The 113,890-nt window shown below is 38.9% G+C and overlaps 2 protein-coding genes across 4 annotated transcripts; one reads left to right on the top strand and one right to left on the bottom strand.

Annotated features, from left to right (window-relative positions):
• The first annotated feature begins 15,938 nt into the window (after positions 1-15,938).
• NSG1 (neuronal vesicle trafficking associated 1) lies at positions 15,939-37,585 on the top strand. Of its 2 annotated transcripts, none has more exons than XM_058024844.1 (5): positions 15,939-16,046; positions 16,409-16,560; positions 20,236-20,352; positions 30,870-30,980; positions 36,182-37,585. In XM_058024844.1, exons 2-5 carry the CDS (start codon positions 16,432-16,434, stop codon positions 36,380-36,382), a joined length of 558 nt encoding a protein of 185 aa, XP_057880827.1. In that variant the 5' UTR covers positions 15,939-16,046; positions 16,409-16,431; the 3' UTR covers positions 36,383-37,585. The 2 variants fall into 2 exon arrangements, with proteins under 2 accessions (XP_057880827.1, XP_057880828.1); XM_058024845.1 differs by having other exon boundaries at positions 16,406-16,560.
• STX18 (syntaxin 18) lies at positions 37,177-96,230 on the bottom strand. 2 transcript variants are annotated; one of them, XM_058024842.1, is made up of 11 exons: positions 96,041-96,230; positions 64,170-64,237; positions 54,545-54,660; positions 53,321-53,398; positions 53,151-53,217; positions 49,686-49,801; positions 45,187-45,275; positions 42,032-42,090; positions 41,232-41,301; positions 40,573-40,653; positions 37,177-39,298 (listed from the first exon to the last, which is right to left on the bottom strand). In XM_058024842.1, exons 1-11 carry the CDS (start codon positions 96,203-96,205, stop codon positions 39,203-39,205), a joined length of 1,005 nt encoding a protein of 334 aa, XP_057880825.1. In that variant the 5' UTR covers positions 96,206-96,230; the 3' UTR covers positions 37,177-39,202. The 2 variants fall into 2 exon arrangements, with proteins under 2 accessions (XP_057880825.1, XP_057880826.1); XM_058024843.1 differs by lacking the exons at positions 64,170-64,237; positions 96,041-96,230 and adding an exon at positions 58,201-58,347.
• Positions 96,231-113,890: the final 17,660 nt, after the last annotated feature.

The following is a 113,890-nucleotide window of genomic DNA, read 5'->3' as shown; positions in this document are numbered from 1 at the left end:
TCAAATTAGTATTGCCTGAGTTTTTGTCAGGGAGACATCAGCAGAAAATGACCTTGAAAGAGGATCTTTGCTGTATCCTAATAATTACCTATGCCAACCTCTAATGAAGAGGATGTTTGAGTGGGAACAGCAAATAAGGTTTGGCAGTCCTAATGCTGCCCTAAACCTGGCAGAGCTGGAGAGGAGCAGGGACCCCTGTGGCTTTGAGGAGCAGGTGGAAACTGACACCAGTGCTGAGCCAAGGATATTCCACAAGCAGCAGACACCCATGCACAGCTCTGCTCTCAAATACCACAGCCAGGGTGCTGAGGGCATGGATGGCATTGGGCCTTTGGCCAGTACCACAGCACTGGTGCCATTCCAGTTGATGTAAATGGTATGATATTAAAATAAATAAATAAATATTTTTGGGAAGAGGATGTTAATCAACCTGGCCTAGTAAAATTGGAAGACTTATTTCTTGCAATAATTATCCTGCAGCTCAGAGCCGCTCTTGGTCTTACAAATCAGACTCACTTTTTTTACAGAAGGTGCAGGCGACCACTCAGGGCTTTGTTTGTGTTTGTTAAGGGCAGACATACCTGTCATTTGGCTCCTGAGCAATATTTAAAAAATCAAATTAGTGTTTTGACTTCAGAGGCATTACTGTGGTTATTTTGATTTATTTTGATTGGCTTTTTTATTTATTTTGATTAAAGAGCATTAAATCTGTACAAAACATAACCTGCCATTTTTATGTGAGGGTGTTTACTGTGTATACATAGGAAAAGAAGATATCATATAATGACATCTAAGTTCAAATAATTCCCCTTCCCCCCCCCAAAAAAATATCCTCTGCTTGAGACTTATTTTCTAGTTTACTTAGAACTGAAAAGGTTGTGTAAGGAAGAAGAAATTTACTAGGCAGGACTTACTGCTTGTTTATTACCTGTTGCCACTGAGCACAGAGTGTTTTTGTGATCTAACACCTCATCTGCATTCTCTCACACTTTTTAAACCTGGCCTACTGGATGTTTCTCAAATTCAGAGATTGGGTTTTAGAACAGAGCACTTGTGCTTTGTTTCCATGGCTTCTTCAGCAAATTCAAATACACTTAAACTCCTGGTGATAATTTTACAGGGAAGTAATTGCTACACATGAAGTATTCCCAAAAGTGGCATATACAAGGGCAAGCCAAATTTAAGACAAAATCAGTGTGAAGCAAGTGGAACTGGCCCCATAGGCCATTTGCTTCTGGAATCCACTTTTTTCTTTCCTTGCATTGTCCTCCCCACTGTGGGTAGCTCCATTCATACGTGGACAGCTGCATTCAATTCTTGCTGCTCACTTCATGCCCCTTGCCCACCCCTCATAATCCAGCCCAGGGGTTAATGTATGCAAGCTCAGGAAGGAGAAGTGTTGAGGCATATAGGTGAACAGAGCTGCAAAACTTTATAAATTCACCAGGCTCCATGTTTTGGAGTGGGTGCTGGGATGTTGAATTTTTAGCTTTCTTTAGCTATAGAGCTTGTTTGAGGAGTAGTATGTGAGATTAACATGGCAAGACATGTAGATGGTCCTGCTTCAGAAGAAGACTTAATAGAAAGCAAATAAACATGAGCTTTATAGACATATTCAAAGGGAAAAATGTGATAGCTTGGGAAATGTGTTCTAAGGACAACTGAAGTGCCTCAGATGCAGCTATTTGGTAATTCAGTATGCTAATGACTTCAAAGTGACCTGTGCTCCACTGTGCTGCAAATAGATTTCTTTGTATTGGTACACACAGACTTGTGCTTTCTGGTCCATAGCCTTATTCATTAATCCTTACTGACATCTATTATTGAATTTGCCTTCTCTAAACAGTTGGTTTCCACCTCTGCTATTAAATCTCCATCCTAGAAAATAGATTAAAACTACCTTTAAAACACAGCCTAGTGAAGACACAAGCCAGTGACTCAGACATCCTTTTTTTCTTCTGAAGACAGCACCCCTACTGTTTAAATATAATTTTTTCTTCTTTTTTGTAGTTGATATTCGCATGTGTGTTCAGATCTGACAACAGTTTTGTTCACTTGGTGAGGGAATTTTTCCTGGAAGGTTACAAAAGCCCATTAACAGCAGCACACAATGCAGTGCTGAGGAGCGTGCATGCATGAACTACAAGTCTGCCAGCTTTTTGTGAAGCTCTGCATGGGGCAGTATACTGAAATAAAGCCTTTCAGACCCTTTTAATGTAGTTCTGACCTTCCACTCTATATTAAACAGATGACTGGAACCAGAAAGATAGGTCATTGTGATTGCAGTTAATATTTGTAAGGACCAAAGCAGCTCTCAGCCTTTGAGGTAGAAGGGAATCATCTTAAGTGTGAAAATGTATCATCACAAGAATGGAGAGGATCAAAGGAAGGCCAGCTGGTGCTCGGACATCTTTTCATAACCTTTATTACAATGCTAGAATACACTAACCTCAATGGGAAGTCCATTCAGTTCATGTATTTCAAATAGATAATCTGTATTCTGGTGAAACAAAGAATGTGAAAAAAAGCCCTTTCTAAAAGGGAGGTGGTCAGCACAAATTGCCTATGATTTAATCATTTTGGTTTTCTAAAATCAGCTTAGCTTTTTCAATGCAAATATATGAATGTTTAACATGCTGATTTTAGAAGTGGTTGAAAATTTGTGTAATTTAGGTGCAGAGAGTTCTAGCTGATTTTACTGTCGTTTACTTCCACTTCAGAATAAATGCCCTCCACATATTCACATATTCCCATGTACAAAAAGTACGACATAGTATTTCAGGGAAAAAAAAAGCCAACAGAACAATCATAAACATTAAATCATTCAGAAGGCGTGCATATGTGGAGCTGTGAAAAGGCCAAGATTAAGGCTGACTAGTTTTGACAAATACCCAAAATTTAAGTTTGGGCCTTCACTGTAAACATATATCACATATATCACAATAAACATATATGAAATCAGCAATATCAAAGCAGAAAATCAATGAAGATTGCTCTTTGTTGTTCTGCTGCCACAGTAAAGTCCTGTGCCCAGGGGCTGAGGGCTGTGCTACCAGATCCATGTTAAATGGATAGGGAAAAGCAGTGGGACTGCAGGTACAGACCAGGGCTGGGAACTCCTGCCAGGATATTTTTTAGGTGGGGAATGCTCTATATCACTAGAATATCAAAGTTCAAATTCAACTGTTAAATTATTTAGTCATTGCTTTTGGATTTGGATTTCAATCAATCACTGTCTGGATTTGTCCTATGGATGCAGAGAGTAGAAATTATCCCTTCTACTTGTTGAGCAGGGACTTGCTTCCAGCCAATTCTATTCAATTTTTTTACTGAAGATGGATACCAGTGTCCAAATTGCATTATTTATGAAGTTAAGACTTGCCAGGAAATGCAGCAGTCAGTCTCTTAATATTGCAAAATGCCAAATGGGCAAAAGGATAATACCTTTTCCTACCCAGAAAGTGATGACAGGCAGTCGTGGCATCAGCTGGATAACAACTGTGGCCTGTGGGGCAGATCTGAGGGGCACTGAAATTCCAACAGCTCCAGGAAATGCAACTTCATTTCAATTCAAAAGTCATTAAAATAATTCCTAATTTCTAAAGCTCCGAAGAAATGGTATTTAATTTCTTTTTCTCCAAGTAATTTGCATGTCAAATCTCTCTCCCTCTCTCTCCCATGCTCTCCCCCTCTCTCTCCTGTCAGTGATGTCTCTCTCAGCAGCTGTCTAGTCATGAATCACTCCCGTCATCTGAAGCATATTTTTAACACTTCTGGACGTGCTCTAAAAGCAAATGCTGCTAAGCAAACAATTTGCACTGTTTTTCCATACACTTCCTTCACTTGCCCAAACCTTTCATAATCATGACTAAAAGCTGGGTCACAGGGGAATCAGGTACTGGAAAATACAACCTTTTGTACTTGTGAGAGTATTGTAATGTTACATCAAGTTCTCATGTAATGCAGATATTGTCTGACTTGCAGATGACTTGAAGTTGCCTAAAGCTTGAGAATTCAGCTTCATTAAGATTCATATAAATGTTGCCTTTGGTTTCACCCATTGTATTCTGCACCCTCTCAAGCTCAAACTTCACTTTGGTTTAGGAATTGAGCAGACAAAAAGGAAATGACTGTCAAAGCTTAGTTCAGCTGCTGTTTCAGTAAAGTAGATTAGATTATGCCATGTTTGCTTCAGAGCAGCTACATTACAGCCTGAAATGAAGAACATAATCATGGAGCTGATAAACTATTTTCCTTGTAATCATGAGTTTCAGAGCTACCAGAAAAATTACATTGACCAAAAAGGTTTTTGATCTTAAAAGTTTCTCTGTTTTTCTCATCTATTCTTTGGCAGAAGGATGCCCACTGGGGCCTTAGGGCACCAAGGATATTTGCTAAGTGCCTGGAAGGCCTTTGGAACCCCCCAGTAATAAGCCAAAGAGGAAAAACATCTTGTTCTTCTGCCACTGGCTAGTAAGTGACTCTTCTGATAACTTTAATATTTGTCAGGAGTACAAGTTTTTGAGCTCCAGCTCCAAATTATTACATTGGCACATGGGCAAAACAGGAATCCTGACTATGCCCAGCTGGAAAGAACTTCATTTTTTCAAATAAAATGTGGCTTTTAAATACCCAGGACCAAGTTACGTTTACTTTTGCAAAGACTAGAAGCAGTCACCCTAAAGGATGCTTTTGTCTGAAGTCCTAATGAAAGTGTTGTACAAACTATGAGCCACGTACTTCCACTTCATGTTTGCGTTGGAACTTTCTTGGTGCTTTGATATCACATCCCTTTGTACTTTTAAGTGCTTAGAAGAACCCTTCTGTGACAAAACACTAAATAATAATTGAAGTCTGGAAACTATCTAAATTACTTCTGATAGGGAGTGCTGTCATATGTGGACTGTGATATGGATGAGCACTGAACACTCTGACTGTCCTGGGTATATTTCATCTTTCTGACAAGCCTGGCTGTAGTGCAATCATCAAAGTTTTGTCACTGGAAAGCTTTGTTTTAAACAAGGAAACTTTGTCAGCCACCAGTAATCATATCACCACTATTCAGAAGCTTAATTATATGATTTGTGCTATTTGCTGTTCTCAAAAACCCCTCCCTTTAAAAAGAGGATTAAATAAAACCTACCTCTAAGGGGGTAGCCCTGGTCATTGCAAGAAAAGCCCCACACACTTTAAGCGCCTAGAAATCAGAAGACAAAAAGCGTTTCAGAACATCTCCATGAGTGTTGCTGGGCTGATTTTATCCCGCGAATCCCCAGATCAGCGCACCTGATGCATCGCTCCGGCCGGCGGCTGCAGCGCCTCTGCCCGCCGGGGGGCAGTGAAAGCCCGAGAGATAAACGGGCCGGGCCGGGCCGGGCCGGGCCGGGCTGGGCCGAGCTGGGCCGGGCTGGGCTGGGCTGAGCCGAGCTGGGCTGGGCCGGGCTGAGCTGGGCTGGGCCGGGCTGAGCTGGGCTGGGCCGAGCCGGGCCGGGCCGAGCTGGGCCGGGCCGAGCTGAGCCGGGCTGGGCCGAGCTGAGCCGAGCTGAGCTCAGCTGCGCCCGGCAGCCTCCCGCCCATCCGCGGCAATCGGGCTCGGCGTTATCAGCAGGGATAAAGCTCCTTCCGCTTTATTAGGAAGCGATAATGTGTTAACTGCTTTGTTATCCGCATCTTTAATAAACTGCGACGACATCATTTCTTGCCCTTGGGCGTTCCTGCTGAGCAGAGCTGGAGATTGCACTGCCGGCGAGAGCAGAGCGCGGCTGTGCCTCGGCCTCATAGGTACTGAGATGTGTGACACAAACACCGTCAGTTCTGGGATGGGTTTTATCTGAACGCCGTCAGTTCTGGGATAGGTTTTATCTGAACACCGTCAGTTCTGGGATGGGTTTTGTCTCTGTGCTTTATGTGCTCCCGCCCTATCCCTGAGCCCTTCCCAGCTGTTTCTCTCGCTGCAGGTCGCCACACAAGGTGAGCCAGCTCCCTGGTACTCCTGCAGGGATCCCTTGGGAAACACTGACCCCCTGGCAGAGCTCTGTGGGCTCTCTGGACCTTTTACATTTCCTGATACTATGTTTTACACAAACCCTTAGCCATTTCCTTCACATGGAGTGAAAGTGCTCAGCACAACAACACAGCTCTATTTTGATCTCACTGGTAGCCACGTCTGCCATTCTTCCACTGTAGGATGCCCACCTGCCAACTCAGGAAGTCACTCCCCACTAAATCCCCCTATAGAAAAGTGTTCTGGCTTCTGCTTCTGGCAAGGATATAAAAATACTGCACAGCTGCATGTGTTCAGGCTGAAAGGGCAGGGATCGCAGAAGCCAGACAAAGCAAAAACAGTGAGAAGTCTGTGTTCAGAATAACTAGAGTATCAGTGGAAAATGCAAAACTGAAATTGTTCAGCAATGTCTTCTTCAAAACGAGAGGAGAATAGGATAATAATAATAACAATAACAATAATATCTGAAAGTATTTCCTGTAAGAGTAAGCAGAAAATCTCTTTTAAAATTTACAAAAACTAAACTCTAATAGTAAAGTGAAAAATACGGATTTTGTTCCCTACATGTAATTTCCAAGGATGTCCTGATGTGGAGTTTCAATATTTGGCTTTATGATTTTGGCTGTACAACATGGTAATAGACACAGATCAAACACTATCATTAGTTTTAAATCTATTTACACATCTGGAAGCAAAAAAGGAATCTGTAAGGTGTTGTGAGTCAACCAGAATGACTTTGTCAATGCCATAGCTTGACAGCCCAGCTACATTTCATTGCTGTAGCACTTGTGGTGGGTGCTGGCTGTAACTGGAACTGCCCTGCTGTTGGTACCTGTGCCACAGCAGAACAGCAGACTCCCAAAAGTGATACAGGATGTGCCCTTCCCTCTTGCTCCAGCAGGGATTTGACTGCTGCTACACTTTCAGCTCTGCTCAGCTGAATTTTTCCAAGGAAATCTTGAGTAAATGTCACTGTGCTTATTTGCACATTATTACTCTTTGAAAGCACTGTGCTTTCACAGGGTAACAATTTTCACAAGTTTTATGAGCGCACAGCAGCTGATAACCACAAGTTATGATAACCACTGCTTTTTTATCATAGTGTAAGTACCCAGCTCTACCAGAATTGTCAATTACTCTATTAGCTGGCAGTTTTGTAATACATAAAACCCTTCTAGAACAACTTGAGCCAATTATTTTCAAGAAAACAATTACTTTCCAAATAATTTAAATATTTTGGTAACAGTATTTTTCTCATCAACTGGGTTTTATTTAAGTAATCTAAATGAGTTATGTACATTGGATGTAAAGGATATTCAGGCTCTTTGTTAGACTTGGGAAAGCACTGAGATGTCTCAAAAATACACCCTTCTGTACCCACCTATGACCATGGAAATAGGTAAAAATGTCTCTAAAAGCTGGCTTTGACTTTCCAGCAGAGCTGGTCACTGGTTTTCTTTAGTTTGTGTATACAATGCATGTTAGGCCAGTTACATTACTGAATGAATGTAGGGTCCATATTTGCTCTCTATTTGTAGTCACTGTTATCTAGAGTCACTATTTATGCTTGACATACAGAAATGTAATTTTTCCTAAAAGAGAGGAAGAATAAGCTTGATGAGGATGAAATGCCTCTACAGAAATGGAACTGCCATTGTGTGTTGCACTCTGTATGACACTCTTTGTGGTTTTTTTAAAAACTAAAAACTTTTTTAAAAACTAAACCATGTCTCAAACTCACATAACTGTAGCCTAAGCAGAAATGATGTTTTGAACAGGCTTAAATTTCAGTGAAATTCCATGAGTTAATATGCTGATCCTCCAGAAAAATGTCTTAAGAAAGTAATTAAAAGCCTCTATACATTAAGATCACAAGTTTTCCCCACAAGAAAATATTGGAGACTTAGACTTACTGAAGCTCAATGTGATCTAGTTTAAGAAAAAATGTCTGTATGGATTAAAAGTTCTTCCCTTGCACTGGGAAGAAGGCACCCAGTCCTTGCTGCTGCTCCTTCTAGAATCTAATATCCCGAGCTGCCCAGTAGGACTAGACTGGCAGAACAGACAGGATAGCCCTTGAATGGCTGATGTCCTCCTTAGGAGAAGTGATAGATTCTTTCTTGTCACTGCCAAATATTTCCTCACACTCCTTTTTGATTTTCTAGGAGTCAGCATTTACATATGATAACTGGAGACGGATGAAAACAAGAGCACACTAGTAGGAAACAAAAAAATATCTACCTGCTCCTCTCTATGTCCATTGAGCTGTTGCTTTATGATCCCATCACTATCTGCAAATTCTTTTGCTGGTATGAGCCACTTGGATTGAGTTCAGCCAAGCAAAATGCAGTTAGGCAGCTGGGAGTGTATTAAAATATACCACTTTGGACTTTTCAGTAGGAATTATGACCAGGAGATTCTCACTAAACTAGTACTATTAGCTAGCTTGGCCATCCCAACACTCTTGAAGAATTGTCCTTTTCTCTCTCAAGCCTGAGGCCTGATCTGCTTTTCTTTTGGAATTCATCTTTGTCTGTAATGAGAAATGGAATAGAGAATTGTTTGTTCATCTTTGTCCAGTGCTTTGAAGATGTAAAATTTTTTTGGAAGCTGCTTGGTACAATTGCCCATATTCTCCTCAGGGAAACTAAAACAACATTTGCTCTCCACAGCCCTTAGTGGAGCATTCAAGGAGATCTCTCTTCCCTTGTGTCCACAGAAGGCAACTGGATGTCTTTACTGCCATCTCTGATTGAAGTCACTGATTCAAGAACCCATTTAGGGGGAGTGTTGAATGTGTTTGGTGGATTTCTTCAGCTGATGTACTTTAATATTTAGCGGGAATTCTGTCTTTCTGGAACTATTTCCCTGTCTTTCTGGAACTATTCCTCATTTGTCATTCTTATTTTCTATTTTTCACAGTGGTTTCGTTTCAACTAATTCTTTTTCAAATATGCATCATATTCAGAGATTTGATTGATTTAAATTTTGTAAGAACTGGATTTAGATTTCTTAGCATGTAGGTTGCTTAATGCCCTCAGCTGCAGTTTCCTAAAGTAACATAAGTAATTCAAGTACAGCAGTGACAATGATGTGTATTTTACAGAATACACATAAGGGGGTTTAAGTTCTTAGATCTCTTGCTGTGAAGTACCAGTAATCCTGTGGTAGTCAACATCTGTGCTGTCTGGATATAGTTGGTCTTGGGTTTAATTCTTTTCAGCCAGCAGGGAAAGAATTATTCCTGTGGCAACCAGATCCTGCAGGGTTAATACAATTTCTTTGAAGTTACTACTGAAATTGCTTGCTACATCCTTTTCTTGTTGTTTTTCAAAGTATCTCCTGTTGCATGGATTGTCAGTTTAAAGGAATGCAAAATGGGTTACCAGCAGAGGAAAAACTCTGCTGTTTTAAAGCTCTAATCTTACAGATGAGTGTGATATGCAGAGCAAATAAGCTGCACTGCACATCACAGCTTTTCACTTTTAGTTCTTAATAACAGGCAAGTGTAAAACCCTTTCCATTTAGAATATAAACCTAAGGATATTATATATAAATAGCAGTACATTTTTAATCCAAGAGTACCCTTCTGATATTAGTTAATTAGCTATACAGTTCTGCCTCATTCATTGAGTTACTTTATTTCACATGGGAATAGTTCAAAGGTGCCCCAGGAGAGCTTCCAACTGGGCATTAGGAGGCATTTCCCTGCCAAGAGTGTGGTCAAACACCACAAGGGAGATGGTTGATGCCCCAAACTAGTCAGTGTTTAAGAGGCATTTGAACACTGCCCTTAATAACTTGCTTTAACTTTTGCTCAGCCCTGAATAGGTCAGGCAGTTAAACTAGAAGATCAGTTTAGGTCCATTCCATCTGAAATACTCTATTCTGTACTGTCCTATACCATTATTCCATTCCCATAATTACCTTGCTCTACCCACCCTGAAAAATATGAATATAATAGTAAGCACTGTACCTTGTTTGTTAGTAACATCTCTGTTTGCAGATTTGTTTTCAAGTATACCATATTGAAAGCTTTCTAAAAAATACATACATCAGTGGACAGCTGCTGCATTCTAGGCACCTAATTCTAATAATTCATTACTTTCTAAAATGAATAATTCATCCTTTCAGTAAAGGTGGCCGGCTCATTCATGAGTTGCTTTGCAGACTCCCTCTTATTTTTCACTTGTTAGTCATCTGGAGTGAGCAGATGTTTTGTACATCCCCTTCTTTTGTCTTTTGACATTTAGATATCTGTGTAAATAAGGATATTTAGGAATCCCCATAACCTGCCATAGTCAGTAACAGAATTGCCTACAGATTTAGGTTTCTCAGTAATTTGGCTGTTTTGGACAACTTTTCCCATAATCCTACACCCCCTTCCATTCTTTCCAGCATTTCTTCTTATCATATCTTTAAATATCAAACATCTTTTTAAAATGCTGACCTTAATTATCAAAAGTGATCTTTAATTTCCTATGCCTCAGCTTTTAAGTTCCCAAATAAAGACTGAATCTTGATGAGCTGGCTTTTTTCCCTTGAAGCCTGTTAGATTCCCTGCTACAGACTGAGATACCACAAAAATCCCTTGGTGCTTTGAGCAATTCCAGTCAGTGAATACTGAAGTGATAGTGAGATCCAAGAACTCCATCACAAGCACAAATTGAATGAAAGAGCACAGACACAAAAGATACAGAGCTTTGAATTTACATGTGCATTAGAAAATGTCTGATTGCTTTATTTTTTTCCCCCTCTGGCCAAGTTCTATTTGCAAGCTGAAATAAAGCAAAATCAATGCCATGTGCAAAAACTTAAATGGCAGTTTTTGAAAAATTGTCCCATTAACCTGATGAGTTTCTAATTACAGTAAGATATAAGAGCTTTTTTCCTCATGCTATGTAGGATTTTGTCCTAACAGGTTTTTTTTTTTAAAGCTACCCTGCTGTTAAAATAATTTAACTGCAGTGTTTGAGTATAATTTGTCCTATATTTCTTTTGCTTTCTCTGAGGAGTTACATAACTTTTTCATTTCTAATGAGGTTTCCTAAATATAAATTGTGATGTTATATTATGCACCTCCTTTGGCTGCAAACCAATTAATTTGAAGTGGTTCAAGGCCAAAGAGAAGTTTAGGATCACATTCTAGCATTCCTGGTGAAAGGTTTGTTTATGGACCTTTTCTTTTTAAAAAAATAAATGGTTTAGTGGTTAAGTCCAGCTTCTGTTGGAATTGATCTTATCCTTTAAATTCATGTAATACTCTAAATTAATAGAGGATTGTTTTGAACTACATGACCTTGTGTTACTTAGATGTTGTTTGAAATCCATTTGTATAATAGCCAAAATGTTATTTTGCCTCTCTAAATCAGGTAACTTCAGCCATTTAAATGACTGTTTAAATCATAAGCAGGATTAACCTGGGAAGAGATCAGTAAAAGATCAACCTGACTTTACCCCTAAAGCTGTGCTTCCTTGTGTTTTAGTATATCCCATCACTGCTGTCTCCCCAGATCCCTGTGCCAGACAGAGCTTTGCCTCCTCATCACAGGACTGTCACTTCTGTGCCCCGGCTTAGCCAGGAGGTGGGGCTGATATTTGGGAATATCAGGAGGCCTGGAGAACAAAGCATCTCCCTGTACTGATTCTCCCCTGCCCTCCTCCCCAGACCCAGAGCTGTCATCTCCCTGCTGCATTTTGGCACTTCTCCTCACCAGGAGATGAACCTGCAGGCCTGCAGATGGTGTGAGGAGGCACAGGACATAATCTGCCTTGCAGCACAATTTATCCCTTCTGCTGCACCTGCAAGCTCAGGGCTCTGATTCCCAGAGCAATCCTTCTGCCTTTTACTGCCCTGTATTTTATGTGGGTGTATCACTGATGTTTTTGTCACCATTTGAGAAATACTGCTCTTGAGAATCTGAGTGCTTAGAACTTGTTTTGTCTCAGCATTATTCCAATGTGTGGACTACACTCTTTCTGAAAAATCTTATTTAGATAAGTGTGTATGAATTTAGTATCATTAACCTAGGGATGCCAGACTTGGAAAATGGTTCAGTGTTTTAAGAATTTCACAGCTTTCGAGTGACCATTTGTCAGTTTTCCCCAAAGAAGAATTCAAACCCATCCTTTTCAGTAATTTTGGAAATAATAGACGTGCATACTTTCATTTTCATCTGACAGTTCTACAAATCTGACAGCAAGTGAAAACCACTATTTTTCATACTGCTATTTTCTGTCACAAAGGTATAATTTCTGTTCATGCACAGGTTCACTATTCATTTATCCATTACCCATTTCAGTATGAATGCCACAATTCTAGAGCTGTTCACACATAAGCCTCTCACATATAGAAATCCAAGAATAAAATCCTAAAGAAAAAGTTAAGTTTTAGGTTCCCTGCTTTCCCAGTGTGGATTTGCTGGGCAGAGGGAGGGACTACAGGGGCTGTATAACCTGAGCCCTGCCTGCTGAGGTGAACTCCTGGCTGCATCATGTGCTGGCAGCCATGCAGCTGCCTCTACCTGGCTGCATTTCCTGCACCTCCTTTGGTACATCACCTCATCCAAGCTTCCCTATCACTGCCCAAGAGTTCAATATAATTTCTGAAGTTTATTAGCTTCCTAAAATGGATAGGTGGGAATGCTCTTCTTCTTTGGTATTTGTAAGTAGCTCAGATACCAAAGGGGAATGCTTTAGGGGGAAGAAAGCTGCTGGGGCACCCGACAAACAGCAATAGGTATTGCTCTCCTTCAGCAGAGTTTGTTCCCTTTCATGAATGCTTATGTTGCACAAGCAATTGCAGCATTTCACTGCATCAGCACTGTTCCTAATCCTGATTTGGAAACATCAACTGTTAGCTTGACAAAGCGTGACACATGGAACGTTGAAGTGTTTTCAGCTGCACTCACACAACAAATTGTGATGGCTCCAGAAGAGCCATTTCAATCAATTGTGTCAGTAAACTACAACCCACAAAGAAGAAGACATGTGGCCAACCCGAATAAAGCATCATCAAATCACAAATAATAGATTAATTGTCACAATTTTGGCCTCATTTTTAGAAAAACTATTCTGCAGGGAAAAAATCCTGTAATTTCTAGATGCTTTGCCCATGATGAATCAGAAGTCCAGCCCTCTGGAACGTAGCAGTTTACAACGTTTCCTTGATTTCCATATGTGGAGACTGTGTGACTTTGTTCTTCATGTTTGTGCTTCAAAATGAGGGCTTGATAAGTGGTGTAAATGTAGGCTTCCCTGCAATTGTGCTTTCTCCAGCTTTTGTGAGACATGGGCCTATTCTTATTTGAAAAAAGACTTCTATATCCTTTCCTAGACCAAGTGCCAGCAAACACAAGCTCCACACTACTTCCTTTTTTCTACTTCCTCTGGTAGTTACTTCATTGGGAAGTGCTACACCTGCTTGATGGTGAAGTGCAAATTTTCAGCTTTCATAGTCAGGCTGATGGCACACAGGGGGAATTCTAACCTCACTGAGGCCATTAAGGTTTCAGAGTAAGTAAATCAGGGTACAATCTGACCTGATGAGAGCAGCTCCCAGGTCATCAATTCTGTGAGTGGGCTGCTTTTCCTGTTGCCCACATACCCACAAGGAGTTGCAATGTTTCCTCAGAGATAACTAACATGAGATAAGGATTGCTGGCCGTGACGCTTCAGTGGCTGAGCAAGGATGTGGGCAATTTGTTAAGCACCTGGAACCTGAGTTACTTTGTAGAAGATAGAGGACAGTTTCTTCCCCAAATTTAAAACCCCCTGAATAACCACAGCAAAATGACCTACAGCAGGAGCCCTGGAGAAATGAGGTGTGCTAGTTTTGACAAATCAATTTATTTTTAAATAATGTCTATGCAAATATACACCTTTTTGCCTTGTTAAGGCAGCAACTTCTGACTAGGAAGCTTTTATAACTAAGTTACTTCATTTTTTCTTCTAAAACCATCAGTAGCAAGCTAGAGGTGACAATTTGATATCAGAAATTAAAGCCTTTTAACAGCTCATTTTACACAGCTGGCAAATAAAGACACTTATTAGTCACAGGTGTCTGTATGTGCATGTACCTGCATACAAAAACACAGAGCTCTTCTTTTTTTATGTCACAGTACATGGGGTGACATGCAATTAAAATGAAAATGATGTAAGCCACTGAGTGTAAGTACTGAGTGACAAGTGTTGTGTTCAGCTGCTTAACAAAAAGATTTTTTTCTGAAAGACTAGAAAACCAGGTAAGACCAAAAGGAGGTACCATTAAAGAAATGCACAGTGGCAAAGAGAATAACTCACTCTCTAAACAGGCTATCCAAATTTCTCCTTTTCTCTACAACATACATTAAAACATATTAAAACATAATAACCTGTGCACATGCTCACATAATGAAAAAAAAATACCTCACCAGCAACTGGGGAATTTAAATCCATTCATCTTAATCCAATACTGATACTTCCTCAGGCACACACTTAATACACAATTGCCCTAAGCTTTTGACAATCTTCACCCAATAGGGCTCAAATATAAAATCACAAAAGCTAGAGATGAAAGAACCTAGTCAGTCAATTTGTTAAACCATTTGCTGTGTTATTTGGGCTCCCTGTAGTATACTGTCAAATACACTTCTGATCATCACTTGGACTTTTGATGTCATTTGGACTTTGAATGACTTTGCTTCACATACAAATGAATGGATTACACTCATCCTTCTGTGGGTTATTAATCTGTTCTGTTCAAGAACACTTGTAAGACAAGGGCTTTGACAAAATTAAATAAAATTCAAGTGTTTCTTGTTTTCTGAGAAACCCCTTCATTTCCACTCACGGGTGCAATTTTCTATATAAAATGAAACCCCTCTTCTTCTACTTAACACACGCAAGCATGATTTATGAAACGTTGCTCAGGTAAGACAAGCTTATTTTACACTTTATTTACTCAGGACAGAACACTGATGGGAGAAATAAATGAGATAGACAAGATGATCCATAGCTGGAGACACGACTTGCTTTGTGCCACAGCCAGAAAGGGCCTTTAGCATTACAGACCATTGATCTCGGGAAAAGGGGATGCGTGTTGCATTGAGCGACTGGAACAAACCACGCAGAGAGGCTGCTCATGCTGGCATCTGCGAGAAGAGGTTGGCTGGTTATGAAGCACGAAACTGGCTCTAGGCTGAGCACCTGTCTGCCTCTCCTCTCTCCGAGCTGCCTACCATCCCAGGCACTTGTTGCATCGCCCACAGCGCTTTCCCTGCGCCGGCTGGGCAGCAATGCACCTGCAAGATGGCAAGAGGAACATGCTGGCTGCCTCGGGTTACAGGAGACAGCGCAGTGAATACGAATCACTGCGTTTTTTCCGCCCGAAGCCTGTAAGATGTCCTCTGTCTCCCGGCTGCCAGGCTCCGCAGCGCCTTTGCCCGGGAGTGACGCGAGTCCCAGGGCTGGCATGGCCCGCTTGGCACAGCGGGCACGGGCCGGGCTCCCCCGTGCTGACCGCACACCTTCCCTCACCTTCCCTTCCCTTCCCTTCCCCTCAGGAACGGCCGGAGGGAGCGCAGCTCGCCCCCCTCAGCGGCCGGGGTCCCTCGCCGCCGCCGCCGCCGCCGCCTCATGTTATCGCAGCTTCTCCGCCCCAACCACCGCCGCTGCCCCGGCCGGGGCTCTCGGTGCCGGGGCTCTCCGTGCCGGGCCCCAGCGCTGCCGAGCGGGTCAGGGCGGCGGCTCCCGGTTCCCAGCCCCGCTAGCGCAGGGCCCGGCGCGGCCCCGCCCGGGGAGGGGCGGCCGAGGGGGGCCGGGCGGGACGCACCGCCCCTTCCACCTGCTGCCGCTGCGCCATCGCCGGCTGGGGGAGCCGCCGCCCGCTCGTCCCCGCGGGCCCCTTTGTGCTGCCGCTGCTGCTCCGGAGCTGCCTCAGCCAGGCGGCGGCTGCGTCACGGCCCCGGCGCTGCGGCCGCCCCGAGCCACCCGCGGAGCGAGAGCCGCGCCTCGCCCCCCGCTCCGCCATCGCTGCGCCCCGAGCCAGGGCCGGCAGCCGGCGGTGAGTGCGGGGATGGGGCGAGGGCAGCGCCGGGGATGGCGGCGGGGATGGGGCTGCGGGCGGTGCCGCACCGGGCCGCGCCGGCGGCATCGCTCGCACCGCGCTGGCGCGTCCGGGGTTTGGGTGCTGCTTTGTGTGCGTGGTGCCGTGGGGTTTTGTTAATTTTCGTAGTACATGGTCTGGTCGTCGTTCGTACTTCCCAGAACGCCAGTGGCTAACCGAATCATAGCGACCAACACGGATTTTTTTTATTTTAATTTTTTTTTTCCCCAGAAGGTATTTCGGGTCCCCCGAGGGCTGGGAAAAGGTCTGGTTTCTGATATTTTGCATTTCTTTGCGTGTGTGCCTGTGTGTGCCAGCAGAAAAATCCCTCTATCCTGGAAGAATGGTGAAACTGGGGAATAATTTCAGCGAGAAGAGCACAAAGCAGCCCCTTTTGGAGGATGGATTTGACACCATCCCCTTGATCACACCCCTGGATGTCAATCAGCTCCAGTTCCCACCTCCTGATAAGGTACAGTAGGCTTTAGTTTCCACCCTGGAGAATCACACCCAAATCTCTGGCAAACAACAAAAGAATAGGTCATGGGTAGAGAGCAGCTTAGGAACGACAAGAAATATGGGGTGTTTCAAGGCATGTTAGTTACCTCTAGGGAAAAACCCCAACAGCTGAGCTCATGAAAATCCACTAATGGTGATTTGCATTAAAAATCAGTGTGAAATGTTAGCAATGGGCATGTCGAGATTTTAGTGCTGCTATATGAAACATATACTATACAAATGCAAGCTTCTCTATACTGTATTGTCATAACCCTTCCTATTCTGTATTTTTCTCTCTTGCATCTGGAAGGTCCTGTGTGTTCTCTGTGGATAATACAGATTTTCTCTGTCTAGAAAATGCCTCCCTGATGGGGAATAGAGCCCTGCCTTATTTCTCTGTAAGATGGGCTTGGGCATAATAGCAACAGAGAGCACTTCCATTTTCCTTCTGTGCTTCAGTGAGAAACTAATGCTAACCCCAGACAAGCTGAAATAATGAGATGAGAACAGGCCACTGAGTTTTCTCCTTGGCAATTTATTTTGTTCAAAAAATCCTCCAAATAGGTGATTCAGATATCCTCTGTAGCTGGAAGGGAGCAGTCCAGTGAGCTGCTTACATGCTAGAGGGGAAGTGTGCTTCCTGCATTGCTCATTAAATGTCTTGATTATTAGGGATTTCATTTTAAAGATTTAGAAAGGTGATAGCCTGTAAATATGTTTATTGTCCTCACAATAAAGAATTCAGTAAGTGCTACTACACATGAGGCACAAAGGAGTAGGATTTTTTCAGGGTTTTCAGTATCCTGTTTTAAAAAGATTTTTACTTATAATTTCCCACATGCATCTGCTAATAAAAAGCTTTGTGGTCTTCATACAGTTTTTATTTTTTGCCTTATGTCTTCCACAAGCTGCATTCTACTTGTAGATAAACTGATAGCTATACATTCCTCAAACTTCAAAAAAAAAAAATTCACATAATCTGAAGTTAGGGTAAAGAGTTTTAGCTTGTAAAATTTTCCTTGGTAGTGTGCTGCTTGTAGGCAATACAAATAAATGTGTGACCTCCATTTTCATTGCTATCAACAGCATTCTGTGTTGTGTGTAGTGACCAGTTGGCAGGCATAAATGCAATAAGCCATAACAGCTGTTCAGGAGCCTGAGGGTCCATTTTATGCCCTCAGTTACATGGGTGTAAATCTTGTAACTGAGGACAAAATCACACCCTAAGGCTTTAGAACAAGCTGAGTCTTACCGTGTCTGATACATCTGCCAACTGGTGACTGGATAGAACTGATTACCAGGGACCAGTGACCAAAGGGATTTGTTCTGTTCCTGCACTGCTAAGCAGAATGAGGGATCTGCATGGTAATGGCTTTAACCTGAGCAGAGCCTCTGTTGTGAGCCCAGGGGCTCTGTGCCAGCCCGTTTGCTCCTACTAGAATGGGCAGAACTCCTCCCACCTGTTTGGCATTTGCCTTGAATGAAAGCAAATGTCCAGCTAAGCTAGAAACTTAAATAAAGGGATATTTGATTGGCTCTTCTACTTGCCACTGTCCAATTGTATATTAGTTTTCTTTTCCTTTGGCAAACATAGAGGGGGAAAATTAAATTTATTGGTCCTGCTGGTGTCCTTCTGTAAGTGGTTAGTCATGTCAGTGTCTCTTTACTGGTTGTTAGAGACTCAAAGGCAGGAGCAGAGCAACTGACATGAAAAAAAGAAGCTGTATTAAGAAAAGATTGACACACAGATCAAATTCTGAGGTATGCAGACCCTCATGTATAATGAATAGAAGTACATTCTGCATATGTCTATGGTTATTATCCACTTGCAAGGCTCCAGCATGGCAGTGAAGCATAACTTCTTGAACAGTAGAGACTACAGTGCTAAGGATTTGATGATTTTGACAGTTTCTAAATTAAAGGGATGAAGTGATTTAAATTCATATTTAGATATGTTAAACAAAAGAAGACATTACATAACCAAGCAGTTAGAACTGTACATTCAGTGTCAGCTGAATGTGATTTGAGTTGCCTGAGATTATGTAACATAAAGGGGGGAGGAAGGGAACTAAGATGTTTAAAAGCATTCCAGAAATCATCAGGTGGTTAACTTCCATGATGCTGTTGGGCAGCTATAAAGTTAAATAGGTGATAACTACTATCTTACTAATTATAACTGAAAATAGGTAAGTTCGTTTTAAATTTATGTCCTGAACAAGTATGTGTAATACTGTGAAAGTGTCTAATAAACTTTTAGTACTGAGTCCAGGTACAGTTACACATTCCAGGTATCACTCAGGGCAGTGAGAAGAAGGGAGCCCAAGGTTTGTCATTTCAGTGTCTGACTACCTGAAGTGTCACCATCCTAATTTCAGAAAGATGGAGAGAGCCTGTTTACAAGGGGCTGTAGTGACAGGACAAGGGGATGGTTTAAACAGAGAGAAGGTTTAGTGTGAGAGTGCAGAGGCCCTGGCACAGGGCCCACAGAGGCTGGGAATGCCCCATCCCTGCAGGTGTTCAAGACCAGGCTGGATGGAGCTCTGAGCAGCCTGGTCTAGTGGAAGGGGTCCCTACCTTGGGGCGTGGAGTTGGAACAAGATAATCTTCAAGATCCCTTCCAAGCCAGGCCTTTCTGTGATTAATGTGTTTGCTATTAATACCGTGGGCTGTGCTAAAGATAGAATTTGATTTTCAAAAATCTAAAAGAGTAGATACTTATTCCTTGGAAAAACAGAGGAAATTGAGCAAATTGTAATAGCACCATCACTACAATAAACTGTACCCTAGTTTGAGAATAATACTTGGAAAAAGTTCCTGAAAAATGCAGAAGACAAAAATGAGGCAAATAGGTTAGGTATGTGAAAATTTTGTATGATTAGAATGCCTAGGAGAACACTGGAGCTACAACTGACGTAGTGAGTATTTTGGGAATAGGGCTAAGGTGCTAAATTGTGTAGCTTGGGGCAGTAGTTCATAGCAAGGAATAAACTGAAGAGCCTTGGGTGTTTGAAGAAATCTCATTAACAAGGGTTCGTGTGCATCTTGCTGCTTGCAGCTGATAATTCAGAAATTAGATGTTAAAAATAAGAATGCCAAGGGCCATAGTCTATCACATGGTGAATGGCAACTAGACTACATGGGTTATTTCACTTTTGTTTAACCTCAAAATCCTGCCATCAAAGAACATGGCATTGTCATTTGTAAGATTTTTATGTGTAGTCTTCAATAATCTTCTCTTGGTGTCCAGTTTGAAATCCCATTAATGGAATTTCCTGAAGCAAATAAAGGTAGCTATTTCCAAACTATCCAAAGTGGGAAGGTCCATGATTTGGATTTGACCTATCCTTGCCTAGTATAAGAGCACAGTATCACCACAGATGAAAAAATGGAACCTTTGTGAAACTGTTGCATAACAAGTCTTGCTGTAGGTCCATCAAAACCACTTTGAGAGGTAAGTTAGTTGATGATTGATATACTGGAAAAAGGAATAAATAATTTTGCACTTTCAAAGAAGAATTACACAAAGTGGGGAGGGGAAAGATATGGTGCTAGATGTGCTTGTAGCAGATAAAAGAAGAGTTAAAGAATAATTAAGGTTTTTGTGGCCAGCTTTAGTTGACAGTTTTGTGATTGATTCTTTTTCTTAAAGGTTGTGGTCAAAACAAAAACAGAATATGAACCCGACCGCAAGAAGGGAAAGTTCCGTACTCCTAAAATAGCTGAATTCACAATCAGCATCACTGAAGGGGTTTCAGAAAGGTTTAAGGTAAGCAGTGCTATGTGAAGATGTTAATGTCTCCGTTGTGTTTGCAGAAGTGCTTAAAATCAATTGCTGGTTGTAGTCAGAACTGGCTATAACAGAGTGCCTGTTGTGGATATAGCTGGACGTGAGAAAAATTAATTCAATGTTATAATGGTTCAAAATTGAACAATTAGAAACAAAATCAAATCTTGCAGCTTTATTGCTTGTAATCCCTCACTGGCAGATGAATTCCAAAGGCATTTCTGTCAGTGTGTGGGCTCCAGAATGTGCCTTGCCAGGGTGTGTGTGGGCTGCACAGGGGAGTGCTCATGGCATGGGTAAAGCCCCTGTTCGTGTTGAAGGACAAGAACCACCAGAACATTTCTTTTTTTTTTTTTGGCTTTTTATTTATCACTGTTGCCAAACCATTCTCTTAAAAGCACTGTCATACTCCATTATGTATTTTTTATAGTTAAATATATGATTTGGCAACCCAGGGATATATATCAGAGCACTTTCCTATCAGTTTTCCTGGTCCCATTTAATCTTATGGTTTGGTGATGCCTGGTACTGTCACATGGCAGTTCAGAAAGAATCTGACTCAGATTGTGTCCACACCCTTACTACTCCCTTCATCAGTCCCATAGGGAACCTGAGGACTTATCTGATGCAAGGCTTGAATATCCTTTCTCCCTTCCCACTAGAGGATAGTTTTTCTTGTTCTGGGTAATTAAAGCAAAGCAGGAAAGTTGGCACTTCAGCTCGTGCTCCCCTGTCCTTTTAACAATGAGACTGCAGGTTTCCAGTGCTTCTAATTTGGCATTTTACCCAAGGATACAAAATATTTTTAAGCAGTAGGCATCCACAATCTGCAGTTCACAAGTGCAAATACCTTTGGAAAGCCTAATATTTAGTATGAGGGGAAAATACAGAGATTCAGTAAAGGTGTGGATTCCCTTTCTACTGCACAGTTCTAAACTCTGTCTGCATGACAGGACTGTTAGGGCACACGCAGAGATTTTGGTACTGTTGTGCCAGAGCTGTGCTCTAAAAGCTGCCCAGGCCCAAGCTGACCTTCAGAAGTGTATATGCAGCTCTCAGTGGAATCAGAGCATGCTAAACAAACAAAGTGAAGGCTCAAGGAGGGATTAGACTGTATTTGGAAAGGAAATTTGCAGTGTTGCTGCGACAGATGTTTTAAGTGCCATTCACCTGGTGGTCTCCAGCCATGCAGTGAAGCTGTGTGGGGAACCCCACACAGCCAAGAAGAGATGTGATGGGGTGTGGTAGGGTTTTACCAAGGAGGTAAGAACCCTAGTTCCAGCTTTTCCTCTTCCTTGGTTTGGGGCAAGGACATGCCATTCCTCAGGGAGAATGCTACATTCTCTCTTTATCTCTGTCACCATGGTTCCAGTCCTTGAGAGCAATCCCCTTCCTCTCAGGTGACGAGGGTAGGGTAAATGCAAAAGGACAGCTCAGAACAAGGAGAGCTTATGTCTGGCTGTCTTTGTGTCCTGGTCACACTAAGGTGACTGGAAAATGCTTACTGTGTCTAGAAGAGAAAAGAGAAGCAGTTTTTATGTTGAATGCCCTGATAGGACTTTGGTTCCAAGCAGCTGAGCAGAGCCTATACCTGAAGAACTTTGCACTTATGGTTTAGCAGTAGGCCCAAGGGATTTAATTGCTGGAACATTAAACTGTAACTAAGGAAAGGTTTTGAATATCTTAGTCACATTTAAAAGGCTTGTGCATCCTTTTGTAAACCTGGGGGGATTCTCTGTCTTTGTTGGGAAAGCTGAGCAAATGAGACCTTGCTGAAAACAAATAAATAGCTTGTTGTGCTGTTGGGTAGTCTTTTCTAATTTGTGTATTAGCTGAACAGCTAAAAGCCTGAGGATTTTTGCATTGCATTTTTATATACCTTTGGATGGCATACTTCAATAAAATATCCTTTAGATGTTACTTTATGATGATCGCTCTGGGATTAATCTCATACTAGAGGGTTGCTAGGTTTTGCTGCTAGGTAACTGCTGCATCAGAGAGAGGTTTCTGTAGGATTTGCTGTCTCTTGGGAATTGCAGGGTGATTCACATTGTGGCTGTAAGTCTAGGTTTCCAGAGAAGAGTACGGGGATTGATCAGTTAGGAAAATTTTTGTTCAGTTAATTGAAAACCATGTTCATGCAGAACATTCAGGTCCTAAAAATGTCCCTTAATCTCTATATAACAATCTTAGAATGTAATTATGCTGCTTGCAACATTTTAAAGAAAACTGACTAGATCTCCAGCGGGGATGACTGTCATATTCACCACTCCCAGTAATAAATATTACATGAATAGTTGATAACATTCCATAAATATGTAGATGAAAAGTACTGATTGTGTGAGGTTTTCTCCTGGGTCCTTATTAATTGTGAACCATCATGTTAACTTCTGCTGTTGATTCTGAGAGAGCAAAAAGATATTTGTTTGAAAATTAAATATTTGTTGTAATTATGAAATGCATTATTTAACTGGTGAGATATTGACTTTGGCTTGTGTTCATGAAAAAACTTTCAGATGCCATTTTAATGACTTCAGTATGGTACATCACCAATGCACAAGCTTGCCACAAGACACAGCCCAAGTGTTGTGCTAAAAATAAGCAAGCGAGTCAGTCATATTTACAAATAATTCACATGTGTATTCTAGGATGTACTCCTTAAATAATGACAAAGCAGATTGCATTTTTGGGATTCAGCAGTGCAGATCATCTAAAGCTGTTCTTCTTGAGAAGTTATGCATTATAACAAATGAAGTCACTCCAGCATTGCATATGTTGTGTAGATCATTTGGTGTTTTAGCACCTGGTGAATAATCAATTATAAAATGTATTTTTCTGCATTCAATTCACATTACCACAGTTATAACAGAGCTGAGGATGTTTTCAAAGGAAACTGCAAGTATCATTTTCCTCTATGCAGCCACATTCTGAATTCAGATCAGAATGTCTCAAAAGAATGTGAAGATTTCCTGATTCTGAGAACGCTGTTGTCTTAATTTATTTTTATGGCTCTAACCACACCAAGGAAGGTGTGATTTTTTCACTTAAGACTTTTTCCCATTGAGAAACAGATGTCTTGCTTTTGTTCTTTTGAACAGTGTAGGGATGTAGGGAGTTGGTTCTGGAAAACATCTGGAAAGTGACTTTGAAGAAGGCAGATTTTTCTCTCTTGTAAATTGTCCACTCTACAGAGTAACACAGGATCCTTGTGAACCAGGACATAGGAGGATGTTAGGGCAGAAGAAAATTGATGGTCTGAGTTACCCAAGGCCAAACCTTTGCCTCCCCCATTGACAGAACAGTGTTTTTACAACCCCCGGTTGGATTTTGTAGTGGGATGTCTACTCTGGCACCCACTGATTGGGCTACAGCTGGCAGTTGTGTACAAACACAACAATTAAAAAAATCTGTTGTAGCAAAGCACGACTTTTTTTTCTGTCTTTGAGAAAACATCATTAAAGAACATTTAGAGGTATTTTGAAAACAAACACTGATTTTTCATAATAAATTTCAAGTCCTTAAATCAACCCAAGCTGTGATATGCCTTCAGCCTTTGGTTTCTGTTCAAAGGCAGTTCAGTTCTTCTGACTTTATCTTTGACATCTCTACATACATCTAACTGCAGAGCCAAACAAGCTTATCTCTGTGCTAACACCATGCAAACTATGTACTATCAAGTAGCAGTCAGCTGATGAAATGTCTGCATGAAGTTATGGAAGAGGAATTGAAACTTCAAGATCAGTTCTTGCAGTTTTACCTGGTCACTTTAAGACTGCAAAAATGTAAGCACCATATATCTAACTGTTCAGGGCTTTTTTCTGTCTTAAAAGGAGCATCCTTCAAACATGTTTCTGCCTCAACAATTTTCTACCTCTTCTTAGTAATGCCAGTGATTATTATTGCTGCAAAAATAATCAGAAGCAAGGAAAACAGTTCTCTCTTTGCTGCTGTGTGATTACTTTGTGTGATGAGTAGCTCTTTGCTTCCACTTTAAAAGTCTTTTAAGAGCAGGAAATGTCAACTGATTCCTGTACAGGTATCACTTCCTTAAGTAGATTCTGTATCTGTCACTTAGTGTTGGAAGAGTGACAGGTACTTACTGTCATTAGTAGTTCTGTTTCTCCAGTGGAACTACTCACAGGATTAAAGTTACTCACAAGTATAAGTGTTTGACAGGCTTTATATTTTTTCATTACTACTTCAAATAAGAAAAATAAAGGAGGTAGTTCTTTCAGTGTAACAATTATTTTAAAGTAATTGATGCAAGTAAAGGCACTGCATGGCAACTGTCACTTTTCCTTTTTTTAATGTTTGATATTCTTTGATATGACATTGACAATCCTCCTGCTAAATTTTTGGTTGAAAGGAATTTTGTAGTCAGAACTGAAAGATTTAAGTAGAGTGGATGCTTAACACAGCTCCCCTGCTATAAGTCAGGTGTCCTCTGCCACAGTCTCCATTAGAAACCCATTTACTGGAACAGAACCAGTCACACAGGTGACGCAGATGATGTTTTGGATGTCTCCAGATGCATCACTTAAATAACCTTTCCTCTGCTGTAATAACATTATGCAGCCTTTTTCCTGGCCTGCAGTAGTATCTTCTGGGTTTGTATGAGAAGGTAGTAAGATTCTTATCTTGGTGCCACAGGGTTTCTTGAACTGCTTCCTCAGATCCCTGTTAAGAAATACAATATATGGTGCTGTGTGATAGAAGGTGACAAGAACATTGCCATGAACAGCTGGGTTAAGCTGCAGCTCTAGGATCTCAAGGCCAGTGCCTTGTTAACCTGTTTTTGTGTAACAGTGAGTCCCTCAGGTTTCATTAATCAATTCCCTTGCAGACTGCTCCTGTTGTCTGGCACTGTCGCTGTTAGTAAGCTCTGGTTCTGTAGCTTCTTTTCTCTTCCTGTCCTCATGAATCTGCCTGCCTTTTTTGCATTTTTTGCTGCTACTCCCAGCAATCTCCAGGTAAGCATCCAAGACAGCTCTCTCTTCTTTGTCATTTCTGTTTGAAAGGGACAGTGTTTTGATTTCTACTGCTTTTTCTGTACAATCTGCCCCCAAACCATCATCCTCTTTGAGCACAAAGTTTTGATGAGAATGTTGTGGTGAAGCAGTTGAGTTCAGTGGATGGATACCAGTCATAGAGCTAAACCTGACATGTAATATTAGAAATACTCTTCTGAAACAAGGCACCTGGTTGTCTTCTGGAGTCACAGGTCATCCTGTATATTCCCACAGCAAGTACAGGGCACTGCACCAGGGTGTTCTGTGTAATTTGCATTGCTCTGTAAATGAATATGAGTCAAATGTTGCATGTATAGATGTAAATGTTCCTTTTTTCTTTCACATTGCCATTTCCAATGTCTTAACATTTCTTAATCCTTGAGTGTGTTGTTTCAGACATGTTTTTCAGTTAAACTTTCAGGGACAGGCTGAGGTAATAGCAAACAAGGACATAATTTTGCAGAAGCAGTGATAAGTGGAAAGCTGATTTTTGTGTTCTCTAATGTGCTGGTAGAGGGCATTGTGTAGCTGGAGATGCAGGATTTTAGTGGAGAGAGGTGAAATGGAGGTCATGGCCATTAGCAAGAAAGTCAATGCAATGTTTTACGAATTTTTGTCTGTGGGATGTAGCCAGACACAATCTATTGTAATTATAGGCTGTCTGCCTAAAATTCTCTTATAGTTTAAATTGGATAGAAATAATCTTAATTTCCTGTCCTAAGTAGTTGTACAGAGTTGCTGTATTTTACCCCAAAGGTCTCTGCATTTTACTGGTGAGCAAAGCATTAATTGCCTCTAAATAATTTCCCATGAAAGGTGCTGTGTATGTTTTCACTCTTCTTGTTCAGGGCTGGCAGCAAGTCTGTGCCTCACACTTCACAAACCTATCAGAAATGAAAGTTGTGTTCTGCAGTTGAAATAGATAATGCATAGATGTGGAGCAGAGAGGAGATGTGACCAAGAGCCAGTGACTGAGCAGTGAAAATCACTGCATAACTTGTTAGTTCTTCTAATAAGAGGAATGCTTCAACATGGCTTTGTGTGCTGACAGAAGAAAAAGCACGAAGGAAGGCGTGGTGCACAACAGCACAGTATGAGTGGCTTAATGAAAGAATCTCAGGCAGGAGCAAGGATTAGACAAGTAGAAGTGAAGGCAGGGGAGAAATTAATTGTACCCAGGCTTTAATGGGACAGTGGGATAAAATAAACAGCAAAAGGATGGAGCTGAGAGGAGCAAAATGGGTAGACTTGTGCATGCTTGAAATACAGCCAGGAAAGGGTGTGAAGATGAGCTGGCATTATTGGTACAGTTTTGCTGGAGTATTCCAGCTTGACTAAAAAGGGAGTCCAAATAAACGTTAGTGGAGTGAGGAAGAAGGAGACTGCAGTTGCCAGGCAGAGAAAATATGGTTTGTAGTCTTTATAGTCTATAGTCTTGTAGTCTTGAGGCAAAGTAGCATAGACTGACGGGGAAGATCTGCTAGATCTTATGGTAAAGGCCTTATCACAAGCTGTTTACATGATAGTGTAGTTGTCAGATATGGTGAGTTTCATTTGTTCAGCTAACTGCTTACAGAGTCTGAAGACAGGTTTTTTGCTCTGGGTATGCTTAGTTCATTCATTAGTCATCTCTCATTTTGATTACTCTAATGGCTTCTGGCTAGACGTTGTCCTTCTTCTGCTCTTCACTTACAATCTATTCAAAAATCTGCCACATACATAATATCTTGTCATCTTCTCTGTTTGCTTCGTTTTGCTGCCAGATCCCCTTAAAACTAACTTTAAATGTCACACTCAAGATGAAAGCAAAATCACACTTTGGATTTCTAGTTAAAAGAAATGGTTGTTTGTCCTATCTTATAGTTACTTCAAGAAAAGTATTTTAAAAGCCCATCACTCTTGAGGTGTGACAGTCACCTTGGAGTTCTTGCAGGATGTACATGGCAGTGAATGATCACAGTAATTCACAAGAGTTCTGCTCGTGAATGTACTGTATGGAGTCCTGCATTGCCAGCTGGCTCCCACAAAAAAGGAGATTCAAGATTTCCTTCCAGAGGAAGGGAAGTGGTGCTTGTGCATGCATGGCAGCTGCTCCTGCCTGAGGAGGAGGGCAAGTTGTGAGTAGTGTGTTGGGAAGAAGAAGAAAATAACTGTAGTTTATAGTGAGGATGCAAAGTTGCTATGGAAGAAAGCAATACCATGACAGCTTTAGGGTTGCTTGTGGTCTGAAGAGCTGTTTGTTGCCTTCTCTTTTTTCATGCTTTTATCTCTGAAAAGCATCTGGGAAGAGAGGGCTCAGGAGGTGAGGCACAGAGGTAGGGTTGCAGTGTGTTAGGGAGAGAAGCTGACTGCCTCAGGTTCAGAAGTGGTCCCTGTGGGCCATTGGGGTGGGTTATGAGAATGAAGAGAAATGGCTATTAGAAGAAAGAAAAGGATTTTCAATTTAAAAGTGAGAAGTGGATTGGATTAACAGGTGATGGCAATCACCTTGGAAAGAAATCCATTGCTAGATTCCATCTGTGCCATTTTCATCTGCAACTGTCTTTAAATAGAAGTTCCTTGTATCCTGAAGGGTGGTAAGAGAAGGGAGCTTCTCTCCTAATAGGAAGGAGACAAGAGCTTACTTGATTAGGGATTTGCAAATGGAGTGTGATTGCAAATCACTGGAGATAATGAGAGTAAAAATTTACATGTTAATACCAAAATTAGTAACATTAGGAAATAGAGTAAGTGAGAGAGAAAATTCTGTGATATTTTTGAAGCAGGACCCCTGAGAACTCTTGCCATGGCTGACTGTGTGGCAATGGGAGAACTTGTACAAGCAGTGAGAACTCACAGCCTCACACTGCCACTGAAACCGGGTCTCAGCTAATCACCCGAGGCCATGGCTCTGCAGCTTGCCAGGCTCCAGCAATCAACAAAACACTGGGCTTTTATCTTCTTTTAAAAAGCAGTGACTTCTCAGAGTAATTTTGAAGCTTTGAAGAGTGATCCTGCAATGACTGTGGAAATACATTATTTTCTACTATCTTAACATTTAGTCTCAATTACAAAACAGCTTGTTAGTATGTTGCCTCACTATGTTCCTGAGACCTCATCTGTATGACTGAGTGGTTACAGTGTGGAAATAACATTACAATTCTGCTACTGGCTGCTAGTAGAAGGGCCGGGAAACACAGTTAAAATACTTCTATAGAATATTTTTCAGATGTATTTTCAAATATATTTTTCAAGAGTACTTCTCAAAACATTTAAAACTCTTAGCTCCTATCCGTGGTGGAGACAGATACGAGCTGAACTGATGTGTGCCACAGCAGCTGTGCCTGATGCCCGTGTCCCATGGCACAGGCCTGTGTTCCTGAAGGGAGCAGCCTTTGCTGAAGGCTCTGTGGAGCCAGGAGCCTGATAAAAAACCTATTGGAAGGGCTGAGCTAGGCCACAGCTGAGATGTGTAGGAGTGCTACATTGGTTGTGATTAAACTGGGCCACAGAGAATGGCCAGAAAGGAAGGTGAAAATGTACTTTGTCTCTTGGATTCATGCAGGGAATGGAGGCATGGGAGATGTAAGGAGAACATACAATGTTGACAAGACAGTGTGAGCTATCCATGCTAATTTTTGTGTATGCAAATAAGTAATGAACTTGGAGAAAGGCTAATTAGATATGAAAATTGTTGTCAGTGTGATGTTTTCAGAGGTTAATTAAGAAATTTTTTTTCTTTTTGTACTCCAATGACAGCTGAGAAACTAAACATGTTGCTCCATGTCTCATTTCAATTGTTACATTAATATCTGCATTTCTGCTGCTAAATTACTTTTTGATCTGCAGTTCTCCTTGCCTCTACTCCAGCCTTCCCTTTTTTTGCTTATTTTTTTTTCCTATCAAAAATCCTTATTAAATCCTTGGCTTCAGCAACACACACTACTCAACCTTGATTCAGCCAGAAATACAGCACTTGCTGTTGTCTGCCCACGAAGAGATTTGCTTTCACAGGATGACAAGTCCCTTAAGTTTATTGTTGTCCTGAAATGTCCTAACACCACTGCCACACACAGCTTGCAGTGTTGCAAACTGTTAGTTCAGAGCTTTACCAAAAGGAGGCTGTATGGTGGTTGTTTTTATCAAGAGGCAAAGCTACAATTTTTTGTTGATTTGGCTTTTTCAAATACCAGATTATTCTTGTTTCAATTAATTGACACTGATATGTGTAGATTCGTTTTTCAGAAGGTGTATATAGATGGTTTACTCATCTTACTTCAAATTTAGATCATATTATGCTTTGTTTTAAAAAATTAATAATATAATCTTGTTTGTTTATTACTGTTTCTTATGCTGTAGCACATGCCTGCTTCTTTCTAACTTGTCAAAAGAAAATTAATCTCAATCACTCTTACTCTGTAGTCTCCATGACCTACTATTTTGTCTATCAGTAGAAGTTTTAGAATAATAAAAACATACATCTGGGATACTTTCCCAGGTAAAGAATGCTGTTTGCTCACTCACACCTTCCACAAAAATGGATCTGATTTAGAGAGCTTTGTACTGCAACTGCCAGACAAAATGTTGTGCTTTCTCTCATCAGTGGGTGATGTAATTCTGTCTTGTGACACAGCAGAAGGCTGCTGGTCTCCAGCTGCTCAGAGTTTGTACCTGGGAAAGGTTAGCTTGATCCTGACACCGATTTCAGCTTTGTCCTAAGGTGTGTCTTGGACTTCTCTGCTGCCCCAGCTCAGGGGCAGAGAGGTACTGAAGGTGAAAAGCCATGCCAGGCTGTGTGTAAGGCTTCTCTGTGAGCCCTGTGGGAAGAGGTGCCCAACTCCTGGAGGCCAGCCCAGTGTCCAACAGGGGGTGTCTCCTCACGGATCTGGCAGTCAGCTACTCCTGTACAGGCTCTGTGTGATGAACGAGTACTGTTTCAACCTACAAATTAAGGAGTATTGAGCAACCAAGAATGCAGACTACTGCTGTAGCTGCCCCTAAGTTCAGAGCAGGTGCAATGACCTCTAATGCTTACAAGAGAGGGCTGCCATGACTTTGTCCATGCCCTGCAAGTCACCTCTGGATGACACCTGTGCTAACTTACTATCACCTGACTCCATTCCTGGACAGGCACAGGGAAAACAAACATGCTTAGCAGCTGACATAAACTAGACTTAGACTTACATCATCCACATACTGAAAAAACAGCAGACACAAGGTACCTTGGTGCGTCCTGGCCTCATGTGCCTTGAACAGAAATGCACTAAAAAAAGCCTTGCAGTGCACAGGCAATGTGTACTGCCCAGATGATCCTCTTTCTTCTGAGAAGGGCAGGGTGGAAGCACTTAGGTGCTGCTTCTCTGTCCCTCAATAATTAAGCAGCTGGTTTTATCCTTTGCCTGATTTTACTGTACAGTACATTCAGAGCTGGCTTCTGCTGCCTGCAGTGACCAGCAGCAGTAGAACAAGCAGTGCATTACTAACATAAGTGTGTTTTATTTTTCTTTACAGGTAACTGTGCTGGTCCTTTTTGCCCTTGCATTCTTAACGTGTGTTGTATTTCTGGTAGTCTACAAGGTTTACAAGTATGATCATACCTGTCCAGAAGGATTTGTTTTCAAGGTAAATTGCATACCCATTCTAGAAAAACAGTAGAGTATGGAGTATTCTGTGTTGTTTTAGGCATAACCTTGATTAAGGCATGATGTATTGCATAGATTTGGTGTTTCTTTACATAGGTTAGTGTGCTTCCTGCTGTGCTTTTGCTTTGGAATTTATAATTGAAGTTGTACTATTGCACAGTATTAATAATGTGATTTTGCTAATGCTTTAAACATTGAAAATATAGCAAAAGTCTAAACACTTGTGTCTCTCAAACTGCAGTTGTCTGGACAAAGCCCTCATTTATAGGTCATATGGTTTAATGATGCACGTTCCTCCAAATTACTGTGTCTAAGGAAATGAGAAAATAATAAAATGTGGAGAAAAAATCTGGAATATGTGTCAAAGAAAAAGTAGAGTGATGTTCTCATTAAGAGTAGTAGACTTACTTCAGGGTTATTTTTGTACTAAGAACTTCTTGTTCTAGAACAGTGACCCCTGAGCCCTACTGCCAAAAGTGATGCCAAAAAAGGGAAAACACATTTGTTGTAAAAAGTAGTGGTTCTAACCAAAAGGAGGCTGGGCTCACTTTATTTGTGTGAGATGGTGGTGCTGGCTCCTTTGCTATGACCTGGACTGAAAGTCAGGAAAGTAACATTGACTTCCCAGTTGTAAATTTCGCACAGTTGAACTTGGCTGTAATTAGGTAGGAAAAGTAGCAGTGATAATGGCATTTTTCCCTTTAATTTTTTTAATAATATTTAGTCATGTAATAAATCAAAAGGGTGCCCAGTATGAACTTCAAAAGGATTCAAGAAGAGATGGCTGCCTCAGCACTCCTCAACTATTCTGTTCAGGATTTTATCTGTCACTTCAAGCACATAAATATCTTACAAGAATCTAGTTCAAAGTTATAATCAGTGATGCCCTTCTGGATTAATTTAGGTTCAAGCATTCAGTTGGTTACTGCTTCCCCTTTGTTCAAGGGCAAAAGATACTGTGGTTAGAATTCTTGGCTGTAACTCAGGACATCCAGCTTTTGGTTCTGCTGTTGGCTTTTTGTGTTGCCTCAGACAGGCACTGAAACCCCTCTGTGTTCATGTCTCAGGGGACAGTAGGCCTTTTTTTTTTCCCTAAGCTTTCTTTTGGCATTGAACAGTCTGGAATATGGACTGTTATGTTCCTTTCAAGCCTGTCTTGATGTGATCCTGACATGTTCCTGTGTGAGTCTAGCAACAGCCTCCTGCTTCTGCCTCCTTTCACACCAAGCTGTCCTCTCCTTTGAGTTGCAGCTTTCTGGCTTCTTGTGGCTTTTCTTGCCAGTGTCACAAATAGTTAAGGAAAGAACACTTTCTCAGCTACATTTCAGTTGCCCAGTGACCAGAGTCTGGTTGTGTTTCTTTCTTTGTGGTCCTGTGTTTGGGACAGAAGTTAGGCAGAATGTCCCATAGCTCATGCTCTGTTCATAAGGTGCAGCACATACACAGAGCTGCATCATGGTTACTCTCCTGTTGATTTTCTTGGAGCTGGTGTTTTGTTTCCAGCTGCTTGATGGCATAATGCCAGGAGACAGAGCATCTTTGGTCATGTACCTCTTTTAAGAAAGAATTCTGCAATAAAGGTATTGGCAAATGACACAAAGCCTGAAAACTACCACTGTTAAGATGACTTTGTATTTATTTGTGTCTTTTTTTTGGGAGAGTCCATGATATGTCATGGCACAGCTTGGCACAGATGTCCTAGGACACATGAAGTCTGTCACCTTGTGACCAGTGTCTCTGTGGACTGGCTTCATCTTTCAGGTGGACTCAACAACATTACCTGGCCTGGATGTTCCCAGGCTTTAGATGCTGATGTGATTTCCTGGTTAAGGGCAAAGGTGTGCCTGCCTCAGGAAGCCTGGTGCTGCAGGAATCTCTGCATAAAGGCTGAGCTAACCACAGCTCTGAGTCAGCCTCTCTTCTCTGCTTTGATGCTCTCATCCATGGAGCAGTTCCAAAGCTCTCTGCTGTACTACGCCTCCAGGGCATGAAGGTGTGCTTAAAAAGGTGCTCATTTGCCTTTGTACAGCACTCTTATTTCTGTGCTTGCTTAAGCCTTCTGACACAGCCTCAGTACTGCTGCTGTGCAGATTGCTTCTCTGGAGCACTCATCAGAACCTCCTGGTGAGACTCACCACAAAAACCTGAGTGCACTTAGATCCAGAAGAATTTCCCCAGGGTTTCAGTATGTTCTGTACTGTGTCTGTTACCCTTTAGCTTTTGTTGCCAAAGCACCTGCATTCACACAGACTTGTGGGCAGTACAGCAAAGTCACTTCAGTGCATTGAGGACCACACCATCACCTGTGAAATTGGGAATTACTGACCCAGCAAAGTTAACGTGACAGAAGATACTATTTATAAGTGAATTCCACTGGGGTCTTCATGTCAAAGGAACAAAAGGAATCATCTTAATTCAGCCAGATATAGACTGGCAACCAGGGTTTTCTCTGGCATCAAAGGCCATAACCTGTAAGTAATTTCCAAAATAGAAGGGTTGTGAAAAAAAGAAAAAAAGACTGGCAAGTCACTCTGGAGCATCCCAGTTTCTCCTCATGGCCTTCCTTCTTCTCTCACCTGGGAATCATGGCAACAAATAAAAAGGATGGAAATAAATGTTCTACATAGCTGAAAGTGGCTGGGTAAGAATCAGCAGCAGTCCCCATCTTCCCATCACTCAGTCACTGAGTGCATGGCTTGCCTTGACTGGGCACTAATCCAAAGGGCTGTCCTTAGGCAGTACACATGGGGCAGTGAGTGAAAGGAGAGGTTGTTTTCCATCTCTTCTAGAAGCATGAAATCCCAGGAGCAAAAATGCAGTCAGGAGGGGAACTGATGTCTGTTTCTTAAGGCACTTCTGTCAGATGTCTTGCATGTTTGTAACTACAACCCCCCCCCTCAAAAAAAAGAAACCAAAAAACATCACTGAGTCATTTTTGCCTGCTACAAAGCAAATTGCTTCTGAAATCAACAGAGGATTCTGTAGCTTTTTTCAGACTGTCATTAATCTTGGCTTGTCTTCAGCTCTAATAATTATATTTGTTTGAATTTCTTTGGCAGATTTCATTAGTTCAATGGACTGTGTTCCTTTCCCCACTTTAAATATTTAGAATTGTGATTACATCCCATGACTAAGTGAAATAATCACTACACATATGTCTGTGTCTATGTGCTTCTTAGTCATTTTATCACATCAGAAGTAGTGTCAGTTATCCCAGATAAAACATGGATAATACTTCCAGAAGATGACATGGTTGATGTATATGAATATGCATCTCAAATAGCTCTATTCCATATTCCTGGATTATGTTTTTATAAATCTAGGTCCCAGTCTTGCAGCTGACACACACATTGACTATGAGCACAGGAAAGCCTCTGTTGAGTTACAGTGCTGAACTTCCACAGGTGCTGTTTACCAGGGGTAAATCCCATCTGCTTTGTGGTGCTACTTCCAACAAAACTGAGAAGGGAGACTTGTCCCAGCTGCTGCCTTGACAGAAGGTTACAGATGAAGGGAACCAGGGTGGCTGTGGAAACTCTGGGCACTCCTGTGAGTCTGCCAGGCTTTGAGGCAGTGAGGTGCTGCCTGTAGGAGGCTGCCAGTCCTGTGACAGCCAGGCATCTCTGAGCCATCACATGTGCCACGAGATGGAATTTGTCAGGGGCAGACAGGTTCTAAGACTACCTGTGGGCCTCTTGTTTTGACAAGTATTCCTTTCTTCTTTCATACCTTTTTTTCCTTTTTAGGAGGCAAAATTTGTATTAAGCCAAGACTGTCTGCTGGGTCTTCATCCATCTTTTGCTTTCTGATTTAAAACCATTTGAAAGAGTTGTTACTTGTGCTTATTTATGCCTTTTTTTTTTTTTTTTTGACATGGACAAAAGTCAACTCAGAAGTAAATGTGGACACTTCTAAGGTAGAATCTGGTCCTGAAACCCATGGAATTTTTGCATGTGTTTTTCTGCTGAGAAATTCCCAATATAAAATTCTGTTTGCTGAGTAGGAGAACAGCAGCAGTTCAAAGCTGCTGTGCTGTAGTATTATAAATTTTAGTCCTCTGGTGCTGGAATCAAGAGGACTGAATACTCTATTTCTTTCAAAACAGCCAGAGTAGAAATTACTAAATGAATTTTTCCTCAAGCTGCAGCTACTTCTGCCTTACAACAGTCAATTCAATTGCTCAGGTGACTGCCCTAACATAGTAAAGTATCAGGCAAGATTGCCTGGACTGGCCAGTGTGGCAAGAGGACCTGCAGAGATACCCCAAGACCTTCAGGGGCAGAACCTGGGGGCCACAGTATATGCCTAAATAACTTTTTTCTTCAGTGCAACGAGCTGCTCTGTAGGCTTTTCCTGCACTGTGACTGGAAGAGTTCCTGGATGATCCCTGTGACAAATGCACTGCACAGCCACATTCACTTTGGCTTTTAAGATGACAGCAAAGTGGATTTGACTTTTATTTTACTCTCTAAATTATCTATTTCACTTTCCAAAGCTCTGAGCATCTAGCAGGTTCTATTTAGTGCTCCTGCAGTCTTGGGAAATGAAATAATGTAGTCTCACAGCTCCAGAGAGCTTTTTAAAAGCCTGCTGTTGACTACATCTTCTGACAATAAGGAGTGAAGTATTTTGTACGTGTGTACACACTTCCACATATGCTTGGCCACCCACAGAGTTTTCCCTATAATGTGTGAGCTACTGGGCTGTAAAACTGTTCATACATTGGCAGCAATATATCTGTATTAATTTCTGTCCCTCAGACTGCAAACACCAGGGCAAATTGCCTGAAGTTAATCTAACAGTGCAATACAGACAGCTGTAATTGTAAACCAAACAGTTGGAATTTGGTGGGCAGGAATAAACAGCAAAATGTGGCTGGAACTGGAGACTGAATACTTTTTCAAAATGATTTTCAGCAAGCATATTTCTTGTATGTTAATTATTCTGATATATAAACCCAGATTGGTCTTCCTGGCAAATGCATGAGTAATTTAAGGATTGCAGGGAAGAACATTTTGAACACACTAGGACAATACTGTAGTTAATTGATGTATGTTGCATCTTGACTCACAGAGAGTGACTCTTGGCTTAGACTAAAAGGAAAAGGAGAAAAAAAACCTAATCTACTTCATGTGCGTGGGGGGCTGTATCGGAAACCTAAGCAATGGATTTTCTTTTCAGAATAATCAGTGCATTCCAGCTGGCTTGGAAAACTACTACTCTGAACAAGACTCCAGCGCTCGAGGGAAATTTTACACGGTCATAAACCACTACAACCTGGCCAAACAAACCATCACGCGCTCCGTGTCCCCCTGGATGACAGTACTGTCAGAAGAGAAACTCTCTGAACAGGAGACTGAAGCTGCTGAGAAATCAGCTTAGTATGATAAGCTAATTATTAAAACTATGTCATTTGAAGGTAACTAAGGGACTTCAAGGAACTTTTCATTAAATATAATTATGGATAATTTAGAGGTTACTCATGTTTATGGTGTAACTGCTTCTGTTTGCTGATACTGCTTTGCAAAAAAAAAAAAAAAAAGAAAAAAGTGAAAACAAAAACTTGCTGCAGAACATTCATGGGCATAACCCCAGGTGCATATCAGCATTGCTGTAGAGCTTTGACACCATTTTCAATGTTAAAAAAAAATCCAATGTTAGATATGTTCTTGCAGTTTATTGGATACTGATAGATTTTGTCACTGGATTTTCAGGGCTTGAACCTTAGATAAATCATGTGTTCTGTTGTCTGAACAGATACTTAATTTATTAAGTTTTTGAATTCTTTGTCATTTTGCAAACTGAAACACCCCAGCCATAACTAGAGTGATCTCTTGTTTAGCTGAAAGCTGTAAGTAATGTTTAGTTTGGGCTCAAGCAGGAATGATAGTCAGCACTGACATCGGGGCATAATGTAATGACTTGTACGGAGAAAGAAACTGTCAGGTCGCATTTTTCCTTCCATTTCCTTTCCTGTTTTTGTAAGTGATAATGAAGTTCTCTGCAACAAGGCATGCTCAATGTTTTCTTATTGCTGTCAGCAGGATTTAACTGCATTTCCACTGTGGCTTTAGCATCTTGGTAAGGATGTGCACTGAAACACAAACTAGATAGACTTATGGAAAAACACAGGCAGTTTTAGTGGTGGGTGTTGAGGATAGTGTAAAAAATATACAGTTCAGGATGTTCTAATGAGAAATGACATCTTTTGATCATACTGAAGAGGCAGAAAGCCTATTCACAGTACATGTAGTCCACTATGTCATTTGTTGGATACAGCTGAAGGAGTAATATGTCTAAATTTTCTCCTGTATTACATCACATTTTCCCTTTTTATTAGTTAGAAAGAGCTTTCTGTTTATGTATGGTTTGCAGTTTGATACTTTTTAAAACATGGAGCATCACAAGTGAAACAGTAGCGTGTTAGATACCACAACTGGCTGTTAAAGCTCCATGTGAAAGAGAGTGAAGAGTAGAACTGTTTGTGTATGGCTTGGGAGGGGAAAAGATGTAGAAGAACATAGTATTGTGGATGCACGTTAAAGTTCCATTGTAATTACAAACTTACCTATTCTTTGTGTGAAATCATGTTTTCATTTTTATTATAAATCTTAAATATACATTATAAAAAGACATCTTATTAATTTAATATACAAAAGTGTGAAGCATCTGGGCAAGCAAGTTGCCTTTTTTATTCATGTAACTTGAATGGGACAAGGGAGAGTGGACATGTCAAAAGTTCCTTTTTTTTTAAGGGGAAAACATCAGTAAAAGCTGTTTCTCAAGATTTGTAGTAGAACAAATGTGGTCATATCTACTTCTGTTTTTCTCCAGCAGAAGCCTGTCATCCCAATACAGTAAAAATAACCATTATGACTCAGTGCTCTAAATTTGATAGGAAATGTGCATTACGCAGTGCAGCTGTGAAAGGCTTTTATTAAGTCATCATGGTATGTGGAATGCCTAAGAAGCAATAAGCTATGTGCCAAATTTTTCTTTGCAATTAAAAATATTAAGCTTATGTGAAGATCTTTAAAACATACCATGTTTGCATTTTCTAACAGGTATCTGCTTTATTGAATACAATTGATTCACATGTAACTTTTGACATTTTCACTCTATGCATAGTAAAGAATAAGAAAGATGCTACCTGTTGCATAAAATGTAAAGAAATATACATTTCAGAAGAGAGATGGGAAAACACACACATTTCATATCAGCATACTTATAGAGGACATTCAGATTTTACAGGATGGAAAGGTTTGTTTCCCAAGACTGTTCTAAATAGAAATGATTCACGATACATCTCCTCCCCTTAAATTTAGGACAATAAAAACTTTAATGCAAAAGTAAATACTGATGAGAAACAACTTCTTTTTCTCCTCATAACAATAAACAATAAAAATTAGTAAGCCTTATGAGCTAGGAGAAACAGATTGTTTATGCTTCTTGAAGTCAAAACCATTTTCTGTCTGATTAATCAGGAGGGAGTTTATTGACTCTTATCTACACTTGGTTTTGAGACTTTTTTTAGTTAACAGATTGCTCCCAGGTTTAGTACTTTGAGGAGTTGAATTGTCTATCCTTTGGCTTTATTCCAGCATCCCAGAACATCTGTTTCATTGCACAATCTGTTTGTGTTGTATTCTCTCTTTTCACTTACAAGTAAAGCTCTCTCCTTGACTCCTTATCATTATTAGTACCATTAGATCAAGCTGATTTCTGAGACAAGTAGTTTCAAAGGATTAGAAGTAAAGGTCATTTATGTGCAAAGTGCTCACTGTGTACTGAAGTGGTGTGATGAAATAAACGCCTGAGACAGCGTAGATGCTGCTGCACAGTAACAGTTTTCTCTTGCTCTGGGATGGGAGCTGGACTTCCCACAGCACAGGTGGGTGGCTGTGACAAAACCAGTACTGTTGCTTTTTCTTCTGTTAGGTCTGCTCCAGCTTGTAGCTTTCTTCACAGCTCTTTCAAAGATTTTTGTGTTCTCCAGAGGATAAGCGTGGTTTTATGTTTGATACAGGGATTTAAAATGAATGTACTAATGGATATATGCACAATTTATTTACTGGAAAACTTTATTTCCATCATAGAGGTATGAGAAAATGCATAAAATACATAGGTATGCTGTTATACCCTGCTCCACTAAAAAAGTGTCAGAACATTTACAAACAGAGCATGGAGCCAATATATGTTTAATTAATTATCATACCAGTCCAGGAAAAGCAAGGAGAATGAACACATCACAAGGAAGAAGAGGATCCATACTCTAAATCCAGCATTGTTTTTGATGGCCTGTGAGGGAAAGTTATCCCTGTTACCATTACCAGTAAATACAATTTCAACAGTGGCAACTCAGAATGCCTGTTTGTGGCATCACCCTTCCCTCCCACGAGAGAAACAACAAAATTTGACCTTAATTCCAGGTGAATACAAGTCAGGTTGGCTGGTACCTCTTTAGATTTATCATACTGAAGTCACACTCAAAATCTTAAAATTGCACAAATCAAACTCCAGGAGGTATATTGCAAAGTACATGCTTCAAAGTTAGTTCTAAGTTTCAAAAGTGAAATTCCTTGATTAAAAGGAATCAGGCCTTCATCTTTCTAATAAATATCTAACTTGAAACAAATGAAAAAACAACAAAACCAAACAACAAACAAATACAAAATCCTTGACACCTCTGGGGGTAACGCAGTCACTTATTTCAGTCTCAGAGCCAGTATTTTTCTTGGCTATTCCTTTCCAAAATTGACCAGCAGGGGACTTGTTTTTTGCTCTCATTTTTTAGATTTAAGATTTTATATTTACATAAGGATTTTTTTTTATATGATACAAACCCTAATGTGAGTAACAGTTTATATTACCGCCTTTCACACCTGTTTCTCAGGATCGTTTAGGAAACTTAGTTCTACCTAAAAATGTGAAAAGTGAAATAAAAGAAGCTTCAGTTCTTGCCATATTTGGTGCACTTTTCAGAAGAGCAGAGCAGTGGACAACTCACCCTTCAGATACCTTTTCTGTGTGCTCTCAGGAGGGAGAAAGAATTGAGCCATTTACTCAGTAGCCTAATTTAGGAATCCATTTTTATTGAAATCTCAGTTCTCAAAATAAAACAACCTTTCCTTCTATTTAGTAAAAGTGGAAGAGATTTGTTTACTAGGAGCATGCAAGAGGTGTTCAAAATTTCTTCTGCTAACATTCAGCATTCTGTTTCAACCATTTCAACACTGTCTTACAGTGGTAGTCTGCAATTTCTGCCCCTCACTTCTTTGTTTTAAAAAAACTTCACAGGTGCTTAAATGGAAGCCAGGTGACCTTCATGTTTAAAAACTGCTGAGGCCAAGTAGATTTCTGCAGTCCTGTGTAGCTATTCAGATCATGCTTAGCAAGTGTGAACCATTGAGAAGCTCAGCTACCTTGAACAGTTTTCCCAAACCCCTGTCCTGACACCCAACACCCACCGCACCAGTGCCATGGGTGGGCTCGCATGTGCTGTTCAAAAGCAACACCTGGAAAAAACTGAAAGTTAAGAGAAATTAGTCTAAAACACAACTTCAAGATATTACCTCTCTTATGTCTTCATTGCCTTCTTTTATATTCTCTGTTGCACCCACAACTAATTGATGGATATTGTCAATATCAGTCTCCTGTTTAAAAAAGAAATAAAATTGAGAAATAGTAATGAATGTTACAAAAAAAACCAAACTACTTCCAAGGACTTGGGGAACAAACAGAACTCAAAAGTAAAATAAAATCTGGTATTACTAACATTTTTGTTTCATTGATGCAAAGGCAGAGAGTAATACATTAAAGTTGTAATTTCTTTTTCGGTGATTTTATGAACCTGAATGGAAACTACCAAGACCATCAGGAAATCTCCCATTTATCTAGAGTCAGATCTAACCTGTCTGATTTTTCCAGCTCTTTTGGAAGAGGTGCCAACATTTCTAGAAAGGATGTTGTTACATAACACATTTAACAGAACACCAATTCTGAGGCAGAAGGAGCATTCTAACACACGTCTCTCATTTTCCATTCCTGGCACATTCTAATAAGTAACAACAGTAAATATCTTGATTTTGAATTTGAAAAACAAAAGTATTTTCCTTCACAATTGTATTAAAGATTTGTTAATTTTATATTCACAAGTTGGCAATCAAGACCAAAATGCCCCCAAGAAAATCTTTAAGTTGTATTTGCTGCTCTAGTATTAAATTATACTAACCTGTTGCAAGACCTTCTCAGTGAATATCTCTTGTAATCTGGAGATTTCCACCACTTTTCCTTCAATTTGTCTTGGCAAAGAACAGAAACACTCTATTAGAAACTAGTGCAAACATGTCTTGCTGCTGCAGATTCAGACCCTCCAGGCCAGTAAGTGGCTGCTCAGGAGGCCACTGTTCTGTCAGTTGTCTGTGAGGCAGCAATAACAGGGACTGGGCCTTGGACAGTGCCTGGTTGGAAGACAACCAGTCCCCAGTGAAGCCCTGGGAAAGGCACCCCCAGAAATGCTCAGTGAGCAGCTTTCACTGCCAGGTATTTCACTTGTCTCCCTTCTTTCATTTCATATAATACCATTCATGCTGGGCTTTAAGCAGTTGACTTTGACACACTCTTTTCATATGCTGCTCTGGTGTGTGCAGTTCACCTGGCCTAGGACTGATACCCAAAAGTCAGTTTCTAGCTTGAGTCTCTGTTTGGGTGTTCTGCACAGCTGGGGAGAGTGATGGCACCACTGCCTGCCTCTGCATGTGGTCAGCACCTCCCCTACTGCCATCTGGATATCCAGCAGACAACAGGACAGAAATGGAAAATGTAGTACTTTAAAATGTGGATAAGGGAGAATGTAAGAATGCCTTCCATATGTAACCAGTGCTGCCATTCTTTACACTGTGGGACAGCACATGGTTCCTCTCCTGGGCACTGGTGATTTGAACCAGGAGCAGGCAGGTGTCCTGCACATGGGGGCTGATGGGGGCGTGGGACCAGCACAGGCCACTGTCTGTCAAGGGACAGAAACTGTACCTGACTTCATCGAAGAGATTGTTCATCTCACCAACAAGTCTCTGGTTCTCCTGCTCAAACTGGAAAAAGGGGAGAAGGAAATGACACATGAAATGTATATGTTTAAATTCCCAGAAGTGAGTCTGAAATGACAGATTTCATTTTCATTTCAGTGAGTCTGAAATGCCTTTGAAGAAGGGTAGCAGTATCTTACAGAGAAAGGTTTAGTCTTCTGTCATGGGCAATTTCTATCATAAAGAATGAAGAAAAAGATTTTATTTCTTTGAACATCCAGATTTTTTTAAACATCCAGATTTCTTTCTGCAAGAGGCTCACTGCCTACCTCATTGGTAAAGAACAGCCTTCTCTCCTGGGCTAAAGGATTCCACAGAGTCTAAGAGGAAGGTTACTGGGCACTGCCACCTTCACTGTGGGTAGCAGTCTCAGGGAAGGTGCCCAGCTCCATGAATTGAAGGGGAACAGAGAGCAACATACTGCACAGTTCCATTGATTTCCACTCTAAAGATCCAGTGGTTTTGTCAAATGAAATAATACCAGCATTGCAACACATTCAAGTGTCATTGTCACTGCCGTATGTAGTGACACCACGTACAGAGCAGAGCATTTTTGAAAATACTATCGCCTAAAATATATTTATTTTATATTTACTTCACAGCAGCAGATGCTGTGCTTCATCACTGCACTGCTTTACATTCATGACCATTGTATGTCTGGTTCTGGTGGAGTCACAGCAAAGCCAAGGCACAGGGCAATGAAATAGGGCCACAAGATTTAGTGCTGTGATTGCCAGTTGGTCCTTGAGTTAAGTGGGGCCACCATGCTGCAATTGTTTTTTCTGGCTTCTGTAAGGATATCTGTACAAATATTCAGCATTAGAAATCCCCTATTTAACTGCCTGAAAAACCAGATGGTAACTAATTGAGAAGACAAATTTTCAGTAAAGAAACAGTGAATGACTTTAATCCTTTACAAATAGCACAAATCCACTTGAGAAAGTATTCTTTTAAAAGTCTCTTTGATATTTAAAACCTTCCACTGGCACAGATTGCCTTTTAAACTGCTAAATGATCTTTGCAACTTGAAATCATGGCTGATGGAGCACTTGCACAGACAGCTGTTAAGATATGCTAAAACAGGCAATTGAACAAAGGGTTTGAGCTCTGAACACATCATATACCAGTGCTACATGATGGGAACATAAAACCAAGCTCTAGCAATCAGTATAGCTCAGTGATTTATGGCTTATTGAGTAACCTCTTTCATGACAGTGAAATATTCTGTTATCAAAGTATGGCATAAAGTGACAAACTGCTTAATATATGGCTAAAAAATCCAAGGCATAAAATAAATAATCACCACTCATTTTAGTTATTCCATGAGAGAAGTCATTAGACGTGCTGCCCCTGAATTTAAGACAAAACCAACCAACGAAAAAAAAGATGAAATCAGAGAAAAGTAGATATTTTCATGACTCCAAACAGCAGAGATTTTTCCCACTCAATGTAATCACATGACATCTGCTCACAATAACTGTAAAAAACATGAATATACCTGTATTCAGAGTTATAAACTGAAATTTATTGTGTAAATCACGCAGTAGGCCTGTAAATATTTTGATCAACATCAAGCTCTCTCCTGAGGGTAAACTAGTGATAGGAATTGGTGCTTTAGCAATGTTAGGGCTTTAATTCATTATTTTATCTACATGAAGGATCATGGAACCATGACTGAGCATTTGCTAAGTATGATATGACACAAACCATCCCAATTTAAAGCCAACACAGCAGTTCACAGATTGCAGCAATCCTCTTCATAGAATTGTATAGGATAGAAAAGATCTTACAGATCAAGATAACAACCCAAGGCCACCACTACACCATGTCCCTAAGTGCCACGTCTACATGTCTTTTAAACACCACCAGGGATGGTGTCTCCACCACTTCCCTGGGCAGTTGGTTCCAAAGCTCAAAAACCCTTTCAGAGAGGAGATTTCTCTACAAAACACAACCTGCATTAGTTATCAGTCAGAAGGCCCTCTCAGAGCCCAACTCTCATTTCATGGAGGTTGACAGCAAGGGGCCTAAAAGTATTGTGCCTAAAGAAAGGAGAATGATAATATGAGCAGAATTATCTTGTAAAAGAAATCACAAAGCAGGAATAATCCTCTAGATTTTAAACTGGCACTCAAGAACAACATGACAGCATACAGAGCAGCCTTTGAAGAACATTTTCTCTTTAACAAGCCATACCATCATTGTGTGCAACTCAGTCATCTCTGACTGGAAGAATGACGTGCACTGTGTCTGGGAACACCTCGAATCACTGCCAAGGAAGCTCCACAAAGTCATACTGCTGCAGCCCTTTGCCCTGTGAAGTTCACTCTTCTGATAGCTGCACAGCTACTGATTGAAATCAGTTCTTATTTCTTTATATAAACCCAAGGCAGTGTGTGTTAATGTAGAGAGGTATTCTAAGAATTTTGAACTATGCTCAAAATGATAAATTTTAGGAGTATCAAAAAATCTGACAGGCTGTCAGCAATCATACCTATGTCAAAAATTTCCTATTCAAATGTAAGCAGAATTGGATCAATCTATAAACATGCAAAGAAATGCAAAAGTGTTAAAATTAATGAAATTCTGTTGTGACAGACATCTTGTAGCTATTCTTTCTAGGAAACCAATCTGATTTTGATAATAAAAAATAGAAAGAAATAAAATGAAGTATAACTTCACAGTAATAGTTAAATAGTACAACTATTTGTGTTCTAGAAACTGTCCAAGAAAAAAGGGCAAACAATTTATTCTTTCAGAAGTTTCATAATGATTCTTTTGATGTTGCCTTGACTTCTATTGTTTACTGACTAAACAAAGCAATTTGTGATTGTAGTCGTAGAAAAAAATTTTAATTTTGATTGTTGAAAGATAGCTTTTATTAATTTCATGTCTCCATGCAAATATTTTATAGCATTTTTAAATACTAGCTGCTACCAGAAAAACTAGGAAGTCCCAAGCAAAAAGTGTATCTTTTTACAGCATTATTCTGCATAAAATGTTAAAAGTTAATTTAGGTGAATCTGTACTTCTTTTTTTTACCACACGTGAATACAACAGAAAATACAATAAAATGGACAACTAGACACAGGATAAACATACCATTTGTATTTCTTCAGGTGACAGCTCATCTTCACCTCTGCTATCCCCCCATAATCCAAGGTTACTTTGGGCATCGGGCAGATTCCTGTCTGCAAAAGAACCACCAAACACTTGAGACACTGAATAGCACAGGGCACTGAGTAGTAAAGTAAAAATAATTTTTCATCCATGTTAGACTGATCATGAAATTGTTGTATCTCCTTTGTCAGTTACTGAGATTCACCCTGTATTTACAGCACAAAATTACACCAACAACCTTTAATGTCCAAACAAGGCCAAAGGTCTTAATGTAGGTTTAATTTTGTAAACTAAAGGGAGCTCCATTAACATACTGACTGAGAGGGATGTGAAATAACACATAATGCACTAAAAGAGCTTTTAGGGCACAAAATACTGTAGCAGTAGTCTTTCAACAAATAAAACCACACAATTTTCAAAATGACAGCCTATATGCAAAGTATTATCTTCCAGCAAGACTTGACAGAACCACCAGTTCCTGCTTTCAGAAACTAAAGACAGAATCTCAAAGATGTTTTGAGCAAAGCTCACAGATGAACTCGATTTTGTCATGCTCTTTAAACTCCTCTTACAGTGCAAATCCCACACCAACTGTGCAAGGGGTCCTCCAGCATATAACAGGAATCAGCTCCAACCCCACAAATTAACCATAACACATCAAAGCTGCTTCAGTCATTCCAGTAGTATTTTCCCTTTGATTAAAGATATTCATCTGCATAAATCTTTGTATAAGTCTGGCATAAAAGATCTTGAAGGGCTATTTCTGGGATATTCCCTTCTGGAAAATTTAATTTTAGGCTTAATTATATACTTCTGGTTAGAGAGGAAGAAGTTAGAAGAGAGAAAAGAAACTGGCTCAAGAATCCACTGTTTCTGAAGCTGTTCTAGCATCAGTGTTTAAAAACCTTGTAAGACTGCAGCCTTGAGAGAGCCTCTCCTCTCCCCACTGGCTGTAACAATCTTACACAACCCAAGGGAGATCTGTACCACCCCACAATGGATCAGCCCTCAACCTGCTTTGAGGCATCAGATGCAGGTTGCAAATTAAAACACAGAAATATTTAGGTTTTAGTTTTTCATACATTTTAGGCTCCCTATTTATTTCAGTCAATCTTTTAAGCATTTATATGTATTTAAATTTGTTTTCTTATAACTTCCTAGACATATTTTTTTTAATTGCTTAAGCAGCACTAATGCATCATCATTCAGAGGCTGAAGCCTTGTCTTGGGAAGCCTCTGAAAGAAGTGGTCTTATTTATAAACACATATATGAAAAGAGATAAAAGGAGAGGTTTTCCTTTTTTATTCTCCATGATAGTATTTATGGAACTCTTGAAAATATCAATACTGTAAAAGAGTACTGTGTATGTCTCCTTTATAAACTTTTTTTTGCCTTCCAACAACCTAACCAGGATGCATAAACAATGACAATGTTACAAATGGAGGATGCAGATAAGGAATATAATAAATTTATTTTAAACACAACCTCAAACCAAAAAATTGATCAACTCTTTCTTATAGTAGTAAAGTATAAACGCAAGAATGTCTTTAAAGATTGTTTAGAAAGCATCCAAGTATTTTTTTCCATGGGGTATTATCAGTATTTCAAATCTATTCCACAGAATCACAAAACTTATTTGTTTAGGTAATCAATGTATTTACATTATATCAAAATTACAATAAATTATTTACCATATTCAAACAAAATAAGATAATTAGTTTATGGAGAAAAAAAAAAAAAAGAGAAAACCCAGAGGAACCAATTAGTTTCAGGCCCTGCCAGCACTGTAAAAAAACAGCACTTGTATCCAATGTGATGGCTAATAAGCAAATATACTTATGGTAAGAGGTAAGCAAGACACATGTATCTCCCCAGGGTTCCTCCTGTCATTGTGGGATGTTTTGGGCTTTCTGCAGCTTTCATGGAGCTGACATTAATGCTTTTCTGCAATTCAGCTGGCAAAAGCCAAACTACATTTTTATTTCAGAAAGAGAAGTAGTTAATTGTGACAGAGATATAAAATAATGATCAAATACTCTGAACCTTTTACCACACTGAAAGGAGACAGCTGCTAAGCTTGTGGACCAGTTCAAAAGCTACTCATTATTTACATTTATTTCCATGAACTAAATGTCAAATTTGTAATATGCAAATAAATACTGCCAGTATATAAAAGCACTCTCCACAGAGACTATTTTCCTACCATGAGGCATGTCCACTATAATTCTAATGTAAACAGGTGCTTTGCCACAAAACAAAGGTAATCACATTTTGCTTTGGTTTCTGCCAAAAAACCAGACAAAACCCAAGTTGTTCTTCAGCACATTAAGTAGCACATTCAGCTGTTCATCATAGTGTTCAAATTAAGGACAGAACCACAAGCTGCTCTCAAAAGGATCTTTACAGATGAGATTTAACCCAAGGGACCAAGGCATGGTGCTGATGGCTAATTCATAAAAACAAATGATCGCCATTCTCTAAACCACCAACATCTTGAAGATGAAAGAGCTGATTTTAAAATGCAAGCATTTCTCTGGCTTCCTAAAAATTTGAAAAGTTACTTGAAAAAAAAAGTATAAATCAAAGGCTGTAAAATTTAAGCTGAGCTTCTTGTTTCCTAGTCATCTTGTTCATGTTATTTTCACACTTTGACAGCCACCTACCAGCAAAGTCACAAGGCTGATTCCTATAAGCAGCAACAACCAGCACTTACCCTTATGTGAGGAATCACAGGCTGTGTGCATTTGCATACTGTTCCAGACAGATTTATTTTGATATACAAGTCTCATAGTTTCCTCAAAGTCTACTCAGCAACCCCTCATAAGTACTGCAGCAGCACCACTTGTGTGGCAGGACCCCTACTTTCTCATAAAAATTAAAGCAAAAACTCATGAAAGTGAGAACTGGAGTAATCAAAATTAATGTGCAATAAAACAGCTGCATTTCTATTTACTGCAGTGGTTTGCTGTGTCCAAGGCAACCAAGGAACAGTATTTCCCACAGTGTTGCACAGATTTTTGGAGCTAAAAATTGTAATGACACTATGTGGTGGGAGAATGCAGGGACATGTGGTAACAAGGAAAGAGCACAGGGCAATGAAGATGCTACTATGCTGCTGCTTCTCCAGTGGCACCAGCTCACAGCTGCAAAACACTGATAACAGGTTAAGGTGAAACTCATCTGTGTGCCTGTGTGCTGCATCACTTATGACACACTATAAAAAGGTAAGCACTAGAAATGGCTCAGAATCAAAACCTGTACCTCTTATGATAAATTCAGTGTTAGAGGGGGAAAAAAGGCACACTGATAGGGCTGCAGAAGTACAAACTGGTTAGGAAGATAAGCAAAGCCATTATGAGAAAATGAAGTTGTTCAGACATTGTGAGGTAATTCAGTGTTAGAGACTTCATCCAGAAGTGGAGCACCCACTTCACATGAATCCATGCCCTGTATGGCCCTGGAGTCACCTAACAGAGGAACTTTACTCTTAATAAAATCACTAAAGAAACAACAACTATTTATCAGAATAATATGGCCAACCACTGCATTTATTCTATCTTGACAAAGTATTATCACAATGTAATATAATTAGAAGGAAAAAAATTCCTGCTGTAAATCACAGGGTACCTTGGTCTCCTTTAGACGAAGAGTGGGAGACCACAAGCCAGGGAAAGCAATTTCAGAATCACAGAAAGATCTCTAGGCATGAAACCTGAAATTATCTGCATAGTACTCCAAAAGGCACTTAGCTCCAAAGCTCTGCCAGCACCCACATCCCAGGACAGGCTGAAATGGCTGAGAGAATTGAAATGGCTTCTATCCCTCAGCCTGAGAAGCAGGCAACCAGGAATGAGAACCAATGCTCACAAACCCCATCAAGACCTGCACCATCTGAAATGACCCCAAGGTCAGAGATACTGCTTTGGACTTCTGGCTATCTCCTGCACCCTGAAAGATGAAATGAAATTCTCCCAGCAGGGCAACTCAAAGCTGTCAAGAAGAAAGCCCCAAAACTACTGGATGTGACCAGCCAAGAACCTCCTCTGTGAGCATGTTCCACCTTCGAGTTCCTACTGTAGGAGTCTCCAACTCAAGGTCTCTGTGCTTAAAAACTAAGAATGTTCTGAGAGAGTCATTGACCTACTTGCTAATCCCTTGCATTCAGTGAAAGAAATATGGAAAAATTAGACAAATTTCAGAAGATATTGATAAAAATAAATGAAAAGGAAAAAGTACATAAAGAGGTTATTAAGAAGATGAAGAATTCAGCAGAGCATATGATTTCTTTAGCTGGTATGTCAAAAAGCTTAAGATTTTGCTTCCTCAGTCTCACAGTATGCTTCACAGAAGCTCGATCATCTCAAGCAAGATGAAAATGGAAAACCTGCCAGTCATAGCAATTGGCCCTTCTAAAGTGAAGTACTATCAACCAGACAGGTCTTGCCACAAAAAGTAAAATGTAACTACATTTTATTCCTACCTTTGCTTTCCTCAGCAGAAAGTTTTTCTTCAGAATCCTCTAAAGCACTCTGTGAAGATTTTTCAGTGGAAAGAGGTGATTTGGACACATTGCTCTGCTCAGGTTCAAGTTTGGACCTAGAAGTACAAGAGCCAATTATTTAACTAATACTATACAGATGTATTTCTCTAAAATGAGAAAAAACACAGATTACTAAATTCAATACTTCAGGTCTTGTGAACTTCACATTAAAGATTTTACAGTTGAGATACAAAATGTACTTAGCAACTGTCACTGAAATATTGCTACAAAGGCAAAGAAAGTGTGAATATTATTCCTGGACAAAATGCACCACATGCTCAGAGTTGAGAATATTGAAGGCTACAGCATAAAAATACTGATACTTTATTAAACTTCTTTTCAAACATTCAGTGTATAAACTTATTTTTTTTTTTTTTTAGCCAACATTTAGGTCATATGAAAAATTTTTAGCAGCAACAGCCAAGCACTACTTCTTCATTTTTTTCAAATAATAATGACAATTTTACTTTATATTTTCAATTGTCATAAAGGAAATACCATGGAATTAGCTTTTTATACTACTTCTTAGTTCCTATTAGGTAATTTTAATACAAAGACAATGCAAAACATGAGAAGCTTATTCAGTGATTATATATTAAGTACTTGTCAAGTATGTTTCAGTGTGGCATCAAAAAATGTTGAAATTAGCGGTAAAGTATTTTTTCCAGTAAATTTTTTTGGTTTATTGTTGTCTACAATGAATTCTGTAACTGCTAAATAGCAATCAGTTAAATGTTTAGTACTGCTGTTGAAGAAGGTAAAGAACCAAAAACCACTGGGTGGAATCGCCTGCTGTGCCAGGTGATTCCACCCTACCCTTTATCATTCCTACCCTCTCAAATATAATCAGCAGTTAATCTCATTATGATTTGCAATTCTCCCCTGTGCCTAACAGAAGGTCCTGCTTTTTGTGTTCCTTCATTGCATTGTGCCTAAATTCTAACCCTTAATTAGAAAATTCTGTGAAAACCAGAATATAATGCAATTGTCATCAGTGAGTGGTTGCTATTTAACAGTAGCAGGGAACCTTTTTTAGTGATAAAACCTCTGCAAATATTAGGCTTTTGGTAATTTTGCAAAGAAGAATTCTTCTCTAATCTCCTCCCTCTCAAATTTGCCTAATGATAAGAAAAAAAAATACTTATCTACATATCTGTGCAGTTCAACTATTAGTTTTAGTACTACTAAACCACTAATTCCCCAGGTAACAAAAATATCAGCTTGATTTGAATAACTCCATACATAATTCACAAAATCTTCTAATGGAAAAAGAAGTTTAAAATTGAAATTAAATATAATCTTGAAGACCAATAAACACTAAAATTGAAAATCACAACCAAGTACTTTACAGAAAGAAATGCTTGTGTTTCTATTTCTCATCTTTTCTTTCAGTGAAACTAGTCCTAACCAGCAGAACTTTTAAATCAAAATATGTGAGTGAATACATAGGGGCAACCTCTGAAAGGAAATTATAACACTCAGGCAATTTGTTGAAGAGCTTAGGATAGTTATCAATATAGAAGGAAACATGATGAAATATATTTCTATGGCAAACTTTTCAGTATTGTCTGATATGCACATATTTTAAATTGACTAAACTGCAGGAAAGAAGAGCTGCACTAGGATTAATTTATTTCTAAAGAAACATATTCCTTTATTGTTTGTTGTCCTTATTGTGCACAGTACAGGAATATAGGAAACTTTCAATTTAAAATGAACAAGGTGTCTGGGGTGCACTGTATAAAGGATGCCTGGTTCTTTCAAGGTACATGTTCTTATCACATAAAGCACCTGCTGAAATCCTCAGGGAAGTTACAAATCAATTATACTGTTCTTCTTTAAGTCATAATAAAGATTGGGCTATGCCTTGTGATTTATTTGAATTGAATTTTAATTTAAATGACAATTGAGCCACTACATCACATCTGCAATGCATACAGACTCCACCTGGTCAACATCTGTGTTCTAGTTCTTACATCCACAAAGAGAGACATAGAGGGACCCTCCAAAAAAAAGAATGTTTCTTTTGGGTTAATTCTTAATGCCTTACTACTCTTTAGTTAAGTGGCACTCTAACTTCTGAAATAATGCATCAAATTGAGGTTTTTTTCTCTGTTTATTCATCTGAGAAATCCTGAACCTGGGAATTCACCTGGGAAGAGTAATGTAAGAGTATTAACTATCAGAAGAGCTCATATTCATTAGCTACTGCTTCGACTGCAGGAACAATGCTCTCTTTCTTTGAAGCTCTTTCACATGAAGAATACTGATAAGATTTTGAATTTTTACACATTAAAAATATCACACTATTTCTGTATAGCTTTTTTTTGAAAAGTTATGGGAGCTACAAAAACACCAATGCTTTACTTTTCTCTCATTACTTCTTACCAAATTTCAGAAGTGATTTGGGATATTTTGTTTTCTTGGTTTTGGTCTGATCCTCCACATGTACTACCATTTATATCTCATAATGATATATTTGAGTGAATCTAATTGTGCCTAATCAGGCTGAATCATTCTGAATAAAATACACTTATGAACTTTTGAAAAAAATCTCTCCGGGTTCAATGTAACTGTAGCTGATACTACACCAAACTGATAAACCAGCATCAAGTGTTGGAAAAATGCTCAAGAATTTATTTATGTGCACATTTTTTTAAATTAAAATATAGATAATGGACTTTGAAGTTATTAACCAAATAATGCAGAATGAGAAGACATGGAAAGTTTCTCAGGTACTGAATAAACTGCAAACCTCCTCACTTTCCCTGTCATTCTCACAACTGGGAGTATGCAGAAAAAGAAAGTGAAGAAGTATAGGGTTTGAAACTTGACTGAAAAAAAATCCCACCAAACCAAAAAGGCAGCAAGCAATCACCTTTAATGTCTCCTAGACATATTCAGCTCTACATAAGCAGCCTTAACAAGTGCCACTATAAGAAGTGGAAGCTCTTGTTTCAGTTCAGAAATTACATTCTAGTTTTTTATTTTCATCATGTTTCTGCTTGCCATGAACACCTGCCATCTCAAGTAGTATTTATTGACAACACAGTCAATAAATACTTGTTTAGCAGAAAGATAGGACCTTAAAAAAAAGTAGAAAAAAAATTGGTGAATTTGTAGAAGTCAAATAGATTTATTAACCCACATTTTCCTATTTGGCGCTTTTATCCTTTACCTAAATGAGAACTACAACACTATAAAGGCACTTTGCCACTTTCAGACTTGACTTCACGTGCCTGAAGTGTAAAAAGCCCTAGAATGCACCTGTTGACTGCAGAAGTTGCTCATCCAACCACAAACTTCCATTAAAACAATCTCCTTAGCATCTAAACATGAACAATAGTTTTGCTGAGTGTCCTACAAGAGAAAGGCACAGTTAAACTATTTTTTGACACTACTCACAGTCTCTTCTTATCTATCACTCGCTTAACTCGGATGGCCCTTTGCTCAGAATACAGCTTGCACACTCCTGTTCAAGACAGCAGTAAACAAAATTTCAGGTTAAAAGAGCAAGATTCCATTCTTGGAAAATGCAATCATCCATTTGTAACTATTCAGTAAATACTAAGTACTTTTTAAGTAATCTTCAATGAAGTCCAAGACAGCTGTTCTGTGCTCCTTCACCTGAGCAGACTGGACACCCTTGTGTGCTGAAATAGAAAAGGAAATATAAAACAATCTTTTAACTTTTTACAACAATTCCACAACAGTTTGCACTTTCAGTTGATATGCAAGTTATATTCAAAAGCCTAGTCACATTTTATATATGTTATGTATTAATATTTCTTTTAAACATAGCTACATTTAAATATAGATTCTCTAAAAGAGCAAGTCATTACAACAAACCAAAAAATGAAAATAACTAGTGTCCTATAGTATTTTTATATATGCCAGAGTTCTATTATGTCAAATAAACTCTAAACAGGAATAAGTGACATCTAGCTAAGAACAGCAGAATAAATCTAGAGATTTAACTTACTTAAACTATTGAACTTGAATTTTCTGGTGTACAGACTATGTGGAAATTTTTGGGATTTATTGTGTCAAATCCTTTTAATTCACATATATAGATATTTTTCATTTTTATATTATGCAGTTCCCATCCATGACTGACATTCAAGGATTCTGAATAACGCTCCAACTATGTTTAGATGGCATTTTAAATCTGATTAAAATCTTTTGTGTATCAATAAAATACAGAGATGCAGCAAGTCAACTTGAAAATAGCAACACAGAAATTCTCTCTCTACAACTTTCACAAGATAGTGTAGTAAAGGTATGACTCCCATATTCAGGTTGTCAAAAACACTTTTAATCTACCAGGACTCTGTTAAAGTTATTTAATTATCTCTAACTTGGAAGTACTATACCTGTAATACCTTACAGGTAGACAAGCTAGTAAAAGACAACCATCAAATTTAGACAGCTTTGGTTTAGGCCTCTGTGCCAAAATGCAGAATTACTACTCAAGTAGCAAATATTTAAGACCCTTTTTTATACTTGTTAACCTTGAGTGTTTCTGTGCTATTACTCAAATTTTGAAGTTCAAATACTGGTATTTGAACACATAAACAAAATTCTCTGCTGTGGCTTCTTTTTCCCCTATCATTAAAGAAAATGGAATTACAGTACTAATCAGCCAATGGGATTACACCAATTCAAATAAAAAGGCAAGGAGACTTCCCCCATCTTTTTCCTAAAGCATTTAAGATTCACTATTATGTACCAATATTCAGCATTACCTCAGCCTTTATCAAGAGCTAAAAAAAAAACCATGTAAGAGCTGCTTAGTTTACCTTCTGTTCTGAGCTGATGAATGGCATCAGCACACGTTCTCATGAACACCTGGGCATCTTGATCTATCTGGTCACGCTCTGTATCTGTCATCCTCACATACTCAGACATAACATGGCTGAGAAACAAGAAAAACTTGTCACTTAAAAAATCCCCAACATAAAATCCACAAGCACACACCTTACACCTTCTTGCGACCCACCATCTTTGCAAGAACTTTTCTGCAACACTGATTTTCACAGAAAAAAATAATAAGTACAGTAACTACCACTGATCAAAATGCTACTCCCATAAAGTTGGGAGGCTTTTTTTAAGTAAAGTATGTAGAAAAAAGAGTATCTCCTATCATCTTGTACATAACCAAACACAGAGCCGATAAGGAGAAAATACAGCTAGAAAATATAACATCGCCCTTGGTACTTATTCCAATAAAGTGTCCTAAAAACACAAAACCAATTCAGATAAAGGAATAGCTCAAATACTGAAAGAAGTAAAAAGAAAAAAAAAAGGAATTGTCATTATCCTAAATACAGTGCTTCATTTTAAAAGTAGCTCTACTATGAAATTGTGAATTCAAACTAGAGAAAGAATACTGGATGCACAATTATAATATCAAATTGATTGCAGTATTTATTAAAACCTGTTCCCATTGTTTATTTCAATTTTAGATTATACATTATGCATTTGGTATTTTCTAATGCTATTAATATATATTTTTGTTGCTAAATTAATAAAAATGGAGACCTGTCCTTAAAATATTAACTCACTGTAGGTAACCAGCAGAAAAGCATATCGTATGAAGATATTTAACAGTGTTTCCATAGCCATAGGTGACAGGATAAAACTCTGCTACAGCAAAAAAAGTTCATCTTGTGTTTCCTGGTGATGTAGTGATTACAGCCTATTATACCTGCTCTTTAAAAAAGGAAAGAAGACCTTAACTCATACCTGCATTTGAAACTATTTTTTAATATGTGAAAATTTCCTCATGTGTAATGCAACTACATTGCTGCAGTAACACAAGTAAAAAGAGATGTTCAATATTTAGCCTGATCTCTTTAGAGATCTCTTACACAGTTCACTGCAGTAATGGCAAAGCTCCTCTGTGTCTGCTGCAATCCCAGGCACAGGAAAGCAGGAAAGCAGGAAAGCCCACAACCAGTTCACACAACCCTGTCCCATCAGCTCATCCCATACAAACCCAGCAGCTCCCTCCTGCATCATCAATGTACTGCAAGCAGGGGTCTAGATCCCCTCCACGAAGCTTTAAGTATACTCTAAATAATAATACTCTATAATACTCTTCGAGTATTATTATATCACAATCTCCTCATTCCCATCCCACATTACTGGTTTTACATAAAAAATCAGCATATTGTTCATCTGAAAATTAGTACCTGCTTATTGGTCAGCTAGTACACAAGCTCATATTAGCAAGCAAACAGTAAGACAAACCAATTAGAAGCAATATTCTATATTTTATGTGTTTGTTTCCAAAACTGCCATGTATTTGACATCTAAATATCAGGGCTTTTTTCCCTTCCCCTGTTTAAAACTACTCTAAATGTCATAAAATTATTCTTTATTTATCCTTAGTAGTGTTTCCATTTATAATTCTAAGCATGTGTAAAGCTAGGAAATCCATTCCTCCATCCATTTCCACAAAGACCAAGACACAAAGGGACCATTAAGACCATCTGGTATGGCAGAATTCATAATATCCTTTAGTGAGCTCAGCCTAGAGAGTTACTTGAGCATTTCAGGGCACACAGACTTAAGTGAGAAATAAGGATGGAGTAACAGCTGTATGACAGCTTCTTGATAAAAAAACTCTACTCTTCTCTTTCAGATTACAATCATTAATTCTGGCTGGTCTGCTATTGAAGAGGATATAAAGTAAATGTGTTTATATGTCTAGCTTCTTGTACTCCTCCCAGCTTTGTAGTGTTTGAAGAGCTCCACACTTTCCAGGTACTTTTTAACATAAAAGGGTAAAATAAAGATTAAAAACTGCAAACCAGAATTTTCTTTTAAATCAGACTTAGAAATAAATAAGAAAAAATTTGCCTCAGGCACGCTTCATTTTTTACTAACAGTTTAACTAATGCTAGTGTATTGATACACTGAGAATAATTGCAACAGGTTTTTAACTTTGGGAAGTTGTTAAGTTACTTTCCCTAGTTGCTGATAGAAAAACAGGACAGATTAAATTCTTAAATAGTAGTTTCACAGTTTCAAAGCTAGTAAAATGCAGCTTAATCCAGTAAACAAGAAACAGAATACTTTTCCTTTTATAACTGCTTACAGCTTACATAGTGTCTGGCACCAGTGCTTTTGAACATGAGCTGGTCAAGGCACTCAGAGAGAAGGATACCTGAAACACAACCTCCTTGGGAAGGCAAGAATGGAGTCATACAATCACATCCCATTATGTCAGAACACATATGGCATCCACTAGTACTATAACAGGGTACTGAAATCCCCACTGCATTCCCCAGTAAATCTGCACACAGAGATTATACTGAAAATCCATTTAATCACCATCCTCTACCGGAAGAGGAACCGCTCATTAAAATAAAACAGGCCAAAGAAAACCAAAACCACAGAAAAACATCAAACAAAAACCAACAGAACAGAAAAAAAATCCAGCTGTGTCTTGTAGGCCAGAGATTCAAATGCATGCTCAGAAGTGCACTGGCAGTATCTCAGCAGTGGACTGCTCCATTACTAAATCAAGAAGGGCCAAGCAAATCAGGTTTTTTTAGAAGCAATCAGAATAATTAGCAAGATATGCACAGAAAATGAATGGAGAAAGGAGGAAAATAAGATCCTCTGGATTGTCATCCTTGCCAATATGAGAAAACTTCATAAGAAACTTGGGCTACAAGGCAACTCACTTTATTTGTGATTTTTAACTGTGAATGAAGAGTACAGTGAAGACAGTGACCATCAAGTAGGCAGATTTCACCAGTCTAGAAAAACTAGCATGTCAAATTGCAGAGAAAATGCAAACTTAAAAAGGCAAAGAATTCAGATTAACTAGTAGTTTTCATACAGAAATTACATTATAATTTGCAATTCTGTCCTTGATAAAAAGGAAGAGTAGGCAATTAATTCAGTGAGAGATCAACTGAGCTTTGTTGAGCTCAAACTCAAAGATCAGAATACGAAGTGCAAATTAGTTCTGATTTCTATTGACAAGTCTAAGGGAACACAGCATGCAGGGACACACTCAGAAAAGGATCTAGTGCAGGATGAGACTCAGTTGGGAAAGGATGCCAGTGATAACAAGATATTGCTCTGCAAACACTACTATAAGAAACACTTCAGAATGTTGCCCTGGCTTGTTACTCAACAGAGAAATAAAATTATATGCAGAGTATGACTTAATTCTAGGTGTTTATTGCTTTGTTTTGGGGTTTTTTTTGGCACTAACTTTTCATCATGAATATCACTTGAAAGCTGTAGTTACTACTTCTTTTAGCTTACTGCATCTGGGCCAAATTTAATACCTCAGTCATTTTAAAAAGATCATAATTCTTTGCTGATATTATCATCAGCAATAGCAAGTGTCAGATAGTGTATTAGTGAACAGGCTGCTGAGTGAACTGTGTGAGAGAGAGAGAGCTACATGAACCAGGTCATAGCACAAGTGTACCTGAAGGTGCAGTGGCTCCTGGTAGTAGAAGTGCATATCCATCCTATCTGTGTGACAAAGCTGTGCTCTGGAACGAACTAACCAACTTCCAAACAAGCCCAGGGTGTGTGCACATTCATACAGTGTGCAGAGACAGGAGAGGCAGCCCTGGAACAAAATGGGAAATGCATCAAATGACAAGATGGATCCTCACTGCCAAGAACTAGGAGAGAATAGGCAAATGACACATTGATAAAAAGAAAAAGGTCAGCAACTATCTTTGAAAATAGGGTTAAAGGGACAAAAAAGAAGTGCAGAAGACTTGTAGACCACTCAGTCTAGAAAAGCACAGGAATAAATAAGTAATATTTAAGCACTTAGGAAAGAACAAAAAGATTAACAGCATCCAAGATGTATCAGTAGTATATCACAGGCAGTATAATTTACTGCTGGGATACAGTAACAGGTCTTATGGATGGATGAAAAGCAATCACTGCTATATTTTGGTGTGGCTCTTGTTATTATCTCACATAACATTCTCACCACTGAATAAATGAGTTAGAAGAATAGATGAGTTAGAAGAAATAACCACCATATGAATGTGAAACTGCAAAGTTGAACTTGGGGGTGGTTATACACCAAGACAGAAGGAAACACTGAGTTGTGTTTCACAGGATTTTGTCCTGAATCTGATGCTATTTAATAGTTTCATTAACAATTCAGCAGAATGGAATATATACTTACTAAATTTTCAGAGGCATAAAGTTAAGCAAATTAAAACTGTATAAAGACGTCAAGACTTCAATTCAAAACAATATTGCCTGGAGAAATGACACGAAGAATTTGAATAAGGAATGGTCAGAAGCTCTTTGCTACAGCAAGAACAACTATCTGAACCCACAGAGAATGGGGAATAACTGATTAGGGAACAGTGCTTCAGAAAGTCATCTGGGATCATACTGGATCATAAACCAAACACAACAACACACTGTTGCATAAAAAGTCATCATTACAATGGGACACATTATTCTAATAACATAGATATGGAAACAGGAAAAAGCAGAATGAGAATATGAAATCTTCACTGAAAGAAATATTTTGAAGCAAGCAAAACACTAGTCATTCTTTTTTTGGATGTTTCAGCTATAGTACTTCCAGCCTAACATTTCTGTGATTCTATTTTGCTGGCAAAGCACAAGGAAGCAAAGCTGATGTTACATCAGCTTTTGGAATTAGGAATTCTGCTGCTACATAAAATATCTTCTGCTTACTAATCCAACAAAGGTAACATATCAAGAAGAAAAATTTGATTTTCTTCCAACAGTGTATAACAAAAGAGAGAGAAGCAATAAGCACAAACAAATCAGTTGTAAAATAGTGGAGATTTGCCCAACTTACCACTTGCAGATATTGGCTAGCAAATCCATACAGAAATGCTAGCCATGTGCTAAGTGCCCAGACAAGTATGGATAAGCTTAGCTGCAAATGCAGCAGTCACATTCTTCCCTTTGGGCATCTACTATATTTTAAATAGTTTGATTTCTTACTTAATTAAGTTTTATGCATTTTCATCTACTGCCTTTTTCCATCCAAATGCTGTTTGACATAAATCCAAGCTAAAAGGTCCTTGATTCACATGACAAAACATTCCACAACATTTTTACATAGATTTTTTAATTCTGTGTGGAAGCCTCAGCTACCAGAATAGGCAATACAGGCATACCTGAATTAGCAGCTACAGTTTTGCAAAATATTGCTGGGATATTCCCGAGTGCTACTATGAAAAATTACTATTTCTGAAATGTGATATATGAATTTAATGTAATTTAAATATATATATATAAATAATTTGAAAAGAATACCCCAGAGAACAGAAAAATATACTCCTCCAGAAAGAAAGTATTTACAGACCATCTACATGTTTTACTACTTCAATGCAACAAAAGAAGCCTTACTTCTTGTAAAAATGTGACTAAGTCAAGAAAAGAATGCAGCCTGGAATTGTACAGGAGTCAGTAAAACACTATTTTTAGAGTCCTTTGATGGTTACTTCTTTTATTGTTAAATACAAGGAAACACTCTCCACAAAACACTGTGTAAGCATTCAATGATTTTTTACTAAGTGGCAAATGATGTAACTGATTTATTGCCTTGAGACAGAGAACTCCTAAAGGCAGATAAATGCTAGGGCAGGAGGCATAATTACTGGGCACTAACATTATTTTTTAAGACAGAAAGATAATTTGTTAATAATTTTTCCAGGTGTATTATTTGCAATTAACAAATGTTCAAACACTTAACTGCACAGAAGGACTACAGAAGCATGTAATGAAGAGATATCAAAAGCCACCCATGCAGCCTTTCTGGTGGAAAAAGTGACATTTCTATTCAGAAGTCATCTACACTACACTGATCAACCGCATAAGTATCTCTGCAGTTGCAAAACACAATTAATTAGATGTATAATAATCCCAGATGGAAAGCTCTTCTCTCAAGTATTTTTCTTTTAAGTATGAGGTGTTCTGTGGAAAAAAAAAAATCTAGAATTCTCTCAATTCCTTTCCAGTGTCTTATTAAAACACTAGGAATAACGACTGGTCCCTGAAACTGCCTAAACCTTGAAAGATCCTTCAGAGAAACTGAAGGCTGTGAAGGAATCCCAAGAGGATTATTTCAAATTTCCAGGTGTTAGGGCACTACAGCTAGTTCCTTGAAGTACATTTAGCATAAACATATGAATTGTCTTGGTGGTTCAGTGATCAAAAACATGAAGGAGCTTGTGATGAAAAGCAAAGGCACAAGTTAAGTTGTTCACAGATGAGACATCAGACAAGTTACCAAAGACTGAAGATGGGATCTCTCCTAGCACAGTGTAAAAAGCAGCATAGGAAAGCATTGCAGCAAATGGACTGAGAGGAACAATGCAGAATGTAGAGCAGTCAATATAATAGAAATGGGACCTCATCTGAAATCCTCATCTGAAAGGAGTTATTGCTTAACAAGAAAAAATGAAAAAGCGCCCACATCTTGTTAACAACTTCAGGACTCAAGAGTCCCTGCCTCCACGTTTCCAGGAAGAGTGATCAACATGTGTGCACTGGTTTTGCTTGGGATAGAATGAATTTTCTTCCCAGCAGCAAGTACAGGGTTTGTGTTTTGGATTTGTGATGGAAACAGTGCTGATAACTCAGGGATGTTTTTGTTATTGCTGGGCAATGCTTACACAGAGCCAAGGCCTTTCCTGCTCTGCCTCCCACCCCCCCAGTGAGGAGCTGTGGGTGCACAAGAACTGGGAGGGGACACATCCAGGGCAGCTGACTCCAACTGACCACAGGGATATTCCAGACCATATGGTATTCCAGATCATATGCTTCATGCACAGCACACACAGCTGGGGAAAGAAAAGAGCGAGGAGAGGGGACACTGGGAGTGATGGCATTTGTCTTCCCAAGTCACTGTTACATGTGATGGAGCCCTGCTTTCCTGGGGATGGCTGAACACCTGCCTGCCCATGGTGAATAAATTCCTTGCTTTGCTTTGCTTGGGTAAGTGGCTTTTTCTTTCACTATTAAACTGCCTTTATCTCAAATCCTGAGTTTTCTCACTTTTACTCTTCTGATTCTCTCTCCAGTCCCACTATGGTGGCACTGAGTGAGTGGCTCTGTAGGGCTGAGCTGCCAGCTGGGGTTAAAACAATGACAAACAATTCCTTATCACAGAAGGCAAAAACCCTAGATGTAAGAGAAAGGAAATAAATCCTAATAAACAGGAGAGGATAAAGGTGCAGTGGCCTGTAAGCCAGCAAGCTTAGATCACTACATCAAGAATTTCTTGTGTTTTACCACTTAGATATTTTGTAGGTAATAGCCAAATCAAGAAGAAAGAAAATGAATAAGCAATTACTAAGTCACTTTAGGTATTTCAGTTAAGTAGCTAAAGTTTGATAAAATAGGCCAGGTTTCAAATAACCACTCTTCTAACTGACTTTATCATTGCTAAAAATTTTCCTCTAAAAATGAATTAAAGACATACCACCTGTAGCAGGATATTTCATGTATGCCAAAAATAAAAACTCCATTACTAAAGAATTCATAGTTTTCAAAAGCAAGGTCAAAGAAGCAATCAAGAACCTGATCTTAACACATAATGAAGAAATTTTAAAAAGCACACAATAATACAACTTGGTAACTCAAAAGCTCAATTTCATCAACACATTGTGCTGTAGTTGGGAAAACAAACAGCAGGACTGACAAAATACAGAGTAGTAATTTTTTTCATGAAATTTGACATGTCCTACATACACTTCAGCACAGACTTTCAGTATTAAATTGTTCCAAAACTGTCCCCATTACTTGAGTATTGAAGAGTTGTTAAAACTGCAGTCTTGACTGAGTGAGGCATTTGCTAAGACTGCAAGGCTGACAGCATGGATGCTGTGATGCTCTTTGTATCCATGAAGTAGAACAGCACAAGTAATCTAGTATGGAATTTGACATTTTTATGTCAAACTAAACATAAGCAATTTAAGTTTGGCCACTAAGAACAGAATCAACTGCAATCACAGGTGAGATCTGCAGGATTATTTTATGGTTTAATAAAGTAAATGACACTTCTTTCCTCTCCTTAATGAAGGCTTGGGTGAGGGGAGAGGAAGGTGGAAAGCACTGAGAATTACCATAATTTGTTACAACTTGTTTACAAAAAGAACATTAAAAACTTCTGGAAATCAAAATAATCTGGACACATTATTACTCTAACCACTTCCATTTCATGCACACTATAGTTAATAAAATACAAATAACATCCAAAATTTAACCACTACTGACTGCTCCTACAGGAATTATTTGCAGTTTCTCAACCTCTGCATGCACATTCAGTTTTGTCAGTATTAAATTGCTGGCTCCACCTAGTGTTGCTCATGCCCTATTCCTACAGGCACTGAAATGCAGAGAGCCAGTCATAACATGGAGCTGAGCACTACTTCTGCTTGCTCCTTGGAGAGAGCATCCCTGACCCACCTCACACACAGAACTGCGCACACCCTGAGCAGCATTTTCACCAGCACTGACTCAACAGCTCCCACAGCCTGTCACTTATAAAAAAGGGCATCTTCCTTTTTTGTTTTGTTCTTAAAATACCAAAATACAGCTTTTAAACTCTTGTGAAGAGAAAAAAGGGTGCCAGATGTCTACTGATAACTTACTCAGAACACACTTTGACTCCACTGATGAGGTAGTACTGCTGTTACTGTGACAGACCCTTTCAGGACTAGAGTTGTTTCTCACAAAAACTGTTCCTCCTGTATGGACTGAGCCTAAGGAACAGCAGATGGCTCAACTATTCTTATTGCCTTTCCCTGGGGAAGGATATCTGTCTGGATAGCACTTCTATTGGCTATCTAGGAAGCTTTTAACCCAAAGTGATTTCAGGCTGCATTTTATCTACTTTGATAGAAGCAACAGCTCAGCTTTAGTCTGAACTGGAATACAGTCAGGGCTGATTCACCCAGTTTGTATGTAACAAAGTATCACAACAAAGCAAATTTTACATTTCTCAAATGCTACAATGATTTGTACTCAGTTAACCAAAATACAGGCTGCACTAACATTTAGATCTTATGATAACTTGACTTAGTACCTGCAGTCCAAAAGATACTATGTTTTTCTTACAAACTCGTAAATTTGTATTTTAATTTTCTGAAAATCCTACTACTAAAGGTACCAACAAGCAAACAGATACAGCAGTTTTGAATAATCTTCAAATTCTGAGCCTCATTTTATTCAGGTGCCCTGTTTTCTTGTGACAGCACTATTCTTCCATCTTGTAGTGGTTTACAGCAAGCCAATTAATAACAATCTCTGGTTTGGTTTTACTCATTATGCCTATAGGCTTTAAATCTGTTCACTTTATAAGCTTTAAGATAAATAAATAAATAAATAAATAAATAAATAAATATTAGATAAACCCATTTAAACACAGTGCAAACTTACCTGTAAGCATTAATATAATCCTTTCTATGTTGTAGAAGAAAATCTTTCAGCTTTCCAATATGAGAAATCTAAATGAACAGAAATCATAAATTTCAGATGATTTTTATATTTGAAGTTCAGTATTCACACTTCAAACATGAATTCATAAATTTCTTATTCTACAACTAAATAGAATAATAAAATTTACTCTTTTATACTAGAATTTTCACATTTTCCAAGCAGTCAGCACATAAAAATAATCTAAAAAAATCTGTTGTACAAAGGTCTAGCTTGGAGAACAGCAGCAAAAATACACTTCTTCTTCCCAAAGAAAATGAGCTAAATATAACTATAAATTATATGAAGTAACTGTAACTACAATATTAAACATTAAAAATATTAAACATGGTAACATAAAACATTATCTAAATTTTCAATCCAGAATTTAATGATTCCATAATTTAATGTACAGTTTGGAAATAGATTCATTTTGGAAGACCACACAAGAAATTTTCAGCTCTTTACTGATCAGATATACATGTTCAAGTCCAGCTATCAAAACTTGTATGGCAAGGAACTGACCCTCCCCTTCTACTTTTGCCCTAATACAGTGACCAGTTTGTGCCCAAACTAAAGTGGTTTCTCTACTACCTGATAATCATTAGTAAGCTTTGCCAGATCATACATCTCAATCTAATTTCCATTTCTGAATTTCCACCTCACTCTGGATAACTTTTTATTTTCTTTTTTAAGAAATCTTTACAAAGATCTTTTGGAAAGCCACAAAAAAAAAAAAACTGAAACAACTTTTGAAAACTTCAGTCTAATTGAAAAGATTTGGTGTAGCATAAGATGCTGCTTATTTTAGAGAATGGAGGAACTACAGAAGTGTAGCTTAATTCACCAGAGAAATGAGAAGACATGATGGAGGGTGGGAAAAGGGAAGAGAATTCTATACATTAGTAGTATATATTTTCTGAGGCAACTTTTAAAACTATATTCTCAAATATTAGTTAATAATTCAGTGTAAACAAAGCATCGAAGGCATTTTACAAAACAAAAGTTGTTTTCATTTACAATAAATAAAGTTTACTCCATGTATCTGGGGAAAAGTATCAGAAACTGCTCTAGTCTTAAAATCCCATTTTCATGCAAATGATCTTTGCAATTAAACAAACAGAAAAATCACGGAGAAAGAACACAGAGTAGTTTGGATAAATAGAAGATTAATTCCCCCAATTATTTTTCTTCAAAAGCAGCTCTTTGAAAAATAGTGCAAGGAAAAAATGTACTTTGTAAGACCACAGTAATTTGTACAACTCAAGATAAGTATTTCCTTGTGCAAATAAAAAAGCCTCCATTTCCCTATTATTATTATTTGCTCTGTTTCAGTTTTACTATAATTTATCATATTGGAAAAGGATTTTCCTAGTTTTCAATTCTCAAGTTTTTTGTGCGATTATCACAGGAAATTTCATCCCATTCATAGCAAACTGAGTTCTGTCAGCACCTTCAAGAGTTTCCCAAAGTGTGTTAGCACCATTATACAGAGCAAGAAGGAAATACTGCAATTGTTACAAGACCAATGAGGCACAAAGAGTAAAATAAACCATTCTACAGATTCCTTCTCATTACCACTCATTATTTGTACAGTAATCTCTTTCTCAGCTCAGACTTGGTATGTCATCAAATTTGCTCAATATATAAGTCAAGTTTGACTATGAAAACAAAACATCTAAAACAGTTATACAGTGTTCCAGTGGAACAATCATACTTAATAAGCAGAAAGAAAGTACTACAGAGGACAAAACAAATGTAAAATAAGAAACGCTCCAAAACATTTACATTAACACACGAGAAAACACTAAACTAGAATACAGAAAAGCAAAATTTTGTAAGCAATAAATCTTCATATTACTGCAATAGTTACAATTTAGGAGTGATTAACAAGCAGAAAGAATCAGAATGACAAGCAAGAGCACTGTCTTACAGTAATTAATTCATCTAGTCACAAAGAGCATTCTATTTAGGCTAAAATTGTCATCACGTGTTTGAATTGCACTGACCCCACTTTGCCTCTCCTTCATTTGTAAAGCTATTTTCATGAATTTAGAATGACACCATTATGCCCATACTCACATCAAGCTCTTAGTTCCCCAGATTTGCATCAGAAGTGAGACTTCTTGTTTTCATTTCCCTCAAATTCTAACAGCATCTTCTGCAATCCTGCACTGCAGATATTTCTTTCTCCTTTTGTTACCATGTACTACTGGCACAGCTTTGAATTCAATTTGTCATAACCATATGAACAAAATTAACATTTTTAATTAAAAATAAGGTCTCACTAGTATTAAAGGGAGGGAATGCTAATTTTATTTTACAAAATTGATTGGTTTTCTGTATGATGCTCGAATTTTTGTAGATACAAAATATCCCACATTATACAAAGAAAAATCCTGAAGATACCTCCAGGGTCATCAACTTGCAATTATATATGGTGTTATCAGAGGCCCACCATACACTCTTTACAAAGGCAGCAAGCTTCAGCCTAAAGGGAATAAAGCTTCTCCCTATTACAACTGAGTGTCTTTATTAGAATCCTATTGCTCTTTTTACTGTCAAATTATTGTCTAATTTCCAGGTTTATTGATTAACAACTTCTATATATCTCTGCTTGCTTCAGAATGGTCCTTTCCCTAAAATTTCTGTTTCCCTGCATGTGTGTTTGATTTTGCTGTCAGTAATTCTATCTATCTATCTATCTATCTATCTATCTATCTATCTATCTATCTATCTATCTATCTATCTATCTATCTATCTCTAACTTTTGTAGCCCACACAAATAACCTCCAAACTTTTATTTCCTTCTCACAGAACAGTTCTGAAGTTGCAGAACTCACAGCTTCCCTCTGCATTTGTTCCAGTTTGTATCCATCCATTTCCAATGCAAATGACTACAAAGGCATTCACTGGTGTTGGTTACTTTGTAACTATTTCTGCTGGAAAAACCTTTTTTTTTTCCTACTAATTTTTCTAGATCCCAGTATGTATCTTGCTTTTACTCCACTGGTCTATGTTTTTTTCATTATTAATTTAGCCTAGAGTCCATGACTAAACCATTCCTCATTTATACTCCAATTGCATGACAAATCCACACTTTCTGCTAATTTTCTTTTTATTAAACCAGCTGAAGAATATTTTAACCTTAGGAGGCTTTTAATACCAGTAGCAACGCATTGTGAACTTGGCCAAAACTAACTTTATCTCTGTAAAAAAAGTCTTCCCTTCTTGCAACAGTTTTCTTGGGCAGTCTTTCTCACCCTGCTTTCCACCGCCTCTGGGATAAATTTTTGTATCTTCTCTTAATTAATCTTCCAAGTAGATCTAGTAGAGTTTTAAATCCCACTTGCATTTCAGCATACCCATTCTTCCACTCCACTTACCCATCCATCATAACTGCAACTTCCAATTTGCTCTACATGCCTGTTTTCAAAACATTTTCACCACCACTTGACACAGGTGTCAAAAGGATAGATGAGAGCAATTTGAAGAAGCACAAACACATCTGAGTATTGGCCTCGTCATGGTTCTCATTCTTTGCATCTGGAAATTTACTTCCTTTTTCTCCCAAAGTCTGGAGCAGAGAAATAACCTGAAACCTTCAACCCTGAAATAAAGAAATTACTTCCTTTCTCCCCCTGCATCCCCACAGAGACAGGAGGGCTTAGAGAAAAGCCCTTCATAGTTGCAGCACTCTTGCACTACATAACAACTAAACCTATCTTACAAGGAAGAACACTGCTGAATTTCCAGATAACTGACATTTCTAAGGGAATCAGGGAATAAAATACCTTTTCTCACAATACTGGAGCACCAGTTATATCATTACAGCAAAAGCATCCTCTTCAGCTTCTGTGCACTACCACAATATGGTGGGTTATGTTCCCTCTAACAATGAAGACTACATAGGAAACTCCAGGCTCTCCCTCTTCTCTTCCCATTCCCACTCATATTCCTTGAGGCTCAATATCACACCCCAAAACACTGAAATTACTTTTTTTTTTAAATTACTCTTCTGGAAAGAACTGGTTTCTTTTATTTCAGCTCCACAAATACCTGGACCAGCACAAGGGAGGGCAGGAGCTAAACAGCACCAGTAGGGAACTTCCTACAAGATGCATCTGCCATGAATGGATAAGGTATATTTAATTACAACCTAAAAAATTCAACATGATAACCTCCTAAGCTCAGTTACTGAATCTGGGGACTCCAGGAGTTATTTAAAAACTCCAAACTGTAGCTCTAATCATGAAAACTCAATTGACTCTCTACAGTGAAGCAGCAGCAGTTTGCCACTATGTGACAAACAAAAGCATCAACATCATGCAAGTGAAAAACACTATAAATTCACATTAAAGCCTGTAACATAACTTTTAAAAAGTTACTTTAGGTTCCAGTTTGCACTTGATCCCCACAGTAAACTATCTCTTTAACATATATATCTGTGTTTTGTTGCCAATACAGATTTTTTAAACAACTCTTATTAAAGCATAAAAACAATTATTGCATCTAATGCAGGTCTGACACAAAAGGAAGCTGTGAATGGCTGCCATCTGCTACCACAGGTGGCATGCATAGCTCTATTTATACTTGGGGCCTGCGCTAGAAATGGTAGATGTTCCTCTGTTTGGAGATTTTTCTAATGATTTCAGAGCAGGCTAAGTTATTTAAAAAGATAAGCAGGAAAGCATTGCCTGCAAAGCAGCATCTTGATGAGATGCAGAGGCTTTAGAACAAGACGCTGACTATGCTTCCTTCAGTCTCTTAGCAATACATAGGGCATTGCTTTCCACTCCAACAAAGAATTGATCCCTCATGAAACAGTAGGGTCCAATTTGCATGCGTTTAACCCACTGCAAGAAGCAGCAGCATTGTTTACGATTAAAATGATTGGAGTAGGTTCCCGTGACATATTGTAGAGAGAATTCAAGCATGCTGAATGGTCATTTTCATTGAACAAATATAACGTTTTATCAAATTTACTCTTCCACCACAACAATGCCCAACTATTTCCTATCATATAAAATTGACTGTTACACTTTGCGCTGTATTGCCACTCTGAATTTTTTAAAAGATGTACTTTGTTAAAAGAAACTTTAAAAATTACTTAAAACCAAAATATAATTGAAAGGCTTTTGCAGAACTTGTGAGAGTGGTTATTTACCGTTGATTCAGCAGCACTAACAAGCACTGCTGACTACAGTGCCATATTATCCCTTATATTATCCCTTAAAACAGGGGGGGAAAAACTTTGAAGAAAATTTTACATTTAATTTCCCAATATGTTTGAAACACATTATCTCCAATGTCTTACCTAAATAGATTCCATTTACAGATTCATAAAAAGGTGACTATATTCTACAAGCCCCTTGGCAAGAAGTGTAAAATTTAAGATCGGTATAATATTAGTATATTAGCATCTAGGCACCTATCCTGTTTTCAATTCCTAACATATAGTTAAGCCAAACAAACCCATTCCCTATTTCAAGAGAAATTCTAAATTTCAGTAAGGCATCAGCTTATGAACAGGAACTGCACGTTTTTACCAAAAGAAATAGTTTCAGTACTAGGAGGAGATACAGTAATTACTGTAAGAACATAAACTTGTTTTTCCAATGTCTAATTCATATTGAAAAAAAAAAAAAAAAAGGGAAAGGAAATTTTCCATGGTTAGTGCATGTAATGAAGGTAAGTGCTTTCAGAAGTCTGGAGTGAAAACCCAAACAGAATAGATACTATAAATGGAAGCAAAATTTATATTAAATAATTTTTTAAATAAGACCTTTAGCTCTTATCTAAACTATTACAGTTGAAAACTAGTTAGAAATGTTTTGATGCAGAAATTACTCCTATAAATAAATTTTTCAGTGAAAACTACCTCTGGCTAGATAGATGAATTTTTAAAAACCCAACACAGGATGGGCTAGATTCCACACTGGTTATATTTTACCTAGGTTATATTTAAAACACTGTCAGCCCTTTGAATCAACACAGACTCTTGCTGGATGCTGCCAAGAACTGACAAGATTTTTGCTTTTAAAGTACTGTAATTTGGATTTAACATTTCAGAACTGGAACCTTCAAAAGAGGAAATGAAATAATTCGCTGGTACAGTGAGGTAGCTGTAACAGCGATAAAACCAATGAAATGACCTTTACCCGTGCGAAGGTTGTTCTTTAGGATGTGGTGCGGGTTCGCAGCGCGCCATGGGGTGGAGCTGTGCCCCCGGGATTGAGGCCGGGGCTCGCCGGCCGCCTCCACGCGTCAGCCCGGCCGCCGGGCAGCTGATTCGTCTCTGGAGGGGATACATTTGGTTTAGGTTTCCCCAGCAAACGTGAAAGTTTCTAAAATAGGTCACGCAGATCAATTGCTCTCGTAATCTGAGACCCAAAAGAGCAAATAATATCTAAACTGCGGCGAGGGGGTGGCCCGGAGCTGGAAGCGGGGAGACAGCCAGCCTGGCTACCTCTAATCTCAGGAAAATTGTGACTTGGTTCAGTTCCTGCTTTACATCAGCATACATGTTACAGCAACGGGCACAGAAACACTTCTTATTGCATTTTATTAGCAGCCTTGCATTTGAAGCAAAGGAATTAACCAAGAATGGGGGGGTTATGTTAACAAAATGTGTAGCATATAAGATAAGAACATTCAAACCTGAATTAATTGAATTAAAAGCCATGAAAAAGAAGAGTGAAGCTACTTGAAACTTCAAGGTAAAGATGGAACAAAATTTAATTTTTTAAAAATATGTTTAATATTATTCCTATTTTTCTAATTTAAAACAACACATTTTTAATATAAAAGGAAAGCAAAATTGTAGGAATCATTGCAGGAGATTTCATTAGTCATTGTGGAATACTGGAGTAAAAACCTGTCTGCAGAATACCACAGGCAGTATTTGGTGCACATTAACAAAGCGATTAAGAAATCTTTAAACTGCAGTAAGAAGCAAAGCCAATTTCCTGATACCTGGTCTGGAGTAGAAAACACTTCATTTTGTTTAATATCAAACCATCAAAAAAGGAAAAAGTAAAAAAGAAAAAAGCACTGTCTTGTACATTAAAAGAAACAAAACCCAGTTGGCTCTAAATATTTTTTTTTAATTTTGGGGTTTTTTAGTTCATGCTTAACATATATTTATATATACTATCTGTGGTTCAAAAAAATGTCTCATTGATTTATACTACTGTCAGTTTACATTTAAATACTTTGCCTCCAAAGTGCACTTTAGATCTGCATTTCATTATTTTTATTTTTTATTCATTGTTAATTACCTGCAATGGTAGATTTGGTAGTCAATAACTCACTATCAGCCTAAAAGTCTCATATTTCATCTTACTGTGCCTTTCATAAAAATAATCCAGAGTTAGTGTAAGATTCAGTCAAATATATCAAGAAGAAATTCTTCTTGCAATTCTGTGACACAACTGCTAACTTGTGTTGTTCAAGACTCTTCTAATAAGAGTCAAACAAAATTGAGATCCAAGTGCTCAAAAACTCCAGTTCCCCACGGACCACAATACCCAGTATTATCACTGAATGAAGGTTTCACTGGAGTGCTATCTGGGAATAAGGCTGATAAGTATTTTAAAAATGTGTATGGTATTGACAGCAAACTCCACCTGTACAGAAAAATTACTTTGAAGTCACTGATTTTTTTTAAATTTTTGTTGTTTAAGGAAAATATCCATGAACATATTGTATATCCTTAAAACTGTTTTTAATGCTTTGTGCTTTGGATATCTGTGAATAGAAGGAGAAAAAAGAAGTCTTACTTTTTAGGGTAATTACTTACAAATACTGAATTTCAACTCTAAACCAGAGAAATGCAGCACACACAGACTTTAAGATAGAGGTCTGCGTTAATTTTGGCACTGTTTCCTTAGCTCTTGTGGAACACACTGGTTTGACACCTTCACATATAGAAGCACATCTAGATATTCTGAAAATGGTCTGTTGACAGTCAATAGGAACATGAAATGACCTGAAAAAAATTAACAATGGGCTTCCTACAATGTATCATCATGCTAAATGGTTTTAGTAACTAGTTTTCATTTATTATCAGCAGCAACAAAAAAAAGAAAGAGCACAACATCTGATTTTAATAAAACTTACTATTTCCCTTTTTCTTGTCTATTGTCAAACTCCAGTCTTAACTTTCTTTAACTTGTATTTTTACACAATCATCCAAAACCTCATTGACTAAAATATATATCCCACCACAATTGTGGGGAATGTTTTGGTTGAGAGATAGAAGGAAATTGGTCAAAATACGTATTTGCAATAATTGGCCTTTACCACTGCTGTTGAAAATGCTCCATTTACAACCTTTCAGTAACTGCATTCAATGTAGCTTGAGTCTTTCTGTAAGAGATATTTTCCTTGTCTCTTGTTCTCAGTCTGAGCTCATTTTATTACTACATTTTCTTGACTGAAAGATGTTATATGATATAAAGAGAGAAGTCCAGTCTCATTTAACAGATACTCAGTAATAAATGGTTGCTCTTTCCGACCATTATTATGAGATCTTTTGATTTTCTGAAAGGTTTTTGCAGTGCAATTCAGAGAGTTCTATGTGCATGCACTTTGGGACTGAAATCTGCTTCACCGTAATACATTGCAGGGCACCGCAGGAGCTGAACCCAGGGCAGGGGCTGAGCCCGGGGACAGGGGCCGAGTTCGGGACAGGAGCCGGGGCCGGGACGGGGGCTGAGCCCGGGGACAGGGGCCGGGACAGGGGCTGAGCCCGGGAACAGGGGCTGAGCCCGGGACAGGAGCCGGGGCCGGGACAAGGGCTGGGGCCGGGGCCGTGTCCGGGACAGGGGCTGAGCTCGGGACAGGGCCGCATGCGGGCCAGGGGCCAGTGCCGAGGCCGAGCTCGGGAGAGGGACTGAGGCCGAACCCGGGGCCGAGGCCGGCACAGGGGCCGGGGCCGGGACAGGGGCCTAGCCCAGGGCCAGTGCCGAATGCAGTGCCGAATGCAGTGCCGAATGCAGTGCCGGCCGAGCTTGGGAAAGGGGCCGGGGCTGAGTCCAGGACAGGGGCCGAGCCCAGGGCTGGTGCCGAACCCGGGGCCGAGCCCGGGGCTGAGGCCGAGCCGCCGCGGCGGCCGCGCTCCCTGAAGGCGCGGCCAGAGCCGAGCCTGCTCAGGCTCCGCAGCCCCTCTGCCAGGCCCTTCCCATGAGAGCTCCGCATTTTCGGTGTACTCACACTCATACACCCATAGTGATACAGAGCACGAACCGACACAACATCTATTCTGTCTCAAAATCCTACAACTCCTGTCAAATATTATTCAGAGGGGCAAGTATTTTCCTGGATTTTCATTATTTGTACAATAATGTTCTTAGTGCAAAAATACTTCTATGTTTCAACACCTTAATTTGTTATACAGACTGAACATTACTTCAGTGGTTGCTCTAGCATTTATAACAAATAAGTTTCTCCCCCACTAAAACACCAAGAAAAACACCCAGTCAGAAATTAGATGTTTATGAATCCTTATGTAAAGACCATATATACAGTTCAAGCACAAAAGCAAAAAATAAATATACTGGAAATAAGCCAATTCTGCACACATTAAGATTTTAATCCAAGTGCTTTATGGTATCAGCAAAAAAATTAAGACAAAGGGCCGTTTCTGCCCCCTTTTCTCATGCAACAGGGAACTCTAAGAGCTGGATCCTCTGCCCTACATGGCTGAACTTCCTGGGCCCTGGTAGCCTTAAGTCCTTCCATGGTTGATGCAGAGTGACTGATGCACTGAGAGAGGCATTCACATCCTCAGGAAACCCAGACAGAGCTGCTCCATCAGGCACACACATCTCCTCCTCTGCCCTACTTCAAATGCTCTCCTTCACTGCCTTTTCTGAGCAAGCCACTACTCCTTTGTTACAGCACCTAGGAAATAGAACCATACAAAACACCACTCCTCCACCTCTGGGGAAAATAACTCTTCACCATTAGTTCTTACAACAGTACACTGAGGTGCGTAAAAATACAGCCTTAAAAAAAAAAAAAAAAGGATCATCCTTTTAATAGCTCTTGGACCTCTTGGAGAGAGGAAAGAGAGGAATACAAACAGTCAATCTGAAATCCAAGTATTATCCAATTCCCTTCATCCTATCCCTTTCTGAATGTCTTAGAAATTGTTATCAAGACAAACCATGACGGATTCTCAATTCTACAGCAAGGGCTAGAAGTTTCTCACAGCTCAAGTGGGAATAAAAGCATCACAGAAGAAAGACATCTTATCTTGGTCCCACTCGAGAATTTTCTGACATGACCAAAGTCCAAGAGAAGAACGTTTAGAGCACGTTGTCCTTCCATATTTCCGTTAACTACCAAATGACCATTACACCCCCAAGATAACACATGAAGTATCCAAAAGAAGTATCTCTGAACCCCAGGATTTGCTCATCACAAAATGCTTTTTATGATGGTTTTCATCTGCCTATGGGTATTTGCCAGCTGTTTTGCCTATAAAAAAGATGCCCCCACCATGGGGAAAATAATTTCTACCTGAAAAAAATAGTCACATAAAAATTTCTCTCTAGAAAGCGCTTGCAGAATTTGTGAGCAGAAAGTTTTAGCTGTAATTAAAAGGGAAATCAATGCTATTCTCTCACAGCTGAGTAATACTGACAATTCAAATATTTAGTTTTAATCGCCGAAAGTGAAATCCCTGACAAGATTTCAAGTTGTGAAGTAAGACACTTTTCCTGCCTCACTTTTTCTCAGCCATGAATCTCAGAAAGATTTTTTAAATGTCCACTTCCTGTAATTTTGGTAATTTTAGAGTATAATTATTTTTACATTTTTATGATGCCTTTGGGGTATCATTACAAATATTTTTTAAGCATTTAAACTTAGAAAAATAAAATTAAGTAATAGCTTCTCTTGAGGAGAGACTGTCAGTCCTGTTTTGAATAAACAATCCCTTTTAAAGGCAATCTAAGAGATTTATATCCGCTGTAACCATAGAAATTAATCTAGAGTTTAAACAAAATAGAGTAAAACATAATTTATTTAATGAAAATCAGAACAGTGCTATTGCAAATTAAAGTTGGGTTTCTGTTTTTTTAATTCAACAGACAGCTTTGTATGCATTTGTAAGATTTTACTTGATGGGCTACTTCTTACAACTCAATCATACTCATTTAACCAATTTGAACAAAGCATTCAGATATCTGAGTTTTAATTTCACTTGATATAAATGCCAATCACTAAAAAAAGAAAGCTAAGGATTTTCAGATTTAAAAAGCTAAAATAAATCTATTAAACATCTTCAATGATGAAAGCAATCATGAGAAACAGCTTTGCAAGGCCAACAGGAACACAGCACAAAAAATTTTATGAGTTTCTCATATAAAAAGTTTGGGAGTAGCAGAGAAGAACAAAAATGCACAAACTGGAAAACTTTTCTTATATCAGCATAGCTAAAAAATTGTTCAGAAATAGTGGTTCCTATAGACTAGGTATTTACAAGTTTGCCTGAAACATTCCAGCATGCTGACCCTCAACAACAATTGTGCTACATAAAGTAATTCAAGGTTAAACTAATTCAGGATTTATAGATCAGTTAAAAGAGCAACAGCATGTTTTGTATTTTCAAAAAGCAAGGAAAAGAACTAGAAGTTCACATGAGGAAACACTGATGTACTTTACAATATAAAATCAAAACAAAAAACATAGCCCAAAATCTAGAAAAAAATTCACATCACAATAGACTGAAATAGTTTCCTGTGGGAACATCTGTCATAGCCATGTAGAGTTGTGAAAAATACTGAAGTAAAAGCAGAAGGAAACTTTATAAAAAAAATACAGTTTAACAGGTAATTTCTCTAATTCTTGTATATTCTTCTTGTATATTCTTCTCTAATTCTTTCACAATATACTATTCTACGGCACTTGTGGTGGTTATATAACCTGTATGAAAGTCACCACGTAAGCCTTCCTTGACTATATCAATAGGAAATAATCAAATCATATCAGGAAAGTAATGAAAAAATGAATGAAGTTCAGCCTTATTTACAACTAAACTGTGAACTCAATTATTCCATCTATTATACAATGACAAACACTTTACCAAACCAAGAGAAAGAAAATTAAGCTGTTCATAAGCCAGAGTACAAACTCTGAAAACCTCAAGAGATATGAGCTTCTGGTCTCCTTCTCTTAACTCAGTCTGTAGGAGAGCCTGATTTAGGAGACTCAGCCAAACCAAGGCTCACGTGGGCATAAAAAAGCTTGGCTTGGAATACAAATGCCAAAAGAGACTCACTGAAGTGAACTTTGCAAGACACCTCAAAATACAACAATCTGTTCCTGTCTCTGAGTTAACTGACCTGTGTCCTGTAACTGGCTACCATTCCCTGCAACATCTTACTAATTTCCGAAAGTGTTTTATCTATCTCTAGACAGTCTCAAATCCATAGGAACCCGTAACTTCACATAATAGGTGGCTTTTTGACAGTACACATCCACAGAAAAGAAAACACACAGTGCATAAATAGGGAAAGAAACAGAAACAAACAAAGAAAAGGAAACAAAAGGGCTGGCTGAAATAAAGTGAAATAGCCCCTGTACTGAGACATACCACCACTGGATACTGCTGCATTAAGTCTGAGGTTCCAACCAGAAGTCAACTCCAAAGGGTCTCCAAGAAGAGAGGGCTGTAAACTACAGCATTACCCCCATGGCTGCTCAGGAAAGGAACAAGGTCTCCATTCTGAAATTCCTAAGTGCCCAGCCAGCTGTGAGACAATCTCAGGAAACAAGATGGTGGCAGAGACACTGGCATGTATTTACTGACAGATTCCTGCTCACAAGGACTTTGCAGTGAGAGCTGCACTGGCTCCGAAGTACACGGAGATAAGATCACAGAAACCACCAGTGCAATGAAAAAGATTGTGCTTACTCTGTAAACTCTGATGAATCGGAAGAGCTTCAGAAGACAAAAATCTATTAAAATACTTACTCTGCAAAATGAATTTGAGTTCTTATTTTACTTGAAACTCTCCATTAGAGAGACTAAAACAGGGACTAGTTTCCCAGGTTGGGTTGCAGTAGCTGAATGCTACTACATTGTGTGGACAAATAACAGAACAACTGGATAAAAAATACTTGTATTTCAGCAGACAAGCATAGGGAGAAATTGAAGTATCTCTTGTAAGATGGATACAGGTTTGTGTACAGTTTTCACTCAAGGTTAGGCTAAAATGCTATAGCAATTTGCCACAATGTTTCACAGCTCTTACATGAATTAGTGAATGGTCTCTCATGTCAAGGACAGAAATGATACTACATTTTCATTTCTATTTGGGTTACGAGCACTGGATTTAACAAATGTCACGCCACTGCTCCACAGCTCTGCTCTGCATTACAGATGAGTCAGTATTACTGAAATACATTTCATCAGTATTTCAGTAGTCTGCTCATGCACTGGCATGATCTTAGGAAGAGAGAAAGGTAAACATGAAGTACCACCCTGATGAGGACCCACCTCACTAGCAACTTTAAGATAAAAATGTTACGGCTATGAATCACAATTAGAACATGAAAACTTAATACTAGAAAGAGAATTTATCATACAGAGATTAGTCAAGATTAAGTGGTAAATGTCAAGCAGATATCTGACTGTATGAATAAATGCAACAGGAGCTGGTAAAGCTCATTGTGGCACAAGTGTAGAAAAATAAGAGAAACACTGAGAAGTGAAGGAAGGAAAGAATTGCAGATGGAAGGGGGAATAGAAACAAAAGCAGAAGGGTATGGTTTGAAGTAACAAGTGAAAAAACATGAGAAGTAAGGTACACCCAAGCTAAAGCAGAAAATATAATTACAGTGCAAATGAGAGACGGATATCAGAGACACGAAAGCCTAGCATGTATTAGAAGATCAAGATCTTTATTTAGGATAATAAACCAAAACAAAAGCAAAAAAAACCCAAACTCCACACTTAAAGGAGAAAGAAACAAACTCTCAAAGCAAATCTCCAAGGATGTAAAATATTGTTCTTGAAAGTGTTCAAAACAGCCTAAACAAAACACTTTATGCTACATATGTGCTAGCAAGGAGAGGGCTAACCTGACCTCATGTTTTAATAACACGTTCTACTCCCTGGCACACCAGCATTAGAACCAGAGCATTCCAAAACTACAATTTTCCCCACAGAAACACAAAACAATTTCAAATGCCTGTAGCTCTAATGTCATACCAGTGGAAAAGCATATTGTTGAACAGAGTGTATAGCAGCAGTGAATACTTAAAGTCAGGATATCTAAACTAGTTTGAAGATATTTCTTCTTTTTTGTCCTGAATGTTCTTCAGTCCCCTACAGAGCAATTCAAATGTGGTTCCTGCATAAGCAACTCAAGTGTCTGTCTGACTACAGCATCAATAAGCATGGAAGAGACAAAAATGAGTAAGGATAGAAAAATAAAGGGAAGGAAAATAAACCCACGTCAAAGTAGAAAGTTTTACTCACACAACTTTGTTTAGTTCTATCTCATTGCACTATATCAAATGAGCTGTACTGTGACTTACGTAGTTTAATTAACACAACATAATTTTTCTTTTATTTAAAATAATTTGAGGACTTCCTACTTTCCAAAGTTTTTTAAAAGCATAACTTTAATGACTACAAGCATCTTTTTACTGCTTCATTAGTAGCCATTATTAATACTAATTAACATCACAAATGGAGTCAAGAAAAGGAAAAAGTCCAAAAAACAATTGCTGGACAATGCAGGAAAAAATTACTGAATTCTTTTCAGTAAGAAAAAAAAAAAGAAAAATTACTTATAAAGATCAAGCTTCACATGGAAGGCACTCTGAATTCCTTCATCTTACACAACAAATCAGACAGCAACAAGAGGAAAAAGCCCCCCTTCTACTGCAGAAAGTGAAACAACTGACTAGGTATTTGTGGGCAACCAAATTATCCTTCTTGTAGTTAACAGGTTCTTAGCACTTAAATAAACAAGTGTCAACTAATTCTGTAATGTAAAGAAAATCAGCCAAAAAATCAGAAAATAAATATAACAAAGGAAACAAATGGAGTGCAAATTAAGAATACCAACAATAAGAAATCAATGACACTAAAACTGTGAGAGATTTCAACAGAAACCTAACAAAATAAAATACACAGAATCAGAAAGAAAAGCACGCATCAAAAATGAAAGAGTTGGAAGGAACAAATGAAGGCAAAAGTTACTTCTTTTAAATAAGTGAAACAGGAGAAAATAGGGTGACTCCTGAAGAATCTCATTTTTTTTCCAGGGATTACTATAAAGTTAATATTCCCTTTAGATTTAAAAATGATCCCACAAGGCAAATTCAATGCATTTCCTTGAACAGAGGCAGCTAAGAGGTGCGTGCTCTGTGCGGGCGTGGGGCGCCTGCTCCGAGGCTCCTGTACAATCACAGGAGCTGACTCCAGCGAGCCAGTTTGAAACCAGCCAACACACAACTAGCCACAAAGCACAAAGGACAAATGCTTTCACTTTTCTCTTTCCATTAAACTAAAAACACAATTGGTTTTTAATATTGTTTTTAATCTTACACTACAAGTATAATGTATGCAATGCATACAGCACAAAATCTATCGGGCAACAGAAATCAGAATGCAACTGAAAATCAACAGCAGTCTCTTGCAACAGTCACAAAACAAAGTCCTTTTTCTAATGAGCAAAGAGATGCAACTGAACCAACCATTACTTGGGAAAAACACTTGATGTGGTCATGAAAAATCTTGAGACTACGAAATAGTCCTTTTTCCTTTTACACAAATTCTGTCTATTGCAGCCAGCATAATTCTTAAGCTACTGTTAGCAGCCTTAGAATTTGGGGTCAGGAGTGTCACTACCCCTTAAAATTAAAATTATCCAGATCCAAATAAACACAGTGCTAAATCTAGACTTCTCATTTCAGGTAACCTGCAGGTTACAGGCTATAGCATCCTGGTCATAGCAGATTTTTTCTATGAAGCTGTAACGTGGAATTATTAAAAATTCAGAAACTTACATCAACCATCCCTACTTTCCATTGCAGGCTGGTGGTACATTCTGTGGAAGCATAAATTTATATAGAATTTCTAGGTGAATTTTATTTCTTATGGTCATAACAGAAAGAGGAAGAAAAGAGAGTGCTAGGGGACTTACTGGAAGCAGCTTATAGTCATATCTTCTATGATAAATCTACCAATACAAATATGATTGTGAAACAGATGATGACATTTGCTATTAGCAACAGCTGAAAGGTCTTCTTGGCTCCTGATGTGGAGTTAAAGCAGAGAGAAATAAAGGACTTCCCATGATTTTGTAAATCAGATTTTGATGAAGGACTGAAATTTTAAATTGGATTTCCTGACTTCTGAGTGCATGACAGTCCTTCCTTTTTGAGAGGGAAAAAAAACCAAAACAACAAACCAGACTGATATTATATACTACTACGCTTCCTGATAATATACTACTACAAATTTTGCTTTAAGATTATGATTATTAATATAATTTTATACATTTCCATATTACCTCTTCATAACAGTATCATTCATCCAGAAAAATACTATATGCTAAAAAACCAAACCAACCAACACCTCCCACCCAAAAAAAACCATGCCAAAACAGAAATACTAGAAAGCTTTTCCCATGCTTACAAAATATGGAGACAAAATGCATTCCATGCAATCTCTGGGGCTTCAGCTTTATGGTCAATGCAACATTCATTAGATCATTTTTTTCCTCAAGTGTTACAAGGAAAGCCAATTAAACATCAAAAGACTCCAGCTTGTCATGTCAAATTTACTACTTACTGGAACAGTGTGCCTTATTCATCAAATACGTGTTGACTTGGAAGTCACCATGAGCCACATTCTTAACTAATTACAGCAACTGCTACAAATACTGATTATTATTAAGAATAAGTAAGTTAAACTAAATGCACTAATTATCATAGGCTTCACTTGCCAAGAAACGCCATTCTGTCAAACGCACACTGCACAATTAAAAGTTAAAAATAAAGCATTTATTCTGTCCTTAATCATTGCTCCTCCACTGCTACCCAAGAGATAGGAAATATTCTCCTGTAACAACCCCAGTGCACTGCACCAGGTTCCATGAACTACACAGCTTTGTTGTGAACAATGCCTGCCAAGAGAAGGCTGCTCGGAGCTGCCCTATGTGGAGTAACAGCACCATGTTGGAAATATGGTCAGACAGTGAATACAGCACAAGATTCCTCTCATCAAGATGAATATAATATAATATAATATAATATAATATAATATAATATAATATAATATAATATAATATAATATAATATAATATAATATAATATAATATAATATAATATAATATAATATAATATAATATAATATAATATAATATATTATAATATATAATATATATAATATAATATTATATTATATATTATAATATTATTATATTATATTATATTATATTATATTATATTATATTATATTATATTATATTATATTATATTATATTATATTATATTATATTATATTATATTATATTATATTATATTATATATTATGTGGTTTGTTCTGCTTGTGGGATAATATTAAAAGTTGCCTAGGCTTCAACTTGGTGGTCAAATTGATAACTTACATGAACTGCTACAACTTGTAGCTGTGTATGTATTCTCTAACACTGCCTGTGGCTGAACAGATAGTTTACCTTTAACTGAAATAAATTTTTAAAAATAGCTAAAAATTTCGTTTCAGCACAGTTTCTAATCTGTGTCAACTACTGGTAATATCATAGTTGGCATCCATATTTCTAAAAGAGCCAAAACTATCAAAGGCGGGTGTTTCGATCTGAATATTAAATATATGGATATGAGTACAGACATTAAATTACATAATTTTGTTCAGATTCTTTCATAATTTGATTGTGGAAATATTAAAGATCAAAAGAGCTGTTAAATCCACTTTTTAAAAATTTAAAATTATTTATACAGTAAACATTTAGGACTTGGTGCCATTTCATTAACTTCACTGGAACACAAAATGTCACCATAAACACTAAGTCAACAATAAAAAACTTTCATGATCTAGCAACTAGGTAGCAAAATAAATCCTTTAAAAGCTATCAAGCTACACTAAAAATAAAATTAGATATAAATTCAAGTTTTAGACTGTGGTCAATTGAGGTCTAGACAAAACCCTATGTTTGTTCACTGCCTAGTCTCCAGTCTGCTCCAAGTTTGAAAAGGTAATTGAACTCAGTCTATAATTACTGGATTAGATACAGATGGGCTCTGTACATTTCAGGGGAGGAAAGAACTGTTTTGATTCATTTTATGATTGCCTGTAAGGTCAGACTTTTCAAAATGTACTTTCATCTGTTAAATAGTTTCTCAAAGTCCCAGGGGGACATCTTCAATAACTGATGTTTTAAGCAATTTGAGTCTATCAGATCCAGTCTTTGAATGTAATATGCTGTCCATTTTCTAGAATTATAAATGTGCATGTAGGTTAATTGCTACAACTCAGAGAGAGTTTCAAAACTACATTTTTTCAGAAAATTGCTAGTTTTACCCAACAACTGTTATGAATAAATATTTTCAGAATTATTTTGATTTAGGATACAGCATATCTTTGGAAATACAAATAATGACACAAATTAGAAATGTCCTTACTCATAATGCCTCCTCACTTGGGGAATGCTCTCTTAGGACCAAAGTGAACAATATTTGAATAGTCTCAACTAAATAAGTGCATTTATTGCAAAAAAAAAAAAAAAAAACAAACAAACAAACAAAAAAAAAACAAAAAACAAAAAAAAACCAAGAGAAATATGTCTTGATAAAAAATACTTAAAACACTCGAGAAGACTTCTTTTTCCCCATCTCTTATTTGAGCCTTCATCCTCTTCTTAGTCAAGATAAAATGTGGAACAAACAATATGTAAGCATTGAAATTTCACTCAGCTAAGAATTTTTTGCAGTATTTTCTTCAATTAAATCAACCATAACTCTGCAGCCTGTTCCAGTACAACCAGGATTTCATCTTGCATCATTCAATGTCTTGCTCAGTTAACAGTTCAAACCCTCTGCAAAGAGAATTTAGCTCTGCTCTCAGTTAGGCACTCTCAGAGCTACTGTAATAGCAATTTAAAGCAGAAAACACACCATGCAATCAGAAGGCAACATAATAGTTCAGTTCATAGTCTTAAAAGAGGTAGGAAACAATTCCAAACTTATTATTCAAGAGTTTGAGTTTCTTTGTATCACAACGATCTTCTTCCTTATAAAATTCCAACAAGAAAATATTTTTTTGCTAAAACATACATTTGTGTTTAAAATAACTATCTCACTGACAACAGCCTCAGTCAAACAAGTTATCTTGGCAGGATCTATATCTAGGCATACATCTACAGAGCTGTTCTGCCAGAGCCTTGGTATTCAAGCACTGGCAATAAGGATAATTGGAGCTATGTTAATATAATATCCTTTGTCTCTCAGTGGGCTAATGAACAAACATGTTATCTCATGTAATTTCCATGATTAATATTTTATTCATATTATTTCAAAGTCATCCACAAGAGGGACAAAACCTGAAGGCAGACCCAACCACCACAAAGCACCAGCAGAAAGACACATTCTAATAACCGAATTATCTGTGTGCCTGCTCAGACAGAAGATCCTGTCCATCATCATCAGGCTGCACAGAATTCCCACCACAACTTACAAGTCTCACCGAAAAAAGAAACTTGTTCTGCTGCATTTTAAGAACTGATTGATACAAATCAGTTTGTTCAAAACATTTCAATCTATAAAAGGCCTGCAAACAGACTATGGGTTTCTGCAGTGGCAGCTCTTCTTTAAATGTAAGAGCATCAGTAGCAATCACGTTATAAGCAAATAAAAGTAGTCCTTGAAATGAGCATGCAATTTCACTCAAAAGGTAAAATCCATTAATATTTGTATTATCTTCTTCCTCCACATCTCTAATGGATGTTTTGAATATATTTCTTTAAAATTGAAATAATACTCATATACAGAATTTGCATGAGGTACATAATACAGTTAAGTCTCAATCTTAAGAGCTATATAGAAAAGGCTTCTTCTCCTTCCTTGTAAGCAACAAAGTTTCCTTCAAAAAATACACATGCCTTATTTCCCTAAAAAATAAAACTGTACTTATTTCAAGTGTATTGTGGAAATCCACATACTATTCCTGAAACTACTGTAATTTTTCAGACAATAAATTGTGAAGAAATGGTCAAGTAAGTGAAATAGCCAGGCCATAGTATCACATGTTCTGTATGCTGCAACACATCAGAAACTGAACAGAATATAAGAAGTTACACCAGGTCATCCTACTTGCAGCACTGTATCTTATTTTGCTGTTTAGAGCATTCATGAAGAAATAAGTCTTTTTTTTTGACTTGTGATCGTGCATCGTAACAAAATAAGGTTAAAGGATTTCTCACTGCAAGGTAATTTTTCAGACTTTAAATCATTCTTGTGGCTCTTTCTGTCAATAGAAAACCCCAAAACCCAACAAAGCAACATCCCACCACTACCACACTTCTGAAAAAGGTTGACATCAGAACTGGACACAACATTTTGCCATTTTAATAGTGCTATACACTTTCCCTTTAAGTGACCATTCCCTCCATGTTTCATTAAACTTATAAAAACTTAAGTTCCATTATTTTGGTATTGTCTTCTATGTGCAGTATTTACTAGGAGCCAAAACTGCCAAATTACTACCACAGCCACAACCAGAACCAATAAATGCCACCCTTACACATGCAAAGGTAATATCATGCCCAAGAAATACATACACGTATTTCATACATGCACATTTGCATATATGTAATAATTTTTCTATACAGTTGAATGAGGAATGCCTCAATTTAAGCCTACACAAAGGAACACCTTCCCTTCAATATCACAGCAGAAACTGCAGCTTGCACCACACTGTCTAGCTGAATAGACCCAAAGAAAATAACATATAACAAAGATAACTGAAGAAAGAAGAATTTTGAATTAATCAAAAATTTGTAGCTGTCACTTGAAAACTAGTATGCAACAAGGTTCTGAAAGAAGAATATCCCAAGAACACACACATCTGTTTAATATTACAAGCCAACTGTCAACATCCTAAGTGAAGTTTTAATTTAATATTTTTTCTTTCTTGATGTTTTACCTTTAGTCAATGCCTTGTGAGACTATCAGCTTTCTATAAGAAACTGTTAAATATAAAGAAATGTTATTGTAGCATGTTTATAAAATCATAGTTCGAGAACTTTTTATTTTTGTAAGGCCTGACCACAACTTAATTATCTGCAGGACATTCCAAGCTCACTATTGCAAGCTCCAGTTCCCAAGCAATTTTAAACAATATCTACTGTACAGGACATACAGCACTGCAAATACCACAACATGGTAGTGTTTCAAGAAGTCACCATTAGACATGGTTTTTATTTTCAATAAATATGTTTCTCTACTAATCATTAAATGGTTTTCATCACCACTACATGTTTGCCTTTCACGCCTGCTTGCTATCAGTGTTTATTTTAATATAAGAGAACAAGTCATAAAAAAAGGCAGATACCATGTATAACATGCTGTATGTTACACACAGAGTGTCCTAAGGGCAGAATGTTCTTCTACAGCTCACACAATGTTTTCCTTCTTTTCCAGGAAAGAACTAGAGTAAAAGCAGGAAACAAAACTTGTTAAATTGGAGATGGGGGAAAAGTGAGCTCACCCAAAAAGTCTCAAAGGAAGGCTGGAAATTTTTAAGAGAAAGAAATCTCAGAAGTCCTGGGAATTCAAATTTGTTTTTTAAAACATCCAAATCATCTGAAAATAGTCAAGAAAAAAAATCCATCACGCAATTACATCCAGATTTTACCCATCAGTCTGAAAACCAGCAGACGACACAAGACTTTTGTAACTCAGAACTCCATGAATCTGTTTTCCTCCCCAAAACACCAAACACCTTGGTTTCAACCCATAACTGACAAACTCCTGTTTTTCCTACCCTTTTAATCAACTCTCCCCTTCTCTGGAGGCTGCTGCCACAGAGCCCCTCAGGGCACTCATGGGGGGCTCCCTTCTCACCTCCTCTTCTACCTGACATGCCTCAGGTGTGTATTTTATTCTAGAAATCCCCACAAGTCCTGCAGCAAAACTATTTCTGGTCTTCTAAATAAAGTGATATTTTATTTTCACCTTGACTAAACAGTGGAGGCCTTAGGGTTTTCTTCCATAAGAAAAATTTAAAAATGTACGGAATGACCTTATTAAAATTATAGCTATTCTGGTTAGAATATTAGAATAATACTTCATATTAGAGGTCAAATAAATTTAGGAGTAAAACCAAGACCCCTTCTCTTATTTTCCATCATTACTCAACATAACATTTGAGAGCTTATGGATATCCCCACAGAACCTCCACCAACATTCAGTTGAAACCCACTTCACTCTTCCTACACAGATGAAAAATTGGAGAGGTGGGAAACAGCAGTCAGTTGCATCTACAGAAATTTCTATACAGAATGAAATATTCAATTTAGAACTGGTGAGATTACTTCCATATTCAAAACTGTTTAAAAGTCCATTAAAAAAAATATCCGGTGTGAAATAACAAGCAATCCATTAATAGTGGAAAAACAAAGAGTGAAAGAAAGTTGGATTACATTTAATTGTACCTGGTTTTTATTTTGTTTGCTTTTCAAATGCCGGACAATACCTGCAGAAATGGAATAGATGCAAATTTGAGTCAATGCAGCACATGCATTTTTCTACAGGTCTCACCAGCCTCCATCGAAAGAGAAGGCAGAGTCAGAATGAAAGGGTAAAAAGGGACAACAAACACCTGATCACTATAAAATGTAATTTTTTGCCAGACAGAAAGTTTTGACAAACCACCCTGAAGCCAGGAAACTTGCCTTTTCAAAAAAGTATCCATCATTTAACATTCTATGCAATTATACTACAGTGTAATATTTTAACACTGAAGAACATTTTCCTCGAATTACTGGAAATTATTCATACCTCCAATTTTCACCCCTTAATTGCTCTCACTGCTGAAGCTATCATGCCAGGTTTTAATATTTGCCAGTCTGAAAAATATTTTCAAGTACAATGGACTGAAGTTTCAAAGACAGAGCATATAATTACATAACCTTTCACTGAAAAATTGTATCCTTTTATCTGTGGTGAAACACACAAAAACTTAATCGACTCATAACCAAAAAATCACAAGCTATCAGCTCAGTATTACAGCAATAACTAAACCTGATGACCAAAATGAGTCTCAATTAGCAAAAACACAAGTGTGAGTACTACTCATTGAAAGCAATGATATGTAACCAATTTTTGTGAGAAGTTCAAACACCTTTATGTTTTGAAATAGCTGTTCTCTGAGATTAAACTTTTTTTGTGAAGCACAATTTGCATCCTAAATAAAAATATCTCCTCGTTTTATTAATATTTCAATATGCTTCAGAGTTTAAACCAATTAACATATGTGATGATTCAGAAATTGTTTGATAATTGTCACAGAGGAGAAAACTCCTTAGTCCAGGCTCGATTTAGCAGAAGATAACAAAAGAAATTACTTTTCCAGTGTCCAAGAACATCATCTCTACCTAAGTGAAGAAGCAGGATGCAGCATGCACAGAAAGAACTGCAGGATACTGGAAGTGTCACAGCCAAGACCTTCTCTGGGCTGCTATCCACCAAACTTCTTCTATTTTCAAAAAAGAAGAGGAGGAGAACAATCAGACACCTTAAAGTTACCAACTTCCAGGGAAATTAGCTTTATTTTGGCTTCAGTATTAATAGCTGGAAAAATAAACCTCACAGTGGCATCACTTAACAAATCACACCAATATTCTTTTGTGTTTGCTTATTTTTATGTTCATTTCTGTCCCAAACAAGAGGCTATATTTCAACACAAATAAATATAGACCCCAAGGCTTGTAGCAATGGCAGTGCATCAAGGTACTCAAAATAATGAGCTGTTCTTGCTCCAAAGTCTTTGATAAAGAACTCAGTAAAACAGCAAAAAGTATAAATGCATCAGGTAAATTCAGTAACCTGAAAATATTAAGTTCCAGCTTTTTTCTCCCTTCTTCTCTTCCTCTCTTCCCTACTTAGATGAACTATATCACAACCTCATAATTTCCTGATATTCCTTCTTCTCTCATATTTCTACCTCTAATATTAGACTGTATCTTTTACAACCTCGATCATTCCATTTTCTTCCAGCAATGCCTGCACACTTTCTGTTGTCTCTCTTTTCCACTGTATCTCTCCAGCTTTTCAGACACCTCAAGGCCCACCACCTTGCCCCCAGCCCATCTTTCTCCTGCAGAGGTTATGCTAATGTAAATTATGTTTAAGAAAAGAAGGAGGCTACCCATGATAAACCTCAGCTTTCTTCCACTTCCACAAATGTTATCCTTATTTGTGGCAGGATGAAAAAGCAAGAGCTTGGAAAAGGCGTCAGCTTAAGAGAACACCACACTCAGGAAAGAGTTCATGGTTACCAGCTGCAGGATACAACAATTCCTCCAACTCCAAGCCAGGAAAGTGCCTCCCACAAGCAGCCTGGAAGGAGGTGAGGTGAGGTGAGGACGAAGGCAACATCCTCAAAATGGGAACTGCAGTGTTTTAGACTCCTCAGCACCACATGAGGTCCAGTTAGTCAAAACAAAATTGACAGGCAACTAAGGAAAGTTGTTTCCTGAGCCAACTTTCAATCCTGCTGTTCTGTTAAATTCAAAAAATAATTCCCATGGAGTTAAGAATGTAGTTTAAAACAAACAAACAAAGCAGGGGGAAACAATGAGAGACATTTGCACAGACATTTCCCAAAATGCAGGAGTTCATAACTTTTCCCCAAGGCCAGCCAATACCCTCCTCACTATTTTTGAAGTGACTTTTGCTAAAACCAGAAGCATCACATGGGGAACATTAGTGATTTGGCATTTAGTCCTAATGTACTGAACAAGGTCAGCATTTCATTCTTCTCCCAGTTTGTAGGGTTTTTTCCCAATCTTTATTTTGCTATTTCCTTTACCAGCTTTTTTTATGTTTCTCATCTACTAATTAAAATTATCGTCTTTCCCTTCCGTCTCTCAGACTAAATTTCTCTAACAAGGATGAAGGAAATGAGAAGTAAAACCAATAAATGCTCATAATAAAAAACTAACATTAACTGTAATTTGCACAAGGGAAGAGATAAATCTGAGATATTAGGCAGCAGTATGCTGTAACTCCCTATTTGAAAAAGTACAATTTCAAATTATACTTTCTGCCTGAAACATGGGGGAGGGAAACCCATGTGCATGTAAATAAGTACAAAATGCAACATCATCGGTGAACTTTGGGGGAAAGAGCAACTGTTCATTAACTGTTCATGAGAGAAGAAGGAATTAATCCTAATGACCTCAGCAATGGGCCCAATTTAATAGAACTTAACTCTCATTAAAAGTCAAGTGAACTGAAATCACTCACTGTCCAAAATTTGGCACGGTCATTCATTTCTAATAAAGACTCTAATTTGGCTACACCACAAACAGTATATATTTCCCCTGCATTCAAATATTCTCTCATGGGAGTTATTCTTATGCAATCAGCAGACTTTAAAAAAAATCTTATTAAACAGCCTTATTAAATCAGGTTATAATTTTTTAGTTGGAGTATAAAACCAAAACCATTAAAGCACACAACTTCAGCCATTTTTGGCCATTTCCTTCATAGTAAGTATCAGCTATCCAATTACAACAGAAGCAGCTCACTACATGACCATGCAGTCCCTGGTGCTCTGCCTGCGTTAGCCCACAACGCTAAATTCACTCTTGGATATGGAAGTTTTAGGATTAAGTCCCTTTCAGTTCTGTTTCAGACCTGGAGAATACATGTCCCATCTCGTAAAGGTTAATACAGCAAACTGACTATTTCATTACTTTGGATATTCCCCAGTTTTTTTTAAAAGCTCATATATAACCTGACTTGTTCTGGAGTCACCAACCTGAACTTGACTCAGAACCAGCATCATAATAATTACAGTATATGCCAATAAAACATGTAATATTTGGCTTTTTTATTTTTCTATACCTTTCATTTTTAGAGCAGGGATGGTGTTACTCCCAGGACCAGTACATTGGTACCTGCCACTCACTGAAGTTATGATCTATCTGAAACCAGTAGGCAGTGGAAAAGCCTGTGGATCTCCCAGTCTGAAAGTCAACTTTTCCCTTATCATATTAGAATTGTATTAAGCACAAGGAATCCTCTGAAATCTAGATCTCTAGATTTGATCTACTAATATTTTTCAATCTTTCTATTTGTTAACACCTAGATATTTTCCAGTGAGTGTCTTGTCTTTCCCTACTAGCACTGTGTACATTACATTATTTCAGTGGCTCAGTTTTATTCTTGGTGCCTCTTCAAACAATCCTGAACACTCTGACAGGGATCAGAAAGTACATATGTTTAAAAACACTCCCTTTTATTTGTCCTGTGTCAGCAATGACATCATGCTATTCAAGGTGGTCCTCTATAGTCAGTTGTGGGGCCAGCTCCTGGTTTGGGCATTCCCCATGCCTTTTTTAGGCTTTATTTAATGCAGTGACAGTGGCAATGAATAAACTGTAACTTCATACACAAACACTCCTACCACCTTCTGTCCTAGGAGAATGCTCTAAATACCAGTCTGTACAAAGATGTGCAGGAGTATCTCAAATCTGGCACCAAGGACAAAAAAACAGCTCTCCATTTCTTCTAATAGCACTGCTGTTGTAAGTTATCCCATAGGCTGCACTCCAAACAATGAAATAAGTTGGACTCTCACAGGTACACATGAATAGCTGTTTTACATATAAAAATAAAAAATAAAATAAAATAAAATTATAAAGTCACCACTGCCCTATGTGTAGCCAAAGCAATGTACTACAGAAGTCAAGGCCTTGAAATTAAAAGGTTTGCTTAAAATTTATATTCAATGTCATTTGTTCTGGCTTTCACAAGAACTAGTTTTGGAGACAAGTTTTATGTGGGGATTTTTCCTCCTCATTACACATTTGTACAGAGCAGCTGAACATAATTCTTGTGTGAGTATTGGCCTATTGTACCATGCTTTTTTTGAAGAATCAGTTAATCATCCTACAGAATCCATACACAGAACTTATATGAATAACAGATGTTGAAGCCTCATGAATCTGGCATCCTTATGTGTTCAACAGCTTCAAACATGGATATTTGATCATTTTGAAATTTTGCACTTAAAGATTTAGAAGCATTTAACCTTTCAAATTTTCCATTCTCAAGGATATTTATTCACATATGCCTGATATTGTTTTTGAATAATTTGTGTTCCAACTCTTCAGTTTTTAGCTTTTCACAAAACTTTAAATAAGATGATTTCCCAAAGCAAAACAGATTTTATTCAAGACTGCAATTAAATCCACCATGAAATCCAGCTTGATCGTTCATTTATATTTATTTCTGTTTATTGGCTGTATCAGCCTTGATTCCATTTCTCCAACACAAATTGAACAGTCAGCAATCATAAAAAGTTCTTGTTCCTTCTATATTTTCAAATATCTAAGAAGTATATTTGACAGAGGATATTCCTAATTGCTCTCATGTGCCATAAAAAAGTAAAAGGGAAGGCCTTTAGGAGTCACATTTCCTAATACTGTCCTAAATAAAACAGCAGCTCAAATGCCAAAGACTTTGCAAAACTGACAATCTTTTAAAACATCCAAAACAACAGACTGAAGGCCTTGTAAAGCTGTGAACCAGTGTCACATAAACTGGAGCTCTGAACTGCTTATGTTTGTCACTGAGCACTTACTGTGAGCCCATTTTTTTTTACTTAAATATTTCTGCTCAAATCTTTAAAATTCTTCAATCACTTAGCTTAATCCCAAACCTGACACCATACCAAGGAACAAATGTATTGGATTTGTGTGGCAAGGTTTTGGTATTAAGATTTTGGTTTATTTCTTATTATCCTCCTCTGATTTGACTGGTAATAAATTAAACTCATTTTCCCCAACTCAAGCTGGTCTTGCCCATGACCCAGTTGCTGAGAGATCACTCCCTGTCCTTACCTTGACCCATGAACCTTTCATTCTATTTCCTCTCTCCAGCTCAGATGAGGAGGGCAGTGACAGAGCAGCTTTGGTGGGTACCTGGCATCCAGGCAGGATCAAACAACTACATAAGCCTACATAAAAGTATGAAGAAATGCAAACTTTATTAACCCTGGGTACTGCATTTCAAATGTCACCATAAAGTCTAAGAGAAAGAAAATGTTTTGCTCTCATTCACTAAAAAGCACTAACATACACATAATGAATTCTAAGCCTTCTATACATTGCAAGTAATGGAAAGTCTGTCACTGGAACTGTAGCTTTCCTGTAGCTACAGGGTCCTGTTGATCCTTAACAATAATTTCTTACCTGGTCCTAGACATTATGCAGATGGTGAAGAGACTGAGAGGTGTCAAAAATTTTCACCATAAAAAAACATAAGTCACATTACATATCAGACAGCCCAATGGTTGTACAATGGCAGTTGACAGACCAAAAAAAAACCCAAACCAAACAAACAGTGATGGGTCAATGCCAGGGCAAAGTAAATCCTTTCAACAGCTCAGAGCCATAACAGCCATCTTTGATTTATATGAATTGAACAATTTTATCACAGTTTAATAACATCACCAACAACACCAGTCTCTGCAACTAACTTTTCCATGGTTATAGATGAACTCCTAACATCATTGTGTTATACAAAAACCTTCATCAGCTCTCCAGAGACTGCAGCAACAGAGTATACCTGAGCATAAAATAGCCAGGTTCAAAAAAATATAAACTAATACAGAATGCTGAAATATTTACTTGTGAGTAACACAAAACACCAAGAGCACACATCTCTAAACCAGCTTCCCCACACAATATTGATTCAAGTCAAAACTCTTCTATTCTACATTCTCTGTGCCTCCCTCAATCCACCTAAAAAAATCACGTTAAGTTTCAGAATGTAAAATAGGAATTTATAACTTTATCTCCCAGGCACAATGAACCTCTACATAAATATAGAAGCTGTGTAGGATTCTGGTTACAATATTGTAGGATTATTGGTTACAATTACTGGTTACAATTTGTTACAGCTTCTCCTCCAATCACTGAGCACCTTCAATCTTCCCTCCTAAACATCACTTAGAGACTGTATACAAAGAAGTCAAAACCCAAAGAAGTTTCCACGGTCCTTGGATGCTACAGCAAAAGTCACAGTCCTTCAGGGGCAGAAAGGGGAACGAGAACATTCTATGTATGACAGTTATTTCACTCAATATAGTTCAGCAAAGTGCTCAAACACCTAAATTATGTGATACAAAACCTCTGTGGGATGGGCTAGAGAGATCTCTGATCCCACAGCTGAGTGCCTGCCCAGTGCCACATTCCAGCTGTGCTGCAGCTGTGAGCAACTGGCTGCTCCTCCTGGAGCTTGGAGCACAAGCAGCACCTGCACAGCTCCACCTGCAAGATGCTGGGCAAGCCCACGCAGAACAGAATGTTGAAAGGAGTCGTTCTTTATGCTGACTCTATTATTTCACTACTTCCATATTTGCATGTCAGGTGGAGAACTTGCACTAAGCACTTTGGGCTTCTCTAGTTTGGAGAAAAGAAGGCTGAGTGGCAACCTCATTGCTCTACATTTGCCTGAGGAGAGGACATGAAGAAGGAAGTGGCAATCTTTTCCCTCTGGTATCCAGGGTCAGGATGACTGAGAATGGTTCAAAGCTGTGCCAGGGGAGGCTTAGACTGGACATTAGGAAGCATTTTACAATGAGCAGGTGGTAAAACATCAGAAGAGGCTTCCCAGGGAGGTGGCTGGTGCCCCAAGGCTGTCAGTGTTCAAGGAGCATTCGGACAATTCCCTTAATTACTTGCTTTAACTTTTGCTCAGCCCTGAAGGGGTCAGGCAGTTGGAGCAGATGATGGTTGTAGGTCCTTCCAAACTGAAATATTTTATTCTGCAACCAAGTAAGGCATAAAGAAAGTGGTGACTAAGTGTAGCTTATTCAGGGTCTTTACTATTAGAGTTTGACACATACATGATTAAACTGAACTGTATTTGGCTGAAACAAACACATAAAATAATCATTTATTTTACTATAAATCTTAATTCTTCTAGCTGCAGTTTCAATGTTTTATTCACACATTAAAATGATGTTCTGTGGTCTGGTGGGCTGTTGGCTCACTATCACAAAGGTACAGGACTTAAAGAGCAAAGCCAGCCCACCTTGCTCCTTCTCACTGACCAGCGGTCAACAGGCACCACGTGTTCACACAGCAACACACTGCAGCTTTTGCTTCTTCTCCAAAGTCACGTTTATATGAGCACCATTAATTAAATCATTGTCCCACTCAGTTCAGCTCATCCCCCTTGGCACTAGCTGTTTACTTCACCTGATGCTCTTACAAATTAAATAAGACATCCTTCTCCACACCTTTGTCCTTCTTTCTGTTGTCTGGACAGTGCACTGAGGAAACTCAGAAAGGGTGAGGAGTTCAGAGAAAAAACTGGGATCATCAGGAAACAGCAGCTGTGAACAGGGGTGAGCCAAAGAACCAGGGCAGAAAAAAATGGCATGGCTATAGCATGCTATCACTGCACAGAACCACAGCAGGGCAAGGAGAAGATGGAGGTCAGGGTAGGCTTGAGTATGAATACAACTTTAAAAAACAAAACCAAACTTGGGAATAGGCAAAAGCAAAGAAGCCCTGGTAGCAGGAAGGTAAGAGGGAGCAAAGACTAGAAGGGAGGAGGAGGTTGGCATGAACCTAGTCTGAGACTGTAAATACTTTGAAATACAGACACAGAAACTGAGCAGGAGGAATAAAAATGAAGACAGAGAAAATACTAGTGGCAATGGGACAGAAGGCTTGTTCAGAGGGAACAAACAAATCTGTGGCTATAAGAGTGTCTAGAATGGAACATAAAACCTCATATTTCCTTGTGCTTCCTCTGCTACTATAAAACACTTGTGCATTTCTCATTTAGTCCCAAACTTGCAAATCCATTCTGTAAGTCCGTCTCCTCACAGTTCCTTAGTTTTTCAACATGTAGTCCAGTGCTTTATCAAAGACATGTTATTCAAACCCTGCCTTTGACTCAGAATGGAGGAAAAGAATATGCAGCAAAATTGTCTTTACAGAACGACTATGGACTGAGGACTGCTGTTAATGCCGATCATCTTTCACCTCTTTTACTCCTTGACTTTTCAGTGTTTGTCTTTGCAAGTCTTAAAACTTTCCGACGACCTTTGTACATGTAATCTGCCTAGGGCTGGCACTTAGGTGCCACCCCGTGTGAGAGCGGAAGCCAGCAAGCCAAAGGCAGTAAAGGGAGCAGCGCTGCAGACGCAGACGAACCCGTGCGCCACGGCAGCTGTGTTACGTGGCAGCCGGCAGGAGGAATCAGCCGTGCTCAGCCCGCAGGCACGGCCGGAGGGGCGGCGGATCCGCACGGACACAGCCGCAGCCCCGGCAGGAGGGGCCGCGCCGCGGGGAGCGCGGGCGACGGGCGGGCTCGGAGCCGGCCCAGCAGCGCCGGGCCCCGGCTCTCACGGCGCGCTCCCAGCCCACGGCCGTGTGGGAAAGTGCCGCCCCGCCGCTCTTTGCGGGCGACTCCGGGGCCCGCTCGCTCTCCCCCGGGAGCGCCGGACGCTCCGAGGCGGCGGTGAGGGCCAGGCTGCCCGCCCGGGAGGAGCCGCTGCCGGCGGCCCCGGCCGCCCCTCGCCCTCCCCCCGGGGCCGCACTCACCACCTCCCGCGCCCTGCTGGTGAAGTCGCTTTTGGAGCGGGCGGTGCCCCGCTTGAGCAGCTCGTCCCTGGGGCTGTCCCCCGCCGCCGCCACCCCCAGCGCCTTGTTGCGGGTCTTCACGGTCTTCACGCTGGCCTTGAAGAGCAGAGTGATGTCCACCGCCATGGCGGCCGCCGGTGCCGCCGCGCGCCCTTCCCCGCGCAACGCGGCCCCGCGCGGCGCGTTCCGCCTGAGGGGCGGGGAGGCCGCGGCGGCGCGGGAGCGGCTCCGGCCGCGCCAGGCCCGGGACAGCAGCGCCCTGGGGGGGACGGGAGGGACCGGAGCCGTGTCCCAGCACAGCCTGCCGTGTAACCAGCGCTGTACGGAAAATAGAACGTGTACGGTGTGACGATCCCCCTCCAGGGCGTCCTGCCAGGTGTAGCCGAGCAGTGCTGGTGCAAGGCGGGTTAATTAGAGCTGATTAATACATATTAACGCGATCTGCACTGCGATCTGGGGTAGGCGCTAGTGTGAGACTCCCCTAGGCAATGCCATCGGTGTGGTCAGACACTGATCTCCCTGGTGACAGGGACAGGACCCGAGGCAATGGCCTGAGGTTGTGTCGGGGAGGTTTAGGTGGGGTGTTAGAAAATGTTCTTCTCCCAGAGATGGGTACTGGCACAGGCTCCCCTGGGAAACAGCCACAGCCTGACAGAGATCAGGAAGAGTTTGGGCACACGCTTTGACTCTTGGAGTGTCCTGTGTGGGACCAGGAGTTGGACTCGATGATCCTTGTGGGTCCCTTCCAACGCAGAGTATTCTGTGTTTCTGTGATTCTGTGTATGTCCCGTGACCACCTCTCCCTGTGTAGGCAGAGCAGCCTTGTTACACCTGGGGTGTGCAGCGATGGTTTCCTCAGAGAAAGCTGAATTCTCAGGACCCCCAGGCTGCTGCCATCCTGCACTGGGACAGTGTCACATCAGTACCTGCAAGGTGTAGCACAATGTTTGTAATCTGATTCCAGAATAAACTTTGTGAAATTACCTTTGTTATAGATGCTATATCTTTATTATAATGTTATGTACAGTGGCCTAGCTACATGAGATTACGTGGCACCGTGGGGAAAGCTTTTGACCAAATAACTAGTGGAGTTATTTATATAAATATTCTTATGCATACATATGTGCCACCCGATGCTCCAGTATCCAGCAGACACCATGTAGTTTTTAACTGTCCTTTCACTGACCAGAAGCATGTTTATTCCCTCACACAGTCTCCAAAGAACACAATTTCAAAATCCTACCGCACCCCAGCAGACTGAAACTTAATCAACCAGAACTATTTTTCCCATCTATTCCAGTGTATCAGGCTTTCTTCTCATGTTGATTACTGCACTGCTTTCAGTTCAGTTCCCATCAGTTCAGCCTTAGCTGCATATTAGTGGTTCCCTCACAGTCATATTGTAATTAGCATTCATTCATACTTTGTTATTATTGTTCTATTTTAAATTGTGTTTTTATTGTGGTATGGATACATATTTCTAATTAAAGGAATAAACTGGTTTAAGTCTCTGTCCTCGGTGCTGGATTTACCACGAGAATATATTTAAGGCATTAAATAAGTGGACAATGAAGGAGATTAAAGTTGTCATTCCAGGAATGCCAGCAGTACTTGATTGAACCCTGAGCCAAATGCTTTCTCTTTCAAGATTAAGAAATTCAGTATAATGATACTTCAGCAAAGGACATGTTTAATAAAGCTATGTGAAACACACACGTAGTAAATCAGATCCTTTCAGGTATGTTCCCAATATTGATGGATTTTCTTTTCCTTGCATTACCAAAACCTGAGCAGTCACATTTAATAAACTTTCAGGAATGACTTGATCATGCTGACATCCTCAGTCTTAAACTTCTTGAAAACACTTCTGAGACATGTTCATGAATGCTACCTGTTAAGGTAATTTTCATGTGCTGTGGTTCTGCCATCCTTATCATAATTATTAACTCATTCCACGTGCACATTCTTTCACAGGCACTTGCACAGGTCAGTTTTTTTCAGTAGAAATAAGAAGGACACATCTTGGCCCATGGTAGTATGCTGCTGAAAGTGTAGGTGATAGCATTAACCTGTGGTTTTGTGCACATTCAACTGTATGGTTTGTTCCAATATTTAATGAAGCGAAGATTTACACTCCCTTAAGGTATTCTCACTGAAGTGGCCATTGGATAAGAATCTGCAGAGTTTTTCTATTAGAGTGCTGTTTTTCTTATATTTAAACTGTAGAAATATGAAAGCTATTTTGAAATTTTGAACTTCACCTTCCTTCTTTTAGAAAAAAAACATTGTTTTGGTGCCTGTGTCAAGTAATAGTTTAATTATTTTCTAATGAGATTTAAATTCTTTACAATAACTGGAATGCTCTATAGGTGTTTTGACCAAAAAAGGAATCTACAGTTCATTAAAGCAGAGTAAATTTTAACAGACATACTATATTTTACCTCCTAATTTTGCAAAGGTTTATACACACATTAAACTACTTTGAATACTTCCACTGAGGTCAGTGGAACCTCACAAGGCACACACATAACTCTTTTACTAGATCAGGACCTTAGCTGGAAATTCTTTGGGCACAAGATCACGTCTTTATTTCTACTTTTACTTATTTATTTGTGCTTTATGCATGTGACCAATAGTTACAGAAAAACACCCCGAAACAGTAATAGTAATATTACACGACCAATTTTGAACCTCAACAGTCTTAAAACTTCCATTCCAGCCCAAGGAAATAAACAGAGACACATTTTAGGAGAAACAGAGTATTAAAATTCCATAAAGCTGATCTCATCTGTCAGAAATAGACTGAACAGTTAATCTGGCAAAAGAAAAACTTAAAGTGCCTTTTTAATGTGAAAGAAGGTTACTCAAATGGACTGACTCATTAGGTATATAATACCCAGGGCCTCTGCTGTAGAGATAGATAGCTTTGGAGATTACAACTGCTTTAAAATCAGCTGCTAAGAACTGGTGCCCAGAGCTTTCATGTGAACTTGATCCCAGCTTCCTGTGTACAGTAACTGCATCTCCTCACCAGGCATTTGCACTTCCACAGCCACCTTCTTTTAAAAGCTTAGAGCTTACTTTGGAGCAGATATGTTTCAATAGTACATACTGGAGCTTCCTGTAATTGCTAAAAACACTCACCTTGAAATTTAAGATTTTAGGGTTGGAGTAAAATTCCAGAAACACTCACAAAGCACTACAGACCCACCTGGAGCAATGCAGGTAAATTGGTGAGACCACATGCCCTGTGCACTCTGTTGTGCCCCAGCAGGAGCATGTCTGGAAGAGAAGTAATTAGGACATTGCAAACTACAACAGTTTTGTGTTCAGTGTGAGGACAGCAAACTGATTATCAGGTCTTGGTATACCTGCCTGCTTAATAGGCAGTCTTAGGAAAATCTGCCAGTGAAAAGGAGTTCATGTTTCCCTGTGATTATCAATCAATGTGCCTGTTAAAGAGGGGCTGGTGGGGTTGTCTCAGAGACAGGTAACTCCTCAAATTGTAATTTCCTTTGGTGTGAAAGACAGACAAAAGGGAAAAAGCTCCTGAACTTCCTCCCAATGTTACAAAGGTCCTTATTTGGCCCAGGCAATAGAAAACTACATGTGGTCCATTTTTTTTTTTTTTCTGGCATAAACCCAGTAACTTTCTTTATTAGATGTCAGTGTTGCAAACTGAAGAGAATATCAAGAGGAAGGCAATTTGTTCACAGTGCACATTTGTAACCAAGACAAATCAGAAAGGGAAAAACTCCATTTGATGTCAGCTTGAACTTTTAAGCCAGTAGTGTACATACTAACTGGCTTACACTCAAAGTAAATACAACTTTGTTGATGTGCAGAGAAATTTTCTTCAGTGTTTAAAAGTGGGGCTGGAAGACAGTACAACCTGTACAAGGAAGTATGATCACTTAATTGAAACAGAGTTTTGTGGAAAGAATGGATGTTAACTGCAACTTGTGTTGTCTGTGGCCACAAATATTGGCTGCTAGAAACCAGTTCAACTGGCAGAAGTGTGATCTTCCATTGATTCCCTGTTAGCAACATGCAAAAGTGATGGTAGGGTGGCCCTTACCAAAGGATGGGTAAAACAAAAATGCAAAAAGGATAGAAAAATTAAAATGTAGAAAGAACCTATTTAAAGAATTATTGTAAAGGAGACCAGGGGAGGAAAAGGATAGGTTCTCTGAAGTTGCTTACAGACAGTGATAGGGGAAAGGATGTTATGAAATCTGGATCTTTTTTTTTTCAATTTTCTCATAGGAAACTCAAATCCTGATGTGTACATAACAAACCATCTAACATGATGGTTGGATGGGCATTGAATTGATGTTATTTTATGTGCTTTGAAAGAGGAAAAATTAAATTATAATTTTAATTCTGTTTCAATTGATGTAAACAGCAGTGACCAAAAGATATGTCAGGGAAACAATGTCTTAATGCCTGAGTGCTTCCCACATTTACAGGGTCAGAAATAACAATAAGCCAAATCAAAGAAATTTCCAGTGCTGGGATTTGAGTCAGGCCCAGCATACGTCACTAGAAATCCTACAAGGTCTTTGCCAAACCCACAAAGGACTGGAGTGATTCCATAGCTCCATTTGGACATTTCTGAGGTTAGGCAATGGCTCACTATCTGCTGGATATCATGCAGATTAGCAGCAGTGGCTTGTCACAGCCGCCTTTACAGTAGCTGAAGGCAGCACCACTTTACACCAGTAAAGGCACCAAATTAATTGACATGGCAGTACTCAGAATTAAGTTATCCTTAGTTCTACTACTTATAACTTTAAGCTTCTGTATGTTCTCCAGATATTTCCCTGGTTTTGTTACAACAAAGCTCCCTGACCCTTTCCATGGCTCAGTTGCCCAAATCACTGCTGTGGGTAGTACAAGGGAAGGGGTGGGAACAAATAGCTTGTGAAGAAGGTGTAGGAAGGCTCTGCAACAGTCTCAGCTCAGACTGGTTTATTCTGTCAGTGAACAAGCACTAAACACAAACCAGCAGAAATAAACCAGGCAGAGGAGCCTTACAGAGAATAATTTTATTCTCATTTGTTTAGTAACTCCACAAAGCCAGTGGAAGAGGCATGGAAATAAAGTGTTTTACTCTATTTTTGTTTATCTTGGTGGAAGCAGGAGTTGAAGTAGATATAAATAGGTGTTAGAGCATTTTTGGCAGGTTTGTAGCCTGCATAACAGCTCTGTATAGAGATCCTGAGCTGGCTCCAAGCAGACTGGCATGTCCACAGCATACTGGATTTGGATTCAGCGCCCTGCCTGGCTTCTGCCAAAGTGTAATCATATCCCTTTTCAGCTTAGATTTATACAAAGGCATTATTATTGCAATATGGAATGTACCTTACCTGACAGGGTCTTTTCATGTTGATGACTGAGTCAGTGACCTGGTTTTCCTGGTCATTTTGTCTTTTCCAGCTGATGAACCTGCTGTTTAGAGGAGAAATTGTTTTTGTTAGTCCCTAGAGGAAAATAAGGAAGTAATTTATATTCTTTAACTCTAAACAATCTCAGAGTTGGTACACAGTCTCAGCTCATTGTCTAGTCACCTCTACAGCCAGCAGCCCTTTAGGTACATGTGCCATTCATTCTAAGGGACATCTGTGGTGGGTGAGAGGAATCTTATTCTTCCAGTGCCTGTTTTCACAACCAGGTTTAGATCAGACCTTTAGCCCAGACTGGGCATCCTTGGGGATTAGATTAGTATAATTTTTCGTATAATGATGATTCCTGTGATAAAAATATAATATACCAAAATGAAATTATTCAATACTTCCTTGAGAACACTGGAGGGAGCTCACAGAAAGAGACAGGAAAGAAAAAGAGAAAAGGTGGCAAGAAAGAGAAGTTGTTTCTGTTCTGTGAAAAGTTCAGACTTAAAAGATTGCATTTCATTTCAATACATGTACAAATGTAGGAAAGAGGTATTTTTGCTTATATTAAATTCTGGTGATTTTTCTCTGTATTTGTATCCTGGCATCATTGTAACTTTCTATTTTGAACACATTTACTCCAAAAACATGCTTAAGAGGCCTTTTCTTTTTCATTCAAATTATGTTTATTTGAGTTCTCTTGTTTCTGTTCACTTGGCTTCATGCTCTGCAGTCTGATATTTAATCTAAAAGGAGGGAGAGGGACTTTGGCAGACTGTAGTTATACATCCCCTAGGAAAATACCATCATCTTCAGTGAACACAATATAATGAGGAGGTGTCCTATTACATAATTGAGGAGGCATTGTCTTTTATATGCATTCTGGTTCATTTTTCACACTAAATTAATCTTAATAAACATCTGCTTTGAGTAAAGAGAGTTTTGTGATATTTCAACCATGACCTCTCTGGAAGTCCAAATGATTTTGCTTTATGTTTCAGACTGGAGTATTCTTTTGAAACATTTCCCTTTACTATATGATAATCAGTGTGTTAACATGAGCTGATTAATCCCATCAGTCAACACTGATACCATGGCTCTTGTGCCCTTTCCCTAATAGACTCCTGCTTGCAAAATCACTGGCTTCCTAAATGAATTCAGGGCAATCTTGCAAATTATGGAGGTCAAATTTGATGATCACAGTGGTCCACTCTGGCATATAATCTATGAATCTGTAACTCAAACTGTAAGAACTACAAATAACTGTACCATAGCAGTAAATTAAGAAATAAAACTAGCTGTTTTTAAGAGAGATCTTGATATATTAATGAAAAAAGTTACATAAACTGGTTGTCTGAAATAGCTGGAGCAAAGATTTGGTGGCTCTGTAGCCCTTCCAGATCTATTTTACTGTGTTTCAATTGCTCATCAGCTTGCTCTCATTTTTAATATTTGTTTTATAACAGTTTTTGATACAGTTACTAGGATAACAAATTAAAGATGGATTTTAGCTTTTTAAAGAAAGGCTCTCTTTCATTTCAGATGACAGACTGAATTGAGGCCTATGAATAATGCTTGTGTTGACCTGCCAGAATATGTCTTCACAGCAATGAATTCTCAAATACCCAGGCTGAGCTTATTCATTTTGAAGTCAATGGGAGGGAAGGCAATACAGCCCAGTGCTGAATCAGGCTGCATTTTAGCATAACAGCAATCATATAGTGGGGTTTCTAAAAAATAAGAAAATACTTTGCAAAAGCCACATTTGGTTTTCTGTGCATGATTTTTGCTGTAGAGTTTATCTGTTCAAAATCCTGCCATACTGCCACGCAGCATGTGTTCAATAAAAACGTTCAAAATGTATTGCAGAGTTCCAGAGCTACAGTTCTGTCCTGTCCTACGAGTTTGTAAGATTGGACAGAGTTGCAGCTCAGGGAAGAACTGAACTGAATGAATATGGCGTATGGAGACATTTCCAAGAAAAGTAGGAAGTGGGTTTGGTAATTTATTCGGTAACACACTAAGAATCTGGTCCAATTAAAATAATGGGCAAAGTTTACACTGGCTCAGAGGGAATAAATACAAAGCAAACAATTTTAAAAGTAAGCTTCTTACTCTAGAGATACATCTCAGATGAGACAAAAGTAGTGTGCCGTTCCTTTTTGTCATTACCAGTTTCATGGCTGTTTATAACAGGATTGAGACTGAGAAAAGGATTGTAGACCATCATGTCTTGGCTAAATTTCATCTCCAGTAGCTGTTTAACTACCTTCATTTCAATCTGTGGTTTCCATTATTTATAGCGGTGCTAGATTTTACTACCCCTGCTGCATTTTCCTCAAAATGTACTTGCCTTCCACTAACAGGTGACTGGCTCCTGGTATGTTTTGCTGCCTCATGGAAAGGTCTATGGAATTTGGTAGGTATCTGTGAAACACTTAGAGCTACTTGTTTGAAAAAGACCTTGGAGATGCTAGTTTAAATTCATAATCTCTGGAAATCCCAATATGTAAATCAAAGGATTAAAGCAAAAACGTAGTTTCTTTTTCCACATTTCCCCTGACTCTATTTTGTTAAAGGTTCCTATTTATGGTGCTGTTTCTGTTTCTTGGGCGGCTCGCCGGCAGAGCCCCGGCAGGCCGGGGACAGGAGGAGCGGGGAGCGCTTGCAGCGGCTCCGGGGCGCGGACAGAGCCGGCCCCGCCGCCCCGGGCTCCCATCGCCGCTGCGGGGCTGCCCAGAGCCAGGGCGGATCGCCTTGCACCTCCTGCGGCTTCATGTTTCCATCGCATTGGCTTGCTCACGAGTGCCAGCATATCTAATGCAGCGAGGGTGCGTAACCAGAGGCGACCCGGAGGTCAGGACTGCCCTTTCCAGCAGTGACCCCATGCAGGGGTGATGGAAGGAGGGAGAAACCATACCTGTGCAATGACTGCTGATCCTGGATTCCCTTGTTCCTGGGTGTCTAATTTGAGATTTTTTTTAGAACATGTGAAGATAAAAATCCTCTGATAATCAGACGCCTCTATGGTTCTCAAATCTAGCTCACACACACATGCACACACACACACAATTTCTGAAAATCTTGGCTACAATTATTTTCCTTAGGGCTTTATCTCTAGAGAAATCTTTCAGACATGGATTATTTTCTTGTCACCTGTATGGAGCTGAGCATCAAAACCCTCTTTTTATGACTATGAAACCCTCTTCTTTATGACTATGCGATGCTATAATACAAATATGAGATAACAAAATAACTCTAAATTCATATTCTAAGGTTAGTATCAAATGAGTGGATTTCAAAGATACATTAAAAGTCCCATTTTTTTGTTTTAAAAAAATAGAAACTTTTCTAAAAGTTAGAAAAGTTTTAAAAGAATAGTTAGAAAAGAATATTTAGAAAGATATACCTTGCAGTGTCTCATGTCATGTGAATTTTAACATCTCTGCCTGTAATCCAAACTTTGAATTGAGATTGAGTGGGTATCAGCCATCATGCATCACCAAACCCATTTATTCAATTCATTGTCTCCCTTCCTTTCCAGTTCATAATTGCTTGCAACATACATGCTTAAACTTGCAACTGTAATTCATTTGTCAGCACATTTCCATTAACTAATCACAAATTATCAGCTTCAGTTCTATAGGTCTGACTACAGGGAAGTTTTCCCTTAGTCCAACACACCTTAGAGATCAAATGGAGATTTTGAATGTGATAACAAGTGATAAAATATGTAATGATGGCAATATTTTGTGCTTGAAAGAGTATTTTTAGACTTCTATGCTTGTGAATGCATTTGTGTAGAACTAAATTACTATGAAACCATGTATGGTGTGCATATAGTCCAATGCATATGTCTATGGAATTATACAGTGATTTTATAAAACAGGTTTAGCAACTTTATTGCTTAACAATTCACTTCAATCGTATAAACTATAAATGTGTAAGTGAAGAGAATTTAAAAGGAATATTTTCTGTAGGAGAAATATAACTGTGGACTAGAATTTTCCTTGGAGAAGGATATTACTTAAGGGTGGTCTTTCCCAGCTGATTCACCAGGTGAGAAGGAACATGAGGTTCCTCCACAGCTCAAAACCACTTTCCAAAAGTTCTGATGTAGCATTGTTAGAGAAGTCTGGTTCTCTGGGGTGCTTTGAGAGCAGAGATGAACGGGCTGTAGGGAACGAGCCCACAGCTTCAATGCATGGAAAACTCGTGTGTTATTCCCAGCTGCCACTGAGGGAGCTGAGCAGAGCTGGGTTTGTTTGACTGCCACAGGAGTGAGAGCAGGGCACTGGCAGGCACTCGAGTGTTTCCAGCTTTGTGAATTCAGGAACCTCAAATAACCTGTGTGATCACGGGCAGCTTGCGAGTGCTGAGGGACACATGCCTCAAAGCCCATTTACTAATTCCGTGAAGTATTTTCTTTCTCATGCTCTCTAGTAAAAGAAATTAAATTCTTCAGGTGCATTCAGTTTCAAATAGTGTTAGGTTGGGCTAATTGCTGATATTAGTTATAGCAGAGAGCTTAAAGACATAGGTTTTCATGTCAGCATGCAGCAAGTATTACCAGACATCACTTACTGGAGAATGCTGTCTCAGAACAAAACTTCAAATCAGAAAACTATAAAGTCTTTCCACAGACACGTGTGTTATATTCATACAAAATCTACACAAAATAAAAAGACTGTTTTTTCCTGTACTTTCAGATCCAAAAGATTGCACTTTTCTTACTGACTTGAAGAAAGGGTGCCAGGCAGATATAGACCTAGAAAAAATACAAAAATATCATTGGTTTTATTTGAAAGATGCCTCGTTCTGTAGTTTTTGAAATGACAGCAATAATCTTGCTCTTAGTATCAAAAGGTGGGTTTACTTTTATGGAAATTTCTGTTTCTCATTTGCTTTACTTCCTTATTTGCATGACAGGTTTTACAAGTGAAATTGTTGACTACAAAATATTAAAACTTGACAACTTCTAATTAAAACAGTGTAAATCTTGAACACACTTGTTCAGCTTTTTCACCACCTTTCCCCAAGTGACTACAGATTTGCCCCCAAAAGAATTTTAAGTTGTTACATCCAAATTGTTAAGCATGCTAACTCATTCATACATTTGTTTTCACATATATTTCCTTTATACTTAGAAGTCAAATTGGTGTAATCCTGCAGATTCCCAGTCCTTGTGAGTTGATTTTGAAGCAATGTCATTGGTCAGCTCTTGTCAAAATTTAGCTAAATTCCCAAAGAATTGTCAAATCAACGCAACCCTTTTCCATTGAGACAGTCATATTAGCACAAACATGGTCATAGACTATTTGTTCACACTTGACTGAATTTATGACAGTTTAACTATTTTAAATAGAAAATGTCTTTATGATAACATTACTGCATCCAGATTAAGGGATTATAGCAATTTAATTTGTCTTTTTGTTTGTTTATTTGTTTGTTGCCAGCTTTTTACAAATTATTGATTTGGTCAAATTGTTGGGTGCAAAAAATGCTGTAGATCAGGCCTCAGATCATGCTCTTATTAGCAAACCAAACACTGGTTTTGTTTTTGTTGCTGACGTTGTTTGTTTTCATTGCTGTCTGAATGAGCCTTTTATGGTCTCTGGCTCTGCCTGGCTGACTGCACCCGATTGTATTTAATTACATTTACTCAGTAGTTTTAGCCGGGATCCCCGGCCATTACCTATCAAGTCCGATCGCTATTATTTAAATCCAACGACTCGGAATCAGAGAATTTATCTTTTACACAGTTTTTGCCTAAACATCCAGCATAAACACGCCGGGATCTGGAGGACTTGCTCTGACTGCGCTGATTAAAGGCAAAGAGCAAGATGGATGGAGTCAGTTGTGATCAGCAGGCTGCAGCGTCCTGCTGCGCCCCAGTCTCTGCCATTGTGCGCGGCTCTGGGTACCAGACTCGCCATGGTCCTCTCAGGTCTAAAAGGAAAGCTGGCTTTGTTTGCCTGTAAGCATCTGCAAACTGTTCTGACACATGATCTACCCTCTCAGCAAGGCCACTCATTAGGCTGATTATCACTTCAAAGTTTGTATTATCATCCATCTCTAAAGGCAATTAGGAATGGGTGGCTTTGAGTATCAGACACTGGGTGACACTAAGTGACTCATCTTTATTGATTCTTTTGTGAGCAGAGACAGTGATTGAGATGATAGGATTGCAGCCTACCTGCCCCTTTGACTGGTAAATACTGAAGAAAAACGGTGTGTAATTAACTGACAGTTAATATAGGTTCTGTTTAGTGTTCAGAAAGCACAATAGTGGAAGCTGCCCAAAAGGAACAAAGTAATGAAACTCCTTTGACAACTTAAACTCTAAAGCCAACTGTGTAATTATCTGACAGTTAAAGGGGGGAGGGGAGGGCCGGGCTCAGTATTTATGAGACCAAAGGAATTCCTGCGCCCGAACAATGGGGAGAGATACTGACAATAATCATAACAGCTATACAAAATATTTGTTTGTGCAAGCCTGCCTTTCAAGTGAATAATGATCGGTTTAGGGGTCAGAGGAAGCTTTGCCGTTTTGGATCTCCAGATTCCCGGGGCCAGTGCGTGGGGCTGGAGGTGGAGCTGGGGCTGGAGATGGGGATAGAGCTGGAGCTGGAGTTGGGGCTGGAGATGGGGATAGAGCTGGGGCTGGGGATGGAGCTGGGGCTGGGAATGGGGATGGAGCTGGGGATGGAGCTGGGGCTGAGCCGGGAATGGAGCTGGGGATGGAACTGGGGATGGAGCTGGGGCTGAGCTGAGGATGGAGCTGGGGATGGAACTGAGGATGGAGCTTGGGCTGGAGCCGGGAATGGAGCCGGGGCTGGGGTTGGGGCTGAGCTGGAGATGGAGCTTGGGCTGGAGCTGGGAATGGAGCTTGGGCTGGGCTCAGTGCTGCCAGGGCAGTGGGACAGAAATCAGATTAACAAACTATTGCTGGGAAAGTCAGACTGGCACAAAAGGGCCAGAGCCTGGGCTGCATGAAGAATTGTATTGGCAAAACTTCACCCTGGCTGGCATTCATGTGTCATGTTGTCCCAGTAACAAACTCTTCACTTTTCCAGCACAGTTATAAACATTCCTGTTTACACAGTGGCACAAACCTGTCAGAACAAGCCTTCTGTCCATTACCACCAAGGCAATCTAGGTCTCACTCACTGGTCCTCTGCTGCAACACAATAAACTATTCTCTACGAATTCACTCCCACCATGTAATGTTCTGGCATCATTTTGAAATCTGCATGAGGATCACAGTAAACAAGGAAGAAAATATCCAATTTATGTTCAAGTTTGACCCATATTGTTTTGGAAAAGGAAATACTGTTGTTTTCCTCCTGGAGGTGTCAAGGAGAGAGCCACTGACTCTTAAATTTCGCAAAGAAGGAGCTCAGTTACTGCAACAAGCCCTCTGGTTGGTATTGAAGTCCTAAAGAGATGACCATGGTGTTGGAAATGTCAGAGTAGATCCTTTCAGTTTTTAGGGTGGCAATTTTTGGACTGAAGGCTGTGTAATATTACTTGTGATTTCATCACCCTGCGATTATGGGGACTTCTGTTTTAATATTGTATAAATTGTCAATGCATAAGTAATGCTTTATGGTTTTTTGTCAGCTGAGAACCACAAAGGATATGTCAGACTAAGTAAGCCTAAGAATGTCTCCATGAGATAGGCAAAAAAAGGAAACATGACAGCCCTGCAGATTTTAAAAGGTATATGCATATACAGCATATAAATGAAGATGAAGTAGCTTGAAAGAACACTGCTACATGTTTTTCTTTCCTCTTTCCTCTTGTCTTCTGTTAACTTCCCATTGACCTTTCCTTTCTACAGAGTAAGGCTTTGGGGACACATAGCAATGACAGCCAGGGCTTCTCATTTGGGCTGCCTCTGATGTAAATGATTTCCCAACAGATAGCACTGATCACATCTTGTTGGACATGCTCACAGCAGGGAAGAAAAATGATCTGTGGAGTTTGTGGGGTTCAGGGAAGGCCCAGGCAAGGAAAGGATTAGGACATAGGGAGCTGTGAGGTTAGGCATGGGAGGGAAGGTAACTTGATGGGATTCAGTTCAATGGGGCGGTCAAAGCTTCAAGCAGCATCTGTAACTTGTGGCAGTGGGAGACGAGCAAATCTGTGTGGACAGAGGCATGTACAGGTTATCTATTTTTTTGTCATCATGGTAAGTAATGAGCTGAATATGGTATGGCTGGAAAATCTCTAGATGTGTCAGCAGAGTAGGCAAACACAAGCAAAATATTGCAACTGTACATGGTCTTTCTGAAACTGCCGCAGAAAGAGAATATTGTACTAAGTTTGGATACTCATTTTGCCAAAGGAGAGTACTGGCAAGGTAGAAGTACAGAAAACAGCTATAAAGATGTGTGAATGACTAAAAATCCTAATTATTTAATTTATCTAAAAGAAGCTTAAGATCAGTCAAAATCATCAATTTAGTTGAGATATTTTAATCTCTCAGACAAATACTTAACAAGAATCAACATCTGGAAACTGAAAGTGTCCAAGTCCAGACAAAATAATAAATCCTACATTTAAAAAAATGTACCATTGAAAGATGTTACACAAGAGTGCAATGTTACATAGGAGTAGTGTGGCTTGGGTTTTGATTTTAAATCAACAAGTCTGTAATAATTAAGAAATAGGCCAGAGGGAATGGAAGAAGAGTGCCACTATAAAATTATCCAGCTTGTAGGATGATGAAGGGGCATTGACTAGATAACTGTGTTTTCCCTTCAGCATTTATTTTTTATGAGAGTGAAATAAAGAGGAGCTGAGGAGGGAGTGAGAAGTGGAAAGATGCATTTCTAGCAGCTTGCAGATTCTGCTGAAGCACGACAGATCTCTGGAATCCTGGCCCTGATGCTGTTGTGGCCCTGCTGTGCCTTTGGCAAGTCATGATGTCTTGCAAGGACTTTAATTCCCCAGGAATCCTGTGATTATCTTATCTACTTGAAATGAAGTCGTAAGAGTGCTGCTTCTGAAAAAAGCAGTTGAACTCTCACAAACAGGTTTTATTGCAATACAAAAAGGGAACAAATCCAAAGAACTTCAACGTGGTTAGTGTCTCACTTCCAAATCATATGCCAGTCATATTTCTGAGTCTTCTTGCAAAAAATTTAGGATCAATTTGAAAGACTTGCACTGATACAGCAATTAAAATTAATCAGCTGAGAAATGCAGAGCATAACAGAAAGTAATAGCAGGCAGAAGAATTGTCAGCAGGCAACAGTGTGACAAAGGAACCGACTATGTTAACTTTAATTGTGTTAGATTATTCTATTCTTCACAAGATATTTTCTTATTACAATACTGAGACATTTCAAATTCACATAATCTAAGGAATTTCCTTTGGACATGCTGTTATAGCCACCCTTTTCCACAAAGTGCACAGAAAAATCAGACAAGAGGAAGAGAAAGCTTCGAGCACGATGTTTGGTAATTCATTTTGACCTTCACTACTCATTTGTAAGTGCGTTCTACTTTCTCTCTCACTTTTACCTTCTTTCCAATTTAATCTGATCCAAACAAATTATACACGAACAGTCAGTTTCATTCGAGTCTTGTTCGCTGAGATACTTAGCAAACAATCAACTGACGAACAAGATAAGGGCAGAAAAAGAAAGCTAAGCTTTTGTTTAGATAGTGGGATCACAGATAAAGACCTAAGCAGGCCTGCATAAACTCAAGAAGCAGCGATATTATCTTTGAAGCTGTGGCACTGTGCTTGCACTTACTTGCTCATGAAGGCTAATTTAAAAATAATTGGAAGTGTACACAGTCCAAATTTTATTTTCCCTTTTGGTTGAGAGAAAGGTTTATTATTTGCTTTTGAGTCTTTGTGGCTTTAGTCTGGAAAAAAGCAAAGTGAAAGGATCAACGCCTGCCCCCTCCCCAAATCATCACCTAAACTGACAGGACAAGAGCAAACAGAAAGAAAAAAAACCCCCAAAATGTTACAGTGTAAAAACCACTCCTCTCACTGGGACTCAGTTTTATTAGTGACGTTGGAGAGCTGGTACCATGACTATAAATGTGGTAGCAATTGTGTGGAAAAAAACAACACCATAGGAAAAATGCTTTGCTTTCGAGTCAAATATTTCAAAGCACTTCATGAACATTAGCAAAATAAGCTCATAACTGCCCTGTGGAGTAGGCAGGAAAGATTAAGCCCCCCTCATGGATGGGCAAACTGAGTCCCAGAGAGCTCAGGTGAGTGGCCTGAGGTGAAGCAGCAGGTCCTGCAGGGTGGGGAGTGGAGCCCTGACCTCCTGACACAGCCTCTGTGCCCTAAGCACAGGACCTGTAAAAGTCCTTCTGCAATTGTCATGTCAAGTAATAGTCTCTAGATGAAACCCCCAGGAGATTGCAGGCTCTGCAGACATTTCTTTGGCACTTTTCACTGGCACTGCAGTCATACAGTATTGCTTTGGGAAAGCATGGCCTCATTTAAAATACATTGAAAACTTTAATTATTCATATATTATGTGAGGCAATACATATATACAGTTAGAATCCAACCAAATATTTAACTAGATGAAAGAAACAAATATTTAGTTTTGCTGAATATTAGCTTCACTAGCAGGTTTTGCTAAGATGTATTTGAATGTTGTTCTAACATATATACAATATGTATTTGCAAAAACTGTTGCTGGAATATATGTTTTGTTATAAATTTGTCCTCAAATGATATTTAAATATTAATCTAAGGGGTTTTTTTGAAAATATGAGCAACTTCAAACTTGATCCTGCAGGTTCTCCATGTCAGAAAAATAGGCTTTTTGTAAAGTTTTATTGAGATGGCTTTGTGTATCTGAGGAGTTGTTTCTTTCCTTTAGTTTGTGTCATACGGAAGCTTTAACCCATCACTTCTGCAATTATCACTGTGCAATGAGAAAGCTGAATTTACCTACAGACAATCTAAAGAGTGGATATACATGCCTAGAACTGTACTGATTGAAGCCTTATGCTGCCTGCAAAGAAACATCTCCAGCCAAGGCACTGTGTGTGGACACAGGTGTTCACATGGTATTTAAACATCCATGAAAAGTGATGTTGTGCTTGTCTGCTCTTTTGCCTCCTCAGAAGATCAAAGCAGAAGCAAATGTAAAACTTTCCCAATGTTTTGTGCCGCAAAACTCAAGGATGGAAAGGTGAAATTTGGCTGCTGGAGAGCAGAAGGGCGTGATTGATCAATATAACACAAAAACAGAGAGGCAAGGAAAAGGAAACGTTTAAGATATTATTAGGCGAATAAGGTGTGAATGCGGTGCAGTGGAATGAGAGAAACTAACAAAAGGATTCTATGTTAGGTAAAGACTGTAACAGCCATGTTTTAAACAGGCAGGTTTAAAAGATGGGGACAGGAAAGGAAGAGAAGGAGAATCAGCTGAAAGTTAGAAAAGTGAAACATAAGGAGGAGGTGAAGGGAAATCTGAGCCATTCGAAAAAGTCACACTGTGGAAATATTACAGGGAAAGCAGTAATTTATTTTATCTGTAGTTTGGCATTTTGGAACAAAGGACAGGGATGACCTGAGGAAGAAATGAAATTCCAAAGGAAAGAAAAAGTTCCTAAATCAGATCTAGATCTGGCTCCAGGTTTCACACATCCTCTGGAGTTTTGCTGAGCTTACAAAGGGAGGAGCCATTAAAGACTGGATTCAGATTCAGTCACACTGAAGATACGAGGTTTTGGTTTGATATCATCTTAAAAGAAAACCCCATATAAAACAGCTAGGAGTTAGCTCTCTATAGAGGCTAAAATATAGAGTATTATGGTGATTGATATTTGTTTGGGAGTCAAATTTGTTCTGCATGAAAAAGCCAGGGAAAGGGTTCCTCTTCTCTGATTCACTGAACAGAAGGTAATTGAAAGATCTCTTTATGGCAGGATTTACAACCCCCAGCCTCAGTCATTTTGAGTCAAATAATAATGCATTTGCATCGTAAGTGTATCTAATTTGAATCTCACTTCCTGCCTAAACACTTTGAAAAGATGCATGCCTTGAGGTGTCTGCCTGAATAAAATTCCTGTGGAACTAAGGCTAACAAATAAAGTATGTCGTGGTGTGTTAGAATCTGCTCTGCCCTGGAGAATAGCTCCCCTGATAAACTGTCTGATTTATAATGACAACTGCTCCCACTGTTGTATACAAGTATGCCTTACAGTAATGGGGAATTAAAGAGGCTTTCATGTGAAGCAAATATTTAGCTTTGAAGTCAGTGGGAGCTGAGAGAGCCCAGCACCTCACAGGATTAGTCCCTTGGGAATTAACCTTTTCACCTTACTATAGAAGAAGGATGAAATTTTAAGACAGGATTTTAATGGTGTGAGCCTACAAAGTAATAGGAAGGATGAGAATTCATAACAGTGAATTACCTTCAGC

Source organism: Melospiza georgiana, chromosome 5 (assembly GCF_028018845.1).
Source record: "Melospiza georgiana isolate bMelGeo1 chromosome 5, bMelGeo1.pri, whole genome shotgun sequence".
In the NCBI taxonomy this organism is placed as follows: Eukaryota; Metazoa; Chordata; class Aves; order Passeriformes; family Passerellidae; genus Melospiza; species Melospiza georgiana.
This window is presented reverse-complemented; position numbering and strand designations above follow the sequence as displayed.

What these genes read in the sequence shown, in the direction of transcription:
- NSG1 (XM_058024844.1), top strand. Translation starts at nt 16,432, where the DNA reads ATGGTGAAACTGGGGAATAATTTCAGCGAGAAGAGCACAAAGCAGCCC. An exon ending in AGTTCCCACCTCCTGATAAG is followed by an intron (nt 16,561 to 20,235) that starts GTACAGTAGGCT and finishes TTTTTCTTAAAG; the next exon opens with GTTGTGGTCAAAACAAAAAC. An exon ending in GGGTTTCAGAAAGGTTTAAG is followed by an intron (nt 20,353 to 30,869) that starts GTAAGCAGTGCT and finishes TTTTCTTTACAG; the next exon opens with GTAACTGTGCTGGTCCTTTT.
- STX18 (XM_058024842.1), bottom strand. Translation starts at nt 96,205, where the DNA reads ATGGCGGTGGACATCACTCTGCTCTTCAAGGCCAGCGTGAAGACCGTG. An exon ending in CACCTGAAGAAATACAAATG is followed by an intron (nt 42,091 to 45,186) that starts GTATGTTTATCC and finishes CCCTTTTTCCAG; the next exon opens with TTTGAGCAGGAGAACCAGAG. An exon ending in CTGAGAAGGTCTTGCAACAG is followed by an intron (nt 40,654 to 41,231) that starts GTTAGTATAATT and finishes TTTTTTAAACAG; the next exon opens with GAGACTGATATTGACAATAT.